Genomic DNA, 112,828 nt, shown 5'->3' with positions numbered 1-112,828 from the left:
CTGGGTTTAATGTGAATACTGTGTCTCTCCTTCTTCCTGCCCTTATCCCACGTTATGTGGGGTCGGCACAACATGTTTTTCTCTTCCATTCTCCTCTATCTTTCGTCACCTCAGCACTCACTCCTTTCTTTCTCATATCCTCTTTCACACAATCCATCCATCGCTTTTGGGTCTACCATACGCTCTCCGTCCATCAACATTCATCCCTAACATTATTTTGCCTATATGGCATTCATCCCTCCTCATCACATGCCCATACCACGCTAACCTACTACTTCTTATCTTCTCCGTTACTGGTGCTACTTTCAAACTTCCCCTAATATATTCATTCTTAATCCGATCCTTTCTCGTCACTCCACACATCCATCTCAACATTCTCATTTCCGCTGCGTGCACTCTTCTTTCATCCGTCACTTTCGTCGCCCAGCATTCTGATCCATACATTACAAAAGGTCTCACGATCGTCCTGTAAATTTTCCCCTTAAGTTTAGGAGGCATTCGGGGATCGCAAGTTGTTCCAGAGACCTGTCGCCATTTCATCCATCCCGCAATTATTCTATTTTTCACGTCACGGTCTATGCGTCCGTCGCTCTGGATCAATGACCCAAGGTACCGGAAGTCGGGGCAGACTGGTAGGGATACACCATCTAAGGCAATATGGGAAAAACTGGATAGACCACCGAAATCGCAGAACGTGTGCTCCGTTTTGGTTCTGCTTATTTTCAGTCCCACACTTTCCAGCTTTTCTTGCCATTTTACCAGCCTGCTCTGGACCTCAAGTGCATTATCTCCGACAAGAACAATGTCATCGGCAAACAGCATACACCAGGGTGCCTCCTCCTGTATGTTCTATGTCAGAGCATCCATAACCAGGAGGAACAAATATGGACTTAAAGCCGATCCCTGGTGTAAACCTACCGCCACATTGAACCTGTCGGTTACTCCAGCTTCAGACCTGACGTGAGTACTGGCTCTATCGTACATCGCCTGAACAAGCCGCACATACTTCTCTGGCATTCCTTTCTCTCTCATAGACCACCACAGAACCTTACGGGGGACTCTATCGTATGGCTCTTCCAGGTCCACGAACACCATGTGCAAGTTCTTTTGCGCAAGTCTGTATTTTTCGCACAGTTGGCGAAGTGCAAATATGGCGTCCGTAGCTCCCCGGCCCGGCATAAACCCAAATTGGTTCTGTGTTACCTCACTTTCTTCTCTCTTTCGTCTCGCTACCACTTTTTCCCATATCTTCATACTATGTGACATGAGCTTTATTCCTCGATAGTTGTTGCAATCCTGTACATCACCCTTATTCTTAAAAACGGGCACCAGTGAACTGTTGCACCATTCATCAGGGATTGCCTCTTCTTGCAACAACTTATTAAAGAATAAAGTCAGCCACTTCCATCCATCCGCTTTCAGAAACTTCCATACTTCCACAGGTATACCATCTGGCCCAACCGCTTTCCCATTCTTCATACCTTGCACTGCCATTTTTACTTCTTTTATAGTGATCTCTTTCACCATACCAATGTTATTTATAGCATTTTCTAGCACTCCACTCCAATCATTCTCTTCGTTCATAAGTTTACTAAAGTAGTTCTTCCAGCGTTCTTGTATGCTCTTGTTATCCGTCAAAATCTTTCGTGCTTCGTCTCTCATACATTTCATATGATTTATATCTCTTGCATTCCTCTCTCTCTCTCTTGCTATTCTGTAAAGGTCTTTTTGGCCTTGTGGGGTCTCAAGGAAATCGTACAATTTATCTTGTACCTTGGCCCTTGCTATTGCAACTGCTTTTTTAGCCTTCTTCTTACTTGTTAGATAAGCTGACCTCTTGATTTCTTTCTCTCTATCGTTACCCTCTTCCACACTTTTCCATTCTTTTAAAAGCATTCTTCTTTTCTTTCAGAATCATTCGCACATCTGCATTCCACCACCATGTATCCCTATCAATCTTGCCTTTCCCTGTTGTTTCCTCAAAAACATCCCTCGCCACACTTCTTACACATACTGCCATTTCATTCCAGCAATCATTCACTCTCACCTCTGCCATATCACCCATTCCTACCATCTTATCGACTATTCTTTTTCTAAACTCCCTGTCACTCAATCTATACCATTTCGTTCTAGGTGGGGGCTTCGACTTCTTTTGTAAACGTTGTACTTTAAGATTTACGTCTAGAATCAGTAACCTATGCTGGGAAACTAGGCTCTCACTGGGTACTATTTTGCAGTAAGGTGTTGTTCTTTCTTTTGATAGTAGGTGTTCACTATGGCTAAGTCAAAGGCTAAGGCTGCTTCCAGTAGAGCTTCACCCTCTTGATTTCTGACTCCGTAACCACGGCCCCCATGCACTCTTTCAAATCCGTCATTCATTCTTCCCACATGTCCATTAAAATCTCCTCCAATGTATATTTCCTCACATTCTGGTATTCCCATAATTTCCACATCCAAATCCTCCGAGAATTTCTCTTTCAAACTATCATCACATCCAGTCTGCGGTGCATATACACTAAGGTAATTACATTTAAAATCAAGTTTTCTATCAACAATTTCACGATTATTACTCTATCATTCACTCTCTTTACATCCATCACCTTGTTCTTAAGTGTGTAATGTGAATACTGTGTATAGCGACACAAAAGCTATAAAAAGGTATAAAATATAAAACACCATGTCCCTAAAACGGAGATTTCTTCTAGAAATATGGCTCTGAAGTCAAAAGGTTATACTTAACTAAACTCCTATTAAAAATTTTTTTTAAGGGGTCAGAAAAAAATACTTGTATAATTTTTTTACCAATTTTTGGAACACAAAAACATTATCTACCCAACCACGAAAAAAAATGTGTGGAACTTGTAAGCTTCCCTTGTAACTTGTAAGCCCTATTTCTAGAAAAAGGCTTCCTTTTTGGGACATGGTGTTGTATAACTTTTTAGTTTGGAATTTAATAAGCTTTCGTTTCGCCATACACAGTATTCACATTAAACCCAGATATTCCGAGAAAAACAGAAAAGCCAAAAAAGACTTTTACTTTTCAAGATGGCGTTTGATCCCCGTGGTCCCCGAAGCTCCAATTTTATGACACGCAAACAGGGATCCCTGAAATTGTAGGTGTCATATTTCATTACTGTCACTATTGTTTAAACCCCATTTAACACCTAAAATCTGTTTTTATAGTCACATTTTTAAGTTTCACACATTTTTCCTCCATTTAGTTTAGTAAATTTGTATTGCGTAGCACTTGTGTACCAATTATGGATCTACTGATGTCTATTTTATTGAAATCCACTCAATAGTTTAGGCGCTAGAAATAAAAATATGATTTACTATTCGGCGTCCTCTCAAGGCAGCTGTATTGATTTTTCTTTAATAAAACAGGTGTAAACAGGTAAGACAAGACAAAAACAGGTAAGGTAGGGCAAGAGGAATCTACCGATATGTCGTTTTAAAAAATCCGTCCGGTATCATGAGCTACAGGGTGTACTGATTTTCAGTATTTAAACCCATAACCCTACTTTCTTTTTAAGTTGCAGTCGAGTAAAATGTTGATATTGGAATAGAACGTGTACAAATGTATAGACAAAAGTGGAATTCATATTCCTCCAAGTTTCATATTAAGAGAATATCCCCTGAAAGGGTATAAGCGCTAAATCTGGATTCAGCTATTATTTTATATAACAAGAAGTATTTTTGCCGCAGTTATCTAGGACTTTTTTGTGTAGAATTTAATAAGCTTTAATGTTATATATTTAGAGTAAAACGCAAATTTCTCCAGGATGGTACACATTTTCCAAGATGGCTGCGATTCCTCGAGGTCCCCAATGTGAAATAGTGTGGACATGAAAAAGAGACCTTTAATTAACATACATACCAAATTTCATAACTTTGGAAGGATTTCGAGGTGAGACTTAATCCGATTGTACTATTGTAAAATTACCTCCGGACGAATTTCAAATTCTGATTAAAATTTATGACAAAAAGTCAAATCGCAATATAGTAGTGTTGTTAAAAGACTAGTCTTTAAGACTTTTGAACCTTTGAAGCTTTGAAAGCTAGAGCGTTAAAGGTTTGCTCACAAAGCGGTTTAGAACTTTAACGACTCAAACTTTTTATGACTTGTTAAAATGTAGTCTTTAAGACTCGGGCCTCATAGGGAACTCTAGCTTTTAAACTTAAGCTCAAGCCCCCGAACCTTAAAAGCTTGTGTCAAGCTTAGAGCTCATACGTTGAGCTCTCTTTGCAGAAATTATTTTTGTGTAGAGAATTTACGAATATTATAATATACCTATATATATCGGAAGAGTAACTTAACATCAGTTGACGCATTTACTGCCTGCAACGTATACAGGGTGGACCATTTAGAACCGTGATTTCGTTGCGTATGTACATCTAGATACATTTTCTATGAAACTATATTTTAAAATTTTCCCTTTCCGTTCCGTCCTATATGAGTGAGTCATAAGAAATAAAAATAAAAGTATTTAAAAAAAATATTTATTACTTAATTAAGACTGGATGATTACTTGAACCGCTTGAACGTTTTAACTTTTAACCGCCTCCGCTATTGACTAATTTATGAACGCAAACTAAACAATAATAATAATATAATAATATATTTATTGCTTTCACATTGGTAAAATTACAGATGTTCTTAATCGATAATGTATCACAACATGACACCCTGTAAGGGTATTGCAATTTTATCTATCTACTCTAAACTAATACATAACAACTAAGAGACAAAAAAACAAAACGGTTTCTGCAGAACTGTAAAAATGCCGCGGCATACATTTATTTTATGGACTGACAGACAGACGAACGGACAGACATGCTGCCGTGTCAGACGTATCTCTGCTATCTCAAAAAACACAGTTTTGAGTACATCGACTTTACAGTTTTCGGTGAGCGTGAAAACTAATAAACTCATATATTTCGTGAGTTTATTAAGTCATTTTTAATATGTGTTTTGTGTTTCAGTAGACGTGAAGAATAATATTTCTTTACTTTTTTTTTGTAAAAGTACATAGTTTTTGAAATAAACGCATAAACATAGTTTGGCGTAACCACTGTTTCATACATTTGGTGGTTGCGCGTAACTATGTTAACTTAAAGTTAGACGAGTTCGTTGTATGAGCGCTCATACTATTTCGCGTGGCCACGGCTCGCGGGCTTATTGAGGTTTTCGTTTATCTAAAGTTAGAAGACTACATTGTATCAACTTCTAGTAAAATGTGTAACCAGGGCATGGGGAATATTGAGGTGGTTACGCGTAGTTCTTTTATCTTAAGTTGTAAGAGTTCGTTGTATTAGTGCTCCTAGTAAAACGCGTAACCAGACTACACAAGATAATCCATTTTATAATATGCTAACTCACATTACATACAAGGAGCCCGATTTCCATCAGTCCTTACATCATTGGTTATAAAGTAGATCAATCGATTGGTGGAAAGAGCCTTATGTTTAATAGCGTATGCATGTATTGCATGTATGTATGTATGTATGTATGTATGTATGTATGTATGTATGTATGTATGTATGTATGTATGTATGTATGTATGTATGTATGTATGTATGTATGTATGTATGTATGTATGTATGTATGTATGTATGTATGTATGTATGTGTGTGTTTGTTTGTATGTACTTTATTTAATATTTAATCCCAGTAAGTGTAAAAGTCGGAATTAACGGCAGAAGGTCAGTTACTCCAAAATGTTTAACCGCCTTAAAAAAAAGGTTCTCAGTTTGACCCGTATGTTTGTCCGCGATTATCTCGCGTTTGGCTAAACCGATTTTGATGCGGGTTTCAGAAAAGTGTTTGTTACATTCTGGAGAAGGTTTTAGTATACATAGAGCTGAGCTGATGCTGAACTCTAGCTGTACCTAGTGGAACTCAGGTTTGGTGCAACATAGGCACACGCTGTTTTGGTCATCTAACACGTCTTAATGAGCACTTGGGGGAGCAGTACCCAAGATAAAGCTGATGCTGAACCATGGCTGTACCTAGTGGAACTCAGGTTTGGTGCAACGTAGGCAAACGTTGTTTTGGACATCCGACACGCCTTGATGAGCACTTGGGAAAGCAGTACCCAAGATAAAGCTGATGCTAAACCCCGGCTGTACCTAGTGGAACTCAGGTTTGGTGTAACATAGGCACACGCTGTTTTGGTCATCCAACACGTCTTAATGAACATTTGGGAGAGCAGTACCCAAGATAGAGCTGATGCTGAACCCTGGCTGTACCTAGTGGATCTCAGGTTTGGTCCAACGTAGGCATACGCTGTTTTGGTCATCCGACACGCCTCGATGAGCACTTGGGAGAGCAGTACCCAAGATAGAGCTGATGCTGAACCCCGGCTGTACCTATTGGAACTCAGGTTTGGTGTAACATAGGCAAACGCTGTTTTGGTCATCCGACATGCCTTAATGAGCACTTGGGAGAGCTGTACCTAATAGTGGAACTCAGGTTTGGTGCAACGTAGGCAAACGTTGTTTTGGTCATCCGACACGCCTTCACATTTCTCTCACTACACATTCGTAACAAGGCTTTACTTCGTAAAGAACTCATTTTAAAGACTAATTTATCATATTTTGAACAAACAACATAAAAAAACACCGGAACGCTAACTTAACCGGATCAATATTACGTACGTAATGAAATGTAAATGTGACGTTTTCAATCAAAAGGTACCACATTGTCGCTTACCATAAAGACGAAAATTGGTTGTATCTTTATACGAAAAACCTGTCAGAATGTCCTTATGATAAGCGACAATGTGGTACCTTTTGCTTGAAACTACACAAATAAACAAATACACGTCGCAAGGAGCGACCAGCCGCTCCCTCTGCGCCCCGCCCCCCGCCTCACCGCGAGCCGCCTATCGCCGTACTACCTGCGTGTGGTTACGCGAAACTATGATAACTCGAGATAGTAAATATACAGTTTGCCGTAAAAAAACTGCAAAGAGTTACGCATAATTATTCTAACTTGAGTTAGAAGAGATACGCATAACTCAATGTCCAAAAATTCGAAAACGTCTATCTTAAAACATGAAATATCTCAGTAACTAGACATTTTTTGAAATTTTGTTTAAGTATTATGTAAAGCATAGTGTCTAGTTTCATTTTGCACTGGTTAGGCGTATCTCTGCTATCTAAAGATAGCAGAGATACGTCTGACACGGCAGCATGGCGAAACTATAAGGGTTCCTAGTTGACTATACGGAACTCTAAAAACGCGATGTCATAATTATGTTTTTCTGTTTTTCCCTATTTCACAACAACGTATTAAATTTCACCCTACCCTATTAGGTTGATCTTATTTGTTAAAAGCTTTTACTTTTTGCTCCAAACCTTTACTGCTAAAAACCTTACAGACTTAAACCTTCAAAGCTTAGGAGGCTTTAAAGCTTGAGGCCAAAAGACTCGAGGTTTCTTTGCTCGTAAGCAGCAACACGAACTCTTAGTTCGAGTCGTTAAGGTTCCGAGGCTTTAAGGTTCGAGGCTTCAAGGCTCGGCAGTCTCGACTCAAATCTTGTAGTTTACGCCTCAAAGCTTAAATCCACAACACTAAAATATAGTCATCAACCGAATATTAAGCATAATGTCATTAAATTACATTGAGACAATAGGTATCCTTAACTTTTTGCGGTAAGTTTAAAACTTTTTGTGAGTTAATAAGAAAGCAGAACAGCAGCACCTTCGCGTGTTACCGTTCAGCGAAAAAACGGGCCGCGTCCGCGTCAGAGGACTTAAACGGAGTTTGTCTTTCTTTCACATGAATATGCATAATAACTTATATTTATAACTATACTAAACTATATATACAGGGTGATCAATCCAAATGGGTCAGTATGGAGAAGTCAGAAACTGAGATAGCGAAATCAGTTCTTAGGAACCAGAGGTTTGAAGGTTCCATTTTTCGGATTTTCAATTACATCTCGGAAACTATGCATCAGAGCGACCTGGACAAGTTTTTCGATATCTTGTAGAGCTTTCTAAAAAACTAAGTATAGTTTCTAGTCATGTACCAAATAGGAAATGAAAAAAAAAAACGTTCGTGTAATATATTTTTTAAATTTAATAATAGGGAATATTACGCGAAACGGCGTAGGTGGCGCCACTACCATAATCTGAGGGTCTATCGCGAAACAAGAAAATCGAACTTTCGTTATCTAACATCTCTATCACTCTTGCGTATTCGAGCGATAAAGAGGCAGATAACGAAATTAGGTATATAGGTAGGTCCTCTGAAAACTTGTCAAAAACCTGTTAAACGTACAGTGCTAGTGCTGCACTCTGGTGGCAGAACATTGCAGTAATATTCCTCCATTGCAGTTATATTCCTCGTCCCTTGGAAATCTGAAATAAAATGTTGAGTTTTGTGAGATAGGTAAACCAACAATATTAATAAAAGGAACATTCATCAATGATTATTAATGTTTTATTTATTAGGGTTCCGTACCCAAAGGGTAAAAATGGGACCCCATTACTAAGACTTCGCTGTCCGTCTGTCTGTCACCAGGCTGCATCTCATAAACCGTGATAGCTAGACAGTTGAAAGTTTCACAGATGATGTATTTCTGTTGCCGCTAAAACAACAAATACTAAAAAGTACGGTACCCTTGGTCCGCACTTGACCGGTTTTTAGTATTATACTATTAGTCTGGCAAACACAATCTGTCAGTAAGTAAGAACAAAGAAAACAGTCGAAGGCAAAAATATCGATCCAAACAAATGGCTCAAAAATATGTGAACACGACTTTATTGTCTAAGAGGTGTAAGAGCGTACACATATTTTTGAGACTGGGAATGTATATATATTTATGCCCTTGACTACTCATCAATTAAAATGAGATAGATAAATGTCGATAGGTTATTTATCTGAGGTCGATAAATACACAGTACATCACTATGCCAAAAATATAACCTTTCATACTTAGCAGAAAAGTTCGAAAATATATGCAAAAATCTATACAGACTTGAATGCAAGTAATAATTACATAAACAACATATCGATTTCAATGCTTAGGGTCAGGTCCTATAAATTAATTTCTTCAAAATTGAACAAAACTCACCGATTAAAGGTTACCGGTTCGTGCGTATTTTCTTTTCTTCCTGTATGCGATTTACAGCCCTCGATCACACAAGACATTATCACATAGGGAACTTCAAACCATTACAAATAAAAACTCAGCACGTTTTCCAACAATCTATCAGGAATAGCAACAATATAATTTAAATTAAGCAAGATTACCGCTGAAATTCCGCGAAATATTTCAACTAAAATAATACGACTATGTCAAGTTGTTACAGTTGACACCTACCTGTCAAATAACGAACATATATTTTTATTTGGCTGGATTAAAAGACCACCAAAAACCTCAGAATAATGACTATAGCATAGAAGTCGGGCAAAAATAAAAGCTTAGTAAAAGGTATCGTATTCACAACACGCTATTACTTTTTGTCTGGTGAGTGAGACAACAATCCGTTCAACAATCAAGTTCTTTCGTTTTTTTTCAGTATTGTCATAAGATGAACTGAGGAAAATGTCAAATGGTTCTATGTGGTTCTAATATAATCCAGCGAAATAAAATATATGTTCGTTATTTCACAGGTAGGTGTCAACTGTAACAACTTGACATAGTCGTATTATTTTAGTTGAAATATTTCGGGAGTTTCAGCGGTCATCTTGGTTTATTTTAATTATATTGTTGCTATTCCTGAAAGATTGTTGGAAAACGTGCTGAGTTTTTATTTGTAATGGTTTGAAGTTCCCTTTGTGATAATGTCTTGTGTGATCGAGGGCTGTAAATCGCATACAGGAAGAAAAGAAAATACGCACGAACCGATAACCTTTAATCGGTGTTTTGTTCAATTTTGAAGAAATTAATTTATAGGGCCTGACCCTAAACATTGAAATCGATATGTTGTTTATGTAATTATTACTTGCATTCAAGTCTATATAGATTTTTGCATATATTTTCGAATTTTTCTGCTAAGTATGAAAGGTTATATTTTTGGCATAGTGATGTATCGACCTCAGATCAATAACCTATCGACATTTACAGCTTTCTTATAGTTTGGCCCAGGACTGTCTCATTTTAATTGATGAGTACAGTCAAGGGCATTAATATATATACATTCCCAAAGTCTCATAAATATGTGTACGCTCAGACAATAAAATCGTGTTCACATATTATTGAGCCATTTGTCTGGATCGATATTTTTGCCTTCGACTGTACCTATACTTTTCTTTGTTCTTACTTACTGACAGATTGTGTTTGCCAGACTATAGTATAATACTAAAAACCGGTCAAGTGCGGGTCGGACGCGCGCACCAAGGGTTCCGTACTTTTTAGTATTTGTTGTTATAGCGGCAACAGAAATACATCATCTGTGAAAATTTCAACTGTCTAGCTATCACGGTTCATGAGATACAGCCTGGTGACAGACAGACGGACAGCGAAGTATTAGTAATAGGGTCCCGTCTTTACCCTTTGGGTACGGAACCCTAATAAAAAAGACATTAATGATCATAGATGAATGTTCCTTTTATTAATATTGTTGGTTTACCTATCTCACAAAACTCAACTTTTTATTTCAGATTTCCAAAGGACGAGGAATAGGGGATATTACTGCAATGTTCTGCCACCAGAGTGCAGCACTAGCTTTTTTAGTGCACCGTAGAGTAACTTATTCATACTGTACCTTTAACAGGTTTATGACAAGTTTTCAGGGGACCTACCGGAAAACTCGAATCCGAAATTTCGTTATCTAGCTGCCTCTTTATCGCTCGAATACGCAAGAGTGACAGAGATGTTAGATAACGAAAGTTCGATTTTCTTGTTTCGCGATAGACCCTCAGATTGTGATAGTGGCGCCACCTACGCCGAGTTTTGCGTAATATTCCCTATTATTAAATAAAAAAAATATATTACAAGAACGTTTTTTTTTTTTCATTTCCTATTTGGTACATGACTAGAAACTATACTTAGTCTTTTAGCATTAGAAAAAACGGTAAACCATTTCCACGTGTCTTTTTATTGACAAGTTTTTTTATAAATATAGCAATATTTTACTTATGAAAGCAAAAGTATGTAAATGATCGTATATTATATTTGTTGTCACTTATTTTCAGTGTTTTTCAATAAAACGACACGTTAAGATCGCTCGCCTTCTTTCTAATGATAAAAAAACGAGAGGTATAGTTAGACGGTTCTGAGTGGTAGACTGCAAATGAGATAAAAGCTATATTAGGTACATGCATTAATCCTCATATCAGGCGGCTCTTTGATTCCAAGGATTGCATAATTTTTATACTTTTTAATGATTTTTAGAATATGAAAATTATAAAAAGTATAAAAGTTATGCAATCCTTGGAATCAAAGAGCCGCCTGCTACAGATTTCTTGAAATTGCCGCGTTTTTTCAGGATCGATATTTTTGCCTTCGACTGTACCTATACTTTTCTTTGTTCTTACTTACTGACAGATTGTGTTTGCCAGACTATAGTATAATACTAAAAACCGGTCAAGTGCGGGTCGGACGCGCGCACCAAGGGTTCCGTACTTTTTAGTATTTGTTGTTATAGCGGCAACAGAAATACATCATCTGTGAAAATTTCAACTGTCTAGCTATCACGGTTCATGAGATACAGCCTGGTGACAGACAGACGGACAGCGAAGTATTAGTAATAGGGTCCCGTCTTTACCCTTTGGGTACGGAACCCTAATAAAAAAGACATTAATGATCATAGATGAATGTTCCTTTTATTAATATTGTTGGTTTACCTATCTCACAAAACTCAACTTTTTATTTCAGATTTCCAAAGGACGAGGAATAGGGGATATTACTGCAATGTTCTGCCACCAGAGTGCAGCACTAGCTTTTTTAGTGCACCGTAGAGTAACTTATTCATACTGTACCTTTAACAGGTTTATGACAAGTTTTCAGGGGACCTACCGGAAAACTCGAATCCGAAATTTCGTTATCTAGCTGCCTCTTTATCGCTCGAATACGCAAGAGTGACAGAGATGTTAGATAACGAAAGTTCGATTTTCTTGTTTCGCGATAGACCCTCAGATTGTGATAGTGGCGCCACCTACGCCGAGTTTTGCGTAATATTCCCTATTATTAAATAAAAAAAATATATTACAAGAACGTTTTTTTTTTTTCATTTCCTATTTGGTACATGACTAGAAACTATACTTAGTCTTTTAGCATTAGAAAAAACGGTAAACCATTTCCACGTGTCTTTTTATTGACAAGTTTTTTTATAAATATAGCAATATTTTACTTATGAAAGCAAAAGTATGTAAATGATCGTATATTATATTTGTTGTCACTTATTTTCAGTGTTTTTCAATAAAACGACACGTTAAGATCGCTCGCCTTCTTTCTAATGATAAAAAAACGAGAGGTATAGTTAGACGGTTCTGAGTGGTAGACTGCAAATGAGATAAAAGCTATATTAGGTACATGCATTAATCCTCATATCAGGCGGCTCTTTGATTCCAAGGATTGCATAATTTTTATACTTTTTAATGATTTTTAGAATATGAAAATTATAAAAAGTATAAAAGTTATGCAATCCTTGGAATCAAAGAGCCGCCTGCTACAGATTTCTTGAAATTGCCGCGTTTTTTCAGGTTCAACTTTCATTAGCCAGACTATTATCAATTTGCCAATTTCGTTATTATTCTTTTACGCGACATATAAACTTATGCATAATTTATCGAAATAAAAAGTCGACACAGTACATCCCTAGCAAATTATCAAACTTATGACACCGTACGTAAATGAGAAATAACAAGCATAAATGCATCTCTTTTCGGCACATTATCTAATTCGTAAGGAAGTAAATTACGGGTATACATATTTGAGAAGCATTTTTGCCCGACTTCTATGCTTTAGTCATTATTCTGAGCCAAAAACCACCATTTGACATTTTCCTCAGTTCATCTTATGATAATACTGAAAATAACGAAAGAACTTGCGGATTGTTGTCTCACTCACTCATGGACAAAAAGTAATAGCGTGTTGTGAATACGATACTTTTTACCAAGCTCTCATTTTTGCCCGGCTTCTATGCTTTAGTTATTATTCTGAGCATATATCTGTTTACGACATTTATTTTTGTCCACAGACCTAAAATTTATGCTTACGCATAAAGACAGCTGAAGTGTGGGAAAGGGAAGCCATCACGTATATGAACATCCCATGAGTGCGAAAGAGTCAGACTACAAATGAGAAAACGTAACCATTTTTGAGTGACAGGCGGCCCAACTCGACCGGGAGCGCATTGCCGTATTTTTTAATCTTGAAAATAAAAAGAAATCAGGAAGAAAACGTACAATAAAGTAATGTAGTGAAGATGGTGTCGTGTAGTGTGCCGGATTGTAGTATCACAGGGCGAAATAACCCAGGCAAACATTCATTTCACAGGTAATTATGATATTCCGAGCGAAGTTTTCTTAACGATATTTTGTCAAATTAACAGCATAAAAAGTGTAAAAAGCCGGTTTATACAATTAATTATAAGTTTTTCTTCAGTTTTGTGCTAATGTTTTATCATATTAGTCAATAATTTGGAATATTTTGTGTAAAAACTGTTACTATACGCTAGGGCTTGACAAAATGTTCATATGACTGTATCGATAACTTGTCGGTATAATAGGTACAATATATATTTAACAATTTTTTCACATGATTAAGATATTAGCCTTTATAACCGAGTTAAAATAATAACGATTAAAAACTGTAATAGATGTCATATATTAAAGAAAAAGTGACGAAGCCCTCCAGTGGTGAAGGCCGGATTCGAACCGGCGTCTTTAGCTATCGCGGCTAACGCCATGAACCCCTAGGCTACCCCGCCACGGCGGTGCCCGTCCGAATTTCTCGACTATATGCCATTTTAGTAAGACTAGGCGTCTTTGACCAGCTCTAAGGGCAAGCAGTGCGCGCTTGCACCTCCTACACGAACTCCTTACGGATTTACGTTGTAGCGAGAGAGACTGGTGCTGCCATCTATAAACAAGTTTGGGAACAAATCAAATTATTTTATTAAATATTTTGATTTGTGTTTTAAGTAGACATCTATTACAGTTTTTAATTTATATATAGTAGTGTGACTACTTAAAAAACACAAATCAAAATATTTAATAAAATAATTTGATGTGTTCCCAAACTTGTTCATAATAACGATTGTTATAACACCTTTTTTGAAGGTGCACATGTTTAGCGGTAAATTTAAACTTCACTTTCCAACACAGTAGGCACTTACTTACATTTTAGCACAGAATAACTAATAGTACTACCGTACAGAAAATTCACTTTATACCTACACTCGCCGCCTGCAAGCAAAATTGAAACTTATAACCGCGCACTAACCGTGAATCTTCTTTGCGCGCCGCAGTTTTATGACCGAACTGCGAGTGTCGGCACGGGGTTGTCACTTGACAAGTTTTTGTATTACCTATACCTACTGATTTATTATTTTTAAGATAAATATGTAGGAATTACAAACGTTGATTCTGTAAACATAACATTTTTAGCCGGAGATAGTATGTCTGATTCTCATGGAAGTAGGTATGCAACAGAAGTACTTATTCCTTTGAAAATATGTCGGTCAATATGTATAGTCCGGAATTTAAAAAATATGTTTTTTTCTGCTTCCTTGTTCTTCCGTTTGTTCAGACATCCGTAAACAAAACATTATCTTTTATGCAGATTAGATCGCGATTTAGGTCTCGAAGCCATTGCGTATTTTCAATTTTGCGCGAGCGGCAGCCCACTGCCATACACCTGCCTGGGCGGTGCGCCGGCCAAGTATACCTAAACTGCGCAGTGACACCCCCCTGATTTTAGCCACTTTTCCACGACTTTGCCGCCAACACAAGGAAACACAAGACAGCGTATACTTGCACACAGCGTATACACACCCAATCCAACTTGTCAGTAGAAAAAGGCGCGAAATCAGGGGTGCGAAACTCCTAGCTTCGGGAAAACTCGGCTCTGTTCGGCTCAGCATTGCTCCGAGCAATTATTAGGGTTGGCACAACTTGACGTCCCTTTGCGTGCACGGTCGTGCACACAGTGGTCACAGATAAGATAATGATCTGAATTTTGACAACCCTAAATAGCCGAAAGGGATAGTGCCATATATTAGAAAGGGACATCGTGATTCGACCCTGAACCGCTGTCAAACTTCGGTTTTGTAAGAGGTTTCCTTTCTGTACGCACTATTATTTATTCTGTGACGAAATTAATATTTTCTGTGGTAAGTCAACTCTTTGCGCCTACTGTTAGCATGTGTTTATGTTAACGACGTTGCACCACACACACGCATACGACGAGAAACTGCTTTAAAGCTGTAACGGTGCGGTGCGGTAGTATGTTACGGCTATTATCAACGCTTGCTTGCTTTTTTTTTCATTAGACTTTACTTATCTTATACGGAGTTACATAATATATCTTTTCACATCACCAATTCGAAATAGTAGATTGTGTCACAAGGGAGCAAAATGACATTTACGACGGCGAGGGCGTAAATTAAATCCTGAACGAAGCGAAGGATTCTATAAAAGAATCCCAAGAGTAACGAGGGATTCTAAAGTAGAATCCTGAGCATACACACGCATACGACGAGAAACTGCTTTAAAGCTGTAACGGTGCGGTGCGGTAGTATGTTACGGCTATTATCAACGCTTGCTTGCTTTTTTTTTTCATTAGACTACTTATCTTATACGGAGTTACATAATATAGGTATATCTTTTCACATCACCAATTCGAAATAGTAGATTGTGTCACAAGGGAGCAAAATGACATTTACGACGGCGAGGGCGTAAATTGAATCCTGAACGAAGCGAAGGATTCTATAAAAGAATCCCAAGAGTAACGAGGGATTCTAAAGTAGAATCCTGAGCATAGTGAACGATTCAAGTGTGTTACGTCCAAGATGGAAATAATTTTGCTACCATGTGACACATACTGCTTTTCACATCACCTATGAGGTAATTATGATTTTTAAAAATATTGTATTCTTAATGTTGTATCCATGCCTTAAAATTACATCCCTTTGTAGTGACATCTAGTGATATAGTTTGCATAATCAGAAGTCAACTTTACGCAAAAGTAGATTGTCTAGAATTAACAGAAATCGCTACCATCTTTATTAACTTAAACTATATATATATAAATGAAATGAGACAGTACCTTGACAAACTATATTTCTAGTGTCCCCCCCCCCTGGATCTTACCTTGAAAAACATGGAAATACCTTGAAAAACTCTTGGCAACACTGGCGCACGTGTGCTTCAAGGCTCCAAGGTCGCGGACATGTCGCGGACCGCGGTACGGTGCGATGGTGTGTTACGATTTATGTTGACCTGTTGACAGTGTTCAGTGTTGACACTTGGTCTTGGTATATCTGTTTCAGCTGATGATTCTGTGTTGATTATTCTACAAAAATAGTTCCGAATATTACTAAAAAAACATGGGTTCTTTCCGTCCAGATAAGAAAGAAGAAGAAGAAGGCGGGAATATTTTCCAAAACTTGGACAAAACTACACTTATTCAAGAGGCCAGATATTTTAATTCGACGCCAGTTAACCCAAGAAAATGCATTTTGATTTTGTCTAAAATACTATATTTGCTGAATCAAGGCGAGAAACTAACCACTCAAGAAGCAACGGACATGTTCTTCGCAACAACGAAACTGTTCCAATCTAAGGATGTGATGCTCCGCCGGCTGGTTTATCTGTGTATCAAGGAGCTTAGTTCCATGGCGCAAGACGTGATTATAGTGACATCATCACTTACCAAGGATATGACTGGCAAAGAGGACTTGTACCGGGCTGCTGCAATCCGAGCTCTGTGCAGTATTACGGACAGCACAATGTTGCAAGCTATTGAACGCTATATGAAGCAGGCCATAGTAGATAAAAATCCAGCAGTGAGCTCTGCAGCGCTTGTGTCAGCCTTACACTTATCTGGGACTAACCCAGACCTTGTTCGCAGATGGGTAAATGAAGCTCAGGTATATATTGTTCCTACACTTACACTACAAATGGTCTTATTGATGTCCATCAGTGAAATATATATTGATGATGGTGACAGGCAGTAGGGATTTTTAGGGTTCCGTGCCTCAAAAGGAAAAAAACCGAACCCCTATAGGAACACTTGTGCTTTGTGCTTCTGTCTGTCCGTTTGTCATGGCCTATTTGCTCCAAAACTACTGCACATGAAGTTGTAAGTTGATACACATGCAAGCAAAGAGTGTATTCCCATCTTAAAGGCCGGCAACGCACTTACAACCCCTCTGGTGTTGCGGGTGTCCATGGGCGGCGGTAATCGCTTACCATCAGGTGATCCGTCTGCTCGTTTGCCTCCTATTTCATAAAAAAAAAAGCAGGGCGTATTTACCTTGGGGTCATGGCCCGGGGTGGCAGGCTGCAAGGGGTGGCAAAACAGGGGTTTTTCCTTATATGAAATACATTATCGTCACTTAATGGGGTGGCGAATGTAACTGGCATGGGGCACCAAATCTTTAAAATACGCCTCTGTATGCAAGTCTGTGACCCAAACACGGACCTGGTACGTGTAACGTAAGAGAAAAATAAAAAAAACCGGCCAAGTGCGAGTCTGACGCGCGCACGAAGGGGTTCCGTACCATAACGCAAATCAAAAACCAGTTTGTTGTATGGGAGCCCCACTAAAATATTTATTTTATTCTGTTTTTAGTATTTGTTGCTATAGCGGCAATAGATATACATCATCTGTGAAAATTTCAACTGTCTAGCTATCACGGTTCATGGGATACAGCCAGGTGACAGACGGACAGACACAGACATCGGAGTTTTAGTAATAGGGTCCCGTTTTTACCCTTTGGGTACGGAACCCTAAAAAAGGACTAAATGTAGTATATTTAATCGCAATCTTTTAATTTCATTATAATTTAATAGCAATCATTTGCTACCCTATGTCCATAATATGTTTGTACTATGTACCATGCATAGTTTGGGTGCAATATGCAGTAGATGGTCTGCACCACTGTCTCCCAGCAGTTTGGGGATCCCAACATAATGCTCAACAGCATACTAAAAATTCATAGTGTTTACCCGCTCTGAACTGGATTGTTTTTCATACACTTTTTTTTGTAGTAGTTATGTTTATTAATTTAACTAAACCTTTAATATGTTTAGGCACTGATCAGTGCATCTGCATCTGTACATTCAACTTAGACATGTGATTACTATTTAAAACGCTCATTTTGACAGCAGCATATTATTATTTGTATCTCCGTTACAAACTCTCGGGTTTTCAGGCCCGGTCATTAATAAGGCGTGCGTGGGGATAATAGATCTAACACGTAGAAGCCGTTTGGAGAGTTTTGATGTCATGTAGAACACCTGCTGGAACCCATTCACGGGCACATAAATTATTATTATTATTTCGTTTTAGACAGGCAGCTGATGCTGGTACGTCTAAATCAGTTCATATGAATTGTTAATGTAGCAAAGAAATCATACTACTCAACAATTATATTGTAATAACTGTCTGCATGCTTATTAAACTTCTTTTTTTTACAGGAAGCAATATCATCTAGCAACGTGATGGTGTCCTACCACGCACTGGCAGTTGTTGCGGGAGCTCGGCGCAACGATCGGTTGTCCACCGTCAAGCTGGTCACGAAATTGTCTCACTCCCATCTTACGTCGCCATACGCACTATCGCTTTTGATTCGCCAAGCCGCTAAACTCGCCAAGGAAGATCAAACTGACAATACTGCACAACACTTAGAATTCATTGAATCATGTTTACGTCATTCATCTGAAATAGTAGTATATGAGGCTGCGCATGCGCTTGTGAATCTGAGGCAGTCTCCTAGAGACCTCGCGCAGGCTGTATCTGTACTGCAAAGCTTCTGTGGCTCCTCAAAGGCCGCGCTACGACTAGCCGGCGCTCGGACCTTGGCTAGACTTACAGCCAAACATCCTAGTGCTGTTACCACTTGTACGCTGGATTTAGAAAATTTGATAACAGACCCCAATCGATCCGTCGCTACCTTGGCCGTTACGACTCTCCTTGCCACGGGCGCAGAGAGCTCTATTGACCGTCTGATGAAACAAATTTCAAGCTTCATGTCTGAAATATCCGATGAGTTCAAGATCGTGGTAGTCCGTGCCATTCGCCAATTATGTTCAAAGTACCCAAGAAAACATCAATCTCTCGCGGCCTTTCTGGCAGGAATGCTTCGTGACGAAGGTGGGGTTCAATATAAGACAGCTATAGCCGATGCGATCATTGCACTTGTTGAGGAAAATCCTGATGCTAAAGAAACTGGTTTGTCGCACCTATGTGAATTTATTGAGGACTGTGAACACGTCTCACTGGCCGTTCGCATATTGCATGTATTAGGACGTGAAGGACCAAAGGCTAGGCAACCATCCAGGTACATAAGATACATATATAACCGTGTGATTTTGGAGTCGGGACCGGTGCGTGCTGCTGCAGTTTCATCTGTCGCTAAGTTCGGGGCGGCGCGCCCAGAATTACTTCCTAATGTAAGAGTGCTTCTAGCTCGGTGTCAATTAGATGATGACGATGAAGTACGCGACCGAGCGATATGTTACAGCGCTATTTTGGACTCTGATGATCGTAAGCTTATTGATGATTTCATAATTAATGTGCCAGTACCAAATGTGGTGCTTTTAGAAAGAGCACTTCGAGACCATCTGACCACGATGCCTGGAGAGCCATTTAATATTGATTCAGTACCTACAGCGGAAGAACCTCAGAAAGTTATGGAATCCCCTGTAGAAATAGAACCTCGGAAACTCATCACGGTTTCTCGTGAAGAGCAGTATGCTGACCAATTAAAGGTGATTCCTGGAGTAGAAGTATTTGGACCCTTGTTTAAGACATGTGAGGCAGTTGATTTAACTGAGCCCGAGACAGAGTACAGAGTTCGTTGTGTTAAACACGTCTATGCTCGCCATGTAATACTTCAGTTCGAATGCCTTAATACACTCAGTGACCAGATTTTGGAAAAGGTTCATATACGCCTAGAGCCTGCACCTGGTTACAAGATTCTCGGAGAAGTTGCCTGCGAACAACTTCCTTACGACAAGCAGGGAAGCGTATTCTGTATTTTGGAGTTTCCGCAAAGCCCCATTGAGACGCTTGGTACGTTTGGCGCCACTCTCGAGTTCGTAGTTCGCGATTGTGACCCCACAACCGGACTACCCGATTCCAGAGAAGGGTACGCTGATACATATCCTTTAGAAGAGACCGAGATAGGATGTGCAGATCAGTTTCGAACCAGAGCGGCATCCGACGAGTGGGAATCATCGTGGGAGAGGGCGTCGACAGCGGCGGAAGCCTGCGATACATTTGAATTGTCTCAGCGAGACGTGGGTGAAGCCGCATTAGCCGTTTGTACTCATTTAGGTTTACCTAAAGCGGCTATAGCTGGAGGGTCAGATGCAGTGAAAGAAATTCGAGGCGGTGGATTGTGGAGGGAGGGCTGCCCGGCGCTATTAAGGGCCCGACTGGTAGCCGCCCAAGGCACCGTCACTATGCAGCTGGCCGTGCGCTCACCTCGAGACGACATCGCCACTCTTATGTTAGTAGCTGTCGGTTAAGCTTCTAATATTTTTTCTTACTGTCTTCATGTAGATTACCTATTTTAAATATTTGCGATATGTAAATATATCATAAAAATCAATTTTCTTGTTAAAGTATATATATTTTTTTTTTTTTTTTATACCACGTCGGTGGCAATCAAGCATACGGCCCGCCTGATGGTAAGCAGTTACCGTAGCCTATGAACGCCTGCAACACCAGAGATATTACACGCGCGTTGCCGACCCTAAATATACATATTTGAACTAAAAGGTCAATAATTGTTTTTATCGAAATATGGAGTTTTATTCGTAACCACATAGGCCATATATTTTTACAAAAAGTCGTTAATTGTAGTAAAGACTTCGGTGCCATCTGTTTTGCGGTAATTGAGTTAGTGAAACATCAACTTTCGACAATCAGTCTCCATATAGGCAAAGATAGATATATAGGTAATGTACTGAGTCTGAGCCGTATGTACAGTATCATGTATTGATTGTTTAAGGGCTTATTTAAATAAAACCGGACTAGTGCGAGTCGGACTCGCGCAACGAGGGTTCCGTACTTTTAAGTATTTGTTGTTATAGCGGCAACAGAAATACATCATCTGTGAAAATTTCAACTGTCTAGCTATCACAGTTCATGAGATACAGCCTGGTGACAGACAGACAGACGGACAGCGGAGCCTTAGTAATAGGTTCCCGTGTTTACCCTTTGGGCACGGAACCCTAAAAACCGCATCAAAATCCGTTGCTTAGTTTTAATGATCTAAGCATACATAGGGACAGACAGACAGCAGGAAGCGACTTTTTTAGGGTTCCGTACCCAAAGGGTAAAAACGGGACCCTATTACTAAGACTCCGCTGTCTGTCTGTCACCAGGCTGTATCTCGTGATCTGTGATAGCTAGACAGCTGAAATTTTCACAGATGATGTATTTCGGTTGCCGCTATAACAACAAATACTAAAAACAGAATAAAATAGAGATTGGGCTCCCATACACATACAACGAGCATACAACAAACGTGATTTTTGACCGAAGTTAAGCAACGTCGGGCGGGGTCAGTACTTGGATGGGTGACCGTTTTTATAGTTAATGGTACGGAACCCTTCGTGTGTGAGTCCGACCCGCACTTGGCCGGGTTTTTTTTATACTATGTAGTTATAATGATGAACCGTGAACCAGACATTAGCTAGGTATTTATTTTTCTAATTTTATGTCATAATTTATTAGGTATGACTTTTAATTACATTAAAGGTAACAAGCTATTATTATTCTAAGTATTAATGAACTGAACGTCCACGAATCTCATAAATTCTCTCACTCCCACTAGTGATACAATTATATAGTCCATCTCTCTCATTGGGCACGCTACCCAGCCGGCTCACGTGTTTTTAAGCGTGAACCGCAGTGATGTCAATGATTTGTCGATGAAACCCTGTTAATACTTTAAGCTTTAGGTACTTCGTGAGCTTTTAGAGTATCAACCTGCAGTTTTAGGAATTGCGCTGTGATAGAAATGGATAATTAATTTCTTATTGTAGATCAGATAGAGATAGACTATTTACAATAAATAAAAAATCTCAGCTTTCGATTAAAAAAACTGTACTCAAATCTGTAATCCGTTTGGGAGCTACGATGCCACAGATAGTCTAATCCGCTGAGGTGTTTCTAACTTTGTTAGCTTTGATTGGTAGAAATAAAAGCAGTTGTGTCGGGGTATGTTATATATACATATGAGATGATACTTAATACAAATATCCTACGACCTTCCTCGGGTCTCTTAACTATTATTTCCATACCAAATATCATCTAAATCGTTTCAGCGGTTTAATTTTGAAGAGTTAACAAGCAGACAGACATACAGAGCTAATTTCGAATTAATGATATTACAGGGGATATACACATATATCAGAGATGATAACCAGCTGCTACTGCCTTATTTTTGCATTTGTTTAAATTAGATAACTGGCCTCTTCGGTGGCATCAAACAACTCTTTAACTATGTACGGAAAGGAGACCATAAACAGTCAGTACCCACCGTAGGCTCTTCTTTGGCAAAAACTTCCCCATAGCTTTATTCCATTTTGTATTTTATTTTAGGGGTTAAAAAGTACTTCCAACTATAGAAATTTGGATTTTAAGGGTTCCGTACCTCAAAAGGAAAAAAAAACGTAACCATTATAGGATCATTCACTCACGAGTGATACAGACACACGTCTGTCTGTCACAGTCAATTTGCTCCGAAACTATTGAAACAAGTAGGTTTATATTTGGTACATATACGTAAGTTTTGCAATTTATATTTTGTCAAATATCAAATGACAGGGCTTTTTGTAATGAATTCAAATATATGTACCTACGTGTTTATTAATGTACCAGTTTAATACATTTTAAACTAAATAGTAAGTTATTTAAGAAGAAACTTGGCAAATGTAGAGCAACTATGTACTTAAACGCATTTTTTACGCCGTAAATCATGAAAATTCATGATATCTCCATACGTTTTTATTCGCGGTGCACGCGTTACATTTATTTCGCAATCTAAGTTTTCCGGGCACAATAGATAGTAGGTTTATTCATTTGAATCTCACAAGAAGTAGAATCGATTCACAGGACTTCCAACAAATTCGTGCATATTAGAAAATGGAGATATATACCTACATTTTCTAATTCTGGCTGATTTTGAATCCGGCTAGCGGAAAAAGAAAATTGGCAATCATGTCATGTCTGAAAGGGTGTTACGTTTTATCGATAATTCCACTTCTTTATAATGTATGTCACATCACTACTAAAGTTAAAGTATATAGAAATACCAATAGCAACAAACACGTTGGCGCGATGAAGATTTGCGTTTGGATTTTGTTATTCGTAATTCGAAATTGAGACTAAAATCTATTAGTTGTGTTTTTATTGACCTCGTCAAGAAGAGTATGAAGTGCATTAGTGAATAAACTAACAAAAGTTATAACTAGTTAACTTCTAATCAAGTTGTGGATTGTTAATAAAATTAATGATCAAAGGTAGGTACTTTTTGCACTATTTCTGTTGTTAAATATATGGATTAACTGTCATGTAAATAGTAGTGTGACTACTTGTAAAAAACACAAATTAAAATATTTTCATAAGAAAGTAATTTAATTTGTTCTTAGTAAATATATTTATATTTAGTTCTGCTGTAGTTAAGTTTCTGAAGTGAAATGTATAATTTCTTTGAGAAAATGAAGTTCTATAAACCTAATAAAACATACCTTATATGAACTTTTTTATAAAATTACACCTACAATGACTAGGTACTAAATCGGAGTTTTAACTTGGAACTATTAAGAAATGTTTGCTTTGGTGCAGAATTCGTAGGTAAATTAATTCTAGTTGGCCTGCTTACTTAATCTTACTACTTCTACATGTAAAAATATTTAAATATATTTATTCAGTGGAGTAATGTAATATCTAAAAGCACTACTTACTCAATTTTTTTATTATGACTCCTGTTACTTGATATAGTTTTACAACAGAAAAATCCACCACTTTACATTACATTTATAGTTATAGCTGAATATTGGAAAAAATATATATATATTTACTTTCAAGTTTTAGCCTTATGAATTACAAATATTTTGACTGAATTAAGGAAATCAGCATCGGCATATTTATGCTCCGGCCCGCTAATAAAATTACTGAAACATTTTGAGATTATTTACTGGATACTTTTATAAGATAAAATAACAAAAATCCCACCCCACCCATATAATCTTAAAAATATAAGATTAGAGCTAAGAATATTGTAATTCTTGTTCCTTATGAAAAATAAAGTTAATTTTTTTTTTTATATTTGGCCAACCTTTCAGAAAGCTTACCAAGTCAACTATAAAATAATAAAAAAATTGCAAGCAGCATGCGAGCTGGAGTTTCAGGTGCTTTGTAAACTGAATCTGAACAGTTTGTACACGTAAAGGTGATAGTCAAAAGAGTATACCTATTTAATCAGACACGGAATGATCTTGATTATTCTCAAAATCGCTGGATCTTGGCTGTTCTCATTAATGTAACTATGACAAAAAATCTTACATTATCTTTTTCTATTGGAAAGGGCAGTCAGGGAACTGTAGAAAAATCAAGTAAGATAAAAGAAAGAAAAAGAAGTGGGTTAGTTGCATTTACACTGCAGGTGCTCTTTCCTACTTGACAGCTGGGGCGTAGCTAGAGGATATGGCGCCCGGGGCAGTCACCAAATTTGCGCCCCCTGACGACTGACAAAAGTTTCCCTGCTGCTGCCTTTTGCCCATTTTGGCGCCCCCCCCTTGGATGGCGCCCGGGGCACTTGCCCCCTCTGCCCCCGCCCTAGTTACGCCACTGCTTGACAGTCAAGTATAATATGTGCCAAATGTATGAGTGCCTGTACTTGTACCTGCTACATGTATTTTATTACAGAGCTTGTGCCCCATTATGGCAATTGTCCACATTGACCCTAATATTTTACTGTGTATATACAGAAAGCAATTTCATATGTGCTGTATGTAACCAAGGCCACATAACAGACGAGATTATAACAAAGACGAAATAATACCAAAAGTAAATATTGTCTTCAGTTAATGTGATAGTTACTCATAAATAAATCTATGTCAATGGATTATATTGCATACCAATAATGAATTTAAGATATATACCGACGTTTCAACCCTTTAAAGTGTGTGTGGTCAATGGTAGACTGAGGAAAAATATATATTCACCTCTGTCAAAAGTACAATGTGCAAAACTAACCACATACAACAATAATGAAGCAATAAATAATAAATTTTAAGGTGGGTAATACCTACATGCTAAACAGGGTAATTAAGGCTAGTTAAATATACATTATAACTATTATAAGTAACACCTGGTACTAACTAAAATGTCCACGCCATTCAACACAATGGTCTGACAGTCCTATGCTTCGATTGTACCTTTATTAGATGGACTACACTACACTACTGGATCCCAATCCCAAGCTAGTGGTAGAGATTAGAGAAAAGCCATCTCCCCTATTGTTATAGTATCCCCACTTCCTGCCTGTTTGGTTTTCATATTTTAACAGACTTCAAAATTCCAAAAATAGGTTTTTTTTTAAATATTTGTTACCTCTGAACTTCATAATTTCTCATAGTCCGACTCGTAAGCTCAAACTACAGTTGAAGAAAGCTTACAACTGGGTGAACTGGGAATGCATGTAGCTTGTGTAGGTAAGAATAAAAATAGAAGGGGAAGCAACTTGTCAAGGGGGTATTTTCCACTTGTGTCCCAGTTTGCGGTTTTTCATTGTTATAAGAAAAACAGTTGAGTTACACCTTACAACATAACTGCAAATGGACAAGATATTCTTCATTTAATTCTCTACAATAGTTGCCATTAGCCGGATTGCCAAAACCGTATGGGTACAAACCATGCAAAATGCTTAATGCGTTAATGATGATTTAAATGATGTATGCCATATTTGTGAATGAAAACAATTCTGACCCTGATTAATCTGATTAGAAAACATGTTTATAACACAATAATTGATCTCATCACTTGAAATAAAAATAATTCCTAATGAGAAATTAATATTGATTTGTTTTCTTAAAATGCTAATGTTTAAGTAGTTAAAATGCAAATATTAAAGTGTGTTATTAATAATAATTTACGTAATTAGTACTATTTTTGATTTTATATTCATTACAAACCTCTGTGTCTTGTTACTTTTGACCCACAACGTGTTTGTTACTTTCGGCCCGCCAACGGGGTCATAAGTAACAAAAGACGTTTTTTTTAAAAAGTAACTATACATACAAAATACACAATTATAAGGTTAATCAAGATGTTAATGTACAGCTTGAATTGAAGTTATACATGAATACATTAATTTCATGAAAATAATAACGGTTAACCAGAAACTAAGGTCAAAGTACAAAGTGTTGCGTTTGTCTCCGCTCTCCCCTAGGTACGAGTATATCACTACATAGTATAAAACAAAGTCGCTTCCTGCTGTCTGTCTGTCTCTATGTATGCTTAGATCTTTAAAACTATGCAACGGATTTTGATGCGTTTTTTTTAAATAGATAATTATTCAAGAGGAAGGTATATATGTATGCATTGCACCCGTGCGAAGCCGGGACGGGTTGCTAGTAAGGGTTAATTTGGGGCATTTTCTATGGACTTCTATGGTCGCGCGGCATTGTATTTATATCGGGGCATCGTTTATAATGGCGTAAGCGCCATCGACAATGAGGTCCCTTTTCATAGAAAATACCCCATTTATACTTAACTGTCAAAAATAAATTCTTACGTTACTCCGATTATAGGTTATTAACTTACTAATTAGGCAAAATCACCTCTTGGTAATAGTCATTTGTTTTACAGCAGGGCAAAGTTGTTGTTTAACCACTCGTGCTAGTAACGATACCTGAGCAAGCGAAAGCTCCCTAAGTGAACCACTAGCGTAGCGAGTGATTCGAAAAGTGGAATATTGAGCGTTGCGAGGTCTTCAAGGCACGAGGGTTAAACAAATTTTGCCACCGAGTGAACCACAACATTTTTCATCACAGCACCACACCAACGCGAGAAAAATACTAACACAGTTATCAAACAAAATCAAACCAATCAAATCGAAATGAATGTATATATCAATCAATATCAACATTTAAAAGTCAATTTTACCAGCCAACTAATGGAAACAACACACAATTTGCACCAGATTCCTTTGCCACACATGTGGATAAAATGCAACTTTCGCATTCGTTTTGAACAATCAAGAGAAACTTTACCAGCTGGTGTGGTGAAAAACACTTTAGCATACATGGGGTAGTATAGTAGCCAATCAGCCATTATTCGCTGTTACGTGCGCGCGAGAATCCTCGCCACTCGCCAAGGTCGCAGGTCGCGTGCGACGTGTCAGGACAACGTGACTAACTCGAGAGGGTCTTGAACGCCCGTGCCCGGCCCTGCGTCATGAAGTCGTGCTGTTATGTCATGCGTTGCTTTGTTTTATTTTAACCTGCTTTTACTTAGCTTCACGCTGTATTTTTAAATGGGGCACAGGTGCAGATACCACCAGGTCCCGTGCTGCTACGCGAAAATGTTCTCAGGACACCTTCCTTAATCTTTTAATTAACGACGATTGGCATTTTGGAAAAAAAAACCTACAGCGTACAAAATCGACAGTTTTGATTTTAAAAAAGGTTGATGTACAGACACGATTCTATTTATATCCAGGATTCTATTTATTTCTAGGATCAAAAGCTTCTTAGAGACCAACCCAGATTAGGGCACCAGAAAATACTTGTAATACATACCTATATACATATTACTATGTATTACCAGTATACATAGTAATTAAGCAAAATATATACTTTCCGCTGGCAATCAATACTCGCCAGATCTGTACCAATACCGCTGTTTTGGTGGTATCTATCTATTCAGTCACCCCGCTAAATTGCCGTTGTTCTTTCCGAATGTATTTAACGTTTGTATTTTTTTGTCGGCAGGTACACAACCTAACTTACTATGGACAACCTCGATGACTCTGAGAACAATGCCAAGGTTTCGGATTCAGCTTATTCTAACAGCTGCAGCAACAGCCAGTCTAGACGAAGGTAAACTATTTATTTTCCGATGTTTGACTTTGTTGTGGTGAATCGTCCGCCACTACTTATAGACAAATCATGCGTAAGTATTGAGTGTGTTTACTACATTTAATTGTGCAATTTAAATATACCAAACAGATCCGTCATTTGAGAAAGGATTTTATGGAAAATTGGGTGGGAAGGATAACCCTTATCTGTGCTGACAGATGAAAAATGATAATCGAAATTGAAGTGCCGCATACTGGCCGCATATGGTTGCCAAATACGCACTGTCTTTGTCTTGATAAGGGTCCTTGAGTTTTACGCCGCCGAAGTTGCGGGCGGAAGCTAGGATAATTAAGTAAATGTATTTTAGTTTTAGTTTTAACTAGATAATTGTGTTATTTTTCAATGTCACTATGCATGGACTGGATATTAAAGTAACACTTGAAGTGGTTTGCGGTTCGCCTAAGGCATGCGCATCAGGGAGAGCAGCTCTAATCTAAATACGATCCATTTGTGACGTCACAAGACGCTCCGACATCGGCATCTGCTGGTGGCATTCAATAGAACCCAGTCCAAGAGCTCGCATGGCTTTGCACGTTTTGCTTACGCGAATGACACCTCACGTTGTTGATCCTTTACTAAATATAGTAAGCCTTATATATTTTTGTAAAATAGTTCCGTTACATAATTATATGGACGGACATACAACGCAAAGCCTTAACGTTGTTATTTGTAACATGTTCTCCAAAAGTTACTCCATACGATAGGATTTTTTGAAATTCAACACTAGTCCTTGGGGGGTAGATATTGTATTACTTACGCGCACGAAAAGTAGTGTCTAAATGTAGAAACATATGAAATGTATTCTTTCTCTAGATACGATTATTTACAATTAACTTCAAATAGATAATGACATTCAGTGTGACCAAATATATCGCAACATATCATTATTCCTACGGTACTTTGGCTGTCACTATCTATTTGATGTTGACTGTACATTACATCTGCCGTGGTAATTTTTTATTTAGTTTCAATGCCTGGTAGCAGAGCGAAATATTATTTTCTCTAGTTACACCCGTCAAGAATTCCAAGCTTTTAAGGCGCATCATAATATATTTTAAATTTTGTTATCAGCTTGAGCAGGTTCTCTTTGTCTCTGGTAAATTTTTACCACTTGCCCCGATGTGTATTGTATAACTTCTATATGACGCTTGCGCAATTTTCAACATCAAAAGTCACTATTTGAACAGTAGACCGATAGTGGGACCATATTTTTGACCTTAAAGTTATGATAATTCTAAAGAAGGAAAAGTGATGCTTATATGGCAGGGGACATGTTTTTAAGCATATTTGTAATTTAAGACGAAAAGTTAGAACGAGCGTTAGGTATAAATTAGGTATTTATATATTTTGATTGATGCTTTTTGAATATTGAATTAAAGTGCAAAGTTTAAGCTTCATCGTTTAAATTATGTATGACTCTTTAAACTGTTACATTTTTAGAAAAAAATTTAACGTGCTTCTTTGTCAAACTAAAATTAGCTTATTATTTTGTCGATATTGAATTAAAGTTTTAAAAATCCACAATAATATCTCTAAATTCTTAAGTTAATAGACAAAGCCGAAAAATTAGAAAAATAGGATTGCTGCTTAAATTTTAATATGCATTTTCTGTCCTGTAAGGTCCAATATTGAATTAAAGTCTATAAAGATAAGTTTCATACTATAAAATAATATATGCAACCATATTATGAAAAGTAAGAAATTTCTGTGTGTAGCTTCCATTGTTATAGCCAAATCTATTTAAAAAGGCGCGAAATTCATACATACGCCGCGCTGGTCCGTCAAGGTGCCAGCGCGGCACGCGGGAGCCTATCGTAGCATTCGTATCTATCTATACCTATAGGTACCTCGCCCGGTCGCCCCACCCCCCGCTCAGCTTCGTAAGCGCTGCTTGAGTTTTCTTGTCATTCATTAGTTTGTTTACCGTGCACATAAATTAGATGCCGATATTACGTGAAATTAATGTAATTATGACTTCAAAATGAGTACAAAATGTTTGTTATGTGGACTGATTATTTGTAGTTACTTAGTGGTCCGAGAGCTGGTAGACATTTTGGAGTAGGTCCTTGAGGCAAGCTGAAAATTTGCCTGATACTTCTCCTATCATACCCTAACTCAGCACTGGAGGTCTGGCTGCAGGGTAGCGGGGCTAAATCAACCCTTATATTTTTTAAGATTTTTTAGGGCTCCAAAAAAGTTCGTGAGGCAATCTGTAATTTTTACAGGTTGAAGTTAAGTATCTAAATAGTCACAAAAAAATAAGCCTGAACATTTGGTCGGGTCTTTGACCTTGCCAGAAGATCTAAAAAGTAACGTATGGCACTTACTCGTACGTAAAATTAAGTTTGTCTACTATAGTAATTGTATGCATTACAAAGTTATTTTTGTAGTACAGTAAATTAAAGACTACTAGGTAGGATGTACAGTCAGCAATACTATTCGCTTAGCACCGTTGCATACAAACTTCTTTACAGGGGTGGTATCTTTTCTCTGCAGCTGACTGTACAATGTGATTGTAACTATGACGATGGTGTATATTTATGATGTATGTTATTTATTGTGTTTTTTGTATGTTACTTAAGGGCTTCTGTTAAGGGAGCGAAAATTTGATTATTTTTGCGCTACAACGCACGGTTTAGGAGATACAGCCCTGTAAATATTTTTTTCTGTTTTTTTTTTCTTTGTTTTTTTTTTCTTTGTTTTTTTTTCATGTTTATTAAGGGTCCACTGCAGGCGAACGAAAATGTTTATTATTTTGCGCTACGGCACACGGTTTAGGAGATACAGAATTATAAAGGTTTTTTGTGGTTTTTTTTTAATATATTAATTAAGGGTTCTTAGTGGAACGAAAATTTGATTATTTTTGCGCTCCGTCGCACGGTTTAGGAGATACAGCCCTCTAAAAAAATTTCTTTTTCTTTTCTTTTTAAATGTTAATTAAGTTGAACGAAAATTTTATTATTTTACGCTACGACGCTATTATTAAATTATGTTAGATTTTGAAAATTTTATATTAAATATATCTACTTATATATAAAGTTGAAGTTTGGTTATTGAATTTTATATTATATAAATATACAAAAAAAGAAATATAGGGCTGTATCTCCTAACCCGTCCGTCGTAGCGCAAAAATAATAAAATTTTCGTTCCCCTTTAAAAACACTTTTTATACAAAAAACACAATGAAACACAATAAGAAAAAAAACTCTACACGGCTGTATCTCCTAAGCCGAGCGTCGTAATATTAAAAAAAAAACAAACAAAAATACCAAAAAAATCTTTATAAGGCTGTATCTCTGAACCGTGGGTCGTATAGTAAAATAATAAAATTTTCGTTCAACTTAATTAACATTTAAAAAGAAAAGAAAAAAAAAACAATTTTTTTTTAGAGGGCTGTATCTCCTAAACCGTGCGTTGTAGCGCAAAAATAATCTAATTTTCGTTCCCCTTTGAGAAACCCCTAAGTAACATACAGAAAACACAATGAAAAACTGAAAAGAAAAACAAGGAAAAAATCTTTATAGATTGTATCTCCTAAACCGTGCGACGGAGCGCAAAAATAATCAAATTTTCGTTCCACTAAGAAACCCTTAAGTAATATATTTAAAAAAAACACAGAAAATCTTTATAAGGCTGTATCTCCTACACCGTGCATCGTAGCGCAAAATAATAAAATTTTCGTTCCATTGCAGTGGACCCTTAGTTAACATTAAAAAAAAGAAGAAAAAAAAAACAGTACATTTCGATGCTAGTGCGGAAAGTATGTCATACTTTACATACTTTCGAAGAATGACATTTCCGCACGTGTATCGAACGACGTTTTTTAATACCGTTGCGAAAAAATAAGAAAAACAACAAGTAAGGAATTGGAAACTTTTATATTATTAATTCTGTGACATTATTGACATTAGACTTATATTGACCGGGATATAGACCGTGATTACCTTTTGTATTATTTGTGAGCTCCCGATATTTCAAAACCACCGTGAATCATTCAAAACTCTAATTATTGACATTGACATTATGAAGAGGTATTTTTATAGCTTTTATTCGACTAGAATGGATTTTGTTATTATTATTGAACCCACTTCATACAACATTATACACATTGTATTGTTTTACAAATATAAAACATTGTACTATTATTACCTAAATATCGTTATTAACGATTATTTCAATACTCAATACTCAGTAATCAACATAAAAACCTACTGTTAAAGTAAGAATACGAAAAATATACATATTTCATATTTTATTACTTACCTCCATCATTATAACACGTCTTTTTTTTATATATTGAATATTGAAAAACCGTTCTTAATAAGTTGTCTGAATAGAACGGAACGCCTGTCAAAGGAGAGGCGTTTTTTATTTCTGCTTTAAATTTCCAAAGGCAACATTCGATATTGTTTTTATAAATGTACGATACACAAATAATCGTAATTAACGATATTTGGGTAATAATAGTACAATGTTTTATATGTACAATTGTCTTATAGAACATGCATTTAAAAAAAATCTTTCATTGAAGTGGGTTCAATAATAATAACACCCAGCTAAAAAAACACCTCTTCATAATGTCAATGTCAATGATGTCACAGAATTAATAATATAAAAGTTTCGAATTCCTTACTTGTTTTCTTATTTTTTCGCAACTGTATTGAAAAACGTCGTTCGATACACGTGCGGAAATGTCTAATAATGACATACTTTCCGCACTAGCATCTAAATGTCCTATTACAGGGCTGTATCTCGTAAACCGTGCGTTGTAGCGCAAAACTAATCTAATTTTCGTTCCCCTTTGAGAAACCCGTAAGTAACATTCAAAAAACATAATCGAACAACAAAGAAAACAAAAAAATAAAAAATCTTTATAGGGTTGTATCTCCTAAACCGTGCGTTGTAGCGCAAAAATAATCTAATTTTCGTTCCCCTTAGAAAAGCCCCTAAGTAACATACAAAACACACAATGAAAAACTAAAAAGAAAACAAACAAAGAAAAAAATGTTTATAGGGTTGTATCTCCTAAACCGTGCGTCGGAGCGAAGAGCAAAAATAATTAAATTTTCGTTCCATTTTAAGAAACCCTTATTAATATTTAAAAGATACAACCCTATAAAGATGTTTAAATTTTTTGTTTTCTTTTTTGTTTTTCATTGTATTTTTTGAATGTTACTTACGGGTTTCTCAAACGAGAACGAAAATTAGATTATTTTTGCGCTTCAACGCACGGTTTAGGAGAGACAGCCCTGTAAAGATATTTTTCTGTTTTTTTTTTGTTTTTTTTTTTTATGTTAACTAAGGGTCCACTGCAATGGAACGAAAATTTTATTATTTTGCGCTACGATGCACGGTTTAGGAGATACAGCCTTATAAAGATTTTTTTTTAAATATAAATTAAGGGTTTCTTAAAGTGGAATGAAATTTTGATTATTTTTGCGCTACGACGCACGGTTTAGGAGTTACAGCCGTGTAAATATTTTTTTCGTTTTTTTTTGTTTTTTCTCATATTAAAAAAGGGTTTCTTAGAGGCAAAGAGGATATAATAAGATAGAGTGGTACTGTCATAGTAAATTTTGTAACCGCTTTAAATTCACTGCCATCTATCGACATACTTTAAAACTAAAAATGAAGATTTATAAAAATACGTTAAAATGTATTTAAATATGGATAAATGATTTTTTTATTTGCATTAATTATTTTTATATAATTTTGATCCATGTTCTTTCACTGATATGTGTTAAAATTATAATAACAAACGAAACCATCAACGCCCTCTATACGAGAGTAAGCCAAAACTAGTGGTGCCATCTGATCGAGAATCAAATTTTCGTGATTTTCGAGGCACGTTTTTTCCTTAGACTGTATCCATCTATTACGGAGTTATATCTATCTTTGTTAGAGGGGAACGAACATTTTACTTTTTTTGCGCTCCGACGCACGGTTTAGGAGATACAGCCCTATAAGAAGATTGTTTTCTTTGTTTTTTTCTTTTGTTTTCATTGTGTTTTTTGTATGTTACTTAGGGGCTTCTGATAGGGGAACGAAAATTTGATTATTTTTGCGCTATAACGAACGGTTTAGGAGATACAGCCCTGTAAATATTTTTCTGTTTTTTTTTTCTTTGTTTTTTTTTAATGTTTATTAAGGGTCCACTGCAGGCGGACGAAAATGTTATTATTTTGCGCTACGGCGCACGGTTTTGGAGATTAAGCCTTATACGGATTTTTTGTGTTTTTTAATACCTATATTAATTAAGGGTTTCTTAAAGTGGAACGAAAATTTGATTATTTTTTCGCTCCGTCGCACGATTTAGGAGATTCAACCCTATAAAGATTTTATCTTTGTTTTTCATTGTGTTTTTTGTATGTTATTTAGAGGTTTCTCAAAGGGGAACGAAAACTAGATTATTTTTGCTCTACAACGCACGGTTTAGGAGATACAGCCCTCTAAAGATTTTTTTTCCTTTTTTCTTTTTTTTTAATGTTAATTAAGGGTCCACTGCAGTTGAACGAAAATTTTATTATTTTGCGCTACGACGCACGGTTCAGGAGATACAGCCTTATAAAGATTTTTTCGTTTTTTTTTTTGTTTTTTTTTTTTTTATATTAATTGAGGGTTTCTTAAAGTGGATCGAAAATTTGATGATTGTTTTTGTGCTACGACGCGCGGTTTAGGAGATACAGCCGTGTAAAGTTTTTTTTTCTTTTTGTGTTTCATTGTACGACCGACGAGTCTGGCCTAGTGGGTGACCCTGCCTGTGAACCCGATGGTCCTGGGTTCGAATTCCGGTAAGGGCATTTATTTGTGTGATGAACACAGATATTTGTTCCTGATTCATGGGTGTTTTCTATGTATTTGTATATTATATATATCGTTGTCTGAGTACCCATAACACAAGCCTTCTTGAGCTTACTGTGGGACTGTCAATCTGTGTAAGAATGTCCTATAATATTTATTTATTTATTTATTGTGTTTTTTGTATATTGAGAGGGGAACGATTTTTTTTTATTTTTGCGCTGCGACGGACGGTTTAGGAGATACAGCCCTATATATTTTTTTTTGTTTATTGTTGTTTTTTTTTGTATGTTATATAATATAAAATTCCATAACCAAAATTCAAATTTTTATATAAGTAGATATACTCAATATAAAAATTTCAAAATCTAACATAACTTAATAGAAATGTCCTCATACATCATAAATATACACCATCCTCATAGTTACAATAACATTGTACAGTTAGCTGCAGAGAAAAGATACCACCCCTGTATAGGTTTGTATGCAAAGGTGCTAAGCGAATAGTATTGCTGACTGTACATCCTACCTAGTGGTCTTTAATTTACTACAAAAATAACTTTGTAATGCATACACTTTGTTTAGTAGACAAACATAATTTTGCGTGCAAAAATAACTGCGATGCATACGCTTTGTATAGTAGAGAAACTTAATTTTGTGTGCAAAGATAACTTTGTAATGCATACAATTTGTATAGTAAACAAACTTAATTTTGCGTGCAAGTAAGTGCCATACTTTTTAGATCGCCTGGCAAGGTTAAAGACACGACACGACCAAATGTTCTGGTTTATTATTTTTATGACTATTTAGATACTTAATTTTAACCTGTTAAAAATACAGATTGCTTTTAGAACATTTTTTTGAATTTTGTGAAATATTATTTTGCACGCGTCTAGCAAGGTTAGGTTACCCGCTAGCCCGTTGATCTATATACCGTTGATCTACCTATATATCAATACCGTTTGATCGCTGCCTCGGCGGCGCACAGCGCGGCGCGCGCAACCATGCCGCGCGTTTGAAATGTAACGTGAATATAAGCACGGAATGCATACGTATCAGTATTTAGTGACGCACAAATTTTATATTTCTAATCTTTTGTGTGGGAACTAAGATCATTGTCATGACCGTTTAATATTAACTCTACAAACTTTAATTCAATATTGGCTATACTGCTTAACCAGAAATCAATATCTAGAGAAGCACATTGTCTACATTTCTAATTTTTTACAAGTATAATAAGCTGATCCATAATATCGTAATTTTGCAATATCAGCTACTCTAATTATTTATTTACAAAATAATTCATGTTTTTAAGTTCACCAGAAAGCACATGTTCCAGATTTCTAAAAACCGAATATTGTGTATAAATTAAAGTGGTATTGAATATGTTAAAGTTTTTTGTAACTTTAATTCTATATTTACAAAGTTATTAGCAGAAATTAAAATATTTCAATATATCCGAACGCTCACCCTAAAAATTTCTAACTTTTTACGAAAGTCTTATTTAACATGCTAACAATGACATATCGAAAAAGAAAAAACTTTAATATTATCAAAACCCATTTTTGTTCCACCGCTGGTCTACAGCTAATTTCCCAGGATTAAGTATTAGTCACACATGTTACCTACACGAATTATAGGAGGTACTAATGGCAACGAACTTATGTAGGTACGAGTTAAGGGGCCCACTGACTATCAGTCCGCCGGACGATATCGGCCTGTCAGTTGTTGTGTAACTGTCAATTTTTTGTTTTAACTGACACGCCGATATCGGCCGGCGGACTGATAGTCAGTGGGCCCCTTAAGTTACCCTTAAGTTGTTGCGATAAAGTTAACGAATGGTCAAATAAATGTGTCGACAATGGTACAAATAAAGAAAAACCCTAATTTATTGTTAAGAGAATAAAGCGTGTGCAAGTTTTGATCATCTCCCCCAGCTTAGCTAGATACTTCTAATGCTGACTGTATCTACCTAACATTATATCTCTACCGCTCTACTAAGCTATAGCGATTTTTCCGCGTTCGCGTTCCGGTTTTGCGACATCTTACTGACACGACATATTTATCAAAATCGAAATCAAAATGTTTATTCTGTAAATACCTATAGGCTTAAGCTAGCTCTATTACATGTCAACTTATAACTATATACACACATATATATATATATATATATATATATATATATATATATATATATATATATAGATATTCTACTTAAACATAAATGCGTCCTTCTAGGAATTCCTTAACAATATAATAAAGCTTTTTGTAAAAGCTGTCGTTTCATAATTGACTTGAATTTATTCATTGACAATTTCGTTAAATTAGATGGTAATTTATTATAACAGCGCACAATGTTCCCCATAAATGACATATTATTTACTCTATTTAAACGGAATTTCGGAATATGATAATAATAATGCTTATTATTATTGATTTACAGTCACAGCTCCAAGTCAGCACGCTCTGGAAGCAATTCAAGTGGCAGCAGTGGATATGGTGGGAAGCAATCCACGTCTGGCAGCAGGTTAGTCGGACTTCTTATACCTACAGGTACCTTACAGAGAAGTTTGATATAATATGTCTTCTGATGCTCTGATTGTCTGTGAAGCGAGTGGTGTGTGGTGAGGATAATAGGTACCTACCGGAAATGCAAAAATGTTTATAGTACTTACATTGTGCAATAAGGGAGGTACGCGCAAAATTATTAACAACAGTCAACAGGAATCAGTCAGTCAATCAGTGACACAGTCAAGAGTCAAATGCATTTACCGGGATTCGAACCCAGGATCGGCTTCACAGGCAGGGTCACTACCCACTAGGCCAGACCGGTCGTCGGAATAAAGCGAACGTTTACTTTGCAGCAAAACATTAAACAGTCAACAACCAGATAAAAGAACAAAAGATAAAGAAGGAAAGAAAAAGAAGCAACAGGGTCAGACAGAACTTGTCCAAATCCCAGCTGATGTGGAATTCAGACTTCCTAACCCAGCCCCCGTCACAGAGGTCGAGGAGGAACTTGAAAATGGTGAGTGACATTTGTTGTTGTAGAAAAGTCTGTTTAAGCTTGCCCTTGTCTGGTAAGGACAAAATATTGTTGTGATGGATCTGACTTTTGGTTATTGATAGGGTTCTGTACCTCAAAAGGAAAAAACGGAACCCTCATAGGATCACTTTGTTGTCCGTGCGTCCGTCCGTCTGTCTGTATGTGAAGACCTTTTATTTCGGGAACGCGTGGAGTTGAAATTAAAACCACATACTCAGATCTACAGCCCCTTGAAGCTGTGAAAAAAATCAAACTTCTAAGTTAATGCAAAGAACGATACGGACGTTTATGCCGCATAAAACGTATATTTCGACACTCTCAAGGGAATCAAAATGTATAGGGTACTTCCCGTTGACCTAGAACTATGAAATTTGGCAAGTAATATCGTAGGGTAGGACGGGGACAATTGAAACAAGTCAAATTTCTTGAAAATTACTATACCTATGCATGTGACGCAATACTCAGGCTATGCGGTCAGTCATTCTTAAATCCTGGACCGATAAGGCTCCAGGGCGCGAGCAACGCAGTAATTGAGGAGCCGTTTAAAATATCGCGGTATTCGACATGCGTTAAGTGACGTTTCGTGTTGAACTTCAGTTGAATGGAAGAAATCGTGTGTTGTCAAATAGGTAAATTTGACATTAGCAATCCACAGTTAGGTGACAACGAAACCAAACCGAACCACGCAGAGTTCAGAGCCATTTTAAACCGTATAGTAGTAAGAAAACAAAGTTGATTTTTGTTGCATAATTTTTTCAATGAATGAGTTTTGGTGTACAACCAAATGATACTTTCCACAGTTGATGAACAAATGATTCATTCCACTGTTGAACTGATGTTGAAGCCGAAACTGACAGTTGTGCATCTCGAATAGGGCCCCTGTGCTCGCATACTTTTTCGTTTTATTTTTTTACTTATGTATTTTGACTACTTCTTTTGGTGTTTTGGATGAAGGATGTGATGGAGTGGGGACGGTTGAAACAACGTACTTGGAGACGATTAAAACGTTTCAAACGTCCCCGAGTTTTCCACAAGTCACAAATAGTTGATTATTGATATTAAGATATTTTTTTTTTCAAAATATTATATGCTTTGTGATAAAGTGATACTCACGATTGAAACATTGTTATAATTGAAACTTTTCTTTTGTATGAAACACAAGTATTTCTACTAAAATTCCTTATCATCATATCTTGTTGTTGCATAAAAACACGTTTGATTATGCTATATGTAATCACAACAAAGACCTTAGAAACATTTCACCATTTATCTGCGTCTGAAGATCTAGATGAAAGAAAGGAATGAAAAAAAGACATCTAGACTTCTTCAAAAGACTTCTTTCAAAGAAGTCTAGATGTCTAGATTTTTTTGCATCCCTTTATTTGATCAAGATCTTCAGACGCAGATAAATGGTGAAATGTTTGTAATTTCTTTGCGAACTTTAGTTGATCTCATTGAATACCGTGATAGTCATTTAAAAAGGATTAGAAATAACAAATTATCTTTCATTTTGCTGAATATATAAAGGTGTTTCAAACGTCCCCACATAGTGTTTCAATTAACACAATTGACAATCATAACATTATAAATAAAATAATGACTTAATAATTATGTCAAACAAAGGGACCCCTAATACTTATGTTTTGGAAAAAGATCCATGTCAAATTAGCTCCATGCATGAATTTATTTTTATTTTTGGATTCATAATTTATATCGTTGGAACACCGGAAATGATAAAAATACTTTTGTAAACCTTAACATTATTTTATAAAAAAATATTTAAAATGTTGAAAATTTTTGAGCGGTTGAAACGCTCATAATTTTTGGCGCGAATTCGACAGAGCGTGATGACGTCACACGTTGGGCGGCCCAACTGACGTTTGCTACTAATGACACTAATCTGTCGAACGCGTGATGTCACGTGCGTGGCGTTTCGAGCGTTTCGCTCACTAGCTTTTCGCGGGCAAATTTTTGTACTGTTTATTTATAATTTCAAGTAATTAAATGGTAATTTAAAAACGGAAATGCATTTGTAACATGATATAACGGTAACAAACATCCGAATAAAACATATTTCGTTCAAATATAAACTTCATGCATGAGGCTAATTCTTGGAGGATGTTTTTTTTAACCTGGCAAAATGCGTCAATAATGTTGAGGTAATTGTGTCTATGTTACGCATTTGCCCCAATGTCAGTGGTCAACAACCTTTTTAGGGTTCCGTAGATTCGTCATGTCTGTCTGTCTGTCCGTCCGTATCTCACAGCCACTTTTCTCTGAAACTATAAGAACACTTGCAGTTGAAACTTGGTAAGTAGATATATTCTGTGAACCGCATTAAGATTTTTACTAAAAAAAAAACAATAAATTTTGGGGGTTCCCCATACTTGGAACTGAAACTCAATTTTTTTTCATCAAACCCATACGTGTGGGGTATCTATGGATAGGTCTTCAAATGCTGATATTTTTCATAAATTTCATAATCCTAGGGAATGAAAGCAAAATACTAAAATTCATAGAAATTTAAATTTGCAAATAAATATAAGCAGTCGTATTATGAATGGTTTTACGTGATGAAAAAACTGACACTTTTTAACACCGCGGGATAGAAAGTGACGTACACCGTTCGTACAGGCGTAGAAACTTTATCGTTGGTAATTTGTGCAAAAAGCCACGTGACGCACTTATGTAACATTATATTTATGGCTTCTACAAAACGTTTAGGAGTCGATTGCTAAAACTTTATATTATGCAATGTCTAGAGATTCCTGAAATATTAAAAACAATGTGATAGCAATTATCAATTATCATCTTTATGTATATTTGTGAATGTTTTTAGGGTTCCGTAGCCAAATGGCAAAAAACGGAACCCTTATGGATTCGTCATGTCTGTCTGTCTGTCCGTCCGTATGTCAGCCATTTTTTTCTGAAAACTTGGTAAGTAGATGTATTCTGTGAACCGCATTAAGATTTTCACAAAAAATAGAAAAAAAACTCAATTTTGGGGTCTCCCCATACTTAGAACTGAAACTCAAATTTTTTTTTATCAAACCCATACGTGTGGGGTATCTATGGATAGGTCTTCAAAAATGATATTGAGGTTTCTAATATATATTTTTTCTAAACGGAATAGTTTGCGCCAGAGACACTTCCAAAGTGGTAAAATGTGTGTCCCCCCCCCTGTAATTTCTAAAATAAGACAATGATAAAACTAAAAAAAATAAATGATGTACATTACCATGCAAACTTCCACCGAAAATTGGTTTGAACGAGATCTAGTAAGTAATTTTTTTTAACACGTCATAAATCGTAAACCGCAATTTACCTTTCACTCACGTTTCACATAAAAAATACATTGTTTAAATTGTGTAATGTACGGAACCATCGGTGTGCGAGTCCGACTCGCACTTGGCCGGTTTTTTTTAACACGCTTTTATTAGGTCGACCTGTATGTAACTAACTATGTAATGGAATCTAAGGTACATCTTCCAAGGATCGTAGCGTCATGAAAACTGGCAGCTGTATGTAGTTCTGATGACAATACAATAATATGGTACTGTCGAGCTGATCTGATGATGGAGCACGAAGATATGAACTGGAACTTCATCGACTTGTACCTCTGTAATGGAATCTAAGGTAACTAATTTAACCATCTTCCAAGGATCGTAGCGTCATGAAAATTGGCAGCTGTATGTAGTTCTGATGACAATACAATAATATGGTACTGTCGAACTGATCTGATGATGGAGCACGAAGATATGAACTGGAACTTCATGATGGAATATCGTATCATAGCTGTGTTTGGATTTTGACCACGATTAGGTTTCAAGGTCTGATGATGAAGCCGGAAGATAGGCACTGGCATTCCATGATGGAATATTGTATCATAGTCGTGTTTGCACTTGTGAGAAAGGTCACGTAATGGACTTTGAACACGACCAGGTTTCAAGGTTATAACAAACCTACTACTACTAGAAATTGGTAATAGGAACTGTGATAAAACAACGCAACCTAATAGTGTTTGGGGTTTTTAGAATTGGCTCGATAAGTATTAATTGCCTGTGGAAAGAAAAATACAGTCTGCGAAAAAAGCGTGTACCAAAAATGAAATTTGTGCCAAAAACTTATTGAGTACCTAAAACGAGCAACTTAAACAGTTTACGTGTAGGTGTACGTATGACTTTTTACTATAACTAAATCTCGCACATCATAATTATAATAATCGATTACCAAATTCATTGTATTTTTTACCGTAGATCATACAATAGTACATTTCGATGCTAGTGCGGAAAGTATGACATGACATTTCCGCACGTGTAACGAACGAAGTTTTTTAATACAGTTGCGAAAAAATAAGAAAAACAACAAGTAAGGAATAAAAACAATATCGAATGTTGCCTTTGGAAACTTAGCTTGCATTAAGAAAAAACGCCTCTTTGACAGGCGTTTCGGCAGCTATTCCTACCTCTACCTTCCATAGCTATTCCGTTCCATTTAGACAACTTATTAAGAACGGTTTTTCAATCTTCAATATTAAAAAATAATCGTGTTATAATGATGAAGAGGTAAGTAATAAAATATGAAATATGGGTGTGTAATGTTTAATATAAATATATATAATAACATACGTTTGTTATAACGCCATTTGATATATTACTAATTTATTACATGTTATAATGTAATTTTTATTATATGTGTCCTTTGTTATATTGCGATTTCATCTAAACTATCATTGATATAATGCCTATTGTAATATAATTTTTAAATAGTACATGGACATGTTTTATAATGACATTTGTTATATTATATTTTTATATAATTTTATCAATTATAAATACATATATTGTATAACCATTATTAGCATATTTTATTTAAGAATAATAAACATAACATTTTACATACTTTGTATAACTAGTACGCAGGCCCTACTACTATAGGATTGAAAATATTTTAATAATAAAACTGAATATACCGAAGCAGAGTTCTTAAGAGCAATTGCAGCCAATCTTTATCTCAGAACAAACTAAGAAATGTGTTCATTATTAATATTTTTTTATTTAATGTTTTGTGCATGCTAAAATAAAATTTTGAATTTCTAGTTATTTGTTTTATGCTATCCCACTTCTTTTGCTAGCTATTTTATTTTAGGGAGGTCTCAGGATTAACCTAACCTAACCAAATTTTTCACGGATTTCGATTCTGTGGGTGCCGGAGTTCAAACATAACCAAAACCACTTTTTTTTCCTAGGTATTTCATTCTACGGGGGTCAAAGTTCTAACCTAACCTAACCCCCTTTTTGCTAGGTAGTTATTCGTATGTGCGAACTCGCAGTTTCAACCTATTCTAACCAATTTATGTCATGGAACTATTATGCCACACAAATAATTATGTGATATCACTTGTTATAACAAATAATATGCTTTAGAGTATGTAATAATTATGGCAATATATATTAGACGAAGTGTAAATATGCCTTATGACCATTATTCTGCGTCTTATTTCAATGCTGGGAATGGGTAGTGCAATTTTACGGGAACTTTATTATTATTATGCATTTCGTATTTCAGACACTTGGATGATTTGAATAAGGAGTTGCTTTTTTTAAAATTACGCTAAACACATACATAAATTTTACCTTCTAGTCTTTTATAAAATATTCTAAAATTTAGTCAAAGGTACATGTGGTGGTGGTTCTTAGTTTTACATTCGTAGCTTCAGAAAATATTATTTTCTATAATACCTATGACAATCCCTAAATATTAAAATGAGTATTGTGCTAACGAATAAAATCTCCATACAACCTACCTATTCAGTTGAAATCAATTGCACTACCTAACCTAACTCAATCTTTGATTCCTTTATATACGCATAACTATATGTACACGGTCCATTAGTTATTCACTCATCCGATCCCAACTTAAACAGTATTAGACACAGCATAACGAAGGTATGTATCCGTAAATTGGAGCGGGGTGGTACGTATCTTCTTTTATGTTCACCGTTTGCTATAACTTGTACAAATACAAGAATTTAGCTTCGTAAAGTTCTTTACTAGAGTGTATAGTTACTAGCGGGTATTTTTTTCAGATTCTTATAATATGCTTTTTCACAAATCTATTCCTGCTATCTTTCCGGTTGTCTTTTTTTGTTACATAGCTTCTCCGCCACCAGAGATTGAGCAGGCACAAAATGGAGTTCAGAGGAGCACGGAGTCAATCAAGGAAGATACTGCTGAAAACGTGAGGCTCTCTTTTATACAGTGTTCATGTCTACTTACTCTTTTACCTTCTAATAAGTATTATAAATAGCGCGACATACTCATTTTCTTTGTATGACTAATAAAAGTATTAGTATTAAAGCGCTGCTAGCATTGGGTTGGGTTGGGTTGGGGGCATACGATTGTGCAATCGTATCGAACTAAGTGCTTAGTTCATTTCATAAATACTAAGTACACAAAGCAGGAGCAGGGTACATAACAATGTTATGTTGGACTGTGTATATGATTTTGTATAAAAAACGGTAAATAATGATTATTTATATTGCGTGACTTACGTGATTTGAGTTTTCAGCCAGACAATTGCTCCACGCCCCAGCCCTCCATGCACACCCCCACGAGTAAATCCGTTTATTCTGTGAGTATCAACCTATCTCAAATTTAACGGTAGGTTATTACTGACTTATTAGGTTGTTGATTTTGGGTAACACAGGTATCTTTTTGCTTTAATTTTGTACAACCTACAATAAATTTGTTATTGCTTAAAAATTGCAATATTACTTTTTTTAATGCTGCTTAGCCTGCTAGAGGTGTTCCAGCATACGCATAGTGCAAGTGCTGTTTTATATACGTCATAATTTCATAGAAGTTTGACGTTTAAAATTAACACTTGCACTGCGTGTGCTATCAAAATCGTTGCAGACTTATCTTGGTCTAACTCAAAAACCGTAGTCAATGCCGCGATGCACGTCAGAAGCGTGTTGCAGACTGTAAGATGCCATAGACGGCGCCTAAAATTACAAATTAAGTTATGAAACGTATACTTACGACGTCTTTTCTAAAGGAGGGGTTTTCGTGCGTCATATCGATGCACGACGGCGTGGTGCTGTACATGTCGTCAACGCTGACGGCAACGCTCGGCTTTCCCAAGGACATGTGGATAGGGAGGTCCTTTATAGACTTTGTCCACCCTTTGGTGAGTGTTTACTACTCAAATTAAAACTATTCAATTATTAAACCCCTAGAGAATATAAACTTTCCAGCAGAAAAAAATAGAGATGCAACGGATAGTTGTTTGGCCGGATACCGGATATCGAATGTTCGGCCTGACCATCGGTCGATTATTCGGTATCCGGCTGCCGAATATTCGGCCGGTGGAACTATACCTAGTTTTCAGTTTTTCAGGTGCGCATTGTGCAGGTTTTGACCTGTTTCATAGTGATCGTTCGCGCGGACTGATTTATAAGTTCGAAAAGAGTCGCGTGCAACGTGCGAGTGAGTGGAATGTTTAAATTGTTTTAAAACAAGAAACGTTTACCATTATGATCATGACTGTTTCTTAAATCCAATTTGTTTACTCCGAAATCAAGCAAAGTTACTATCCGGTATCCGGCCGGATATCAAAATAAGGGCCGGATAGGCCGGATACCGGATAGTAACCGAATATCCGGTGCATCTCTAGAAAGAATATATTCTTTCATAGCGAATCACTAATAATGCAAGATAATTCGCTAAAATTATTTTTCATCGACCCTCCACCCCTCCCCCCTCTGAGTCACTCCTCCGCACCCCTTGAAGGGCCCAAAACGTGTTTTTTCTCAGTTTGTATAGGTAGGTACGAAGTGATCCTTAAGTTTACTATTAGTCTTTTATACACACTATAGCGATATAACTTATAGTTTTGGTGCAACCTGTTTATCGTTTTTTTTTTTTCTTTTTAAGTTACCTTTTTCAAGAATACTTAGGATATCGCCAACATTTGTTTGATTTAAGTACGTATGTAGTTAATATGTTCTTTAAAACGAAGTAAGTATAATTTGTATGCCAGGCGTGGTTATCCATCCAAAATCTTTTGTGACAACGCTAAAACGTTTATTGGAGCTGACAATTCTCTTAAAGAGCTTTCAAATTTAAGCTCTAAAGAACATCAAGATTCTGCCATAAATTATGCAGTATCCAAAAATATAGACTTTAAATATATTCCTAGCTATTCACCTACATTTGGAGGCCTTTGGGAGGCAGCCGTGAAAAGCTCAAAAAACATTTTAAACGGGTCATAGGTAACAGTTTATTTACTTATGAAAAATTTAATAGTATCATAGTGACCACAGAAGGGATTCTTAGCTCAAGATCCATAACACAAATGTCTAGAGATCCCACTGACTTTACATACCTAACCCCGGGTCACTTCTTAATTCAAAGACCAATAAATGCCATTCCTGAGCCTGACATAACATCTATACCTCAAAATAGGTTACGTTTGTGGCGCCGTTGCGCACAAATACATCAAAACTTCTGGAAGGCTTGGCACAAACAATATTGAACAATCGGCCTAAATGGAACAATGTACAACCTAACGTTGTACTAGACTAGATAATTTAGTGCTTCTTAGATACACTAGATGCAGTCCGTTGCAGTGGCCAGTAGGCAGAATCATCAAGATTCATTATGGCGCTGACCAAAAAGCAAAGGTGGTAGACTTAAAAATGCCTAATGGTAACATTACTACGTAGTAGGGCCATAAACAAAATTAGTGTTTTACCCATTAGCTATGAATGTTAATGTATAATATATCTATCATTCTGTTAAACTTAAATGTATATGTTAATTATTAGAAACTTAGTACACTGAAGGAACAATGGTGTTCCGGACCTTTGGGAGGCGTGCGCGGAGCCGAAGCCAACACGTAGAGGCCCTTTTGACACTAATGAAATGTAAAGGGTACACCGAGCGGATGCTGTCCCTGCCCTTGTCATGGGACGCACGCAGAGGCAGCACCCGCCAGAATGTAAAGACTATTGGAAGTTGATGGAATCTAAAATTAACTAGGCTATTGGGTGAAGGCGATGGAATAGGTATTACTGAACTGTGGGATAAAAAAACCGGATGGCTGCCTAATAAAACGGTATGCAATTTTATTTACGGTGACTCGCCCCCACAAGATGGGCCCCACAAAAAGTGACATCTAGGATGGCTCAAGGGCAACACCGGTGTGGGGCTGAGGGTAGAGAGGTGTCACTGAACTTAAACATATAGCCAACTCGCCACTTATGTTTCCACATCTACCCTCGAGAACGCAGCTCTCGCGACTCCACTCTGGCCGGCCGGCTAAGGCAACACAGAGGCAGAGAATCCTGGATTCGGGTAACAGGAAAATTTCAATTATAACATCAGGGGGCCTAACCGTTTGCGCCGTAGCTAACGAAACGCTAATGTCTCTCTGTCGCACTAATATTGAAGAGTGATAGAGAGACATTACCGTTTCGTTCGTTACGCGTCGCTACAAGTACCTGCGGCCGCCTCAATATTGAGGTTTTTCCATAGTAATTGCCGCGCACCGCCACGGAACGCACGCCTGCACGCGCTTGCGCCGCCTTGCGCGTAGTAGACGCGTTTTGTTAGGGAGTGAATCTTCTGTACCTAGTACTATTATACACCCCAGGCCAAAAGTATGGAAACAACTTTGTTTTCTCTAATATCTCATGTTTCTATCTTTGTTGTTTATATTTGTAAACTAAGATTTACATTAGGCAAACCCAAAAGATTAAAAATACACGCTTAATATCAAAACATCCTAAAATATTGTCAAAAAGCTAAAAAATAAATTAAAAGTAGGAAAAAGTTACATAATTATACCCAGAGATGGGCATTAATCGATTAATCTTTTAGTTAACTAATCAATCGATTAAAAATATCAATCGTCATTTTTTAATTCGCAATTAATTCTTGTAATCTTAATCGTTAATCGTTAGTCGATTACATTTTGCCCATCTCTGATTATACCTACCCTTTAATTACATGACAAAATGAAATAAAATTGGCCGTTTCCATAGATAATCCGTTTTCATAGTTTTATTTCATGAGTAACTATCGCGGTAACCGAAGACAATATTACATGACAAAATGTTGAATTGGCAACTATCACAGCCAGAGTAATTTACTTTTAAAATATTCTATTATTATTTTTACCAAATTGTCAATGAGTTACTATCCATCGCTTAAAAGATCACACTATTCTATTGAAATATTACAAGCTGGTTTCCATACTTTTGGCCTGGGGTGTATATTCTGTGGTAGTGTGCACCGGTGGTGCAAAGACAATTTTCCCGGATTCATGTTCAAAAGAGTGGCTCTACTCTACTCCCCTGATCTAGATCTAATGGATTAGATAATGAATCTTAGAGACAAAAGGGCCTGTGCCTGTGCTACTAAACACAAAAGTGTAAACGCTCTAAATGCAACACTTACCAAAGAATGGGAAAAAATATCCTTGGAGGAGCTGCGGCATATCGTTGAAAATGTTAACATACGTTTGCGTTTGTGTATCAAAGCGAAAGGAGGCTATTTTCAAGACAATTATTTTTTGTTGCATAAAAAAGACTACTTTTAATTTTCAGCTTATTTTGTACTAGTTACGTAAATACTTAATAAAATAATTAGAAAAAACTTTGTCAACGTAGGTATTTTTGGGCCACCCTGTATTATAATGTATAATGAAATTTATAGTAAAACTATATATTTTAAAAAAAATGCATCCTTCCTGACAGATTGCACAAAAAATATGTGATAGGTATCACTACAGTCATAGTGTGTCATTTTTTTCTGTAAGTATCTTGAACAGTTTTCTTAAAATAAGAAAAATCCACGTTTTGGGCCCTTCGCGGGGGTGCGGAGGGGTGTCGCAGAGGGGTGAGGGGTAGGGAGAGTTAATAAAAAATAATTTCGGTCTATAATGTACATATCCCACCCAATTGAAAAAGTCTTCCATTAATTAGGCCAAGTTTTCCCTATACACGGTGGCTAAAAAATAAGTTCATTCCCGTTGCCAGGGAGGTTTTGGGATTATACTGAGCAACTTTTACTATGGGACCAACCCCGAAATCGCGAAAAAAAATTTGGCTGTTTCATACATTTTGGCTGGTCCATTTTCTATGGGAAGGTCAATTTTTTTCGCGATTTCGTAGTTGATCCCATAGTAAAAGTTGCTCAGTATAATCCCAAAACCTCCCTGGCAACGGGAATGCACTTATTTATTAGTCACCCTGTATATATTTTCCAGAATACCTGCGCCATAAGTCGGTACCTACACAAGTTTCATGCTCTGCTTTTGTCGATATCTACATGATTGCTCCCCTAACGAAATTACGCTTTTTTTAATTGACTTTCTGACTATGAATTTACTTTTATATTTAGTATGGTAGGGGGCCCAAGAGGATTTTTTTTTGTAGTTACTTGATCAAGCTTGAGCGTGTCAGATAAAATTATGAGTGATATCTTGTTACCCGCGGGGATCTACTTTAACCACTTTTACCTGTCTATGTTGGTGTGTTGGTTGGTGGGGGGGTTGGTGAAAAAAATCGTTAATAGGCCGTAGTCGATTTTGGAGCAAAAATTTAAAATTGATAGATTTAGTCGTTGAAATTATACACGTTTTGTTACGTAATATCTAAATAACAAGTATTGGTTTCTATTAGCACGTCGTCTCATCTTGCCTTTTATATGAAAAGAAGGGGCAGTTTTTAAAAAATCATCAAAAATTTATGGTGGTAAATTATACAAATTGATGTACAAGAATAGTTTCAGCAAATGTTGTAGATTATTTAAGTATCAAAATTACGTTGAAATTAAGTCGATTTTCAGAGAAATTGTCACTTGTTTTGAAGTAATTTCTGGAGAAAATTGATTTCGTCTAACTTTCATTTACACTACTTCAAAGTCATAATAATAAAAATGTAGTGTGATAAACGTCAAGTACAGGATATGTGTAATACAAAATTACCATGTTTAGCCGTCCAAACTTTACGAAATTTACAAATAAGAGCGACAAAATCAGTGCTTTACGCGCGTTTACCTAAACGTCCATCAGAAAAGCAAACATTACTAATTTAGTGAGTCTGTTTTCAAAAAATTGATCTGATAAAAGGTAAGATAAGAAGACGTGCTAATAGAAACCAGTACTTGTTATTTCAATTAGGTAACACAAGGTGTACAATTTCACCGACTAAATCTATCAATTTTACATTTTTGCGACTAAAATCGACACCGGCCTCTTAAGTAGATTGTGGATTTGACCATTTTGATCCAAAATAATGCTATAATTGTGCTATAACTTAATAATAGAGCATAATGACCCTTTTCTGACGTAGAGATCCTTGTGTAAATTAAGAATTGTTCTCTGATGGAAAACCACAATGATTTGTATGCATCTGACGGTTACAATATGAAAATCGGGTTTTGAACTTGTAACCGTCAGATTAAGGATATGCGTACAAATAATTGTCAGATTAAATAACAACACAATTATAGCATATATTAACTTGGAGCAAAAGATCAAACCCACAATCTACTTAACGATTTTTTTAATGTCCACCAACCCTGACCAATTTTTAAAAATCTGTAGACGCTTCCCTGATCACTGGAAAAAAAAGTTATATATCCTTTTATTCTTCCTATCGTCTGATCTTACGAATCCTATAGGTCTTTACGACGCTCGAGTAATTCCAAATTTAGCATCTCTGGCTCCCCTACCTGCTTTAAAAAAATTTGCTATGGGGTCACACAATGTGCACAGCATGGTTTTTGTAATAACTGGTGATATCAAGGCCGAACTATAAAAAAATTGCAGTTCGACGTGTTACATTCTCGAGTTAAAAGTCCCTGGACATTTGTACTTAAACATTAACGGTGATGTTTTGCGCAGGATCACAATATTTTCGCGTCGAAAATCACCGACGGGCTGACGGTTCCGAAGGAAATAAATGGTATGCAAAATGCAGTTAATTCCTAGTTACTAACAAACAAATATTATGATAATCATCGCAACTTTGTTTATAGCTTACTTATCTACTTCTTCGCTTTTTCTTCTTTTATCAAAATCAGTTATGAGAAACGAAAATTGGGAAGAAATAAAAACTGTTATGCCGTAATATGGTTAGTTGGCCTCAGGTCCCTGTCAAAAAATGAATGAAGCCGAACTCAATATGACCATTGACAATAATATCTCGAACCTGTTTAAGATAGAATCTGGTCGTGAATAATTTTATATGATCGGGTATATTCTTATAACTTAGTAGATTTTTTTAAAATTATCCATTCATGAAATAAAACTATGAAAACGGATTATATCGCGTATATTGAATTTATAATACATCCCGACGTTTCGAACTCTTTACAGCGTTCGTGGTCAACGGGTGATCGGGTGTCACCCGTTGACCACGAACGCTGTAAAGAGTTCGAAACGTCGGGATGTATTATAAATTCAATATACGCGATATAATCCGTTTTCATAGTTTTATTTCATGAGTAACTATCGCGGTAACCGAAGACAATATTATCCATTCATATAAAACTATGGAATAAAAATACAATCACAGTAAATTGCATAAGCGTGTGTTCACAGCTCGTGAGTATGAAGGCATTCTAATAGAAACAAGTGTAAATTGTCGTAAAAAAAGTAGGTAGCTACTTTGCAATAATTCTAATATTCACACGCTCTCATAATTTGTAATATGATGTCATTTTTATTAGGGTTCCGTACCCAAATGGTAAAACCGGGACCCTATTACTAAGACTCCACTGTCCGTCTGTCAGTCTGTCTGCCTGTCACCAGGCTGTATGTCATGAACCGTGATAGATAGACAGTTGAAATTTTCACAGATTATGTATTTCTGTTGCCGCTATAACAACAAATACTAGAAAGTACGGAACCATCGGTGGGCGAGTCCGACTCGCACTTGTCCGGATTTTTTAATTAATTTTATTATGTATATCAATGGATTAAATACAAAATATAGTGCTTAGCTGCATCAACATTAGCTGTAAATGAAAAAATGCAGCGAATTATGGTAGTGCTAGCTTAAATGCAAGGGACGCGAATAAAGAAATTAATGTAAGCAAACATAATTTAAAAGAAATTATGAATGACGAATCAGATTTATATAGAAGCTGAACTTTCGTAACTGCGCCATTAAAAAATAAGGTAACTGATGATGGACTATGTTTTGATGGATGTTTATATATCCTTACGCTTAGGGCTTAGACGATATATTCAAACGGAGTAGCCATTAACAGGCGTTCCCCTCCAATGGCCATACACAATGTATGGACTGACGTTTATCTGACATGGCTATTTTTATGTTACGTATACATTTGACGTTCCCCTCCCCCGCTAAAATCAGCAGACTGTTTTGTACAGAAAATTACAGACAAGGCGTCTCCGTTTGGTTATATCCTCTAAGAATAAGGGCACTTGGCACAAAACAGTTGAAATCTTTGAATAAAGCTAAGTACAAACTGCGCTTTACTCCGTATATTTGATTAGATATTTGATTTCCGTATTAAATATTAGAACTAACTTTTTATCACTTTCCGCTGTTCGAAGCTGAGATTTGGTGTCCTTCCATTAATTCGGTCATTGACAAGTGACAACGCAATGACATGCTAACTTGGAACTGATCTGACGGTTGTCGCGTTACGTCCTCCTCCACGTATATGGAGGAGTGCGTAACGGAGCAGGGAGTGAAGATAGAAAGAAAAAGATAGAAATAACAGGGGTAGGATCTTTATTTATCGGCTTAAAGTGTCAATATGACACGCTAACATGTTGATTCGGTTAGAAAAAGAATAATATGAGGAGTCCTCTTGGCGAAGGCGCACGTATGGAGTGGCGTGCCGGTAAGGCGCGCTGGAGAACGCGCTTGTAAAGGCGCGCTAGTAGCACGCGCATGGTAAGGCGCGCAGATAGCCCGCGCAAGGTAAGCGCGTGCTACCAGCGCGCCTTACCTTGCGCGTGCTATCTGCGCGGCTTACCTTGCGCGTTCTCCAGCGCGCCTTACCGGCACGCCACTCCATACGTGCACCTTCGCCAAGAGGACTCCTCATATTATTCTTTTTCTAACCTAATCAACTTGTTAGCGTGTCATATTGACACTTCAGCCGATAAATAAAGATCCTAACCCTGTTATTTCTATCTACACTCCCTGCTCCGTTACGCACTCCTCTATATACGTGGAGGAGGACGTAGCGCCCCACGTTGGGCGCCAAAACTGTTGCGGTACGTCTTCCTCCACGTATATACCTAGAGGAGTGCGTAACGGAGCAGGGAGTGTAGAAGAGTCGAGAGAAAAAAAAAAGATAGAAATAAGAAGGGTAGGTTCTTTATTTAACGGCCTAGTGTCAATATGACATGCTAACAAGTTTATTCGGTTAGAAAAAGAATAAATACGAGGAACCTACCCTTCTTATTTCTATCTTTTTTTCTTTTTCTCTCGACTCTTCTACACTTCCTGCTCCGTTACGCACTCCTCTATATACGTGGAGGAGGACGTAACGCGATACGGTGTCCGACTGCACATATGCTATTGGAAACACGCAACGAAAAAACTTCAGTCACATAGTGTTTAGGATTATTATAAACGAATGATATATAGTAAAATCATCATAAAATCATCAAAAAAAAGGTAGAGTCGGTAAAAGCATGATGTTTTGGATAGATACATTTCTAAAGCTTCGGCTTCCGAGAACTTTATAAATGGGTATACGTATAGTGGGTTACTGCGTGCACTCGTTCGTTGCTTACCTGAACCAGAATTGATATAACGTAGTAATTGTTGTTACTTGCTTAGGGGAGAGGTATCTACTTCAAACGTATCCCTTTGTCCTTACTCAGTTCAAACGCCAGGAAACTCCGTGTCGACCATGTTCTGTCGCATCAGAAGGTACAGGGCGCTGGCCACGGGGTTTAGCGTCAAGGACCGAAGCGTCACCTTCATACCCTTCCTGCTGAAGTTGTCATTCAAAGACGTCTACGAAGAAAAGGGATCCGTCATTTACTTGGTCATACAAGCTACGCCGTTGTTGTCTGCGTATAATAGTAAGTGCTCATTTGGTATTATTCGCCTATCTAGAGGGGCATTTCACTTCAGTACCTACCTATATTATTTTAATTCTTCTGTTTAAGTGCTTGGAGGACGATTTTTGTCTAGATATTTAAGGTCAGGTCAGGTAACAGGTCAAGGTAAGGTAAGGGATAGCCAATATAGCCATAGTTCTTAGATTGTCAGACCACTTATCAGCTTCCTAGCATTTTGCAAAAATATAAGGCGTTATTGGGACAAACGAAATTAATTATTTAATAATTTTTTTTGGCACTTCATCCGAAAGTGAGTTCTATTGATTGGTCACGAATGTGGGATAATTTGTTTATCAAATTTACGTAAGTATCCAGCATTCTTTAAATGTATATTTGATGAACCTCATCCTCTCCAGGTCCCAATGAGGTGATTAAAGACGCGGTACCATTCGTGATGCGTCACGTGGCCAACGGGAGCGTGGAGTACATCGACAACGAGGCGGTGTCGCTGCTGGGCTACCTGCCGCAGGATGTAACGGGGCAAGACGTGCTGAAGCTCTACCATCCCGGAGACCTACAGTACGTGCGGCACGTGTACGAGTCCATCGTCAAGCAAGGGAGGGTGCCGCGCTCCAAGCCCTACAGGTATACGAAACAAACTTTAAGAGCCCGGTATCGATTTTAGTCGCAAAAATTTAAAATTGATAGATTTAGTCGGTGATATTGTACACCTTTTGTTACGTAATAGAAATAACAAGTACTGTTTTCTATTAGCACGTCTTCTCATCTTACCGTTTAATAGATACATTTGAAAACAGACTCACTAAATTAGTAATGATTTTTTTTCTGATGGACGGTTAGGTAAACGTATTGTAATGTTGTATTACACATATCCTGTACTCCACCTTTAATAAACTACATTTTTGTTATTATGACTTTGAAGTAATGTAAATAAAAGTAAGACGAAAACATTTTCTCCAGAAATTACTTCAAAACAAGTGACAATTTCTCTGAAGACAGATTTAATTTCAACGTAATTTTGATACTTAATCAATCTACAACATTTGCTGAAACTGTTCTTATACATCATTTTGTATAATTTACCACCATAATTTTTTGAAGAATTTTAAAAAACTGCCCCTTCGTCATATATCCGGTGACGCACGCTCGTGACCTCATTACTAAACGACAAGATGAGAATCTATAAATTTTTCATTTTTGCTCTAATATCGTTACCGGGCTCTTAAGCATCTTGTTTTGAATTTATCGTTCGCTTGACAAGAACTCTGGGTTCAACACGATGTCTAAGTAAGAAGGTTGCTTTTAAAGGTAAAGTCACTGTAACCTAGGTGTGCAGGTTCCGGAAAGTTTCCAAAAATTTAGTTACTAGGATTTAATTTCATTTCTAGGAAACTTTCATTTTGGAAATGGAAAATTTCGACCCCCATACTAAAATATGAAAAGTTTCTGGGATTATTCTATGCGGAACTTCGCTATTTTGTAAACTTTCCCACAGTACATCAGTAGTCAGTGTATTTATACTTGTATAGAGGCAATGACGGTACATCCCTATCTTCAGTTAGTTATTTAGTAATGTACGAGTATGCTACCTATATTATTTTCATATACTTCACTAGTCGCTTCAAAGTTTATGTCATGACCATGCTTTGCCCTGTTTTATTACCTTTTCTTTTTCAGAATGCTGGCTCAGAATGGGCACTACCTTAAGCTTGAAACGGAGTGGTCGTCTTTTATAAATCCGTGGTCGCGTAAACTTGAGATGGTTATAGGAAAACATTACGTGATTGAGGTATGCAAGAATACGAGTATATAGGTTTATATCTATACATATATACCTATGTACGTAAATATTAGATATTGCCCGCGACTTGGTTGTTATAGGTATAATCTGCATGAACCACGGAGTAGGATGGAGATGGCAAGTGGGCGTTCCCGTCTATCCGACAGTTAGTAGCGACCGACTCACTTTATGCACAGACTATGCTCAGTTGTTGTGTAAACTTCATGCTCGAATGACATTCACGTCGTACGTACGCTCGTCTAACAAAAATTGATAATTAAATTTAAAATGCCGTATTGTGCAGTATTAAGCTGCAGAAATCACAGCGGTTTAAAAAATCTTTCACGTGGAGGTATTTCCTATCACCGGTGGTTATTTATTTAAATATAATCCGATAAATACGAAAAATCTGTTTCTATTGCATTATTTACGAATGTTCGTTAAGTAAATCTATATTTTATCAGTTAGAACTTAGAGTTCACAATCCTTTGTCACTATTCTTTACGTTTATCTGGAATATTCGCTATCCTAAATGTCAAATAACTTCGCTACTCAGATGCTGCGCAATGTCGATATTTATATCGATAAAGTTAAAGTTACGATATTTCAAGTTTGATGTTTGGTAGTTCGGTAATAAATTATTATTTTAGACACGTTTCTAATTATTATTTGGGATAATCAATGTCTTAGTAAATATGGCAGCTCTGGTCATCAAGCACTAAGTTAAGTCGGGGTCATTTCATGGCAACCTTTCAAACCTTCGTATTCCTTTATATAAGTTTTTGTTTTTTACACCTATCATATTTTCATCGTTAATATAATTAGACTGGGTACTTAATGCACTTATGCGTACAATGCATGCAATGTGCCATGAATAAACGTTTTATATTTTCTATTTCTTTATTATTAATTATTGTAGGTTACCACAAGATGCCGATATTAAAAATAAATCGGTCAATGCTACTGGGCAAGAAAATTAGTTTCCGCAAAAATATAGCACCATTTGCTAGGAGCATTTCTTAGAGAAAGATTTCTGGGGATAAAATTGCCATACATCTCATCTAGCGTCCACACGCCTAAAACTTAGTTACTAATTTAGTAATTATTAGTGACATTCGGGCTCACTTAATTAATAAAAAGTGTTCCGTACCACGCAAACTAGCGTGAAATATTGGAATTTTGCCGCCCCCCTTCCTGATTTGATAGGTCACAATCTTACAATCAAATCAAGTGGGATCGATGAGCCAGTTTCATGTATGCTTTCACACCATACAATTAATTTGACAATTTAATCAGGTTGTCCCGTCTAGATTGGCCTTAAATGCTGCTACAAGTAAATATATTGTTAAAGACGAATACTTACCTATGTAAGTAATTGCAGATTTGTGATCACAAAATAACAGCAATACCGAGTTAATAGACCTTTAAAGAACTATGATTTTATCTGTTTGACTTTAAGATATATTTAATGTTCACATTAACAACCTAGTTGGTCAATTAATAAGAAACAAATTTCTAGTTAGATATTTGTTGTACTGTACTACATATTATTTTTCATACAATCACGATTATCACTACCTATATTATAATCATAAATAAAGTATCATCTAAATGTGTATATGTGTATGTGTACATACGGTAATGAAATATCAATACCTAACTGAACACACAAATATCGATAAAACACTCCGATTACACTGTCCCCTCCCTATATCGAATGGAACGATGTTCCAACGGTTAGCTACTCGCAGGCGTGTAGAGATCTCGAAAACACCAGTGTAACGTGACCGTGAGATCCGTAACAAACCATGCGTAATTAGACCTTACTTATACTGGTTTTTTAGCCCTTTTCTCGCCTGTAATAAGTAAGTGATTTTAAAACTATAAAATAACGCCATCTGGTGTTGAGTAGTTGTATTAGGTGAACGTTGAGCGAGCTTTTGTGAGATGAATGAGATAATGAAAGAGTCGTATGTCATATAGCTTTGACATTATAATTTAAACCGTCACTCATGTAGCCTACAGTTGATATTCGTTCGAGAAATGTCCACCGGTAATAACTTTTTGGTATGGAAAGTTGCTACGAATCAGAGCAATTTTGTAAGTGTGTGACGTATTTTAACGTGGCTATGAATGTGTGAGTTTAGCGACACTGGTTTTCATACTAAATAGGAGTCATTTCACATCCACTAGTTTATTAATTCGTGGCATGAACATTGAACATTGTGCAGCAAAAGATAGCAGTAAGATTATTTATTTTACAACACGTGACATATGTCTGTCACAATGTTCTGTACGCAGTTTCAAGTTCCTCTCTCAAAAAAAATGTTTTCGATATAAGCCCACCCCTTACCGAAGAAGAATTTTCCAAGGCGCTATAATCACTTTTTCACCACACCAGCTGGTAAAGGCTTTATATTGCAAGGCAAATAACTATTATTGTAAATTACACAAATGCCTTTTTAGAAGTAAAGTATTTCGTTTAAAACACAAATATTTTCAACCCCATTTTATTAATTAAGGGTTTTATTAATTAAAGTATGCATCTTAAATAATACTGAAATGTCTTGTTTTCTAATATTGTGATTTTCTAGAAGTTTCAAGTCTTTCACTCAAAAACTATTCGTACCAGGTACAAATTTTCACCCCCTTTTTAACTCCCTAGAGAATTAATTTTCATAAACGCTGAAGTAGCTTTTCTTCATTTCTAATATAGTGTCTCTACGAAGTTCCGAGTTCCACGCTCAAAAAATATTCGTAGCCGATACAAAATTAATACCTATATCCCTTGAGGAATGAGTTTTCAAAAATGTTTTAAAATCATTTTTCTTGTTATTCTAATTTTGTGTTTAATTACGAAGTTTCATATTCCTTACTTCAAACATGTCGCTTCTGTTACAAACTTTCGCCCCTCTTTGAACCCCTTAGGGGACGAATATTTAAAAAACACTGAAATTGTTTTTCTTATATATTTTAGTAACATCTTTTCTCGTATTATTTTCTTATGTCTTTCTAAGAATTTTCCAAGTATTTGTACTCGATACAAACTTTAAACCCCTTTTTAGATGAATTTTCAAAAACGTTAAAATTACTTTTCTTTTATTTTAATATTACGTCTTCCTAAGAAGTTTCAAAGTATTTGTACACGATACTGAATGTTTGTATCGTCCCCTTTGTATCCTCCATAGGGGATGAATTTAAAAAAAAAAAACGCTAAAACGAATTTTCGTATTATAATGAAATGCCTTTCTACGAAGTTTCAAGTTCCTAGTTAATAAAACTTTCACCCCATACAAACTTTCATCCCCTTTTAACCCCCTTAGGGGATGAATTTTCAAAAACGCTAGCATACATTTTCTTATATTTTAATAAAATACCTTTTAACGATTTTTTATAAATGTTATAATTATGTTGCGAACGCAAGCTTTTATTTGTATAATGCAGTAGCTAAACGCAGCCGTCGGGCTCGGTTAGTATGCGGAGGCTTTTATAAACCACCAATAGGAGCGCTCCACATAACTTGTATCGCGGCCAATTAGAGGCACCTAAATTTAAACTACCTTTTACTATTCAAATTTCGCTTAATCACTCTCGCATCAGCCTCCATACTATAACCACCACTTCTACACTCTAAACCGTTTCGTCAAGTGTACCTTGTAACGTAACCTATTCAAGATTATAAGTTTACTTCAAATCGAAGTCTTTTTATTTGTCGTCGAGACCTGCACGGCGGCTACAAATTAAAATAAATAAAATAAAAAGTAATTTATTGTCCCAGAAAAAAAAGAAACAGCAATGGGCAAAGAAAAAATAAATAACGCACAATAAGGTTTACGTACAAAAGGGTAGTTGACTGTACCTATTTAAATGATTAAAAAATATTTTACATGCATCCGTTTTAGGAACTTGAAAGCTTAAAATAAAACTTTTATCTCCTTTTAACCCCCTTACGGGTTGAATTTCTCAAATTCTTCTTATTTCTCTCTGGCTCTGCGTTGATGAATCAGTCAGTCAGTCGCATTTATATATATAGATTTTAATGGTATGGAACATCATTGGAAGTAGTAAAACAATAAAATTCGTTGGTATCTGTGGAACATTAGTATCACGGCATGAATCTTTATGCGGCTAATCATGCCATACTTACGCGATAATTTAAAACAACCGACCCTTACAAACTGTACATATTTAAACTTGAAGGTTCAAACTGTTCAAAGTGCCCCGTTTATTGTCTTACTGTAATTTGTTACTTATGTCACTTATGTGGGAGGAATATTTTTAGATCAAAATGTAATTATTACAGGGTCCAGCAAATCCAGATGTTTTTCAAGCGGCATCAATAACACCCAATATGGTATCCGATGAAAATGGTATCGAAATCCAGGGCATTAAGGATAGTATTGTCAGGATTTTGAATGAGGTAAGTAACCGCTTGAGTTTAGGCTATATAGTCTTAGTTATACACATTTTAATCAATGGCAAATGCCATGAATGAATTCACACGGAAACTAGACTATATAAAAAGTTAAAGTTGGCTCGATAGAAAAAAAAAACGCGAAAACATGAGTAATATTCGGTTATTTTCAATTGTATATCGTTACCGTTAATTTTAGTAAAGAATAGCTAGTAATATAGCCGAAGGATCTAACTAGCAAAAATTTGAACAGAAGTTTATTTTCAGAGCAATTAAGATTTTCAGAGCAATTTACAAAAACTATTTGTTTTTGTAATGCAAAAAAAAGTTAATATTCATTATATTTCAAAGACCGTGGCCGTACTAGATACATGATTGAACGAAATCGGTTTGATATAAAATAATTGCAGTTTGGTCTTAAAATCACCATTCAACGGTTCAATGTCATTATTTTTTTGACTTATGGGTTTGCAATTAAAATCACAATTTCAAAACATTTATACCTAAACCGCTAACGAGTACACACATAATCCACATTTTTATTTTATTTCAATAGGTTTCTTATTATTCCCTTGCCCAGCGGGGCTAAGATGGACGGCTGTCTATCATTTGTCACTATACCTGTAACGCTCTAACAACAAGTGACAAAAACGCGACCATGATACCGGTGCTGGCCCAGGGCCCAGTAACATGCGACAGTGCTATCTCATTTACTCCCATACAAATAGACAGGGTGTCCGTTTTAGGTATTGACAGCCTGAAATAAAACTATGAAAACGGATTATATCGCGTATATTGAATTTATAATACATCCCGACGTTTCGAACCCTTTACAGCGTTCGTGGTCAACGGGTGACTGAGGAAAAATTACAAAGTGCAAAAATACCCACATACTAAAATAATGAACAATCATAGACTACAAACTTTAAGGCTGGTTGTACATGCAAAATCGGTTCATAAGGCTAGTTATACACTACAATTATTTTCAAGTAAAGATATATATATATACGCGATAAAAACTACGCCGGCTCCAACCCTACACCACGGACCCGAGAAGATTTAATTCCCTCCTAAATTGTAGGAGGGTATCCCAATATGGGACCGGCAACAAACTCGGCGGGACACATCTTTTCAAAACATCAGAATGTCCAGCATCATCCAACACTAAGGTCTCACAGTCTATGTCTCGCTTGCTCCTTTATCAGATGGACTACAGGATCCCAAGCTGGTGGTAGAGAAACGTCGGGATGTATTATAAATTCAATATACGCAATATAATCCGTTTTCATAGTTTTATTTCATGAGTAACTATCGCGGTAACCGAAGACAATATTATTGACAGCCTCTTAATCGATCAACTTATTTATTGTTTCAGGTCCCGACGAGACCGGCAGAGCTCGTCAAGCAACAAATGACTAAGCGCTGCCAGGATCTAGCATCTTTTATGGAAAGCCTGATTGAAGACCAACCAAAGGTGGAGGACGAACTGCGGGTAGAAATACAAGATAATGATAACAGCTATTTTGTAAGTTCTTAGTTGCGTATTCGCCGCTAATGGGTCAAAAACTTTTTTACTATGAGTGAAGGTTACTAGTCTTTCCTGTAGACCTCCTAAAATAAACGTACTTTAAGGGGCTCCCTGACGCCAATGACCGAAATCTGAATCCCTTAGTTTTCTAATGTTGTTTTAGCTTATCATATTAACAGCAACGGCTTTAAGCAATATAGTATACCATATTTACTTCAAAATTCATTGTCTTCGAGATATTTGGCATCAAAGTTGAACAATTTTAGGCCAAAAAAACTGGTTTTCTGTCCATAACTTTTGTGTTAATTAGTTTTATAATTAAAATCTCTGACCAGGTTTAAGAGACATTATGTAACCCAAATATGTAGATTTAGTATATGTAAGATCCTTCACAGCAATCGAGTATCGAAAAATAGTGTTTTTTTATAGAAAATGTTTATAAAAATCATAAAAAAATAAGTATTCATTTCTTTTAAAATATGGCTGACCGGAATGGAGATAAAAGATTGAAGAATCGATAGCCTTCTGTCTTATAATTCTATCTGTAGTGCAAATGTAGGAATAACGGCTCAAAACTTATCAAAAATCGACGAAAACCGCAGGGAGCCCCTTAAAGCCTAATTTTCTAATTTCCTTATTGGATGTTCAAACCTTCTAGAAGTTCTAGTTCACTGCTCTTGGGAGTAGTATAACCGGACCGGTTTCACTGTATTGTTTTAGGAACGGGACTCTGTGATGTTAGGGGGGATATCACCGCACCACGACTACAATGACAGCAAATCCAGCACAGGAACTCTTTTAAGTTACAACCAGTTGAATTATAACGTCAACTTAAAACGGTAAGAACTTGGTTACATTGACGTATCTGATTATGTATGCATGTCCAGCTAGCATCAAACAATGTGGTATGGTATTCAGACAGTACAGTGCAAAGCATGAGGTCAAAGCGTGCGATTATCGTGCGAAAATGACAAGATAAAACGTTCTTCTGTTAATATCGTGCGGTGTACAAGAACAAATTCAAGTAGTGTTCATAGTTTATAGGTACCTCTTATAGAAAAAAAACCGGCCAAGTTTTTTAACATTTTTTAACTGTGTTTTGACAAGAAACGTCTTTAAAAACTCGTTTTGAATTTACGAGGGCCGAAGGCCGAGCTGCAGGATGATGATGCTCAAACACAGAACAATAACACAAGTGCCTAAATACGAAGACCGAGCTCCGTTTAGGGCCGAAGGCTCGGATTGTCCGATAGGTGCTCCGGGTGCTCGCATCCCGCACTTTATCCAAGTATCTTAATGGCGAAGGTCTAAAGGCCCGAAGCATTGCATTTTACGTAAACCATTGCGGCTGTGCCTCTAATACAGCCTACCCGCATTTTTAATATGGGAGCGTAAACGCTTTTTATCAATTGCGTCCAAGTTTACGACTTGTTCTCCTGTAAATTAATTATGATACAAGTGTGCTAAGTTGGTCAGTACACACGAGGGGATATTGTGCGCGCGAGCTATAAGCGAGCGCACAATAAGAAAGCCGATGTGTGTAATGACCAATGCACACGCGTTTCATACGACGTTTTTCAACACACTTGCGAGAAAAAAAAAGAAACTTTCATATTAATCAAATTTTAATAGTTAAAACAGTTACTATTGTGTGTTGCATCTGTCATACTCGTACTGCCGGCCGGCCCTCGCTCGCCCCGGCCGCGGGCGGCGCGGCGGGCGGGCCGGCCGGGCCGCGCACTGCGCAGGCGGTCGGGCGCGCCCGTGCCCGCCAGTCCGACCAATTAAAGAAGGCTCCCTTTCCATGCATATTATTAGCAATCAGTTAGCTTCTTAACTCAGTCGGATAATATAATGACAAAGCACGAGTGGAATAATACACTGAAAGAGCACGCGTGTTTAATATCTAGGATTATGAGCCAAAAATCGGTGGAATAAAAACGACGTTTTAAATAAGTGTGTTGAAAATATAGTTATGTACAAATTTTTTGTTCTTAACGATCATAGGCTGTTACAGTATAAATGGTAAAGGATGCAACTCAGTAGTGCTGATCGTTAGTGATGCAAGTAAAATATCATAAAATTGCAAGTGGCTAACCGCATTGTAATTTCGCAGGTATTTTGACACCCATCAGGATGGTTTCGGCGAAGAGGGCGCGAAAGTTTCAGAGACGACTTTAGTCTCAAGTAAAGGACAAAATATATTTAGCGGGTAAGTCAAATGTCCGAGTTAAAGCCGATTTATTGTATTTTTCGGGTTTAGTATTATCGCTGGTTTAACCTCGGACTTAGTACAGAATTACATTAAAAAAAATGTATAATTTTGGTGCAATAAAGAATATTTACTTACTTACTTACTTACATTAAATTGAATCGAAAATAGTACAAAACGACTTGGGAATATCTTGTTGTCTTGTCTAATATGTTAATCTGTTATCTATAGGGAATGTATGTCGCCTATGACCCAGTACGCCAATTCAGTGGAGATGACCTCAGTGGAGTCGGTGTGCCTTACCTTCGAGGAAAGCCCTGTGGCGCTGTCGTACGAGTACCAGCCCATAAGACTTACAGAATCCGTCTTGAATAAGTAAATAACCTATTACTTGCTATTACATATAAGCGTACGGTACCTACATATAGTATGCGAGTGATCTGTTGGTAGCAAGAGGTTTCCGTACCTATGAACGCTAGCAACTTCAGGGAACCATTTTAAAGCTACAAATTTACAGGTTAACACTGTTTAAAAGGCCTTTCGTTGTTCGTCAAGGCAGTGTCAAACCCATCAATGTTGACGTCTTACATCTGTAAACTTCACACTTCACACTTGTCGTCGACTCTTTAAAAAGCCGCGACCCTAAGATGGTTGCGCTCTTGTCGTCTGACATTGTGGACGTCAGGTTCTAATAAGTACTTAAGTGCGAGATTGACTCATGACACGATTGAAGACGTAAGAGCCACCCAAATTATTTTTATTCTATTCTATAAGTACACCCGTACTTTACAGTGTATGTTGAACACTAAATTTTTGACGTAGTTCGTTCTTCTAAAAATCTTTCACGATTTACATAAACAATATACGACTAGCGCTCATTGTTCTCATTAAAGTTTTTATCTGTTCCACAGACACAATTCAGAAATGGAAAAGATATTCGTGAAGAAATATCGCGAAAGTCGACCAGCTAACAAAGAGGAGCGGGAAAAGTTGAACCACGAGAGCAAGCAGAAGAAAAGGGATCACCTCGTCCGCTGCAACGCGTCGTTCGTGCCCACCACGGTCAATTCCGTCGCGGTTGATCAGGTCAGTTCAGTATTATATTATACGTGTTGGAGCAAAAGTGCACACCCGATATATTCCCGCATTATCCCGTAGGTCAGCACAAAACAAGGAAAACTTGAACAACTATAACACGGTTATGGTTTTTTTGGGAACTCCTTCTTTTTGGAATCCTTAAAATGAACTTTCTTGTGCAATTAAGACGATTTGATATACTATCATTCATAAAAAATGGCTTGATACCTTCAATGCTAGTCGGGTGGAGTGAAAGACACGATATAAACGTACCATAGGCACGTGCCTACATATTTAGTCTCAGCTATTGCAGACCAATCGGATTGAAAATCAGTCGATTTTGGCCATAATCCGGCCGGATCCGGTCGAACCGGATCTCAATCATCGTCATATTAATATATATACTAGTAATGTTTGATAAAATATTTAAGACCCTCGCGCGAGCAGCTTTCTCGCGCAAAGTCTTGCTATCCCGATACAGCGCGGGACTGCTGCCTGCGTGATGGGCACTTTGCCAAGAGGTCAGGGTTTGTTATAGGGCTTTTTATTTTTTTTAGGTAGGTTTAGTTTTAATCGTTTTATTTTATAAGTAGTCTTATTTTTGTTTTATACAATTAATGTAAATTTTATTTATCATCTTTTCAATAAAGCTTATAACATAATTATAATCTTAATAACTGATAAATATTTAATAAATCATAATTACACAGGTAATAAATACAGAAATACAATGTCAGAAATTATAACCTAATATATTTTATTATAAATAAGGATACAAGAAATTACAACTCAAACATTACATTAAATTAAATAATGAAACCACATTAAACATTGTGATATATATATATATATGTATTATAATAATAATAAAATGCTTTATTGTGCACACTACATGAAAAAAAAGATACAGACATTGAGAAAAGATATAAATTGGTAGGTAATATTATATATAATATTAAAAAAACACACACACACACACAAAACAAAAACAAAGCACTAAGCAACAGTCAGTCAAAAATCCCACCCCGAGTCATCCCCGGCGCAAAGGTGCCCAAAACGCTCGCCGCATCACCGCGCTGAACCGCAATGGATAACCTCTGCACCAAGAATGACCCGGAGCGGGGATCCAGGCCCTTATTCCGCAAACGGTTCCCAACCTCTTACTAGTTAGATCTAAACTTTTTCATTTGTTTTGTTTAACTCATACCTTCCATCCGTCGCCTTTACCTCATCTAAAATGCACAGCGAGTGCTGTGTGTAGGCTTTTTTATTTTCCCGGATCCGGTAGTTTTAACCGGGTCCGGTAGCTCCCGAAAAAAGCCGGCTCCGGCCGGATTACCGGATCCGCTGGACCGGATTGCAATCCCTAGTCTCAGCAGAAGTAGCTAAGCGGGCGAGAAGCAAAAAGATCTAAACAAAACGTTGGTATTATGTGAATAAGAGCCTGCTGATCGTTATAAAGTCCTCGCCCGCTTCGCAATTTCGGCTTCTGACTTTTGTCGTTTTCGCGTATTCAGATTCTAGCAAAAAGGTGTGATTTGTTGTGGCGTCTTAGTATTTTAATATGTCCATTCGTTTTTGTTCAACCAATGGAACTTTAATGTTGACAGCCGCACGGATTGAAGCGTGCATCGAAGCCTCTAGAAGCGGAAGCAGGCACCCACAAGCAGCACTGTGCGTCGTCGCGGCAGATGCGCCGGCGGCAGCCGTGCTGCTCCGCGCCCGCGCCGCCCTCCACCTCCGTAGCCACTGTCGGTAAGTTTTCGTTTATTTCAATGGCAGACTACAGTCAGGCAAAAGATTACCTACGCACGTCAGGGAATCATACCCTTTTATTCATAAAACTTAGCAATCTCTTATGAACCTGTGTTAAATATTGTATATTTCTAACAAACAAAAATGTTAAAATAAAATGACGGATGCATTTGAAAAACTTTTATGAATAACGCCAATAGTCTTTATCAGTGAGAGAAATATAAGGAACAGGAGAGGTAAGTTTTAGTAAATTTTGAGGGCTCTTATAGGTACGTGTCTTAAAACTATGACTCTACAAAAATATCCCTTGAAATCCACGCTAAGTTTTCATGCCAAGTATGGGATATGTATGCATTTTCAGTGTCAAGGTGCAATCTTAGGATGGTCTAACTGAACAGTCTTTTAGATGTTTACTTAAAAATATTCAGACAAGACATGGTGGCCAAGAACCCTTCGCACGCCTACGTAACCGGGGTTTCGTAACCTGCCTGATCAAAGCTTTTTTTTTAATTCTCCGTAAAACTGGCTTTGGTCAAGCACTTTGTTTTACTCGTACGTATCGGTCGTACTCGGCTTCGATCAAATAATTTTCAAGTTTTTTTCGGTTGCCTACGTAACCAGAGTTTGGCAATGTTTGCAATCCTTTTACCTTTTATTTTATTAGGAGGGGAAAAATGCAATTACGCATACCACTCGGGCACGGGGACGAACCCGAGTGGTTATGTGGGACTCCTTGTTTTGGGCTAATGGGGCCCCAATAAGTCTACCCACTAAACAACCCCCCGTCTGCCGCCATTGTGCTGTAGCGGTGGGCTGTAGGAACGCTCGCGCTTTACTTCTACAGCACCACCAGCACCAGTCCGTGTTTGGGACCACCGCCTCCGGAGGCCCTTGATGGCCTCGTTTTCTTATGGACCGTATCCAGTACGGTCGCCCTCTCAGGGATCACGTGTGTGAAGGATGGCAGGCGTCCCCGTGCCTGTCATCCTGAGGTCAACCTACGGAGGCAGGCGGCGGTCATGTGCGACCCGTCTGCGTCGAGCACGCTTGCGGCGCCGTGGGTCGGCCATTGGGTCGATCTCCCTGGCCCGTTCCGCCATTTCCTTCTGCTGTATGACGTCCTCGCAGAAGGTCTTTACAGCTTGCCACGACATGTCACTGTCGACCATGGACTTGACCACGGCCGGCAGCGACAGGTTCGGCCCCACTATGGCTATCATATCAGCCCGCTCTGGCCCCCACACTGGGCACTCCTCTAAGGTGTGTTGTGCGGTATCGACTGCCGCGCCGCATTCGTGGCACTCCTGCCGCCAATTTTGTGCAGATATCTCCCAAAGCAGCCGTGCCCCGAGAGAATCTGAACGAGCCGGTAGGTGAGAGCCGGCCGGCCGGCCGGTAGTGTGGTCGTTCCAGCCACTCGAACATGACTGGACGAATCGCCGCAATTGTCCGGACGCCCGCGCTCGGTCGCTTCAGCCGGTCGACCCACTCATCAGTCGCCTCGCGAGAGAGCTCTTCGCGTTTGGACTCGATCTCGCGCGGTGCTGGCCAGAAATCTCGGGCCCGCGCCTCCTCACGCCAGAAGAAAACTGACGCAAGGGCTCTCGCGTCCAAATCCCACGGCAGAGATCCAGCCAGCACGCATGCAGCCTCGCCAGAAATTGTACTATAACCCCGTATTGCCATCACCCGTTGCGCTTGACGCAGTTGGGTGACGTTCTTGTTATTAAGGCCATCGGCCCACACTGGGGCTCCGTACAGGTCTATAGAGTGTACGACTCCCGAGTACAGACGCCGGCACGAACTTTTCGGGCCCCCTATATTCGGGAGCAGGCGCCCGAGTGCACCAGCTGCACCCAGCAGCTTCGGAGTCAGCCGCTCGAAGTGGGCCCGAAACGACCAACGGCTGTCTATAACGGTGATGCCCAGATACCGCATCGTTGATTGGAGGGCAATCCGGACACCCCCCACGATTATGTGAGCCCCGGGCTGGGGCGCCCTCCTGGGCGCAATCCTTTTACCTATCCCAAGATAGCTCAACCTAGTATATCCTCATTGAATATTGATCTCTCTGGTAACTAGTATTCGTAAAAACAAAAACAAAAAAACTAATTTCCTTCACAACTTACATAGACGGCTCCTATTTCTGGGCGGTTTGCCCTTCGGGCATCTGAAGCTACCTACCTACCTGTTCATTTAGTGTGACATCCGTGAAAGTAAGTATGGTAGGTTCGTTAGGTAGCTTCGCAAATCGCCCAGAAATAAGAGCCCCGCGAAGCGGGGCTCCGTCTAGTTAAGTTGCGTTTTATTCCTTATCTATTTTCAGCGCCAATGTCGTATTTATACGTTATAAAGTACTTATTATTATTAGTACTTATTTAATTTCCGCAGCTACGTCGGCGTCTGTGTGGCCGCAGAATATCGTGAACGGAATGAACAGGTTCATGCCGCAGCAAATGCCGCTAGTGAGTCCTATTTCTGCTTTGCCAGGTAAGCCAAACAAACACATCATTCCATAGATCAATTAACTTTTTTTGCGCTCTTGGTTACCATAGTTACGTCGCCTGGGTCATACTTAAACTTCTAGCGACCTACAAAACAAGAAAAAATTGCATTTTAATCAAAGTCTAATTTGAATGAATGGGGTTAGAAAAATAATTAAATTTGTTTTGTTTAAAAATGGAATGAACCAAAAGAAAAGCAACTCATGTTCCAATTAGTTATGATTTAAATTTCATTGAGATAATTAGTGCTAGTACTAGTGGCTCTGTGAGCTGTAGACCTCACGAGCATAGCTTAAAACTTAATAAATACATATGTATATGGCTTCTCCTTTTTGGAAAATTTTCAGAAATCGAACCGTTGACAAAATTTCACGAAAATCGGTTGAGAATTGCAACCTGGAGAGGACATTCGGACATACGAAAGCTTTTTGACCAAGCTGAAACGGAGATATTCGAAATTTAAACCCTAAAACCACCATGATACAGCCGCTATTTAAACGACATTGTTGCTTTGGCACGCGCTCAGACACGGTAGGGCCCCACCGCTCGCACAACAGAAACAATGGCTTTTGTTTAACAGATTACGGTCTTAGGCGTAAAAAATATTTGAGAAAATTCGTACTATATCTCAAAATATTTAGATCACTACGGTTTCACTCACTATAGGGTATTTGACTGTATTTATAATAAATTATTTTACACCATGCATGAAATAAAGCACCAGAAGATTAATAGAGAAGCATAGGCAGCAGTTATTTTTAGACACAATTTCTATTTTAAAACCCGTATAAAACTATATAGAGTAGGTAATTTGATTGTGACGTCTGACATCACATGCTAGTGTTTCATATAAATTCCATAAGAGCAGCAAATACTCCATTAATTTCTTTATAAAATATAAATAAGTAGTCATCTTTTTAACCGACTTCAATTTCATAGAAGGAGGAGGTTCTGTATTCGGTTGTGGCTATTTTTTTTTTTTATGTATGTTCACTGATTATTCCGAGACCCGTGGTCCGATTTGAGTCATTATTTTTTTCCATATTATTTTGGTCTACGTCGTATCGATATATGTGTATCGGAAGTCGATAAATGAGAACTCCCTATGACAGTTAAAATTGCCACAATAATTCCGGTCTCTGGACTGATGCTCCTTTTTACTCACATGTTTATGAGGAGAAAATCACTATATATGTCTCGGCGGGAACAGCAATTAGTAGATTCGTCTTCTTTGTCGGCTCAGCTTCGCTTCGTCCGACTAAAGAGATTCTCATCCACGAATTGCCATTTCCCGACCTCTACAATAATGTACTATGTACGTATTAATGATAAATGACAAGTTAAGACTATAGAACATTTGTAATCCTTACAGGTTTCGTGCCTGTGTACTACTTACCAACGACGGTACCGTCCTGTACCGTGCCGGTTACGTCGACGACGAGCGCACATGATCCTAGCAAGCTAAATTCTTCGCAATTTCAATTCCAGGCCCCGGCTGGTAAGTCTGTTCGTGTTCGTGATACATGTGTAAGCAGTTCTAAAATCATGTAATTATTTGAGAAAAAGGGATAAACCATCACTTGTTAATTTTATTCTAAACACATTATTTCTCAGGTATCTAATTAATTAACGTAATTAGAATCTAATTTGTGTACCTTAAATGACGCGAAGGCCAAAAGTTTTTGGATTAGCAGTATTAGCACTAACATATTTTTTTTATGTAGTCAATTGTTGTTTTCAGTGCAATACATGATGTACGGGCAGGCGGTATTCGGGTCTCCGATCGTGGTTTCGCCGGTCAACCATCAACCGCCTTTTACGATGCAGCAAAACGTAATGCAGAACCAATTCTCCAACCCGCAGACCAGTCTGAAGCTAGCGACTCGCAATTATGAAGAGGTATATTAGCACTTACCACTAACCCACAATGTAGTTTTAGAACCCCATTCGTTTTTACACACTTTAATTAAGCTTCACTGCGTAATTGCGTAAGTAAGTAACTAAGTTTTTATTGTATATAAGAACCTGGTTACATTGCAGGTCGAATTTTCAGGTGTACATACATTTGCAACATAACTTAAATAATAGTTAACACAGTAAAAACATTTTTCTATAACGTGAGGTTTTCGTTACATTGCGGTATCTGATCAACCTTTTGAATGCAGTTTACTTTAGTAGTCGGCAATGTAACTTAAATTGCATGAAAGTTCTTGCTAGTCTAAACCTCGCTTATGCCATATTTTTGTGTTTGACTTGAATAGTTTGAGATCCATGTCTTTAAAACGATCCGGTAACTTGTTATAAATTGTGATACACATAATATAGGTCTAGTTACGCGGGAAACCAATGTGCTATTATCCGTGAATAGGTATTTACTCGTATATTTGTGGACAAAAACAGAAACTTCATAAATATAGAGACTGGGAAAAGTAAGAATGTTATGTTTTATAAAATATGGAAGGCATGAATCTCTAGGATGAACTGAAAATATGACTCTAATGCAGCGCTTTTGGACAGTGAATACGTTATGTTTATCGGTGCAGTATCCCCAGATTGTTATGCCATACCTTAAAATCGAATGTACATATCCATGATATGCTATTAACGCTGCTTAAATGGAAACAGACACTCTTCTCAGGGCAAATACAAACCTATTTACTTTGGAACATAATGTGTCTACGTGTTCTCTCCAGTTTAGTTGATTGTCTATATGTTATAAATATCTAAAAGTCGTGCATGCTGTACTTATTTTATGAAAATATCGTCATATTGTATGTCTAACTGTTGTGAGTTGCTTTTATTAGTATGGAATTGAATGTATTAGTTAGTTTTGTCTTTATTTTCTAGTTATTTATTTGTAACCATTTAATTGTTAGTGCTAGAGTTCTGTTTAGGTCGTCATTATAAGTCGAAAAATTTCTACATTTCACAATAATTTATGTGTCATCTGCAAACAATAGGCTATCATGTGGCAGGCTTTATGCATAAGTTTGTACATACTCATATATGTATGCTTGAAATCTTGTAACTACCTGTGAGTTCCTATAATTGGCTTCCTGTATCTACTATATTTTTTACGTTAATGTCACAGCTGATGGATTTTCAAATAAATAAAATAAAAGTAAATAAAATTTTGAACCACTTTCTGGTATCTGATTCAGTTGAAATTTGGAGTACTTTCGTAATTCCGAGGACAATGCAATAATATGAAGCTGTTCTGATGATGCAGTCGAAAGCTAGCCTAAGGAGTTCCTTTTACGATGCGAGAATATTATACTATTAAATATTCAAAAAATAATCAAATAATCAAAGTTTGCATCAGATTACTTTGCCACTTGTGGATAACATACCTATTACTTGCTCATCAGTTTTTGAAGAGAGCTTTTAAGAACTGGTGTGGTAAAAAATATTATAGATAATGTAGTTTATTAGTACATTTCGTGTTTTTGCGAATTTCCTATTTTTCGCACTTGTATCGTAATGTACCTACTATTAGATGTTTATTTGATTACAAGGTAATATTATGGTTGACGACGACGGCGTACCTCCTCGTGTTCTATCGCCTAGTGATTGCTTAATATTAATATCATTATTGTTAATTTATCCGTGTCGTGCCGTGCCTGCTATATTAGCACAACAATATCTCTTTACAACTACCCAACGTACACTGTATCCTGACATAAAAGCTTCCTTCGTTTTAAATGCTTGGAGTTGATCCAGTGTGCTATGTATGAAAGTTATGTATGGACTGTGGATGTGACGCCAGGCATGTGAACCCGCTCCCCCGCTGAAGCCGCCCGGCAAGCCGCAGCTGGCGGCGTTGCGCGACAAGAAGCGCGCCACCGCGCCGACGCCGCCCACCGCCCCGAGGAGCGCACAACCTCGCAGCGGCAATACCAGCATATGCACCGCCACCAACGCTCTGAACAGGGTATGTTTTACATGATCCACTTACATTACACATCCTTGGACAAACGCATAAACGCTTAGGCCTTTTAGTTCCAATTTAGCATTAGTTAGAAAAAAAAAACTATCGAACGAACTTTATGCAGTCATGTAACCATTTAGTATCCTCACCATCGTCAGGCACATAAAGTTCAATAGATAGAAAATCGATGCTCTCAAAGGACTTCCGGTTCGAACGCCATCTTGATAGTAGCCTCGTGATTAATTCCTTTGTTTTTTGCTCATTAATATTGTTTAAAGTGTAATATCGATAGCTTTATTATACAATAATCTAATGTGGTAGTGTGCAGTGAATGGAGAATTAATCTCAAAGCGTGTTTAACCACCATTTTGGAGTCAACGGCCGGTAGTCCACGTGCTTCTCGTAAAATCCAGCTATCGGTTTTACGAGACAACTACAACAACCACCGAACAGCGTCGTGCTCTAAGAGCATTTATTTTGTTCCTACCCTTTTACGTGACATTGGCTACGGGCAACACCGCCCTCAAGTCCATCAAGAAAAAAAAAAGAAGATGCTCTCAAATTGGGCTGAGATGCATGTGAGGGTTTTTAGACAATACCCGAAACTTAGATTGAGCATTTATAGTGGTGTTTATACTAATAATTATTATAAGTACACCTGGCATCATCGCTTCATTGCAAACCCGTCATCTTGTTATATCCGCCCATGCTTTTAATCAAGGCTGTATTCATTAAAAATGTCATCGCTATGTATGGGTTACGTATTGTACAAGAAGTGATAAATTCTATGTTTATGTTAGTTAGATTTAATTCTGAGCTTGTATTTCCTTTAACTAAATATGCATTTAATTTCAGTAATGATAGACAATGAAGTATTTGTATGAATTAATTCATAAGTTTGCTTATTCATCCTCGTAAGGCCCACCATACAAAAATATCTTATTTTCAATTTGAACCTTGTGCTAGACAGGACAACAATAACCATGCGTGTGTTTCAATCTGTTACCCCACAGAGTAATGAAGCCGTCCCAGCAGAGTGTTCGACGTCGCGGCGAGACAGCAAGATGAAAAGCGAGGGGACGGGGACCGGACACGGGGAGCACACGGACGGGGAGTCAAGCTACTCCTCCTTCTACAGCTCCTTCTTCAAGACCGACTCGGGCAGCGCGGAGGACAGCGGCGACGCCAACAATAAACAGAACCAGACGGACACGGTAAATGTTGTTCTTTATAAGCATCTCTAACAATCATACCTATTCGTACTCATTGTACGGGAGTTATTTGTTACTTGCACCAAATATACCATCCTGGGTGATAAATCCAAATTGGACAGTGAAGGAAAATCTGAAACTGTATAAGACAACTACATTAGTTTTGTGCAACCATTAGGCCTTAAGGAAAATTGCATAAGTAGATAGATATTCAATAAATTTATATTAAGGTTTCGTTACTGGATTACATCACCTAAAGTATTTCCAAAATTTGTAATTGAACTTTTTTTGCGTTCGTCTAAATTTGTCCATGAGTGTATAATCGATCGGGGAAGCCCAAGATCGAACCCGGCAAATTATCTGTAAAAAAACTGAAGTCGTTTTATTGCGGAAATGGCTGAAAATGCACGTTTATGACTAATGGAAACTGCCAAGTTAAGTAATTTTGTTTAGCAAAACAGTGCCCTAACAGTAGGAACATTTTGATCATACAATATGTCTTCTTGTTATGAAAATTGATAAATAAAGTTTTTGTCAAATTTCGCTTCATTGTCCCTAAGAACCTCTCATAGTTTAATTTTAGTCCCATTTTTTAGTAAAAAAAAACTTTTTAAATATTTAATATATTCTAATACATACTGGCATATGATTTGGCTGCTTATTGTGAGTTTGTTTTTATAGTGTGTGTTTGTATTTATATGAAACTGTTTGTTTTAGTCTGGCGCGTCCACGAATCCGGGTAATGATGACCCCCGCCACAAACAGATGCAGAGGAGAAAAAAGGAACCACCTTGGATGGAACAAGTATGTACAAACAAAAAACTAATCGCACACTAGGTTTAAAACATTTTAAACATAGTGTGCGACTTGTTTGCCAACAGATTGTTTGTCTGTAAACTATTAAGATATTAGAGATGCTTTATTATTAACTAGCTTCTGCCCACGACTTCGTCTGCGTGGTTAGTAATTTGGGTAGTTTATTTTTTATCCAATCTGATTTTTTATCGATTCCCCATACAAACTTCTACCCCACCTTTTCATCGCCTTAAAGGATGACTTCGGGGATAAAAACTACCCTATGTGCTTCCCCGTGACTCAAACTATCTCTATTCCAAATTTCAACTAAATCGGTTAAGCGGTTTAAGCGTGAATAGGTAACAGACAGACAGGTACACTTTCGCATTAATAATATTAGTATGGATTCATATGTGATTCAAGTTACTGTGGTAATATAATAATTGTGAAAACATGAAGACTAGATAGGACTAGACTAGATAAAGAGCCCTGGACCCTTTCCGTCATTACTTAGTTTGGTTACCGTATACCGTTACACATGAATGCGATTATACTTTTTTTTTCTACTCCAGCTGACTGCCAGTGATATCTATTTAAATTAACTTCATTTATATTATTTTAATGCTAACTTCTAGACAAACATCTACAACCCATATATATTTACTATTGTGTAGGTACTTGCTTCGATTTTATTTATTATTTTAGCTGTTTGCTGCTGTGTTATATAATTTCTGCGTGAACGGTAGGTACATAATTATGTACCTGTTGCACAAAATACTATACTGAAATTGAATTATTTAATTCCAGGTATGCGTAACATCAGAGTTGATATACAAATATCAGGTCGTAACAAAGAGTTTAGATGAAGTTTTAATATCAGATAAAAAGAAGTTGGTCGGTGTCGAACAGGTAAGATTCCGTCAAGTCCTTAGCTTTTTATATGCCAAGGAACTATATGACGGGCATATTATTAAAATGATATCTACAAAAATTACGTATTCCAATCGTAGAAATGAGACAGCTTAAAATAGGTATTAATAAGAAGATATACACTCATGGTCAAATTTAGAAGAACGCAAAAAAAAGTTTAATAATAATTTTGAAATTACTTTAGGTGATGTAATCCAGTAATAAAACCTTTTTTTTGCGTTATTCTAAATTTGACCATGAGTATATTGTTTTAAATGGAAATTAAAAATCGCTTCATCGCTTACATTGTTATTAATGATGTATAATTTTAAACTAAAAGCAAACCGTTATTGATAGATTTGATAGAGGTAAAGTCTAAAAATAGACGTGCCCCACTGTGGAATGGATCGGCCAAAAAGAGGACATTCATACTTTTTTGAGAAAATCATTTTTTTTAATGCTATTCGATGGAGAATTGTGCAAGGAACAATTAATGTGGTACACATTTTTCCAAAATAAGGCATATTGAAAGCAGAAAAAAATACTCTGTTTTTTTTTTTGTATGGGACCCAAAAAATAGGTATCTTGTTTCTCGGAAACTATTAGTGAACCCGTCTTCTACCTTTCAGGACTTTATTTTCCTACTTAGCCTTCCATTCCTAATATTGCAAGTTATTTAAAAGATTGTAAAAAAATTCCAGCCGTCCATGGTGAACGAGCAGCTGGGCCAGCTGTACATGGACCTGCAGCTGGAGGGCGTGGCCGCGCGCCTCACGCTCGAGGAGGGCATCGTCAGCTCCGGCAGTTCCAGCGAGGAGGGCCACAAGTTGTCCATCAACACCCTGGCCAAGGTAACAAGGTTTTTAACTTTATGCCTCCTCTACACTATCGGCGATGATCGCTGATACTATCATCGTCTATCATCGGCAAGATAATCGTGCAAGCATCCACACTATCACCTGTAGTAGCAACCACCCGGCGATTCCCTTTGATGTGTGCCCAAAAGCTGTCAACTCACGGGTCGCAGGCTATATAAACGACGACTGGCGGGGCCAGCCGAGTATGCCCTCTACACTATCGTGCCCGTCACGCGTCAGTCATCGTCTATCTTCGCCGATAGTTTAGAAGAGCCTTTATGCTTTGTCAGAGAAGAAAAAGAGCTTAGCGAGTGTACAATACTAAGAGTAGGCAGCAGAAATCTTAATTCAGTTAGCGTTTTGGTGTATTCCCATTTGTCCCAGCCCCATGTGACAGGCGCGGGCACAGGTGGGAACTATCTATGTCCCCGCTGGGCACAAATGAAATTGACATTATTTGTCCCCGCTGCATTTGAATTTTATCAGATACTTGAATTATATTGTAGGTACATTAGTATCCCAAAGTCCAATATAGAAACTATCAAAGTCGACATTATATATTATTGTGTAAACAAATTGATAGGACGTAACAGTCACGTGAGGCATTTTTATTAAACTATTTTTATGAGGGTTCGGTACCTCATAAGGAAAGAACCGGCCAAGTGCGTGTCAGGTCACGCAGAATGTAGGTTTCCATACCTTCATACGATATAAATAGCCATACCAGGAAAAGGGTGTAATCTTCCTGGCACTTGATGTAAGAAGATATTTTGTTTGGAATAACTCATTAATGGATTAACCGATCATGTACAATAGTTATTTGTTTTACAAGGGGGCAAAGTTGTTGTTTAACCTCTCGTGCTAATATTGATACCCGAGCAAGCGAAAGATTCCAAAATTCGACCACGAGCGTAGCGAGTGGTTCGAAAAATGGAACCTTGAGCATTGCGGGAGTTTCAAGGCACGAGGGTTAAACCAATTTTGCCACCGAGTGAAACACAAAATTTTCCACTAATACAAACTCAATGCAAATTAATTCAATATGAATGTTATTAAATATTTATCATTCAAAACCATTATTTCATTCATTCATTATTTAAAAGTCAATTCTACCAGCAGACATGAGGAAACTACTCAAAATTTGCATTTGATTACTTTGCCTCACATGTGGATAAAATGCAACTTTCTCATCAGTTTTTGAACAATCAAGAGAGCCTTTACCAGCTGGCGCGGTGAAAAATAATTTTCGTGTAACTTAGGGACTTAGGTTATACGACCGATTCGAAAGACACAAACACATGTTATTTTCGGCTTTCGAAGTGTTTTTTTTTGTAATTTAACCTTATTTAATTTGATATTGAAAAACATGTATGGAGTGCCCCCTTCAAAACATTTCTTAAATGTCTACTTCTAAAGTACCTAGTAGCGGCTCACAAAATAGACCTTACTCACCGTGCCCGCGAGGAATCAGAAAGGTATTAACCACACATTCCTGAAGTCATAAGGAGCAGTAAAGATCACTCACAAACTGGTGCAGTAACGCATACGACACATTTCTATAGAGATACATACTGTAGAAACCACTTCTGTAGAAATTCATTCATTGCTGTAGAAAAGATGCATTTCGTAGTATACAAAAACGGTGTTGGAGGGTATTCTCGTTTATTAATTTGTGACGCGATTCGTTATTAATTATTTTGTTTTTAAAACTATTTACCGTAAAATGCATTAGGTATCATTAATGATCGTATTTATAATTTCAGCGCGCGAGGAGAAAAAGGAAATATAGTAAACTGGTGATGATATATGAAGAGGATGCTCCGCTGCCACCGCCCGAAGAGGAGTCGGAGCCCGAGCCCTCCACGTCAGGAGCCTAGCTCCTGAGCTTTGCACTAAGCACTAACAATAACTACGAGTAAATTACAACTCAAGGCTAATATGGAGACGTAAGCGATAACGCCTCGGAGTTGCACGCTCGACGCTGACGCCGCGCCGACCGCTATACATTGGCTAAACTAAAACAAACGTATGTTTTGGTGCGGCAGCGTCTCTAGCATGCACGCTCGGAGCGTGCGTTCCGTTGCTCGGTATAGAGGAATCCTTACGATTTCATTTGCAACGCCACTGTGTCATAAGTTATACATCGTTTAAGTAATACATGAAAACAGTTTTATGTAGTTTGTATCTATACGGTGTATAGTTTCATAGTGATAGAGACTGGACTTGTAATTTAACTGTAAGTGTGTTGTGCTCTGCTGTATTGGCCGACACGCTTTTTGTGGTCTAAAATAAGTTAAATAAATACTTAGGTTTTATGTTTTTGAGTACCGACATCGCTGTATCGCGGACGAATGTGCAATTTACTTGTTCTCTTTATAAGAAATATTTTAGTTGTCGTTAGTATAATAATAGTTTTTATTATTATTATTATTGAGTTTATTCCTTTGTTTGAGATAAAATATTCGTGTTAAAAGTAAACGAGAGAGTACTATATTCACAATATTCGATACATCGACCTTGTACAGGCGATTGAGATGTCTTACAAACGGATTTAAATGTTGTTGTTAACTACCTTTCGGGAGATTTTATAGAAATCCTATTTTTACTGAAAGATTAATATTACCTACATATATTAACTTATATTTAAACTACGTACTATAAGAGTTTTGAATGATTCACGGTTAGTTTCACTAGACTTATATTGACCGGGATATAGACCGTGATTACCTTTTCCCGTCTATATCCCGGTCAATATAAGTCAACGTACTATAACACAAAAAATACTAAACATCTATCAATAGGGTCTATAAGATAATGTAAAATGATACTGGAAACGTCTTTTTGATTTTTTTCAGGTATTTTAGTTTGTAATATCTAAGTAAATATGACTTGCCTAACGTGCTCAGACCTAAAGTTAAAGTATAAAATTTTGACTGATTTACGAAATGTACAGCCTTGGCCAAAAATATCAGACAACCCTTTTTCTCTCATAACTTGAAACATAATACTACTTCTGAATTACGAAAATGTACAACATACAGAGTACACTTTTATAATATATATATTAACTTGTAGAAAAATATAATCCATAAGAAGACATGGAAGTACCTATATAATGCTGCGACGAAAATGAAGGTACAACTTTTAAGCAAACATGTTATTTTATTTAGAAAAAAATCCACACTTTACAAAACAACAGTTTTCTCAAGTGAATTTTCATAATTAATTAAAAATTGTTTTCAAAATTATCTTAGATGAAATAATCTTTATGGCCATGGCTGTAGAAAAATGGTAAGTATATATGTCAAGGATCTCAAATATATAGAACAATAGCTAAATCTAAAAAATAGTATTAAGCAAGGTAATAAACAACTAAGGGAATGACAGAGTTAATATTATCCTCGTTATAGGGATAGGTAATAAGAAAGGTCTTTGATTGTGCTTTTGATTAAGTATTTTTTATTTTTTATTAACGTTACCTACCTATCATTGTCATATCGTTAAGTTAGTACCTATATACGCAGATTGGAATTTGTTAAAAAGAAGCATGTTAAAGGCGTTATAGCCAACATAGGCCCGTACCATTACCATTGTAAAGAAATAAAAAATAAGAAATAAAAAATTACGAATTGTAATATTCATTGATATTACCTATTTGTAATTTTATTCTCTGTACGTCTATGGGTGTGGCCAAACATGCGACAATTCGCCCAGTCGAGCCGCTTATTTCATACATAAAAAAAAAAACATATATATGTAAGCGGCTCGGCATTTGGCGCGTCCCTGCATGTCTGGCCGCACCATAACGCTTTTTAAAAATTCTGTCATTTTTGGGGTTATTACCGTCGCCTATCATGTAAAAGTACAAACGTCGGTAATCTGGGTCATTAAATACGCAGATGTAGAATCTTAAGTTGTCTTCCTTTTCTGTAAATGAGTGGTTGAGACTACAAATTTAATATTAAGAGGCCGTAGTCGATTTTGGAGCAAAAATGTAAAATTGATAGATTTAGTCGTTGAAATTATACACGTTTTGTTACGTAATATCTAAATAACAAGTATTAATTTCTATTAGCACGTCTTCTCATCTTGCCTTTTAATAATGAGGTCGCGAGCGTGCGTCACCGGTAATGCATGAAGAGAAGGGGCAGTTTTTAAAAATTCAACAAATAATCATGGTGGTAAATTATACAAATTAATGTATAAGAATAGTTTCAGCAAATGTTGTAGATTGTTTAAGTATCAAAATTACGTTGAAATTAAGTCGATTTTCAGAGAAATTGTCACTTGTTATGAAGTAATTTCTGGAGAAAATTGATTTCGTCTAACTTTCATTTACACTACTTCAAAGTCATAATAATAAAAATGTAGTCTGATAAACGTCAAGTACAAGATATGTGTAATATAAAATTACCATGTTTAGCAGTCCAAACTTTACGAAATTTACAAATAAGAGCGACAAAATCAGTGCTTTACGCGCGTTTACCTAAACGTCCATCAGAAAAGCAAACATTACTAATTTAGTGAGTCTGTTTTCAAAAAACTGATCTGATAAAAGGTAAGATAAGAAGACGTGCTAATAGAAACCAATACTTGTTATTTCAATTAGGTAACAAAAGGTGTAAAATTTCACGGACTAAATCTATCAATTTTACATTTTTGCGACTAAAATCGACACCGGCCTCTTAAAGGAAAAATGGAAGAAATCACCGCTTCCGACAGGACTTGAACCCGCGACCTCTGCAATCCGTGCATCGCGTGCGTGGTCGCGGGTCCTGCCAGAAGCGGTGATTTTTTCTATTTTTCCTTTAATATACAATTTATAGTAACGCTCGCTAAAATTGGTTGAGATTGTTGGTGAACCACAATTATATATTCATAACTTTCGGGAAATATGAGATGTTTTCGGGGAGATATGTTTTGTTTTTGTGCGAGTTAGTGATCTAAAGCAATATGTAATTGGAATAAGGCTTTGACTTTGGGATTTGGGATTTTACCTTTTCCATTATGTTAATGTAGAACAATGTGAATGTTGAACCTATTCATGATTGCATGATTGTGTTTTGCGTATATATAATACTTACATATGCCTTGCACGAGACGACGGAATGAATTAATAACAAATGATAACCAAAAATATGTATATTTTATGCACTGATAGTGATAATAAAGTAAGTTATTGAAAATAAAAATTGAATATTACAATATTTTCTACATTTTATTTCGTAGTAAAGTAGGTACCTAATTGTAATTATATATTATACATATAATTATATCTACAGTTTAGAAATCATTAGGTACATTACGATACAATACTTATCGTGCTTCAAAGTGGCCTCATTGTTTATTTATGAAGCGGGTTGAAAGTGATACGTCTAGGCCCTAGGGAGTCTTTATAGGTACTTTTTTTTTTCATTTTTTACGATAAGCAATAGAAATTCGATTCTAAATGATTTGCTGTCGCTGGTTGAAGAGAACAGTTCCTACGTACTACGTTCTAAAGAGATGTGGCTTATTTTTCATACAATTTGATGACGTACGCAACCAACGGCGTCTAACGTCTAAAATATCCTAAGCCGCTTGAACGGTAAATGTAATTATTTCAGATTTATTAATGTCTTTACCCAGCACGGAACAATGATGTTCCAGACATTAGGGAGGCGTGCGCGGAGACGAAGCCAACACGTATAACGCCTTTTGACACATATAACGGTGCAATATTTTAAGACCGTTATACCACAAACTTGATGTGTTTGTGTTTTTCCATCGAGGAGTCCCTTTGGATACCTACCATCTGCATCATCAGAACACCTCCATGTTAGCATATTATTGTAGTGTCACCAGAATTACGATAGTACTCCAAATTTCAACTGAATCAGATACCGGGAAGTGGTTCAAATTTTAGTTACAAGATTTGAGGCACTATAGATATATACAAAGGTATATACGCAGTGAAGCTAAATAAAAGTGTGTAATAATAAAAGTGTGTAAAAACGCAACGGCTCAAGCCATGAGCAGACTACTCAGTAGGTAATGTACTCCTAACTATATACTTTTGCCATTCTCGAGAACGTTCTCCGTTTTGTACAGGAAACGTCTGCCGTATTTTAAGGAGCGGCATTCAAACGTTTTGAATCTGAAACGATTATATTACCGATATTAATTGTTGGATACGAGCGAGAGCGAGATTATGATATCTCCATTATATAGATTATGAACGCGTTCAATAATAAAATTGTTAACCCGTAATATACTGCTAGTAGTAGGTATTACCTACTTACGGTACGGTTGCTAACCACATCATTATTCTTAAGCTCGAGTTCAAACACCAACTTTTTAATATGCCGCAATCGCAAAAAAACAATTAGGCTGTTCCATAGAAATATTAGAAATCAGAGGTATGAAACAGCCTATTTTTTTTTTCGCATTAGTGCCGTAATAAAAGCTGTGCCTATGACTTATAAATTCACCACGCAGAGTATGGCTGGTAAACAAAATTTCATCCTGTGTAAGTGGTTCGTTGATCAAATGTTACCCCACGAATCAAAGTAACCTCATTATAAGTACTAGCCCCCTTATTCATAAACGTCTACTAAACTAAAGTTTCGTTTGTCCCTTTCCGACGTATTGGTATGATGGAAAGGGACAAACAATTATTAACGGCTTGTCAACTTTAGTAGACGTTTATGAATAAGGGGGTAAGTATATGATGCATTTTTTTTTAATTTTTACCTGCTATTTGATTTGGCTCATAGATTTGTAAAAAAATCGGATATTCGACTGGGCTAGCACATGATTGGCGCGACAGTATCTCGCCGCGAGATAGCCTACCCGTCTTTTTATAACTGTATGAATTAAAGAGGGACGGGTAGTCTATCACGCGTCGAGATACTGTCGCGTACTGTCGGGCCCAATTTGACTCGAGATAGTGACGGAAGGTGGCGTGGTTGCGGCATGGTTAGTTCTATGATAAGCAGTAAATTGTCGCGGATGAACTTTCAAAGTAAGACGATACAGACCACGAGGCGACATGGCGAACTGCAAAATTTGATAAAAAAGTAGCCACGTCCCCTGTTACCGTGTTACGTGTTCGCTTCTTCCCTGTTAGGCCTTTAGGCCACCTTAGGCCCATATATATTTGGGGAATAGGCATACCTAATGATAGCAATACATGTAGAACTGCCGCATAGTGGTTTTCATTTTTTTTTTATTCAGAACGAGCTAGAAACCGAGTACAAAACGACCAAAAACGTTTTGATTACGATATTAGGCATCTACTTCGTTTTCTCAACTACAATCCATACCTGTTGGCAAGAAAGGTAATTCCATGACATTTCACAAAATTTCCAATAATAATACTAAATTGTTACACCCTATTTTTTTATAAGTTTGCTGCATTTATGAATAATACAACAAAACACACGACTATAGAAAAAAAATACAAATCGTCGACTGTTCTTCTACTATTAAGTAACTATACTTATCAAGACAATTCTAACGAGCCCGAACTTAATTAAAGTGCCTGCCTGCTATATAATTAGGTACTTATACCTCAAAAAACCCTCACCGACATCGGCACATACTAGTAGGACGTAGGACAAATAGCGTTATTTAAGTCCCCGGAAAGCTCGGTTCTCCATACAAACGTAGTACGCTCTAATTTCAAACGACTAGCTAGATTGCTCTGAAACTTTGTACTTACAATAGAATAAGGTATATATATATGTATATAATAGAATAAGGCCTGTTATTAGTTTATGTAGCTTCAGATACTATAGTAAAAAAAAAGAGAATTTAAGTTATTCATTCAAAATTTGTTTTTGCTCTATTTTGTTTGTTTTATATACCTCATGTCATCGTATGTGTAAAGTTTCATTACACTCCGGGGCCGGTATATTTTAGGTAAGTAAGTTAAGCTTGCCGGGGATTTAACTTACACTTACCTAAAATAACCTCTACATTGCTCTATATAAACCTAAGTTCTTAGTGAGCTGAAATGTCCAAGTTTTTTCGCTATTTCGGAACTACCCCAAAAAACAAGCTGACATTTTAGTATTAGGTACTCGTATTCATTACAACTTCTCGTGAAGTGCAGTTTTCGTATCAGGTAACAAAACCTGGTTTATGTCGTTTCCAGTTAAGTTGACTTTACACGCGCACAACAATAGTAGCGTTTGTGTATTTTATATGTATACTTACACAGACAAAGACAGCGCGCTGTTACCTGCGCCTGAGCCGAGCCGCATTCCGTTACCCACCTCCGCGATTGGCCGTCGACACGAAGCCTTCGAAGTTTCAAGTTTTATATTTAGAAAGTCAGTTAATACGTTGTGGACTGTGTTACGTTCCTTATTGGGATGGTAATTTCATAAAGGTAAGGTAAACATAGTCAATTATTTTGTTTAAACTAATTATAAATAATATTAAGTGACCTCGGCGTGAACGAAAACCTATTAAGCCCATTTTCTTATCGTGTCCTGAATTATAGTCAAATTACATTGGATATTAAGTTGTAGTTAATTGGCTGATGGTTTACGCACCTGTTAAGATACGTATGTACTTGTACCTAGGTATATCAGTGTGTTGGGGTGTTCCCAATGCCAGTGAGACTCTATATTAAACTTAATCGTCCTGCTGTCAATCTCACGTGATTTTAATAGTAAAGTTTTTCTTTGCGTTCTTCGGAAGTGACTCATCTGATAGGTGCTTAGTTAATGCGCAAATATACGAGTTTTACCTTTTTAACTAATTGTGATTCTATTCGATCTTGTCATAGTGCCAAGGTAGGTAAATATTAAATGTAAACCTATCCATATTGTCGAAACCAGTTACATACAAATATTACGCACTACAAAAAATTTGGTACATAGTTGTACGTTAGTTGCAGAACTTACATAGTGGACGAGGTGTTCAATATGGTTTAAGTATAACTTTAAGTGAAAAATTAAGAGCCCGTGTAGATCATTTTGACCAGTAGTAGACTAGCTATTAGCTACTTCTGCTGCTGTTTGTACTCTTCATATTTCCCCGTTTACCTAGGTACATCCGGGATACCTAGGTATACGGAATACCTGCCTATATAACCCTGGAATATACCTCCTGCGATTGCGCAAACTCGGATTACACACATTTAGGACCAAAAGAAGGTATTAAAACGATTTCTAGTTTGCGGGGAATTAATTCTTCGAAAAAATCGAATTTGATTTGCCTAATACTCTTTTCTCATGATTGTTTGTTATCGCCTTCAATTGGATGTTTTGAAACCACAGACAGTAAATTTCAAACATCCATTGCAATGTGTTTTGAATATTGTTAGAGTACTGCCGGAAATGCTTAAAGTAGTTTTCGAGTGTATTGAATAATTCAAAATACATTGATGAAATAAAATATATTTATTAAACGGTTTGTAATTAAAGATTAGATAAATAAATAAAAACATTTGGGGGACATTCTTACACAGATCCCTATGTACAGTAGTAGTAGTAGTAAACTCTTTATTGTACAAATATACATATTAAAAATTACATGGTACAATAATTAAACGTACAAAGGCGAACATCCCTTTGAGGGATCTCTTCCAGTCAACCTTTCACATGTAAGTAACCTGTACATTCATGTATATAAATAAATACATTGTACATTCATGTCCACTACATTTTAACAGCTTTAATTATATAGATAAATACATACATAGTTAGATAAAGTTCAAATATACTTTATTCATGTAGGCCTAGCAACAAGCACTTATGAATGGTGAATAATATGTACAATATTTGGGAGACCGAGCTTTGCTTGGAAAACATATAAAAACACAAAAATGTGCGTTTTCCCAGAGCTAAGACCCTAGATCGATTTTTCGTCCTCGAAAACCCCCGTGTAGCAAGTTTCATCGAAATCGTTAGAGCCGTTTCCGAGATCACCGAAATATACAAGAACTATACATATAAACAAGAACTTGCTCGTTTAAAGCTCTGTATAATAATTCAATATTATTGTGGAATAATAATAACATCAATTAATTGCCCTTATTATCTTACATTAAGATAATTAGCTTAAGATAATATATGTGGTATTTTCTATAAAAAGGGACCTTATTGTCGATGGCGCTTACGCCATTATTAACGATGCTCGGATATAAATACAAAGCCGCGCGACGCTATGCAGCGTAAGCGCCTTCGACAATAAGGTCCCTTTTCATAGAAAATGCCCCATATATTATCTTAAGCTAATTATCTTAATGTAAGATAATAAGGGCAATTAATTGATGTTATTATTATTCCACAATAATATTGAATTATTATACAGATCAAATCTAATACTAAGAATTTCACAAAAAGATCGTCAAACATAAAAAAATATATAACTATAAAAAATACTAGCCTACAATGTTCCTAGAATAAAATCTAAATGTCAAAAAAAACACAAACGAAGTACATACATTGGATTATCCATTTCCTCATCATTAATCAAATATAAACTAATAAATAATTAATCATTTCGAATGAAAATTAATCCCTCGTTAATAATTGTAGTTACGTATGTAATTGGTTAATTAAATTCATACTGATAAGTATTTTTGTTTAATTTAATTTAAGATCGACCATAGAACTCGGTACCAGGGTAGTGTGTAAAGTTTTTGCGAAAATAGCGGAATTCAAAATATTACCTACCAGGGCGAGCGACATTTGTTCGAAATAGATTTTAGCTTATTTAATAGTACATTACTACAGAGGCTGGGAAGTAAGGGGTTGCCGGCCGAATGCATATATACGTTCGGCCGGATAGTTATGAGGCCGACAACCCCTTTCCACGCCGATTTATGTATAGTGCTTTTCTCAAACATGCAATGAAATAAATAAAGAAATCTCCACGAAATTAGTTTTATTTGTAAAGAAATTAAAAATAAACGAGGCACAAAATCTAACTACCACCTATACGTATCTTTATCACACGTGTCGTATATTTTACACATGTAGTTTATCAATTTATTACACAAATTTTCAAGATATATTTTTTCGCCTTGCATCCGTCTGACGAACGTCATCCGACTGTAGTTTTAGCCACATAACTAAGATTTAATTTTTTTTGTTGATATTATGCTTCACATACATCGTTGCGTTAAACATGAAATATAATTAAAAGGTATTCATTTAATATTTTCGTCGAAACTCATATTAAATAACACAATCAAGAACGCACAATAAATCCAATAAAATAAAATTACAGACTGAAAAAAATGTTCAACTGACCTCCAAAAATACCTACGCGTATTTGAGTAGACATTTTTAATGCTAATATTTAAATGAAATATTTTAAATCTGTATTTGTAATTATAGTTTGTCAAAGGACTGTCTTATTTCAAACATAGACATAGAATCATACTATCTTTATCTTACACTAGTACTAGCACCCGAAAGAAAAGGATGAGTATAGTTTTTTTTGTTCTTATTTACTGCCAATTTGGTTTGACCAACTATAAATTTGCAATTCAATATTATTGGAGTTTGTTAATAATGTTTTATTTATGATTTTTTTGGAAATTATATACAAATAAAACTGCAAAATATATCAAATATCGTTTATTGTTTTTTTTTAATAGTCATATTGGCAGAATGTCATTCCGAACCAAAAAGCAAATATTGGTTATAGTTTTTTTTATGGCTGAATGCCATGATGCTGTGTCACAAATATATGTGAAATGAAAATTAAAAAAAAGCCACTTCCCGGCCTAGGCCTGCAACTTTGTATGAAATTTAATTACAGACCTCTCGTCTAGCCGCGCCTGAGACGTGATACTTCCCAGCCTAATATAAAGAACATAATATCAATATTACATAGCATGTTTGAGAAAAGTATATTTATTTTTATCATATTTTACTGATTCAAAGAAGTGCCTGTTAGTTCTCATTTTGATCTCATTTTTTAGAAGCATTACTCGAACAAGTATTTCTCCAAACTCCAAAGTAATTATAAGGCTCTTTCAGAATAGCTTTTCCGGAAGGTGAGAAAATCGCGTGACATAGTATTTGATTTGGGTCGACGTAATATCCGGCGCTGAGTATTGTACCTACCTATCTCGATCACTTCCGCACACAACAGCTCCCGTAAAACGGCGAGTGGGCCAGCGCATGTAGCTGGGTGCTGGGTGATATAAGCTAGCCAGGAATATTTTACTCAGTCTATAACTACCTATAGTGGCTCTTGTGAGCTGTACACCTCGCGCTCGCGAACCCATGGCTCCGCCATTTTGAAAAACCGGCCAAGTGCGAGTCGGACGCGCAAGAAGGGTTCCGTACCATTACATTTATAATTTTTTGACCCCCCTGTCACATTTGGCAACCCCCCCTTCTGTGACGGCACACATTTGGCAATAAAATTTTTACGAAATTTTACTATTCGATTTATCATTATAATTTTTTTGATTAAAGAATAATTAGAAAACTAATTAACGAACAAATAAATCAAATTAATTTTCGTTAACAGATGAAGCAAAAGAGACGTCGAAATGTTTGTTACTCCAACCAACTCACATTTTTTTGAACCCCTCCCAGCCCCTGTGACCGAATGAACCGTGTGATAATATAATGGATAACCCATAATAGAAAGATGAACTAAGTAGTTATAAGTTTTAGGTACCAGAAAATAATTCAACTCAAAATGATTAGGGTCCAGCGGCAATGAGGTAATAAAATAAAATACGCAACCGCGCTCGGACCTCGGCTCTCGGCGTCCGATTTCGTGCTTGGTCTGAACAAAAGCGTGAGGTTTCAGTTCAGAGTGACTACTAAGTACCTACTAGGTGTAGCACCAGTCTAGGCTCCATTAGAAACTTCGGAGTTATTTAGCGACAAGGCTTATAATATAATATTCGCACAGTGAACAAACAAAACAAGAGACAGCATGCAAATGGTTTAGACCAGACGCGTTTTTCACGAAAAGTGTAGAGTTCGTTTCTCGGCGCTTCCCCGGAATAATTTGTCCACTACAGTTTAACAACAGCTATGCGTATGCGTGATCTGAGACCTAACTTAACTGGTTTTCCTGAAGTAAATTGGTAGAGAGTGGTTAGTGGAGTGGCACCTCGCCGCACGGTTACTCATGGCGACTTTTCTTGCATACTAATGATACAAAAACAATAATATGATGCAATTGTCATTCGTCCCGTTGCCGCTTGCGATGATTGCGCTTTCCTTGATTTTTTTAACGATAACTATATAAAATTAGTCAAGGTTTGTCTTTCGTACACTTTCGTAATCAATTAAATTGTGATTCTAATTGAATCACGAGCGCGACTAATCGCTGCGTCCGTTTAATACATATTTAGTATCCGTCCGTTGAACGTGTTTTCTTTGAGTTATTCAGAAAACATAAGAGGTGTGTAAGGTGGACAAGGATGCGCAGTACCTACACGCTGACCCTACGTGAGCAGTTGGCGCGCGCTCAAGGTGATCAGGCCTGATCTGAGATCACCGTACGCGCATTTGCTCACGTTTAGGCAAATTATTGCCTTATACTTTTATCTTTTACTGATTACCACATATAATTACTAAGTTATTTATTTAAACATTTTGTATTTACCGCTTACCTACTCTGCACAAACACTCAACACTAGAAAATCATACAGCTAATAGGCCAGGAAATTAATGCCCAAAAAAAGTTATAGAGGGAAATGCATGGAACACAATTTTTGACTTCGTAGCTTTGTTTGGACTAGGAGGTGAACATATCAAAAGTCCCCGGTTGCTGGGGGGAGAGGGGGGTTTGAAGGTTCTATTTTTTGGTTTTTCGATTATATCTCGGAAACGATGCGTCTGAGCGACTTGGCCACTTATACAAAATGAAAAGGGATTTAATTTGTTACAAGTTTTATTAAGTCGTTTTTTGATATAGTGTATAGTTTTTGAGATATCCGCTCTTGAAGGTTTATTTAGGGTTCTCATTTTTATCTTGATTATCTACATCAGTGGTGCTGCTAGGCCGCGTTTGGTATCGGTTTCGTATAATTGTGGGTGCTGAATTCATTTAAGGTATCAACAATGACACCATTCCTAAGTAAAAAAAAAAAAAAAAAAATTAAACTCCTCTTTACGCTTAAACCGCTGAACCGATTTCGTTGAAATTTGGTATAGAGATGGTTTGAGTCCCGGGACAGTCCATAGGATAGTTTTTATAACCAAAATCATCTTTTAAGGGTGTGAAAAGTGGGGTGGAAATTTGTATGGGGAATCAATAACCGCTGAACCTATTTAAATAATATTTGGGATGGTCTACATGTTTGATTTAGTTGAAAATGATACCAAACATGACTTCAAACCTAAATTTAAACAGTATTAACCTCAGGAATTCAACTACGGCGAAGAAGCTGAATGCCCCTCACACCAAATTTCACACCTTCAAAGTATGATTTTTGAGATAAAACCTATATTATATCCTGTCTCGGGACTTAAAACATCTATTTACCAAATTTTAACTAAATCGGTTCAGCGGTTTAAGCGTGAAGAGGATTTAAAAAAAATATTTATTTGTTTAAAGTTTATATGTTTTTACTTCGGACGAGCCCTAAATAAACCTTCAAGAGCGGATATCTTAAAAACTATACAAGATATCAAAAAAACTTGACTTAATATAACTTGTAACAAATTAAATTACTTTTCATTTTGTATAAGTGGCCATGTCGCTCAAACGCATAGCTTCCGAGACATAATTGAAAAACCGAAAAATTGAAGCTTTAAACCCCCCTCTCCCCCCAGCACCAGGGTTACGGTCGGGGACTTTTGATATGTGGTATTTTCTATAAAGAAAGGACCTTATTGTCGATGGCGCTTACGCCGTTATAAACGATGCTGCAATATAAATACAATGCCGCGCGACGCTGTGCGGCGTAAGCGCCATCGACAATAAGGTCCATTTTCATAGAAAATGCCCCATATGTTCATCTACTAACTAGTCCAAATAAAGCTACGAAGTCAAAAATTGTGTTCCTAGCATTTCCCTCTATACCTTCTTATTCCTTGGCCTATAAGTGATGTATCGTTCCTATTGTAGTACCAAATTTTTGGAGTTAGTTTCTTTTCTTTCTTTTCCACTGAGCAAGGCCCGATATGCTTTTGGCATTTTTTTTTATTTCTTGTGTTTGATAAAACAATAATAACTTCTTAATTAAACTAGGTCGCCTAGAGGTCGAGGAGAGGCTGGCGTTCTCTCTTTGGATTTCAGTGTATATCACAAAATTACTTTTATTAAATTCTCTATTTAACTTAAAAACATGAAGATTATCTTCATGTTTTTAAGAATCAAATTTTGATTTACTACACAATTCCGGGAAATTTTCAATTGAAATGAAATTTGAAAGGTTTGTAGTTATTCCGTCTCATAGCAACGCTGGCAACAACTCGAGCCGGTCGTCCTGAAAGTACTTACAATGCTCATAGCAGCTATGACTGAACTGTTCGAAATACTTGAGCCTATATATCCCCCGTGAGAAGTGCCCAGTGTGTAACGGCATGTGACACGGATTCTCGACTCGGCTATTCCAAGGTAACTCGCTTTCTGATATTTATCAAGAATCTTACTGTAGACAGCACCGGTGCTCAAGGCATCTCTTCACAAAAGTGCATGGGCATTTATTTATTTTTTGCGAGAAAATTTCAAATAAATAAATGATTATAGGCACGATGTTGCATAAACTAGTTAGAAAGGTTCAATTTATAACCAGAAAAACACTAATCACTATGTAACAATCTATCAAAACAATAATTTGAAGTCGATAAAGTAAAATAACTTAAAAAAAAAATACATATGTATCTAAATATGCATGCCAACGTACTATTTAATGCTAGTCAATATATTTAAATCTCTTTGATTAAATTAAGCTTGTTAAACCTCATAGGTAGGTAGCAACCATTGCTTTTAACCGAAAGTCTTTCACTTTTTACATCAAAAATAGCCGAGTGTAGTTCTAAGAACTATAGAAACAGGTGGCAATCGTCCCTTACTGGGTATCCGTTTGTTGATCCGCACAAGTTGCACCGCACAGGTAGGAATGAGTCACCGCTCACGATGCAGAGAAAGTATTATTTATTCAATTTATTCATGGTCCCAATCATTAGGTAAAGTCACCACTGTATGCTCTGATATTTGCATTCGACTTAAACCGATTACTAGGATATGGCGTGGTGAAGATGCACAATCCCTAAACTTTTGATAATTTATACCTACCTATGCCTATCGCAACAGGCAACGCAAACAGGTACCTATGTGTAGGAAATCTTTGAACTCCAAGAATTACGTTAAAGTCGGAGCCGAGTGAACAATCATTTCACAAATAATTTTTAGGAAAACAAAACCGACTTCAATGGGGGATGCCGTTGAGAGGTTACTTATTGTTGATGGTGCACCCCAGAAAATGAAATGAAAAAGACAGCACCGTTTGCCTAACTAAAAGGAGGTAAAACCACCCACTTTTCTAGTAGCATTTCGTTTCAGTAAGGGTCACAGTTCTAACATAACCTAACCTAATATTCTGATAGCATTTCGTTTCTGTAAGGGTCACAGTTCTAACCTAACCTAACCCACTTTTCTGATAGCAGTTCGGTTCTGTGAGGATCGCAGTTCAAAAAAGTTCCACTTCATCAAATGGAACTACCCAAAATAAAATAAAATCTAAAATACAAACGTTCGGAACACTTATTACATATATATACCATTCAGTTTGCATATGTAAAAATAAAATGTTATCGAGGTTTGAATGTCAGTTTGGCTCCTACTCACCCCATTTTACGGTACTTCCTAAAAATTAAAATAAAACGCTGTATAATTAAGTAACATATTTGACAATACGTTTACTGACAAAAATCATATTACATTATTTATTTGTTTACGCATGCCAAAAATGTTTAATTAAACCTTGTTGGAAAGATCAAAATATGAATGAGATGCAACTTATATGAAGACAATTTATGCTATAACTATAACTATTTAACAGCTACCTATGAGTTGAATAAAATATTCCTTATCTTTATGCTTGTGAATATCGAAAATATATAATAATATTATATTATATATTTGTATTTTGCTATTGTTGTGTAAAATGAATGTCATTAAATATTTATTATTAGAAAAAAAAATACCCATATTTTCATAAAGCATAAGTCAAAAAAGCTAATATTTAGGACGGCTTGCCCATACTACAACTTACCTTAATACTCGTATTAAAAATGTAGTTACTTACTCTCATTTTAAAACGACTAGATATAAATCAAAAGTATCAGACAGTTAAGACTGCTATTTTTCAAAAATATAGATAAAATACTTAGGTCTTACGAGAATAATGATAAAATGACAAAACATGAAGGGGTGTTTCAGAGCGAGGATGTCGCGGCTGGTGCTAGCGCTGGTGGTGGCGGGCGCGTCCGCGCAGCTCACCCTGGACGGCGTGCGCTGCGGGCAGCTGCTGTGCCAGCAGGACCAGTACTGCTCGCCGGAGACCAACCGCTGCGCGCCCTGCAGCCTGATCTGCAACACCACGCATCACAACTACGACGCGGGGCTGTGTGTCAAGGAATGCCAAGGTTCGTTTCATCTGCCTACTCAATCAGAAGGCCATGGTCTCTATGTTACCTACTGAAGAAAGTGACAGAAGGTGATGTGGCTATCATATGGCGTCTGGCCTCCATGTCGCCCAGACGTAATAGCCTAAAGTTTAGGCCCTAAACGGAAAAATGTGGCCACCGTTTGTCTAGCTAGTTATGTGACAAAGACCAAAAGTTGGGGAATCAACAGGACAACAACAGTAATATACTGATTATACATAAATTAATTGGTTTGGTTTATTAGAAAACACAATTACCCCAATAAGGGCGCCACTGGACGGACGACGCAGTCTTAACATTTAAATACCGATGCTTTATAATTTCCATCATTTAATTTAAAAAACATATTTCGGCGGCAGGTTTGTAATTAAATGGTTATCTTCTAGGTTAAAGTTTACAATATTACGAGTAGGTAGGTATGTACACAATACAGCACTATACTAAATATGTAACTAAGCACCTAGTAAATATGTAACTTGACCGGTTCGTCAAGCGGCCTCAAAACTATTAGGTATGTACTATTTTTAGAGTAGGTTATGGAGAGGCAGTGGCGTAGCGTGAACTAATCTAGTCGTGGGCGCAATCGCATCTGCGAGGCCCTTTTCTTTCACTGTGCCCGAAGGGGCCTCGCGCGAGGCCCCCCTTGGGGCGAGAGGCCGTGGGCGAGGGCCCACTTCGCCCACGCCTAGCTACGCCACTGTGGAGAGGCTGGCGAGGTTGACTATGAACAATTTAATAAGGATCCCTGTCAAAAGTAGCGGAATATCATAGGTACAGGACAGGGTGTCTTTTCAAATATTAGAGATATCTACCTATTCCGCGTTACACTGAAGGATTGCAACCATGGAGCCAACGCGTTACGAAAAGAAACAAATATTAAAGAAAAGTTGGTCCTAATAGTAAAAATCATTTAGTCATCGGCATACATAATTACTTCGTAAAGACCCGCCTTACGAGAACTACGAATGGAGCCGATACATTGGAGTCAAACTCGCATTTAGTTACACCAGCGTGTTCAGTCGTGTGGCGAATTGCGCAGTGGAAAGGTGTCGGTGTTCGGTCGGAATTGTATGCATACGCTTGTCCTTTGTTTACACCAATGGAGACTCCTTTCCACTGCGCAATTCGCCACACGACTGAGCGGTTGAGCGCGCTGGTGTAACTAAATGCGATTTTAAATCCAATGTATCGGCCCCATTCGTAGTGCTCGTAAGGCCGGTCTTTACGAAGTAATATATATGTCTATGCATTTATTAAAAATATTCAATGTTCTAATATAATGTAACGTTTGGTCCTTAGTTGGTCGAAATAAATGATTTAAAATGATTAATTATTATTATTCACCTTGCGAACCTTGTGGTGTAAAGCTACGTGGGCAATGGAGAACACCACAAAGATAATATATACTTACAGATTCATATAGATATTACATCGCTCGTCAGCATGTCAGCCGGAGAGTAATTAGATAACGTCAGGTGTAAACAAAATTCCAAGAACGATACCATTTTCCGCGGTGACTTATTGTGTGCGATGAAAATCCTCGCGTCGTGTGATGACTAATATCTACAAACAATAATAATAGGGCCATCTCCTGGCTTTGCAACAATAGATTGTCGATTTAATCGTGCTAGACTTAAAGTTGGTTATCGTCTCTCGGCGACGACCTGTGAAACCAGTTTTGTGACCGCAGCCCGCCTACTGCTATATTTGTACTGCTCTAACTGAACGCGTCGCATTCACTCATTTGGCGCAAATATTCATATTGGAAGTTTCAGGTTGAACAGCTGGGCCGATAGAAGAAAGTTAACGTTTTTTCTGATAGAACACTATTACTCGCACAGGCTACACCTTGACCACATCTATGTTTTAATAAAAATAAAATAGGCGTTGCTGTATTGTGGACTTCGTTTGGTGTTAGTAATTAAAGCCAATAAAACAATACTACTAAACCGAATCTAACGAAGTTTAGCATGTACCTATGTAATAAAAAATATGAATTAGTTTATGAAATCAAATCACAAAACTTAAAAAACAGACCAAATTACACGCAGGCGGAGCCGCGGGCACAACAAGACTCGTGTATAACGAGAATGTCTTGCTTTATTTAAGACGATAGTCGCTGATGTGTCCTTGAGCGTCTCAGCGTCTCTGTACCCGCACCCCGCACCCCGCTCACTGCGATCGTACGTGAATTTACCACAACGAGGTTCAAAGAATAAGCTACAGCCCAGAGGCGCGCGGTTGGAGCTATACTCGTATTTGTGTATCTTTTGCAAATATTTGTGTATATTTTGTCGTTTGAGTATGAGTGGATCATGCGTTTAGTGGAGGTCGTAAATTATAATAAAAATATATTCCCTTACGCATTATTCTTCGCAAGCCTCAATTAGTTAATTTGTGTTTTATCTGTTTCTTACAAATAAATACCTAAGTCAATTCGACTAATTAAAATTTATAGCTAGAGCTTGGTATGTACTAAATTGAGGCGTACAGTGTGTTTATTTTATAGTAATTTTTTTATCCGTAAAAAATAAATATAAATAATGCCATTAATAGTTAATTTATAAAATTAAGTACCTACTACCTAGTCTACCTACATATAAAATTTTGGGAAGTAGTGTTTAACTAGTATTATTTTTCGAAGTTCGAAGTTTTCTCAAACAATACGTGGGAATATCATTCGTGGGAAATTTATATTACAAGCGCGCCCAATCAGCGCTCTGCTGTTTTTTATTTTTTGGCCACAATAACTCCGATATAGTGGTTAACGGCTATGTATGATGAACCCCCGTGGACGTCAGCTGCCGCTCCGTTGGTGGGTTGAGGAATGGCAGCCAGCGAAACAAGCAAAAAAAAATTGTCATCGCCTCCCGCATGATACTTTGTCAGATGATAGTTTAGATGCTAATGTGAATAATAAAATCGTCAGCCGGTTTTATCTCGGTGGAAGGTCAGCTGGTCACATAAACACGTAAAAAAAAATCTTTTCAGTCATCGCATCCCATTTCATTATACTTTGTCAGATGATAGTTTAGAATTTAGATGATATTGTTAATAAAACAAATCGTCGGCCGGTTCTATCGCGGTGGAAAACCGTCAGCTCTTAAAACATTATTGTTAGTTTAAAAATAATTTTAATTGATTTAGCCGTTAAGTAGAAATAACCAAAGTTAGCCGCAAAATGGCCCGTTGTATTATTTTTATTACGGTGAAACTATAAATTTCAAGAAAAATATTAAATGTTACAATTGTTGAACAATAAATAAAGATTCATACCTATAATTTATTTGTTTATTTGTTTTAGAAGAAATACGCTCTAGACCGTAACAGTAAGTAAGTATATAGTTCCTGAATTAAAGAGGTATTATTTACCATTAAAATAATTTTCCACCTCCACAAAATGCAAGGTCTATTCGTATCTGAACAAGAAAACATTTGTAAAATACGAACTAACTATTACATTATAGCATAGGTACTCGTATTATCGTTGCGGTGGTAAGTAGTACGTTAGATTTTTTCCTTTCACCTTAATTTATAGTTTTGCCATAAAAAAATACGACAGGCCGTTTTGGTCTTTTTACTAAACGGCTTAATCAATTGTAATGGTCATGATTTATTAATAGTTTATATTCGGGTTATGCCTACTTTCATTTATGATTAGCTTATAAAAGAATATCAATTGACTCTTACTTGTCACTGTTCGTTTTCATCATCAACCACTACCAATCAATGTGAGATTACCCAATCTCCCAACACAATTTAAAAAAAAAACTTAAAAATGAATAAATAAATATCTATATACAACGTAAATATACCTATATTAATCAATTAATTATTGTTTTGTTAGGAATCGAACTTTATTCAAAACGTAAAAATGGCAATATGTCCGCGCATGTTAGAAAACTTTTATTTTTATATTTCAAATGAAGCTTTCTCAAACATAAGTGGAAATATTGTCATTATTTTCGTTATAATAGGCTGCGAAAGCGAAGCTGCTGAAGCGCGTCAGAACCAAATCAACTTTCTGCAGTTATTTAGTCTTTAGCCACAATAACTCCAATTTTATTGCACTTGGGCTCAGCACAAGCATACAGAGTACAAGGAAGGCATGGAGCGACGAGCGACACAGCCTCCTCGTCTCAAAGCTAGCACACGACTGCCGGCCACGCTTTTTTCGAGCTGCATACGCACGAAATGTTGAATAATATTCGATTTCTTAAAAAAATATATTATTTTTTAACATTATGAAACATTGCATTTGTAGTGCCGGTTAAAACATTTATTTTAGTTTAAAAATAACTTTAATCGAATAAACCGTTTAGGAGATATAAGCAAAGTTAGACGCAAAACGACCTGTCGTAATGTTCCTTTTATGGAGAAACTATGTCATAAGGAAAAAGTCAAACGTTAGGAATGTTGTACATAAAATGGAGATTATTAGATATTTTTTTCATAATTTTTTGTTGAACCGTTAAGCAGATATAAACTCTAGAAAGTAAGTTTACGGCAAAAAATAACGACTAGCGCCAATGTGCGTAGTGTCATCTAATAGTGAGAACGTAACGTAATTTCGTTTACGTAGTACCACTGTATATATCTTGTATGTAAATAAATGTATTTAAAAAAAAATAGTGAGAACTGAGAAGTATAATATATTGTTCTGGATGTAGAGCCTTATTTGGCAATTTCTAGAATGCAATAGGGAACTCATGCCGAGATTCTGGAACACGTCTCGTAGCATGTCTCGTAGCAGACGTAGTGCATAATTATTTTCCTTCGTATTTTCACGGAAACGTACGAACTAGTGATTGCCTACTAGTCAGGAAAGCCGACTATCCGGCCATATTTGTAGTCGGCGTTTAGTTGGCAAAAAAGGCCGATTAGTCGGCCTATTATAAGTTACAGAAAAACAAGACATACATGTAAGAAACAGCCAATATTTATCTTGTTTTATACTTTTTTTACTTACATAAATACCTACCTATTTAGGGTGCATAATACGAAAGTCAGGTATGTCCCTGCAGTCCGTACAATATTATGTTACCTTATGTTACCTTTATTATGTTACCTTAATTACAATATGTAAATTAGAATTAATAGAATAGAAAAACTGTACTATTGTACACCTTAACACCTTATTATGTACATGACAATGCAATATTGAATAAATGACTAAATGACTATTTTGTAGTTGGTTATAATTAGGAACCTACAATCGCTATATTGTAGTAGGTAATTTTTATTTTTATTATTCTTTCAGGTCTTTAATTAAACTTCTAGGACTTCACGAAGCACGGGTTTGTTAAGAAAAATCCATGCTTTAAGGACGAGAGAGAAATTGTGTTTTAGTTTCCCTGCGAGAACGAATTAAAAATGAGATAATCCGCAGAGAAATTATCAATGTTACGAGTATGTGTGATGGCGAAGCACATTTTTCGTAGAGACCACTCACGTAGGTACGTAAGGGAAACAAAACACTGGAAAAGTTCGCAACAAGATATAGTACTAATCGAATCAAGATCACTGAATATAGTGGAATTGGGACTCCACACGACCAGTCATTAGGAGTTTGAACAAGCAGGAAACATCTTTGATATAATATGATAAATAGCGCGTGACTCAGGGATCAAAAATATTGTTTATGGCGGACTAGCCGACTAGTCGGCTAGTCGGCCAAACCCATAGTCGGTATTTCAGTCAGTCTCGACTCTCGGTACAAAAAGTACTGAGGTTGACTGAAGTAGCATGACAAATACGAACGTTTCCGAGAAAGTACGAAGGAAAACAATTATGCACTACATCTGTACCTACGTACTAAGTACGAGTAGGTATAGGTACCCAAGCTGGACCACCGGTCTAATATGTCAACACACTTTACTGCATCAAGTGACAATCGAGTTAAAAGTATTTCATTGGTAAAGGGCGCAATGCTACAATGCCCTAGCCGTCACGGTCTGTTGACTGCGACAGGTACCTGCCCACGTTACGCGCACACACGCGCAGGCACGTCACCAATGTGTGCTACACTTAATTACTGGCGCAATTCCTCGTAACTATGGTGCTATCAATTCTTTTCATGCTATGCAAGCTAAAATACTAAGAAATTGAGTTAGTTATCGCATTATTCTCTAGCGAACATTTCGAAACCTTACAGCAGTTTTTCTCGTAAAAGCTCTCAAAGCGTGTCTGCTTTAGACTAACAAGAGCTAGATTCTATTCAACTTACTTTAATAATGGACCAAGTATAAATAAATAGTTTACCCATAATCGGTTGTACAGGTTCTATCCCCTTCGGTGGCGTGGATTAGTTTCCTTTGTAGTTATGTTCAATAACCTGTAGGTGTTGATCTATTAAACTTTCTGAGAAATTTTATGAAAACTGAAATCCCAGGCATCTTAAGAGTAATATTTAATTTAGAACGCGCCATTAAGTCGCCTACTTAGCTAGTCTCAATATGATTTGCTTTGTGTTATCTGCTTATCCGCTCTCATGTGCGAGGGTGTTGACCGCGCACCTGTTACCTGCTCTCTGATACTTTAACCTGACAATGTTTACTTGTTTCTTTTAAAAACATCCCGTTTTTTCTTGTTATGTTTTAGACAAGGGTCTTTATCGTTTGCAGGTAAGCTTTTGGCAATTTATAAAAAGGGTGCTACCAAATTGTTGTATGTTAGAGTAGAAGTGATGATGATGACAGCAAAATTTACAGCCTAGGATAGGATAAATATTGTATGCATAGTCAGTCACAGAGACCATAACTTAAATATTAGTATTAGGTACCTTACCTTATACCTATTATTTACTAAAGCTTGACAAAGTAAACATTGGTTACTTTGGCGTGATTTACTATCATTAGGTACAAATGGAAAATTGCCCACTCGAAATTATACGTCAAAGTAGAAAAATGACAATTTAAATTATATCAATTAGGAAATTTGTCTATCCAGCATAAAATAATTATGTCCAATAGTAAAAATGTGAAATATGGTACAGGTCGAAAAATATTTTGTCCATTTTTGTTTGTTTGTCAGAAAAAATATCGATTGTAAAGATGTCATCTGAAATATGTACAATAATTTGAATATTCTATTTACGTTCTATTCTATTCTATGAACATTCTGAAGATATGATAAAATAATATTTATTGAATAACTGTGTACAGAGATGTTGGCAATAATACATTTAGGAAGCAACGGTTTATCCATCACGGACGTACAATATACTTAAGACTAACCTATAACTAAATAACAAAATTAATACATGCATGCACTATTATCATAATCGTGAAATTCTTTCACGCTGTAGAACACTACTAATAAGCCATTTTTTTAAATGGTTTTAAATTGTTTGCTTTCGTCAGACTTTATTTCGACAGGCAACTTGTTAAAAACTCTTATTGCTGCAATGTAGGCACTTTTATCCATAAGTTTATTGTTCACCTTTGGGATACGATAATTATATTTATATTGCACGCGCAAGTTATCATTAATTGAGGACAGTTTTGTGAAATACTCTCCATTGCGCTTTATAAAGAGGCAAAGCTCGAGGATGTAGATTCCAGTTAGAGTTAGAATCTGCTTTTCCTTGAAAACATTTGTAACTGAGTGACGGTGGTGCAAGTGCAACATGTTTCGTAAGCATCTTTTTTGTAACCTGAATGTAGTAAGAACATCAACAGAGTCACCCCAATAAATTATGCCATAAGTGAGTTGTAAATATACATTTCCATAGTATGCGCTCTTAACGATATTTTCTGAACATGTTTCAGAGAGTATAGATAATAAGCTGCTTTTGCAATTTTACAGTTTAAATCTGCAATGTGAGACTTCCAATTGAGATGAGAATCTATTGTAATTCCTAGGAATTTAGCGCTGTCCACTTGTTCTATTGTCACCGCTCCTTGTGTTACGGTGATAGACATAGGTGAAGTTCTATAATTTCTAAACTGAACGAGTTTTGTTTTGTTTAAATTTACATTAAGGTTTAATGTTTTCAGTGATTCAATTACAGTGCCTAGTGTGTTGTTTATATTGTGTTCAAGTTGCTCATCTGTTAGTGATCCTGAAAATAAAAGTGTAGCGTCATCAGCAAATAGAACGCATAATTCATTGACAATTTTGGGTAATTCGTTAATATAAATTAGAAAAATAAGTGGACCTAATACACTTCCTTGCAGAACTCCTACGTTGACAGTTTCAAAGTCTGATTGCTCCTGCTCTATGGTTTTTGTTAAACTATTAAACGATTCTATAACTGTCGCCTGCTTCCTATCACATAAATAAGTTTTGAAAAGTTTCAGAGCATTTCCTTGTATTCCTAGATTTTCTAATTGACGTAAAACAGTTATATGAACTACGCAATCAAAGGCTTTAGACAGGTCCAACAGAAGAGCAAAACATGGTCTCTTATTATTAATATCATCCCATATGTGCATAAAAATCTTAAATATTGCCAATGATGTAGATTTTCCTTTCTGAAATCCGAACTGGTTCGAATTAAGTATTTTGTTTGCTTGTATGAAGCTAAATAATCTACTGTAAATAACTTTCTCGAATTTACTTTGTGCGTATTTCATTTTGCTCATAATTTATAAGGGGCAAAATTCCATTCTGGCATAATTAATTTACAACGATTACAATTTTGTTTTTAGCACAATTGCATATTGACTAGATTCACTTTAGATACTATTACTTTTGGTCTTACTTCAGAATGGTCATTTTCCATTTGTACCTAATCACAGTACAGTCCGTTAACTCTGAGAATGACCTTCGGATTTTAGAAAGATACATTGGATATCCCTTATTAACTCACAAAAAGTTTTAAACTTACCGCAAAAAGTTAAGGATACCTATTGTCTCAATGTAAAATAAGCCCTAACAGGGGCGTAGCTAGAGGATATGGCGCCCGGGGCAGTCACCAAATTTGCGCCCCCTGACGACTGACAAAAATTTCCCTGCTGCTGCCTTTTGCCCATTTTGGCGCCCCCTCTGGATGGCGCCCGGGGCACTTGCCCCCCCTGCGCCCCCCTAGTTACGCCACTGGCGTCATTCTGAGAGTTAACGGACTTGTAAACCTTTGGCGTCCTTTTCAGGTTACCTGTTGGATCTGCGGTACATGCGCCGGTCGCAAGGGCCCGAGTCCACTACAGATTATGGCAGTAAGTGTATATCTAATTAATTATTATATTCACTATTATGGCACACGCAGCCTCTGCGCGGCTTCTATAAAGCCGAGATAACACAAGTACCAGATGGACAGGACAGAACTCGAGATGATCCTATGAATGTTATTATATTCACTGTTATGGCACACGCAGCCTCTGCGCGGCTTCTATAAAGCCGAGATAACACAAGTACCAGATGGACAGGACAGAACTCGAGATGATCCTATGAATGTTATTATATTCACTGTTATGGCACACGCAGCCTCTGCGCGGCTTCTATAAAGCCGAGATAACACAAGTACCAGATGGACAGAACAGAACTCGAGATGATCCTATGAATGTTATTATATTCACTGTTATGGCACACGCACCCTCTGCGCGGCTTCTATAAAGCCGAGATAACACAAGTACCAGATGGACAGGACAGAACTCGAGATGATCCTATGAATGTTATTGCCTTATTGGGCTTGAAATTACTAGAACGTTCCATTATTAACGAACGATTAGGTTAACGTATCTGCATACCTGGGGGCCTAGTCAACATGCCAGTCGTTTACGCCGTAGCGAACGAAACGCTAATGTCTCGTTTGCACTTAGGTATATGGAAGAGTACTGTTTCGTTCGCTACGGCTCAAACGATTGGCATCTTGGCTAGGCCCTCTGGTAGCCATTATGACTATGTTTAGGAGGTTTTCAAACAAATGGGCATACCTTGCTAACTAACAGCTCTGACAGAAGTTTTATTGTCCAACAACCTTTTAATGCTTGTCCTAGTCTTTGACATTAGATAAATACATATCATTAAATTTTATTGTTACTGTCTGTATAAAATTTGTCTAATATTTGTTATATTTCAAACACATGTGACATGAAACACAATATTGTATTGTTAATGGAATAAATAGATGAACCGAATGCTGTCAATAAAATTAGAAAACTACTTCAGCTGCACACCAGCTGGTAAAGGCTCTCTTGATTGTTCAAAAACTGAGAAATTTTCATTTTATCCACATGTGAGGCAAAGTAATCAAATTCAAATTTTGAGTTGTTTCCTTATGTTGGCTGGTAGAATTTACTTTTAAATGATGACTCTGTATGATAAATATTTAATAACATTCATATTGAATTGATTTGCTTTGATTTTGATTCATATTTTAGTTAGTATTTTCCTTGTGTTGGTGTGGTGATTTTTTTTGTGTTTCACCGGTGGCAAGATTTGTTTAACCCTCGTGCCTTGAAACCCTCGCAACGCTCAAGATTCCATTTTTCGAACCAGTCGCTATACTCGTAATTCAATTTTGGAATATTTCGCTTGTTCGGGAGGGTACTAATATTAGCACGAGAGGTTAAAAACAACTTTGCCCCCTATAGTAAAACAAATAACTATTTATCGACTGCGTTGCTGCTTTGCTCAGTCCTGTCCATTCATTGCAATGCTTTAATAAAATCCGTAATTGTTTAGGTAATTCCGATGCGCGGAGCGAAAGTTTTTTCTAATTAGAGTTATAGGTATTTCGAAATCGACAATTGTTTTGTAAATCTTCCGCCTTAGGCAAGGGTAGTGAGCATACTTCGTTTTTAGTGGTCCGTGCAAAATTTTGTTTTGAAAAAAAAAACGGAACACTTATTTTAGCTATGATCATACTATTATATAATTATGATAAGTAATACTTACTATCAATTTTTTTATCGTACCCTTTTTCTAATGTTAAAATAAACGAAGTATAGTACTATATCATTATGCCTTTATGATGCCTCTGCGAATTAGTAAAACCAACTTACGTAAATTCTATTTTTTTAAGTAAGGTTCTGTTGTTTTTTTAATGCTTAGGACCAGGAGCATAAAATAAAATGCTTATATGTGACGTTTCCTGGAAAAAGGTACCTTATGGCGGCTGGCGCTTACGTCGCATAGCACCGTAATAGTATTGGAGCGGCGTTAATAATAGCGTAAGCGCCAACTGGCATGAGGTATCTTAATTCGTGAGACGTCACATATTATTGACATGCCTACAAAACCTCTAGGAGTACTAGAAACCACTTTGTGTCCGTATAACGTTTTGGGAACCTAAGGGATTCTTTATTATTATGCAGACCGATTACACCCAAATATCTGGTATATAGGTGCGTAGGTACGTAGTGACCCAAGTAATTAGCTGCATTTGCTTAGTTGTTTTGCAGGACCTATGTATATTTTGTAAAATGGTAATAGCATTGGCGAATTATATATTGTAATACCTACATATATGTATGTGAATATGTTGATCTCTTAATTTTGATGTAAGTAACTATAAACGAGCTAATAAATAAATTTACAGTTGGACTTAAGAGGATAGTGGATAACCACTTCTCCATACAAACGTGGGAATTTTCCTTCCTGGATATTATTATATTGAAAATATTTTTAGATAATTGATTCTATATTAATCGTAGCCCCTTATTTTTATATTATTCTTTCGATTTTTTATTATTATAGGCTTTAAAAAAATTATGGAATTTATTAGCCGCTTCAAATTGCTTATTTTTTCTATAATGTCAATATCCAGAGAAAAATGAGCATTTTTATAGAGAAGCGGTCACGTTACTTCGTCCCCTTTCGTCTTAATTCCGTTCGTGACAGAAAGTAACGTTGTTGCAATACGGTAGCCAATTCTCCTTCTGTAACGAGGAACGTAATTAAAAGTGTACCGATGTTGTTTGTAAGGTGTGGAGCGGCAGGCGCGCGCGGCGCTTATCCTCAGCGCCGTGGCACTCGCCGTCTTGTTACTGGCCCTGGTGCTCATCTGCCGCGCAAAATTTTCCTGGCGGTATATTAAACAAAAGTTCCAGCCTACAAAGGTGAGTCGCTGCATCCATTTCACACAAATACTACCAGTATTTACGGATGTTTTGGTTCCTGGAAATAGATGGGTTGATACTTTCTGGGGTGAGAATACGTTTGTACCATACTCCACAAAGCGTGGTTAGGCGAGCGAAATGAAACAAAAAACAATTTGGATTATAATATAGTTAATGATAATGATTATAGTGTATATAGTCATTATATGCCTTGTGTATATATATATATATATATACGGTGTAACATGAGGTAACCGAATAATTTTAACAGCATATTCCTGAACATATTTAAACACTAAAATGTCCTATAACCTTTTCTGTAATTCTCCTAGTTTCAGAGTTAATACCAATTTAAAAAAAAACAAGTTTTTATTGTTACATAGTGCAAAACGCATATTTGATGGCGATGTTGCCACTATGGGACGTAGTCTAAGTATCCTTATTGATAGATGTCAAAAAGTGACAAGTCGTAACACTGTAAAAACTATGTTTTACGAAAAAAAAAGTAAAAGTCCATTTTAAGTGACAAGTTTACCAATAACATTTCTTTTTATGTACAAATACATTTAAAAAATCTAAAAAAAAAACCAAAACATTTTTTTTTTGCGAATTTGACCTAAACTCTTATTACATTTTTTCCTTCTTTTGGTCTCAGAAAGGCGTGGTTAAAATCTTTCGGTTTCCTCGTGAACACCTGGTATATATCCTTTTTTGACGAGTCGATGTTGAACGTACCTACTGTAATTTGTAAATATATTTTAAATAAATACATACATTTAAATCAATAAATTGAACTGATATTACGTTTTTAAGGTTCTGTGATCAATCCTTACAGTCTCGCCATGTCCGTCTGTCTGTCTGTCTATCAGAATGCCCGTCTGTCCGTCTGCACCTCTGCGGCCTAGCTCGGTGTCGTTTATAATTTATACATATTCATCACGCTGACAGTGGTAAATAAAAAAATAGGAAAGTAATAAAGTCACGTCCCCTATTTATAGACACCAAAACCAATGAGCAGTTAGAATAATATTTCAATTTCTTTCAGAATCGAGTAAAGCAGTATCCGGCGACGGGACTCACCCATCACAACCCTCACGCGGAAATGCCGAAACCGAAACCAGAACTTAAATTAGACATATCGAATCCTGAACCCCTAAAACGACCGCAACCCCTAAACGCGCGAGACCTGGAGACCAGGACCTCGCAGACCGAGAAGAGCCAGGGGGCCACGACCCCCAAGACGATGAGCACGGCGCTGAGCAACCGCCACCCCGCCGAGGACACCACCTTGGACTTCTCGTACGATAACATGGCCTTGAACGTCACTCCTCCCGAGCGCGCCACCACCACTCACAAGTTCTAATGCTCAGCGGTAGGCACCAGATTCAACATTACTTAATCTTTAACTATTAAGAATGTTTAGTAATCTCTTTGTATAAACATACGACACGAATCTGAGCGACTTTAGTCATCATCTATTTTATTATTTAAATCGTAGATTCCTTCGATAGCTGCAACTTGCACTTAGCACTTAGGTACTATTTATTTTAGGTACTCTTTAAGTTTAATCAATAGTAGAAGCGTTTCGGTAGTGCGCGACCCTTCGTAGAGCAGCTCAAGTATTGGTTTTGAGATTATAATGTAGGCATACTCGTACTATTTTTTCCGATAGGTATCGTCCATAGGTATCGTCTTACGCAAGAGAATAATATACGAATAATTGACTGAACGAGAAATAAATACATCGTTTTCTTATTACTTATATAATAGAAGACTACATTAATTTAAATGTAAAAAATGTACTTAAATAGGAACTCTTCAATCAAAATATCTTAAAGATATGAATTAGGTAGGAGAGCAATAAAAATAAATTAGTAACATTCATAAATGGGAAATCTTCTACTAAGAGGATTTTTATACATAAGAGTTGTACCTATGTATGTACCTACTCGTAAATCTCCAGGAGCATCACATTGTATTTAATGTTAGAAATATTTTAGAACAATTATTGTAATATTTTATATTAATTATAATAAATAGGTATGGGTAGGGATGGCTGCGCTTTGCTCAAGTCATTGCTTATGTAGGTATACATAATATCTTGGTATTATGATAAATGGAATGCAGGAGTATTTGAACATGGTGGTCTAAATCGGGTTGTTTTGGGTACAGTCAACGAATTTAATTACCGACCCATTTCGTACCCTGTCACAGTGACAATCAATATGAAAGTCGCGAGAGACCTCTTACTATTGTCACTGTGGCAAGGTACGAAATGGGTAGGAGAAATAAATTATTTTAGGAAATTAAATTAATGCACCTACGTTAAGTAGTTCCCAGCATTCAGATACGTTGGTGAATGAGGGGGATGTAAAAAATATACTTATACATAATTAGAGGTAAGACAATGTTTCTTTCCAAGAGGATTATATTACTTATATTTTTTTAACTTTACAGCCAACTAAAAAATTGCATAGACCACTTTATGAATGCATTCACCCTGCAGCAAAATTGCATTCCCACTTCATGAATAAACTGATTTATAATAAAGTGAGAATGCAATTTTGCAGATGGGTGTACGTACATGTATGTAGTATACGCACATTATACACAAATTATAAATAATCTATTAGGTATTGAATAATTAGTGGAGCGTTTACAATGCACTTGACACATTTTTGACGAATTCGCTGTTAGATCGTGAAGAATTGTCCAGTTGTATAGTATTTTGGTTGCAGATAAGCGAAAACTCTTTCTTCTCTTGGCACTTCTATAACATAGTCTAGAAAAGTGATTGAATTAATTATTTATAGGTCAAACACATTTTAGAACTTCATTTCTTTGGACAATACGATAAACGTCAACAACTAGGGTACACACGCGTTGTAGGTAGTTATATATCACGTTTTTCTTATTTGAGTCTAAAGCGTGCTGAAAAAATGTACCTATCTCGCTTGTAGGGGTGCAGCGTAAAAATTACTAAGCTTGATTCCCTCAACTTTGTGACGTCTGCAGGAAAGACGCGGACGAGTTAAGCATGTTATGGAATGTGTATGACCCTTATTGAAAAGATAATGAATATATAAGTTACATTAGCATTATAGATTTCCAACAGTATATGAATATGTGACGTACCACGAGTAAAGGTACTTTGTGGCGGTTGGTACTTACGTCGCGTAGCGCCGTATTAGTAATAGAGCGTCGTTAATAATAGCGTAAGTGCCAACCGGCATACGGTATCTTTACCCGTGGAACGTCATATATTAAATGAAACAAAATTATAGCTACTTATAAAATAAAACAAAAACTAAAATTAACTAAGAATTAAAAAATTACCTAAAACCTAAAACAAATATTAACCCTATTATGCTCTCGATTGTACAATTCTCTATAATTATATTTCAGTTATCTTGTTTTATTTTATATGTAAAAAGGATGACTCCCGCTAGACAGGACTGGGGCCGGGCCAGAGCTTCCGGCGCTTCGTCTTCTATGGAAAGCACCACGTGATCACCGATCAGCCGTCATAGAAAATGACATGTCGGACGCCACGGCCCGGGCCCGGCCCGGTCTAGCGTGAGTCATCCTTGAGATCGAGTTCGACTCGGGTTAAACATTCAGCATGGCTGAAGTAGTTTGGTTCGTTGTGTGTGTTGGAACGTTATAAATATAAATACTTTTTGCTTACTGTGTATCCTGTTAACTTTTTTGAAATTTAGAGTGGCTGCTTCTTCATAATTATATAAATACGTTGTTAGTGAACAAAAGTAACCGTCCTTGTTATATTATGTATAAGTATTGATTTTTTTCAGTATACTATATTAACTTGTCTAATTAATGTATGTACCAGTCGTTGATTTATTTACCAAAAGCGTAAGAATCGAAATCAATCGTAGAATAGAATGGGACTATTTATACCTACCTAGTGTCAACTTTATTGTCTTACACTGTGTACAGATGTAGTGCATAATTAATTGTTTTTCATCGTAACTTTCTCGGAAACTTTCGTACCTATTTGTCATGCTACTTCAGTTAACCTCAGTACTTTTTGTACCGAGACTGACTAGCAAGACACGTTCTTACGTTTCTGTGAAATTACGATGGAAAAAGTTACTTATGTCTCACGTATAGTACGACACAATGACGTTGAGACTTTGTTTCTTTGACACCTAAAGAAACATCAACCACGCTAAAATAATAACTATATTTCTAGAAGAAAGCTCCGTTTTAGGGACATGGTGTTTTATGCCTTTTTTGTGTATAATAAGCTTTTGTTTCGCCATACACAGTATTCACATTAAACCCAGATATTCGGAGAAAAACAGAAAAACCGAAAAATACTTATACTTTTCAAGATGGCGTTTGATCCCCGTGGTCCCCGAAGCTCCAATTTTATGATACGCAAACAGGGATCCCTGAAATTGTAGGTGTCAAATTTCATTACTGTCACTATTTTTAAACCCCATTTAAGACCTAAAATCTGTTTTTGCAGTCACATTTTTAAGTTCTAAACATTTTTCCTCCATTTAATTCAGTAAATTTGTATTGCATAGCACTCGTGTACCAATTATGGATCTACTGATGTCTATTTTATTGAAATCCACTCAATAGTTTAGGCGCTAGAAGTAAAAATATAATTTAATATTCGGCGTCCTCTCAGGGCGGCTGTATTGATTTTTCTTTAATAAAACAAGTGTAAACAGGTTATGATGGCCAAGAGGAATCTACCGATATGTCATTTTAAAAAATCCGTCCAGTATCCTGAGCTACAGGGTGTACTGATTTTCAGTACTTAAACCCATAACCCTACTTTCTGTTTAAGTCGCAGTCGAGTAAAATGTTGATATTGGAGTAGAACGTGTACAAATGTATAGACAAAAGTGGAAATCATATTCCTCCAAGTTTCATATTAAGAGAATATCCCATGAAAGGGTATAAGCGCTAAATCTGGATTCAGCTATTATTTTCTATAACAAGATGTATTTTTTCCGCAAAGATATCTAGGACTTTTTGGGTAGAATTTAATAAGCTTTAATGTTGCCTTACACCATATTTTCTTAGAGAACGTACATTTAGAGTAAAACGCAAATTTCTCCAGGATGGTACACATTTTCCAAGATGGCTGCGATTCCTCGAGGTCCCCAAATCTCAAATAGTGTGGACATGAAAAAGAGACCTTTAATCAACATACATACCAAATTTCATATCTTTGGAAGCATTTCGAGGTTAGACTTAATTCGATTGTGCTAATAATCGAAATAAACATTTTGTACCTTATGACTTTGGAGATAAAATATTTCCTGAGAAAATAGTCTTTGTTTAATAGGATCAATGCCAAATGTTAAAAACATACGAGTTATGCCAGCACAAAATAAACGTCAATTTGGAGTATCAATATTTAAGGTTGCAGGCAATTTTGACGTATATCCGGAGGATTCAAATCCGCCGGAACAATGCATATCCTAAATTGGTACTGAAGTGACACGTCACAAAAATCGTTCATGGACAAAAGCGCTGTCCACCGCTATCTGCTGCAGCGCCACGAGCTATTTGTTTGACTAACGAGCAGAGCGACGGTTTTAATGTCGGTCCATCCGCCAAACTGAAGGTTGAGTAATTCCGTCATTTAGGCAACGGAGCGGTTCACTATGCATGCCATTGCCAACAGTTTTTATGAATGTATTATTTAAAACGTTGTTTGTTCGCTGTTCGTTTAACTTGCACTTACTTACAACTTGTGATACCGTCAAACAATATTGAAGTACCTTATTATTACAAACCATCAAAAGTCGTAAGAACAGCCTTTACTAATCGCTAACGCTCTTCTATTGCACGACGGAATGTTATTATTATTATGAGTAGGATAGGTGAGTACTAGTTACATATACATATTATTCAAAATATTATTTAAAAAAAATCAGTCAACTTTCACGAGTTACAGCAATCATTCTGTTTTGCGAATAGAATTGACACTGACACTTCATTCTCCATAACGGAGATGGTTATCTGAAGTGGAAAATAGATGAATATATCCAAGTAGCATAACCAACTTAT

The 112,828-nt window shown here is 36.8% G+C and overlaps 3 protein-coding genes across 4 annotated transcripts; all 3 read left to right on the top strand.

The window, feature by feature from the left end:
• Positions 1–16,436: 16,436 nt before the first annotated feature.
• LOC134754709 (coatomer subunit gamma-2-like) lies at positions 16,437–20,749 on the top strand. The gene is made up of 2 exons (XM_063691044.1): positions 16,437–17,048; positions 18,601–20,749. Exons 1-2 carry the CDS (start codon positions 16,506–16,508, stop codon positions 20,653–20,655), a joined length of 2,598 nt encoding a protein of 865 aa, XP_063547114.1. The 5' UTR covers positions 16,437–16,505; the 3' UTR covers positions 20,656–20,749.
• Positions 20,750–23,633: 2,884 nt separating this feature from the next.
• On the top strand, positions 23,634–79,862 carry LOC134754174 (period circadian protein). Its single transcript, XM_063690304.1, has 27 exons — positions 23,634–23,658; positions 28,135–28,242; positions 37,523–37,606; positions 37,944–38,107; positions 44,283–44,365; positions 44,696–44,758; positions 45,185–45,316; positions 51,041–51,101; positions 54,008–54,211; positions 54,607–54,835; positions 55,889–56,000; positions 60,295–60,411; positions 61,781–61,930; positions 62,654–62,772; positions 64,050–64,145; positions 64,377–64,520; positions 65,057–65,231; positions 66,833–66,977; positions 69,369–69,467; positions 70,854–70,979; positions 71,223–71,380; positions 73,248–73,412; positions 74,423–74,623; positions 75,338–75,424; positions 76,223–76,324; positions 77,026–77,175; positions 78,945–79,862. The coding sequence occupies exons 2-27, from the start codon at positions 28,154–28,156 to the stop codon at positions 79,056–79,058; spliced, it is 3,369 nt and encodes a 1,122-aa protein (XP_063546374.1). The 5' UTR covers positions 23,634–23,658; positions 28,135–28,153; the 3' UTR covers positions 79,059–79,862.
• A 5,550-nt stretch (positions 79,863–85,412) lies between these two features.
• On the top strand, positions 85,413–112,259 carry LOC134754419 (protein grindelwald). 2 transcript variants are annotated; one of them, XM_063690742.1, is made up of 5 exons: positions 85,413–85,555; positions 94,546–94,751; positions 103,865–103,930; positions 106,641–106,774; positions 107,820–112,259. In XM_063690742.1, the coding sequence occupies exons 2-5, from the start codon at positions 94,553–94,555 to the stop codon at positions 108,135–108,137; spliced, it is 717 nt and encodes a 238-aa protein (XP_063546812.1). In that variant the 5' UTR covers positions 85,413–85,555; positions 94,546–94,552; the 3' UTR covers positions 108,138–112,259. The 2 variants fall into 2 exon arrangements, with proteins under 2 accessions (XP_063546812.1, XP_063546813.1); XM_063690743.1 differs by lacking the exon at positions 85,413–85,555 and adding an exon at positions 92,696–92,718.
• The last annotated feature ends 569 nt before the right edge of the window (positions 112,260–112,828 follow it).

Source organism: Cydia strobilella, chromosome Z, assembly GCF_947568885.1.
Source record: "Cydia strobilella chromosome Z, ilCydStro3.1, whole genome shotgun sequence".
Lineage (NCBI taxonomy): Eukaryota > Metazoa > Arthropoda > Insecta > Lepidoptera > Tortricidae > Cydia > Cydia strobilella.
Note: the sequence above shows the minus strand (reverse complement) of the source record. Positions and strands in the feature narration are given on the sequence as shown.

What these genes read in the sequence shown, in the direction of transcription:
- LOC134754709 (XM_063691044.1), top strand. Translation starts at nt 16,506, where the DNA reads ATGGGTTCTTTCCGTCCAGATAAGAAAGAAGAAGAAGAAGGCGGGAAT. An exon ending in GATGGGTAAATGAAGCTCAG is followed by an intron (nt 17,049 to 18,600) that starts GTATATATTGTT and finishes TTTTTTTTACAG; the next exon opens with GAAGCAATATCATCTAGCAA.
- LOC134754174 (XM_063690304.1), top strand. Translation starts at nt 28,154, where the DNA reads ATGGACAACCTCGATGACTCTGAGAACAATGCCAAGGTTTCGGATTCA. An exon ending in AACAGCCAGTCTAGACGAAG is followed by an intron (nt 28,243 to 37,522) that starts GTAAACTATTTA and finishes ATTGATTTACAG; the next exon opens with TCACAGCTCCAAGTCAGCAC. An exon ending in GGTTCCGAAGGAAATAAATG is followed by an intron (nt 51,102 to 54,007) that starts GTATGCAAAATG and finishes GTCCTTACTCAG; the next exon opens with TTCAAACGCCAGGAAACTCC.
- LOC134754419 (XM_063690742.1), top strand. Translation starts at nt 94,553, where the DNA reads ATGTCGCGGCTGGTGCTAGCGCTGGTGGTGGCGGGCGCGTCCGCGCAG. An exon ending in GTGTGTCAAGGAATGCCAAG is followed by an intron (nt 94,752 to 103,864) that starts GTTCGTTTCATC and finishes CGTCCTTTTCAG; the next exon opens with GTTACCTGTTGGATCTGCGG. An exon ending in GTCCACTACAGATTATGGCA is followed by an intron (nt 103,931 to 106,640) that starts GTAAGTGTATAT and finishes GTTGTTTGTAAG; the next exon opens with GTGTGGAGCGGCAGGCGCGC.